The sequence below is a fragment of the Triticum urartu genome, chromosome 4A (genome assembly GCF_056163025.1).
Source record: "Triticum urartu cultivar PI428250 chromosome 4A, HENAU_Tu73, whole genome shotgun sequence".
NCBI lineage: Eukaryota > Viridiplantae > Streptophyta > Magnoliopsida > Poales > Poaceae > Triticum > Triticum urartu.
Window position 1 is genome coordinate 307,268,302 of NC_141876.1, and position 144,179 is coordinate 307,412,480.

Genomic DNA, 144,179 nt, shown 5'->3' on the forward strand with positions numbered 1-144,179 from the left:
CTGACTAGTGGGCCCTACTGGTAAGGTTTGACCTGGAGGCGCCCAGTTGACCAGCTGACGTCACAGTGACGCAATGCTGACATAGTTAACATTTTCCATATTTAAAATAATTCAGAAAATTGCAGAAAATATCCAAAACTTCAAAAATTCATAGTAATTCAACCGTAACTCCAAATCAAACAAATTATATATGAAAAATGATTAGAAAAATCTAATCTATCCATCTGTACTGTTTTCATGCATGTTTGAGCAAGTTAACCTCACTGTTTAGGATGAAACATGATTAGGACAAATTTGATAATAGATTTGGAGTTGGATTTGATCTAGCTTTGAATTCCACTTCAATTAAAATGACTTTTTGTTGCATTAGCCCAAATCACAGCATATTGCCATGTCATGATCATGCATCATATTGTGCATTGCATTGATTGTGTTCTTCCTTGTTTGCCGGTAATTGTCCCCTCTCGCTAGACGACATTCAGATGATGAGATCGATGACACCGATGAAGAACTATATTATCTTCAGAAGTGCCAGGCAAGCAAAACCCCCTTGTTCATTCCAATACAATCCCACTCTCTCGCTCCTGCTCTCTTTTACTACATTAGGACAACAACATTTCAGCTGTTACATGCTGCAGTAGCTGAACCCCTTTCCTCTAAATGACTTGTCATTGCCACAGTAAATAGATGAAACCCACTAGCATGAATAGGAGTTGTTTGAGCCCTGATGTGCCTACTCATTCATGTTTGTTTGTCATGCCTGCTACTGCTTAGAGTTGAGTCAGGTCTAATTCATGGGGGATGAATTGGAATGTGGTGAACATGTCCTACTGTTGAGAGCTAAGTGTGTGAACATGATTTGGTAAAGGTAACGGTGAGAGTCCATGTAGGAGTACATGGTGGGTTGTCTCATTGCAGTCGTTCTTAGGAACTGAGTTCTATGTTTGTGATCCATGAACAGTTACTACCACACATTGGGTTCCGGTAACTCAACCCCTCTCAACTTATTAATCCACTCGATCTCTGTCCAGGAGTTGCAACTAGTTTCTGGTGTTTGTAGGTAGTGTTAGTAGTCTACCAAGTGGCACCCGGTACAGGTGGGCTTGGGACAGACTAGGCACAGTGGCACAGTGTACCAAGTGGCACCTGGATGGTGGGCTTGGGAACCCTGCACACATCGTTTGGGTCCATGAGCGACACCCCGGCCGGATCTCCATGCGGATGGAACCCGAATAGGCGATAAACCTGGACGAGAGACTTGTGTGGTTAGTCAGGTCGTGGTCGACTCCCTCACTAGGCTTCCGCTTGAAGGTTGCCGAGATACACGACGTGTACATGGTGGTAAGTGGCGAGAGCGTGTGTGAAGAAGTACACCCCTGCAGGGTTATCATTATCTATTCGAATAGCCGGATTCCTCGGATATGGAAACTTGGACCCCTTGCATAGTTCATAGACAAGTGAAAGCAGATACTCTAAAATGTGCAAGATAAGTGTGAGTGCTATGGATGACGTTCTCGCAGGGAGACGGGAGCGGATCCATAGTGGTGTATTGATATGGTGAATATGTCGACTCGTGTGCGCCACCTCAAAAGAGTTACCAGCAGTCGTAGTCCAGGATAGCCACTGCATCAAAGATGGCTTGCTGCAGTCAAACTCCACCACCCCCTTTATTGATACTGATGCATATGTAGCTAGTTCTGATGTAAGTCTTGTTGGGTACATTTGTACTCACGTTTGCCTATTTTATGTTTTGTAGAGAGACGTCAGTCTCTCTAGTAGTTCCATGTGGACTTCGACGTTTAGCTTGATAGTCAGGCTTCTCAGCCTTTTTCATTTATAGATGTTTGTACTCAGACATGTTAAGCTTCCGCATGTGCTTTGATTGTATGCTATGATTGTTGGTTCATGAGACCCATGTTTGTAATATCTCGCTCCTTGGAGCCTAATGAATAAATACTATGAGTCGTAGAGTCTTGTTGTGATGCCATGTTGTATTGCACATATTGAGCATATTGTGTGTATGTTATTGAAATGCTTGGTATGTGTGGGATCCGACAACCTAGTTGTTTATCCTTGGCAGCCTCTCTTATGGGGAAATGTAGTCTTGTGCTTCCATGAGCCATAGTAGTCCGCTACAGCCCGGTTCACCGGAGTCCTGCTAGCCCAACACTACTGCTCCGGAACACTTGACTAGCCGGCATGTGATTCACTTCGTTCCTATGTCTGTCCCTTTGGGGAAATGTCACGCGGTGACATCCGGAGTCCTGCCTAGCCTGCTACAGCCCGGGTTCCCGGAGTCCTGTTAGCCCAGTGCTACAGCCCGGATTCGCACGCTGCTGACCAACATGCTCGATGTTGATTCATGTATGCCTGTCCTCGTAAGTTAGTGCCACTTTGGGTTCGCGACTAGTCATGTCGGCCCGGGTTCTCTGTCGTATGGATACTAGCGACACTATCATATACGTGAGCCAAAAGGCGCAAACGGTCCCGGGCCATGGTAAGGCGACACCCGTGGGAATACCGTGCGTGAGGCCGCAAAGTAATATGAGGTGTTACCGGCTAGATCGATGTGACTTGGAATTGGGGTCCTGACAGCTTTGGTATCAGAGCCTGACTGCCTGTAGGATTACCAAGACAAGCTGGTCGAAGTCGTGTCTAGAAATGCTTTAGTTATATAAGGGAATTGATTGTGGATGGGAACGTAAGGCTCTTTTTACTCCTTATCCTCACGACCTTCTGATCTGAGTCATCTTATCTTTTCTACGGGGTTAAGAACTAGGCTTCTCTTCTATCTCTCAGGATGACGTGTTACTAAACCGTAGTTGCCTAGGATTGTTGAGTTCAAGCCTTAGGTCAGTTCCTACTACTTCCATATGTTCATAGCTGGCCTCAGAACCTTGATATTGTGATGTTGAGAGGTTATGCCACCATCTTTGCAAGATGTCTCAAATCATTTTGAGCATTTACAGCTGTTATGCTGTCCGAGTCATCCTAGGTTTCTAAATAGTCTGATGCATTTGCAAATCCCTCCTTCCGATCCCAATATCCTTTGGGGCCAGATTAACCATTGTAATTGCTGAGTTGAGGTACTATGTTGCCTCAACATATATGTTGAAGCCATTATTATGACCCTAGGCATCTTAGGGAACCACCCAGTAATTTTGCAATGCTTTATATTCCTAGTGTGATGATTCTGGCCATCATTCTCGAAAGCATCTCGTGATGCCATTTAGTAGTAGTTATTCTACTCCTGTGTTCTTGACCCAAGAATCACTATGTTCACTCCTTGTTGATATTGTTGCTAGTTCCTTTACAATATTAATAACCTTTGCGATAGTCCTCGAGGTCTGTGGTATTTCCTTCTTCCAAATACCATGAACCATTAAGGCAGAAGTTCTTTGAACCAAAAGATCACCATTAGAGTACTCCTGAGGAGTTCTGCATCCATAATTTTGATTCTGCCAGTTCTACCTTTCTGCATGGGTTATCTGGAAGAAATATGTTGAACTCGTTCGACATACTAATCTATGCGTCCACAACTCAGAAAGTTATATGTTCCTTTGAGTTGTCCCCCTTCAATTATATTCTGACCTTCATCTATCAATTCATAGTCAGGAGTAGTCGTGCACTTGTGTTATCGATGCCTATTACTCTTGTGGTTCATCAAGCCATTCTATTCCAGAATGACTAGGAGAAACAAACTCCAGTACCTCTTCCATATCCAGGATTGGGTCAAAGCAGTTGTAATCCGCAAATCAAATGCCAATCTAGCTTTTGATTCTGTTCTACCCTAAAGTATTGCTCTCTTTATGTCAGGAATATCATAGGAATTGCACAACCTCCTATGAACTTTTGATACAGTGATACTTCTTGCCATCATTATTCATCCCTCAGTCCCCGTGTTATTGTAACCGGATCACCGACAAGTGAACCGTGATGCGTGAAATCTACACTCCTAGCAACTCCATTGCTTGGTAGTTAAATGGACAACAACCTCATTCTTAGCGTGTTGATTTCTGAATCATCACCCTAAGGTTGATCGTGTTACCTTGTCCATTTTTCCTAGTGCACTCCTCGATCAATGAGATAGGATTTTGTCAATCCATCACTCTCTTGATCACATCGTCTTGCCCTGAAAAGCAAGATTGTTCTCGAGCTTAGTAACATATCGGTGGTTCGTGACTTTCCGATTATCTTCTTGGAAGTGTTACCAAGTTGTCGCCTGACCATTATGTTGAGCTCGTGATCAAGCTGGTTTCTTGTAAACCAACCCTTCTCCAAGAATCTGTGTTGGATACCCCTGAGCTAGTTGTTAAGCTAAACAACAACTTGGAGAGTTGGAAGATAAAGCTTGCCTAAGTTAGTCATTTTAAAGGGATATCGAGGGGGGCGGAAATCGAGGTGGAAGGGAAGGAATGTCCAGATTTGGAAGGAGGGGTTCTATTTATAGCCGGGGAGGCTAGGGTTTAGTCTAGGGGTGGTTTGGGGCCATTCCGGAGCCTCCGATCACGATTCGACGGTTCCGGTCGGAGGGTGGATTTAGTGGGCTGTAGGTGGTCTGATTGTGACTGTGTAGAAGGCCTAGTGTTGCGAGAGAGAAGAGAGAGAGAGTGCAGCCCGGCAACTGTTTCCAGAGACCGAAAACGTCCGACGTTTGACCGACTATAATGCCGCTATAATTATCTGTTGGGGCGTCAAATGGACTCCGAATGCGATGAAATTTGGCAGGCGGTCTACTGACAACATAACAATATCGCATGCCAACTTTCATGCCATTCCGAGAACATTTTCCGGCCACTTATGAAATAATATTTTGGAGGTGCCGCGGGCACGTGCAAGTGTGTCTGGGCTCAGAACGGACAATGAACGGAACTGGGGGAACCCGGACGGATGCAAGTTTTGAAAACATGATGATGCAATGCACATGATGACATGACAAGATGCAACACGCAAGCGAATGACAAGGAAACAACAACGAATAACTGTAAGACACCTCGCGCAACGGTCTCGGGGTGTTATAGACGCTCTGGGCAAGGTCATCATTCAACTTAGCCACCTGCTGGTCAAGATCAGTCTTGGCGGCAGATGCCGCAACCAGATCTTCAGTTAACTTCTTCAGCTGAGTGGCAGAGTCAGCAGCAAGGGCATCCAGTGCAGCTTCATGCTTGTCTTCCAGCTCTTTGGTACACTGTCGCACGTGAGCCTCCAACTCGTCATCCTTGGTGCGAAGGGTGGCCCCGAGCTTCTCTTCCCGAAGGGGGATCTCCTATTCTCTGGCGTCCAGGGATGCCTTGCCGTCTGCCAAGCGCACTTCATGGGCCATGACATCTTCCCTTGTCATTAGGAGCGTCTCTTGTTGCCTCATGATCGCCTTTAACTCCTTATCATGACACTCGCGCGACTCCAGACATTTATCCTTCAGCTTCTGGTCCACACTACCGGCGGATTCGCGCCGCTCCTTGAGCTCCTGCCACTTCTGGTCATGCCAGGCCTGCATCTCATGCACACCTACCGCCATGGACTCCAAGAAGGACAGGTCCATTCCGACGGAAGCTGAGTCACCAACCTCTCCAGCTCCCTGGTATAGTGGTGCTAAGAGGCATTGAAGTTCCTCATCGAGCTCCACACCCGTCATCGCGAATGGGCCGGGGGCTCCGGTTCCAGGCGCCAACAACACCATCGCCAGCGTGTTAAAAGGGGGTAGAGGGGTCTCCATGACGATCCCAGAGGAGGGGAGCGGATCTATGGTTTGGAGAGGGATTTTCATCTCAACCACCACTTCCTCCTCCGGGGCATCCTCCGATGAGTGTTTCACCACTGCCAAGGAATCCCAGGCATTCCCAACGGTGAGATCCTGTCCCTCTATAGCAGCAATCTCAATGGCCTCGTCCGCAGCAGCCCTTCCGATGTCGGTTACCACCTCCAATAGTTCTGGCTCTTCGGCCTGGGGGTCTGCGGATGAGGGGACAAGCAAAAAACAAAGAGATAGAAGTTTCAGGTCATGGGGAAACAAGGAGAAGTGATCATGGCAAGAAGTCAAAAAAAGGGGGCATAAGTGGAGTACCTGAAGAGGTCTGCCGGGCAGGGACCTCGGTTTCCCTGGCAGCATTTGTTGCTGGGCCATGTGCTTCACCCCCTGCCACGGCAGACACAACAACCTCCTACGTGGCTTCATTCGCAGAGGGTTCTGTCGGGGGTTCTTTGGCTCGGGCGGTGGGAGAGAGATGCTCCTCCTGAAGGGGCTCACCCCGCGTCGTCTCACCACCACCTCCACCAGAAAGGACCGAGCCCCCATTGTCGGACCGAGGGCTGGACTAGGGGCTCGGCACAGGATCCCCCTCGTCGCTCCCTGCGAAGGTCGGGCTGTCCATGGTCCTCGGTGACCTAGCGCATGGGAGCCTCTTCGGGGAATGGTGGATGAAGGTTTCCGTGTCCTCCTCCACTTGCCTGTCAGCAACAGCAAAACAAGAGATTAGTCAGCAAGGGTAATCAAGTAAATCAGAGCCATTTACGAAAGGAAAAGTCCTTCTTACTCCTCTTCAATGAGCATGGAGATCAAGTTGAAGTCCATGGGCGGCGAGGGCTCCCTTCATCTCTTGGGAGGTGGAAGGGCAGCACTCCTGACAACTTTGGCACCCGGCGTGACACTGGGGGCTCCAGAGGAGGCGAGCTCTGTGAAGAACTCAAGCTAGAGCAGGGGCTGGAATCTGAAGGAAATATGCCCTAGAGGCAATAACAGAGTTGTTATTTATATTTCCTTATATCATGATAAATGTTTATTATTCATGCTAGAATTGTATTAACCGGAAACTTAGTAGATATGTGAATACACAGACAAACAAAGTATCCCTAGTGTGCCTCTACTTGACTAGCTCATTAATCAAAGATGGTTAAGTTTCCTGACCATAGACATGTGTTGTCATTTGATGAATGGAATCACATCATTAGAGAATGATATGATGGACAAGACCCATCCGTTAGCTTAGCATAATGATCGTTTAGTTTTATTGCTATTGCTTTCATCATGACTTATACATGTTCCTCTGACTATGAGATTATGCAACTCCCGAATACCGGAGGAACACCTTGTGTGTATCAAACATCACAACATAACTGGGTGACTATAAATATGCTCAACAGGTGTCTCCGATGGTGTTTGTTGAGTTGGCATAGATTGAGATTAGGATTTGTCACTCCGTGTATCGGAGAGGTATCTGTAGGCCCTCTCAGTAATGCACATCACTATGAGCCTTGCAAGCAATGTAACTAATGAATTAGTTACGGGATGATGCATTACGGAACGAGTAAGGAGACTTGCCGGTAACGTGATTGAACTAGGTATGATGATACCGACGATCGAATCTCGGGGAAGTAACATACCGATGACAAAGGGAATTATGTATGTTATTATGCTATTTGACCGATAAAGATCTTCGTAGAATATGTAGGAGCCAATATGAGCATCCAGGTTTCCCTATTGGTTATTGACCGAAGGTGTGTCTCAGTCATGTCTACATAGTTCTCGAACCCATAGGGTCCGCACGCTTAACGTTCGATGACGATTTGTATTATGAGTTTTGTGTTTTTGCTGATCGAAGTTTGTTTGGAGTCCCGGATGAGATCATGGACATGACGAGGAGTCCCGAGATGGTCGAGAGGTAAATATTCATATATTGGAAGGTTACATTTAGACACCGGAATGGTTTCGGGAAGTTTCAGATAATTTTTGGAGTACTAGTGGTTACCGGACCCCCCCCCCCGAAAGGTAATGGGCCAACATGTGCCTTAGTGCAGGAGAGTGGGCCGAACATAGGAGGTGGCGCGTGCCCCCCTTGCCAATCTGAATTGGACAAGGGGTCGGGGTGGTGCCCCCCCTTTCCCTCTCTTACTCCTTCTCTCTTTCCCCCTTCGCTACTCCGGAAAATGAAAAAAAGAGGACAGGGGAATCCTACTAGGACATGGAGTCCTAGTAGGACTCCCCACACTTGGCGCACCCCAAGGGGGCCGGCACCCTCCTCCCCTCCTTTATATACGGGGGCAGGGGCACCCCAAAGCACATCAATTGTTCCTCAGCCGTGTGCGGTGCCCCCCTCCACAGTTTACCACCTCGGTCATATTGTCATAGTGCTTAGGCAAAGCCCTGCGCGGATCACATCATCAACATCATCACCACGGCGCCGTGCTGATGGAACTCTCCCTAGTCCTCAACTGGATCAAGAACTCGAGGGACATCGTCGTGGTGAATGTGTGCTGAACACAGATCTGTCGTACATTCGGTGCTAGGATCGGCTGGATTGTGAGGACGTTCTACTACATCAACCGCGTTACTAAACGCTTCCGCTTTCGGGCTACGAGGGTACATGGACACTCTCTCCCCTTTCGTTGCTATGCATCTCCTAGATAGATCTTGCGTTATCATAGGAAATTATTTGAAATTCTGTGTTCCCCAACAGTGGCATCCGAGCCAGGTCTATGCGTAGATGTTATGTGCACGAGTAGAACACAAAGAGTTGTGGGCAATAATAGTCATACTGCTTACCACCAACGTCTTACTTTGATTCGGCAGTATTGTTGGATGAAGCGGCCCAGACCGACATTACATGACCGCATTCATGAGACTGGTTCTACTGACGTGCTTCGCACACAGGTGGCTGGCGGGTGTCTGTTTCTCTAACTTTAGTTGAATCGAGTTTGACTACTGCCGGTCCTTGTTGACGGTTAAAACAGCACACTTGACGAAAAATCATTGTGGTTTCGATGCGTAGGTAAGAACGGTTCTTGCTAGAAGCCCGTAGCAGCCACGTAAAACATGCAACAACAAAGTAGAGGACGTCTAACTTGTTTTTGCAGGGCATGTTGTGATGTGATATGGTCAAGACGTGATGAGATATAAATTGTTGTATGAGATGATCATGTTTTGTACAAGTTATCGGCAACTGGCAGGAGCCTTATGGTTGTCGCTTTATAGTATGAAATGCAATCGCCATGTAATTGCTTTACTTTATCACTAAGCGATAGCTATAGTCGTGGAAGCAATAGTTGGTGAGACGACAACGATGCTACGATGAAGATCAAGGTGTCAAGCCGGTGACGATGGAGATCATGACGGTGCTTTGGAGATGGAGATCAAAGGCACAGGATGATGATGGCCATATCATGTCACATATTTTGATTGCATGTGATGTTTACCCTTTATGCATCTTATTTTGCTTAGTACGGCAGTATCATTATAAGATGATCCCTCACTAAATTTTAAGGTACAAGTGTTCTCCTTGAGTATGCACTGTTGCTACAGTTCGTCGTGCCGAGACATCACATGATGATCGGGTGTGATAAGCTCTACGTTCACATACAACGGGTGCAAGCCAGTTTTGCACGTGCAGAATACTCGGGTTAAACTTGACGAGCCTAGCATATGCAGATATGGCCTCGGAACACTGAGACCGGAAGGTCGAACTTGAATCATATAGTAGATATGATCAACATAGTGATGTTCACCATTGAAAACTACTCCATCTCATGTGATGATCGGACATGGTTTAGTTAATATGGATCACGTGATGATTTAGATGACTAGAGGGATGTCTATCTAAGTGAAAGTTCTTAAGTAATATGATTAATTGAACTTTAATTTATCATGAACTTAGCACCTGATAGTATTTGCATGTCTATGTTGTTGTAGATCAATGGCCCGTGCTACCATTCCATTGAATTTTAATGCGTTCCTAAAGAAAGCTAAGTTGAAAGATGATGGCAGAAACTACACGGACTGGGTCCATAACTTTAGGATTATTCCCAGTGTTGCACAAAAGAATTATGTCCTGGAAGCACCGCTAGGTGCAAGACCTACTACAGGAGCAACTCCAGACGTTGTGAACGTCTGGTAGAGCAAAGCTGATGACTACTCGATAGTTCAGTGTGCTATGCTTTACGGCTTAGAATCGGGACTTCAAAGACGTTTTGAACGTCATGGAGCATATGAAATGTTCTAGGAGTTGAAGTTAACATTTCAAGAAAATGCCCGAATTTAGAGATATGAAGTCACCAATAAGTTCTATAGCTACAAAATGGAGGAGAATAGTTTTGTCAGTGAACATATACCCAGAATGTATGGGTACCACAACCACTTGACTCAACTAGGAGTTAATCTTCCTGATGATAGTGTCATTGACAAAGTTCTTCAATTACTGCCACCAAGCTACAAAAGCTTTGTGATGATCTATAATATACAAGGGATGGATAATACAATTCCCGAGCTCTTCGTAATGCTAAAGTCTATGGAGGTAGAAATCAAGAAGGAGCATCAAGTGTCGATGGTTAACAAGACCACTAGTTTCAAGAAAAAGGGCAAAGGAAAGAAGGGGAACTTCAAGAAGAACAGCAAGCAAGTTGCTGCTCAAGTGAAGAAACCCAAGTCTGGACCTAAGCCTGAGACTAAGTGCTTCTATTTCAAAGGGACTGGTCACTGGAAGCGGAGCTTCCCCAAGTATTTGGCAGATAAGAAGGATAACAAAGTGAAAGGTATATTTGATATACATGTTATTGATGTGTACCTTACTAATGCTCATAGTAGCGCCTGTGTATTTGATACTAGTTCTATTGCTCATATTTGCAACTTGAAACAGGGGCTACGGATTAAACGAAGATTGGCTAAGGACGAGGTGATGATGCGCGTGGGAAATGGTTCCAAAGTCGATATGATCGCCGTTGGCACGCTACCTCTACATCTACCGTCAGGATTAGTTGTAGACCTAAATAATTGTTATTTGGTGCCAGCGTTAAGCATGAACATTATATCTGAATCTTGTTTGATGCGAGACAGTTATTCATTTAAATCAGAGAATAATGATTGTTCTATTTATATGAATAATATCTTTTATGGTCATGCACCCTTCATCAGTGGTCTATTTTTGTTGGATCTTGATTGTAGTGATACACATATTCATAATATTAAAGCTAAAAGATGCAAGGTTAATAATGATAGTGCAACTTATTTGTGGCACTGCCGTTTAGGTCATATTGGTGTAAAGCGCATGAAGAAACTCCATGCTGATGGAATTTTGGAATCACTTGATAATGAATCACTTGATGCTTGCGAACCATGCCTCATGGGCAGGATAACTAAGACTCCGTTCTCCGGAACAATGGAGCGAGCAGCTAACTTATTGGAAATAATACATACTGATGTATGCGGTCCAATGAGTGTTGAGGCTCGCGACGGGTATCATTATTCTGACCTTTACAGATGATTTGAGCAGATATGGGTATATCTACTTAATGAAACATAAGTCTAAAACATTTGAAAAGTTCAAAGAGTGTCAGAGTGAAGTGGAAAATCATCGTAACAAGAAAATAAAGTTTCTACGATCTGATCGTGGAGGTGAATATTTGAGTTATGAGTTTGGTCTTCATTTGAAACAATCTGGAATAGTTTCGCAACTCACGCCACCTGGAACACCACAGCGTAATGGTGTGTCTAGATGTCGTAACCATACTTTATTAGATATGGTGCGATCTATGATGTCTCTTACTGATTTACCGCTATTGATTTGGGGTTATGCTTTAGAGACGGCTGCATTCACGTTAAATAGGGCACCATCTAAATCCATTGACATGACACCATATGAACTGTGGTTTGGCAAGAAACCTAAGCTGTCATCTCTTAAAGTTTGGGGCTATGATGCTTATGTGAAAAAACTTCAACCTGATAAGCTCGAACCCATATCGAAGAAATGTATCTTCATAAGATACCCAAAGTAGACTATTTGGTACACCTTCTATCACAGATCCGAAGGCAAAATATTCGTTGCTAAGAATGGATACTTTCTAGAGAAGGAATTTCTCTCGAAAGAAGTGAGTGGGAGGAAAGTAGAACCTGATGAGGTAATTGTACCTTCGCCCTTATTGGAAAGCAGTTCATCATAGAAATTAGTTCCTGTGATTCCTACACCAATCTTCGAGGAAGCTAATGATGATGATTGTCAGATTTCAGGTTCCGGCAGACCCTTGAGGTTCGAACACTGGGGTGCACGTGGAGATTTCGCCTCCTACCTACCTGCACCCCTCGGCCTCGCTAAGATCTAAGTTATGGAAAGAACAACACAAGAGACACAGGGTTTATACTAGTTCGGGCCACCGTTGTGGTGTAATACCCTACTCCAGTGTGTGGTGTGGTGGATTGCCTCTTGGGCTGATGATGAGGAACAACACAAGGAAGAACAGCCTCGCGAGGGTCTGTTCTTGGCTGGGGCGATGAACTGCTGGGAGGAGTTCAGTCACCCTCCTCTCTCTCTCTCTCTCTTCTATCGTTGGTCTCGATCCCCCTAAAACTCTCTCTCTTTCTCCCCGCAATTGCCCTGTGGGTGGCTGGTCCTATTTATAGAGGCCCTGGTCCTCTTCCCAAATATCGAGCGGGAAGGGAGCCAACAATGGCGGGCTAATTTGAAGGGGGACAGCTACTACTAGCTATCCTAACAAAAGTAGTCTTCGCCTGCACAAAGCTCTGGTGGTGACGCTGTCTTCGGCTCCACAATGACCTCCGTCTTGCAGTCCTCCTGGTCTTGGTGTTGTTGCACCGAAATGGCAACCTTTTCCTGATGCCTTGGTACTCCGCGGCTGCGCTTGCTCCCTTTGCACCAAAGAGGAAAGGAGGACACTGCGCGGGCTGGCACCCGCCTGAAGCCTTTGGTCGTCATGGCTTGCGTCACGGGCACCTCGTGAGGTACCCCGCCTTGATCTCTCCGCCTCCTCGCGAGCTAGCCTGATGAGGCCGTGCCTGAGGAAGCTCCGCGTCGTCCGCCCCACGAGGCTTGGCCCCTCGCGAGGGTCTTGGGTCTGTGTTGATGAAGATGGGCCGTGCTGGGCCCCTTTTGAGCCACGCCGCAGGCCGCAGGCAGGCAAGTCTGGGGACCCCCGTTCCCAGAACACCGACAATGATCATGAAACTTCTGATCAAATTACTACCAAACCTCGTAGGACAACCAGAGTACGATCCGCACCAGATTGGTACAGTAATCCTGTTCTGGAGGTCATGTAACTTGACCATGACAAACCTACGAACTATGAGGAAGCGATGATGAGCCTAGATTCCGCGAAATGGCTTGATGCCATGAAATCCAAGATGGGATCCATGTATGTGAACAAAGTGTGGACTTTGGTTGACTTGCCCGATGATTGGCAAGCCATAGAGAATAAATGGATCTTCAAGAAGAAGACTGACGCTGATGGTAATATTACTGTCTACAAAGCTCGACTTCTTGGGAAAGGTTTTTAAAAAGTTCAAGGAGTTGACTATGATGAGACCTTCTCACCCGTAGCGATGCTTAAGTCTGTCCGAATCATGTTAGCAATTGCCGCATTTTATGATTATGAAATTTGGCAAATGGATGTCAAAACTGCATTCCTTAATGGATATCTTAAAGAAGAGTTTTATATGATGTAACCAGAAGGTTTTGTCGATCCTAAAGGTGCTAACAAAGTTTGCAAGCTCCAGTGATCCATTTATGGACAGGTGCAAGCCTCTCGGAGTTGGAATATACGCTTTGATAGTGTGATCAAAGCATATGGTTTTATACAGACTTTTGGAGAAGCCTGTATTTACAAGAAAGTGAGTGGGAGCTCTATAGCGTTTCTAATAATATATGTGGATGACATATTGTTTATTGGAAATAATATAGAATTTCTGGATAGCATAAAAGGATACTTGACTAAGAATTTTTCAATGAAAGACATCGGTGAAGCTGCTTATATATTGAGCATCAAGATCTATAGAGATAGATCAAGACGCTTAATTGGACTTTCACAAAGCACATACCTTGATAAATTTTGAAAAATTTCAAAATGGATCAGTCAAAGAAAGGGTTCTTGCCTGTGTTACAAGGTGTGAAGTTGAGTCAGACTCAATGCCCGACCACTGCAGAAGATAGAGAGAAAATGAAAGTCATTCCCTATGCCTCAGCCATAGGCTCTATCATGTATGCAATGCTGCGTACCAGACCTGATGTGTGCCTTGCTATAAGTTTAGCAGGGAGGTAACAAAGTAATCCAGGAGTGGATCACTAGAGAGCAGTCAAAAACATCCTGAAATACCTGAAAAGGACTAAGGATATGTTTCTCGTTTATGGAGGTGCCAAAGAGCTCGTCGTAATTGGTTATGTCAATGCAAGCTTTGACACTGATCTAGATGGCTCTAATACACAAACCGGAGATGTATTTATATTGAATGGTGGAGCTATCAGTTAGTGCAGTTCCAAGCAGAGTGTCGTGGCGGGATCTACTTGTGAAGCGGAGTACATAGCTGCTTCGGAAGCAGCAAATGAAGGACTCTGTATGAAGGAGTTCATATCCGATCTAGGTGTAATAGCTAGTGCATCGGGTCCAATGAAAATCTTTTGTGACAATACTAGAGCAACTTCCTTGGCGAAGGAATCCATATTTCACAAGAGAACCAAACACATCAAGAGACGCTTCAATTCCATCCGTGATCAAGTCAAGGAGGGAGACATAGAGGTTTGCAAGATACATATGGATCTAAATGTTGCAGACATGTTGACAAAGCCTCTCTCACGAGCAAAACATGATTAGCACCAAGACTCCATGGGTGTTAGAATCATTACTATGTAATCTAGATTATTGACTCTAGTGCAAGTGGGAGACTGAAGGAAATATGCCCTAGAGGCAATAATGAAGTTTTTATTTATATTTCCTTATATCATGATAAATGTTTATTATTCATGCTAGAATTGTATTAACCGGAAACTTAGTACATATGTGAATACATAGACAAATAGAGTATCCCTAGTGTGGCTCTACTTGACTAGCTCGTTAATAAAAGATGGTTAAGTTTCCTGACCATAGACATGTGTTGTCATTTGATAAACGAGATGACATCATTAGAGAATGATGTGATGGACAAGACCCATCCATTAGCTTAGCATAATGATTGTTTAGTTTTATTGCTATTGCTTTCGTCATGACTTATACATGTTCCTCTAACTATCAGATTATGCTACTCCCGAATACCGAAGGAACACCTTTTGTGCTATCAAACGTCACAATGTAACGGGGTGATTATAAAGATGCTCTATAGGTGTCTCCGATGGTGTTTGTTGAGGTGGCATAGATTGAGATTAGGATTTTTCACTCAAGGTATCGGAGAGCTATCTCTGGGCCCTCTCGGTAATGCACATCACTATGAGCCTTGCAAGCTATGTAACTAACGAGTTAGTTATGGGATGATGCATTACGGAACGAGTAAAGAGACTTGTCGATAACGAGATTGAACTAGGTATGATGATACCGACGATTGAATCTTGGGCAAGTAACATACCAATGACAAAGGGAATAATGTATGTTGTTATGCGGCTTGACCGATAAAGATATTCGTAGAATATGTAGGGGCCAATATGAGCATCCAAGTTCTGCTATTGGTTATTGACCAGAGATGTGTCTCGGTCATGTCTACATAGTTCTCGAACCCGTAGGGTCTGCACGCTTAACGTTCGATGACGATTTGTATTATGAGTTATGTGTTTTTGATGACCGAAGTTTGTTTGGAGTCCCGGATGAGATCACGGACATGACGAGGAGTCTCGAAATGGTCGAGAGGTAAAGATTCATATATTGGAAGGTTACATTCGGATACTAGAATTGTTTCGGGAAGTTTTAGATAAGTTTCGGAGGTCTAGGGGTTATCGGACCCCCCACCCCCCGGGAAGGCAATGGGCCAACATGGGCCTTAGTGGAGGAGAGAGGGCGGGCCATAGGAGGTGGCGCGTGCCCCCCTTGCCAATCGGAATTGGACAAGGGGTGGGGGCGGCGCCCCCCTTTCCCTCTCCAAATCCTTCTCTCTTTCCCCCTTTGCTACTCTGGAAAAGGAAAAAAAAGAGGAGAGGAGAATCCTACTAGGACATGGAGTCCTAGTAGGACTCCCCACACTTGGCGCGCCCCAAGGGGGCCGTACCCCTCCTCCCCTTATTTATATACGGGGGCATAGGGGCACCCCAAAGCACATCAATTGTTCCTCAAACGTGTGCGGTGCCCCCCTCCACAGTTTACCACCTCGGTCATATTGTCGTGGTGCTTAGGAGAAGCCCTGCGCGCCGTGACCATGTCATCGTGCTGGCGGAACTCTACCTCGTCCTCAACTGGATCAAGAGCTCGAGGGATGTCATCGTGCTGAACGTGTGCTGAACATGGAGGTGCCATACATTCGGTGTTAGGATCGGTTGGATCATGAAGACGTTCGACTACATCAACCGCGTTACTAAATGCTTCCCTTTTGGTCTACGAGGGTACATGGACACACTCCCCCCTCTTGTTGCTATCAATCTCCTAGATAGATCTTGCGTGATCGTAGTAAAAAAATTGAAATACTGTGTCCCCAACAGAATCGACTTCCATGTCCGTCGATTGCTCAGTAGGGGAAGTCTTTATCCGAGCAAGGCGAGGGGATTGGCGGCACGTCACATCAACCTTGGTGGCCTTGGTAGTGGTATCCTTTACCCTCTTGGCGGCTGGCACTGGATTAGAGGTCGCCACCCCCCGGTTGGCAGCGTGCCTGCAGAGGCACTGGTCCAAAACCGACACAAGGGCTTGAGACCCAGCCGAAAGCCACTCTTCCTCGAGCTCCGCCACCGCGCCGACCTCCTCCTCCTGAAGCTTCATCGCCGCCGTGGCTAAGGCATCAAGCCCGGAAAGGTTGTCCCCGGCAGGCTCTTCCCCGGCAGCCCCTTCCGTGGCTTGCCCCTCACTGCCGCCGTGGGAAGAACTCTCATCCTTATCTGTCCCCTTGTCCTTCCCGGCCTTCATGGCCTTTGCCATCTCTACAAGACGAGCAGCCTGATCCTCCTCAACCCTCCTCAAAATATACGCCACCTCCATAGAGGAGGTGTGTTTGTACATCTCGGTATCGACCTTGGTGGCCTTCTCCACCAGGGTGCTCGACCACTGGAGCTCTTCATCAAGGGTGGGCAATCACCAATCACCTACCACCCCTTGAGCATTGCAGTCCGACATCCATTCCAGTATCTGATCCCAAGTTGAATTGACATTCAGAGGGATGACGGTTGCCGGGAGCTTGAACAGCTCAAAGCGGCCGAACAATTGATCACATAGCTAGGCGTGTCCTTAAACTGAAAAGTTGTTGGCCAATCCTGGGAGCACCCTCATCCTGCCTACGGCATTTCCATATAACCAAGCCGCCCTGTCTCTCTCCTACAGCGGCGAGATGCGACGGAGAAGAAAATCTGCCCCACATGCTCAATGCTAAGCCCAGCAGCCTTCAAACGAGTAATCCTGTTAATTGCCGGGCACAGCATGTCTTCAGTGAGTCCATGAGGGCTCCATTCCATGTCGCGCTCGACACATTCCGCCCGCGCCTCGCAGAAATCAGGGGCTTCCTTATCCTGAATCCAATACCAATCCCCTCTCCATTCATCCCACCTCTCGCGCAGCTTGATAGGGATGTAATCCCAAAGCCTCCTCGCGCACCCGCGGCATCCAGCTGATATTCCGAAAACGATGTCCCTTGTTCTCCACCCGTGGGACAAAGTAATGCCGGAACAGATCCACATTGGGGTTGACTCCGATGAAATTATCACACAAGTGTGCAAAAATGGCCATGGTCGCCATGGCATTCGGCGTGAAGTCAAGGAGGTGGAATTCATAGATGGCCATGATCGCCTCAAGGAATTTAGAGAAGGGAGGATAGAGGCTGCAGATAAAGTAAGCACCGAAGAACTGATATGAGTCTGGCGGATCTTCCTTCCCCTCCGCCAAAACATTGGGCACTCCATGTCCTTTCGGAATAGGTCTCCCCCACAAATACCCATACCTCGCTTGAAGAACCAGGCCGCTCAAGTTCGATGGAAGGAAGACGATGTCTTCCCTCCGTTTCTTGTTCAGCTCCGCTGCCCTCTTGCTCCCCTCGACTACCACTTCCTTCGTTGCATCCATCTGCTTTCCTTTCTTTGTGGAATTCTTCCCCATTTCCATGGAGGCGATGTGGATAGAGAAAGGGTTCGGTGGGAAGGGCGGTGGCGGATAGGAGAATGGGAGGGGGAACGTCACTTGGCTTCCGGAGGAAGATGAAGGAGGGGGCGAAGCAAGCAATAGGTGAGCCGTGCCACTCCGCTTTTCCCCTGTTTTTAAGGGGGGAGTGCGGAACGGAAGCGCGACACTTCAGAAAGTTACCATTTTACCTTAACTGCAACAGTCCCACGACCCCACGATGCACCGTAATTGCACGAAGTGGACGTTGCATTGACGAGTCGTAATGGCAAGCCGGCATGCGCAGCCCTCTCCTGCCACGTGTCCGTGCACGGTTTGGGGCCTAACCCAACGTGTCGTGCCAACATGTGTGGCTCAGGCCTGGGGGCTTATGTCGGGGAAAACAGACAGGGGTATATATTTTCCCCTAACTCATGCATGGACAAGCCAAGGCCACGCCAGAATACAAGTAAACCAAGACTTTCGAAGGACCAACATGCAGATCAAGAAGACCAAGATCAAGCCTGAGAAGCAAGATACCACTAGGAGAAAAGCCTCCCTTGCCGGGCAGGCGAGCTCAGCTAGGGCGGGATCACCCCTGGTAGAAAACGCCCAAGACATCCCAGCAGGGCCTGTCGGGACTCGCGGAGGCAAAACCACCGCTCCCACACTACTGTAGGATGCTGCTAACGCGACACTATGATCAGAGACCCTTCGAGAAACTATGTGCGATGCCATAATCGCAAATGGTGCTGTATGAAAACTGTCAAAAATGTTTAAAACGTTTGCGATGACGGATGCATCAAACACGGTTCAGGTTTTAGTTGCGTGTGCAATGAAGGACATACGGTTTAGTTCAATGAACTGTTTGCGATGAGGAGGAACAAAAGAAAGGGCAGCCAGATGGAGGCGTATGGGATACACAGCTTACGGTTCACTCGGATGAACTATTTGTTATTAGGCAACACAAAAGAAACGGCCAGCCAGATCAAAGGTGTGTGCGATATACGGCATGTCGTTCACTCAGATGAACTGTTTGTGTTGAGACATGAGAACAGAAACGGTTCAACTTAACAAGATGTGTGTGATACACGGCAAACAGGTATGTAATCAAAAATGTGTCTGAAGACCGATAAGAACACAGACGGTTGCTACTAATAAGACATGTGTGTTGTGAGCAAACGATTCTGGGATACAATTGTGAGTGATTGATGAAAACATCACCGATGGGTTCCATTGTTTAGTCCATGTGCGATGTGATTTTCGTTGTCCGCACATCATCTACGCTCTGTCAAGAGAGCGTCAACATATATACTTAAAAAGACAGCATTGCATAACCAAATTAAGCATACAATTACACAAGTGACTACACACGTAACATTTGCACACACCAAAGTAAGCAATTACATGCATACTAAAGTAGGAGAAATGAGGATCTAATCATCTACTTATTATTGTGACGACGCCTTCCATTGCTCTGCTTCCGGCTGGATCCCTGGCCGTTTTGGGGAAGGAGGGACTTCCTCATGTCAACGATCCACCCGTACATGTCGTAGCTCGTGTATGCCTCCTTGGCCACGTACACGACATGATTTTTTTTGAGTTTCTCCATCCAGGCCGAGTGCCAGGCACGCTTTTCCTTGTTGCATGAATCCATCATGTCTTTGTAGTAGGGGTCGATGATGGCCTTGGCGAGGTGAACTAGTGAGTCCTTCTCATGCTCCTTGCTACCCCGGATCTTGTATTAGCCCTAGATGTCGACAAGATTCTGGCAGGCGATCTCGAGCGCCTTTACATCGTTGGTGATGTCCGCCGTAGCGAACATGTAGTGGGGGCTGTTGACAAACCTGGCGAAACGCTCGCAAGACCTTGTGGCCAGGCAGTAGTGGTAGACGAGGACGTGGTGGCGCACACACATCTGGGCGACGGTGACCTTGGGACGAGACCCGGCACGAGCGCGGGTGTACTCGAGGTCGAAGCCAGCCACCTTGTACTTCTCCTCGGCAAGCAACAGCTCCATGATGTGGATGGAGTGCTCCGCCCAGACCGGGTCGTTGGTGTACACCACCGAGATGTCCATGAACCTTCTGTGGGTGTCCACCACGGCACGCATGGTGAACTGCTGCCCGACGTCGGCAGCCGCTCAGAGCGCCATTGTAGCCGCACAGGATACCCTCTAAGAATTTTTCGTGGTGGGTGTGCTTCTTGCAATGGTGGCGCGTGATCGAAAGGTTGAAGAGATACAAGGGTAGGTCAAATGGCCGCTGTAATAATAAATGGGGCCGGCCGACCTATAATCATCACGTCTTGTCACGGCGTTCATAGCGGAGGATTCAAGAATCCAGTGAATGCTTGACAACACCGCACCACAGGCGTGGACACTCGAGTGCGATAACTAATTCTGTGCTCTACAGTGCACACGGTGGAAGAAACCAACTGTGTGCAATAATGTCGAAAATCACAGTCGAGTTAGCTGTACAGATCGTGTGCTGTTAGATTGACAAGGTAAACTAATTCGGGAATGGTTAATAAAATCTAAGACCATTGCATATTAAGGTCAAAATAGTGCTAGCAATATACGAGTCTCATACGATGCCATTTCAACGATTGTACCACAAAATCTCGAAATGATACAAGGTTCAAATTCCAGAGTTATATGGCTCGAATTCGAAGATTACAAGGTTCAAACTGATATTAGAAATGAAATTCAGCTCATCAGCTGCAAATGCTCGCGCTGATGCGCTAAACATGGATATTAGAGAGGTTCAAACTAATATCACCGCTTCTAAGTTTGGCTTCGAAACCTCACAATTTTTGCAAACGGGTCAGCCACTGAGAAGTCATGTATGGGGTGGCCCGATGACTTCTGATTACTCTGTCATCTGAAGTTCCAAAATGAAATTCAGCATTTTTGGAGCCTACTCCATTTTGCCGTAGGCGCCGGCGCTGATCAACATACCATTCATTTTTGTGAAATAAATGTAAGGCAAACCTCATTTCCTTTGGCACCCCTGATCTGAGAACAAAGAACCTGGCGAATATAATCTCCGATATGGTCCCTCTGTAGGAGTTTAAAGTAATTTCTGAGAGATGCAGATCTAGGCATTCGACGTGATTGTTATATTGTGTCACATTATCCGCCACTAGGCCTAATCTTATCTGCAAAAGAAGAAAATGTGTTAGTGCCTACATGCAGTTTTGAACATTGCTACAGGCCTAGCTATTTGGTTTGCAGGATTTGTAAAATGCACTAACATGCCATCATCGATCTGACATGATTAACATGGGAATTTGATTACATTCTAGAAAATGTAGCCTTCTTCATAAGAGGTTGGAGTGGATGAAAAGTTCCCTAAGAAAACTAGTACAGATGAATCCAACAGAGAAATTCTTATTGATTGTAACCATATGGATCAAGCGACCAATATGGGGGGCATGTATGTACTGAAATCCTCCAAAAGAACCTTCAGAAATTGTAGTACATTGTCATTGTAAACTTGGAAAAGGGTGTCACAAATTGAACTCCCTTATGGTTAACATTTAACAGGAAAGGAACATCACCTCGATATATAGCTTCTCCAGGCACGGAAAGCATCTCAGGAAACTGACAACTTGCTCCAAGTCGGGCCCGATAGATTCTAGTGCCAAGACCTTCACTGTGTGCAGTTTCGGGGTCAAGCTTGTCGGAATCATTTTCTGAATCACAGACGAACAAACATCTTTAAAATTAGAAATAATGTTAATTTGTAGAAGGAGAGGCAGAAGGCGGCTGTTGTACCTGAACGGGTGTGGATGCAATAACAAGTTCGGAGTATTTGTCAGACGAGTATCCCACCACTGTCAATTTCGGCGTAGAAATGACATTGATTCTTGTTGGACCTTCTAGATCGGCTACAAGTAATCTCTCAAGTGCAGGTGTGTCCTGGATGACCACACCGTGGTCCACCTTTTGTGATGTCTTCCTTCCACACCAGCAATACACATAATTAGTCCGGAGAGTCATGGAGGTGATGTGGAAGGTACTCAACCCATTGATCGTCTGAAGACGAAGGTACTCGAGTGCAGTACAGCCACGGAGCAGGCACTCCATGTCACCCTTTGAGAGGTAGACGGCGACGAGCTCGAGGTGCTTCATTCCTGGTAGGATAAGAGCGGGTGCATCATTAAGGGGCGGGAAATGGAAGTTCCTGAACTTCGTGATGTGCAGCGTGGGCGCGAGGCGGAGTGTGGATGTTGGTAGCGACCGCATATGCCCATCATCAAAAGTGAGCTCCTCGAGCTGATCTAGGGCAGGGGATCGAAACCAGTCGTCAAGCTTGGCTTGGTACTTGCTGTTGGAACAGAACTTGCCCATTCTAAGGCCTTTGGTTGGGCCAAAGTGACTGCCGAGGATCTTGGAGAACGCATCCAAGCTTTTGCGATAGCCATAACAGAGCTCGTGGGTGTCAATGAGGTCAAGAGGGCTGGAGTTCCATAGGGGGCGCCACTGCGGAGAAAGGAGGTTTGTCCGCACCCCATATTTGATTTGGAGGACGGAGATGATGACTCTCAACATATCATCGCGGGGGGTTGCTGATTAAGTCTAGGCCCGCTGGAGTCACTTGTTGTTCTAGCTCACCCTGCCTCTGCTTGTTGGCAGCCCTGTTCTCCACCTCCGGAGTCTCCTTGTCAGCGGCACTTTTTGATAGAAATGGGAGTACAGGGAATATTTAGTTAAAATAGGGCAATAGAAAAGTGTATTGGTAACTAGAAGTTATTAGGTAGGAATATAGTAAGATAAGGGAATAGCAATTAGGTAGGAATTAGTACCGGAGGGGCCGAGGTGGGTGGCGGGCGGGGTGAGGGTTTTTGTGACGTGGGGATGGTGAGTGTTTTCTTTTTTCTTTTTTGAATTGGATGGTGAGGGTTTTCTGTCCCACAAAGAATTTTGGGGGCAACCGTTTGCTAGAGGGAACCGTATGTGATTGACGTACCAGGCAAATAAAAGTCATTCCACACGGTTCAAATTTTGGGAACCATGTGTGATTGACGTACTACCTCCATCCTGGTTTATTGGTCCCCCATTGTAATTTTGACCAAAATTTGGCAAAATAATTAACATACTCAGACATAGATAATAAGCGTACACGTAGATATGCATAGTTCAACCATAAGTAGTACATAGTTCAACAGTATTAAGCATACTCAAGCGTACATATATAGTTCCATCCATCCCACATCTCATCTCACAGGCCGACACGATCCTGAAGCTTCTCTAGGTACTCGGCGTACACGCCGTGCGCCACCCTGCGAGAGTACTTCTGCTTGAAGGAGCCAACGGCCCGTCCTCTTGCATGCGCCAGAACACTTAGATATGCGTCATGAAGCTTCTGGATGCAAAATGGGCATCCATAGCCGCCGTTCCAGGTCCTAATACGCCTGTTATGCATTCCTGCATAAAGCTCCCTCAGGATTTGCCTATTGTACCTCCTCTGGACATCTTCATCCTCGCTGTCGACATCGTCAGACAGCACCTGTACAAATAGTAAAACAAATTTGGCATCAAATCAATGATCACATTCCGTGAAGTAGGGTTAGGAATTTATGGCTATTTGTTTATACATATCCAGAGATTATGGTTTGATTTTTAAGCTCAGTCGTCTATGTACAGACCAATCTTGAAGAAAATAATGGCACAAACATAGGTAGGTCATTCAAAATCACTTGTCAAGTCCTGGCTAGGAATTATTAGCACGAACACTAACCCTATTCGGATTACTAGCAGAAATCATTTGCACAGATCAAACAACTTATCACTTATCACCTGTACCATTCAAACAATCAATACACTACACTGATCTAACGAAACATACTCAGATTTCTTGGATTGGGAGAACATAACCATAGGATTTCTATTCCAAAAAGGGGGAGGCAGGAGTAACAAGAGAAACCCTATGATCTATTTGACACATAAATGGGTATAGATGACTAACCAGCTGTCCATCATCGTCGGAGTCATCACCGGAGTGGTCGTCGGAGTCGTCGCCGGAGTGGTCATCGGAGTCCTCGCCGGAGTGGTCGTCGGAGTCGGTGTGGAACTCCGCCTCTGGCTATGGAAGCTCAACACCGTCGACGACGTTAGGGTGCAGAGAAAACTCGCCGGCGGTGACGGCAACCTCTGTCTCCATCTCCATGCTGTGCTCTGGTGCTTTAGCAGCCCCGGTGTCGCCACTCCCTTCGATGGGGCGCTTCAGCGACATCCTCATGCACTGACGGCTATCAGGACTGAGAGCGGCGTCGAGGTTGCAAGCGGAGAGAGAGGATTGTGTGTGCGTAGTGAGGATGGGGGGTGCGGCCGCTCGGGCGCACCATTAATATGGAGTAGTGGGAGTTGTGGAGAGAGGCGGGCGGCGGTCAAACCCATGGCTCGCCTCCCGGTGAGCCTGCACACCGAATTGCTGGCATGCCTACCAAAGTTTCACACAGCTACTCGCACGCCTCCTGATGACACTGCGCAACGAGCACGCCTCCGTCGACTCACGCCTGCACGCACGCCACACGGGTCGCACGGCGGGACATATATTGTTTTTCTATTTGGATGATTAATGTTGCCGCTTTATTGCTTAACTGAAGCATGGCATGTATCCATTGTTGGTCTAATGCTCACGGCTCGAATAAATAATCCGTTTCGGATATTGGATCCCAATTATTAATAATCTCACGTCTGTAATTAGATAAAGATTACATCAAAACTGGTCTCAAATTTGACAAATAAAAAGTACAATGCCACTTTGTATTGGTGTCCATATGACAACACGATAAGTTTCATGAACTTCGAATAAGTTTTGGATGTACTAGAATTTCAAAATAAAGATTCTCAATGTTTGAAATTTGTTGCACGGGGAGTAAACATGCACCCAGTGAGACAGATGTATTTTTGCAATCCATTTAGGTGCACTGTCACGTGTGCATGTGGCTCAAATTTGATTTTTGCACATTATACCCATAGAAAATCAATCAATCAATGTACTAAAACATCTTAATGATCTCTGTGAATTTTTTGAAATTAAAACATCCCTCCTTTGGTAACATGTATGTTCACCGCGGGATAATTAATTTAACATGCATCATAGTTGCGGTGGATTCGCGGTGTGTGTGTGGGTGTGTGCGTCTGGGGGTGGCGGGTGGCTCGTAGTACACTACGACTTGTGAGCCACCATGTGGGTTGGCCATTTTGTTAGGCAGGCTGGTGCCACATCAGAGTCGTGAAATCATTATTTAAAACATTACCCAACCCTTTCATACATAAATGTTTTGGCCACATGCAGTCGATGGTTGTCCTACACGACACTCGATACTCGCGTGTGACGCTTTCTGTGGGCCCGCGAGGTCATCGTCCATCACTTTGATGAACAACCGGCAGTGAGGTTAATTTGACCAGCAAGGTATATTCTTTTTTGTTTGTGTTATGGTGGTATATACTACGCGTCGAAGAGGTGGGAGGGGACTAGCATATATACTATACGTATGCGTCCGTGAACAAGTACACCTCACTCAGTGTCGGGACTTTTTGGTTACCGAGGCGCATGCCACATCAAAATTGTGAAATTGGTTATTCAAACATCACACAACACCTTTTTGGGCCACATGCATATATATCCTAGCTAGGACACTCACCTGTGACGCTTCCATCTGTGAGCCCACGAGACCATCATCGATGCATGCATGCATCACTTTGACCTACATCGGGTGAGGTTAATTAATTTCACCATCGATGAGGATTTTTTGGGTTGTACATATATTTCGTCAGGAGCATATAGTATGCGGTGAAGAGGGGGAAGGGGACCATCATATGTAGTACGCTTTATATGAACCTCGCTCTGTGTGGGTGCATAGTTTATAGTTGTTGAGGCATGTGGCACATCAAAGTTGTGCATTTTGGGTATTCAACATATATATGTTTGTCCCACATGCAAATCGGTGGTGGTTGTCCTCTCGCACCCACTTAAGCGGTTATCAGCGATATTGATACTTTCCATCTATGGGCCCGCTTGGTCCATCTCTTCTTTTTGCCTGACAACAAGAGAGATTCATTTGACTTAGGAGGGGATTATTATTTTTTCTCTGGGATGACATGCATGATACACTTTGAGCACACACATATGCATGTGTACGCATGAATCCCTCCCATCGAGTCGAAGTGGCTAGTACAACGACACCATCATGAACCGATCTTGCTCTATGTGGGGAGCTAGTGTATGATTTTTGACACACGCGCCAGATCAATGTTGTGTATTCAAACATGCATGCATGCATCACCTCCATACATATGCATAGAGTGGTTGCCTTCAAACGATACACTCCCTCGCGTGGTTATCGGCGACAAGATACGTTACCATGGCAGATTCTTCATTTGGTTAGTGTTATCGTGGTATAGGTCATGGTGAGATTCGGACCTAGTTAAGTTTGAGCACATATACTATGCACGCGTGCATGCATATATGAATCCCCGTCATTGATTTGAAGTGTGGTGTAACATACATATGCATCATCAACCTAACCCTCACTCAGTGTGGGGATTTCTAGTTCGAAATCACGGTGCCACATCAAAGTTGATCATTGTTGCTAAAAAACACACCTCTCCATACATATGTTTGGGCCACACACATGCACTGGTTGCATTCAGGGACTAGCTACTTGCGTGATTATTGGCGAGCTAGCCCATCACCGGGGTCGCATGGATGGCCATCACTTTGACCAACAATAAGAGAGAGGTTGTACAACCAAGGTGGATTATTCTTGGTCCGTTTTACGATCCATCTTGGTGAGATATATGCCTCTCTGGCCCGCCGACTGGAAGTGCATGTGTGGCGGGGGGGGGGAGGTTGCTACATCGCACTTTGCTAGGTGAACCTCGGTTGGGGGGGCATGCATTCATAGCTTAATTAGGATTCCCTTCGTGGCGACACAAGGGGGGTGGGGGCTGCTAGCTACTTCGCACTTTGCTAGGTGAACCTCGGTTGGGGGGCAGGGGCATGCTCATAGCATAGGATTCCCTTCGTGGCGACACGAGGGGGGGCTGCTAGCTACTTCGCACTTTGCTAGGTGAACCTCGGTTGGGGAGCATGTGCATACATAGCTTAGGATTACCTTCGTCCGACACAAGGGAGGGGTGGCTGCTAGCTACTTCGCACTTTGCTAGGGTGAACCTCGGTTGGAGGGGAGGGCATGCATTCATAGCTTAGCGAGGATTCCGTTCGTGCAGACACGAGGGAGGGGGGATGCTAGCTACTTCGCACTTTGCTAGGTGAACCTCGGTTGGGGGGCATGCCTTCATAGCTGAATCCCTTCATGCCGACATGAGGGAGGGGGGATGCTAGCTATAATTCACACTTTGCTAGGTGAACCTCGGTTGGCGGGCATGCATTCATATCTTAGGATTCCCTTCGTGCCGACACGAGGGAGGGGGCAGCTAGCTACTTCACACTTTGCTACGGTGAACCTCGGTTGGGGTGGGGCATGCATTCATATATAGCTCAGGATTCCCTTCGTGACGACACGAGGCTGGACGGGGGCTGCTAGCTACTTCGCACTTTGCTAGGTGAACCTCGGTTGAGGGGGAGGGGGCATGCATTCATATATAGCTTTGGATTTCCTTCGTGCCGACACGAGGGAGGAGGGGGCTGCTAGCTACTTCACACTTTTCTATGTGAACCTCGGTTGAGGGGGAGGGGGCATGCATTCATAGCTTAGGATTCCCTTCGTGCCGACACGAGAGGGTGGGAGCAAGCAATACCGTACGCTTTGTGAGAGAGGTGCCACATCGAAGTTGTATTTGGTATTTGAAAATCAAACCACCCTTTTGATACATAAATTTGGTCCACATGAAAGTGTGTTCGTGTTTTGACCCTCTCCCGCGTCAGTTTTTGCCAAATTTATGAACATTAGACAAGTTGGATGACGCAACAGAGATGGTTCACTCAAACTAACCATGTGCCACGCAGGTGCACCTGTCACGCACACATCCGCACAGTACATTGGGCTCCACGAGGCTCCCCCTCTCAAAAATATCTGCCCGCTTCGAGGGTTTTTCTTTTTCATAACACACGGTTGTTATCGCCGGACCGTGTGCGATGCACTGTCATCAAAATTTTCAATAGCCCGCCATTTCACTCCCGCGTTTGACTCTCGCGTAGTAAAATTTTCAGTACCCGCGTCATTTCCTCGAACACCCCATGCCCCGCCCCCCTCCACACACACACACACACACAAAAACCTACTCGGGCGTGCGTGCACACACACACCCCCTCCCTCGCACGAAACCCTAGCAAAGTCCCCGCCAACGCTGCCGCCGTAAGGCCTCCATTGTCAACATCTGTCGGTTTGCCTCTGCAGCGTACCCACCGATATCCATACCCAGGTCGCCACTACACCACAACACTTGATTAGGGGCAGTTAACCGCCGAGAGAAATACAAATATAAAGGCAAACAAACTGTCGGGGATCATTTAACCGCCGGCACAAGTCCTTCCAGGCAGGAAAAACTGCCGGTAGAAATTGAGCAACAAGGACATATTTACTGTCGGCGTTCATATCCACCATTTATGTCATTTTATCTGCAGGGAGAACTAAATCTGGGCCCATTATCTGCCGGGAACTATTCATGACGTGAAAACGAAATGATTGGGCCCAACAGCGCGCTACCACGAAAGCGCGCGCTAGAAAGCCCACAACGCCTTCTGTTGCGACCCTACTACCGTCGTCCCGACCAGATCTAGCCCAAATCCCTTCTGCTTTGACCCTAGCCGCCGCCGACCGCCCTCCGCCGCCCGACCCCAGCAGCCCTCGACCATACATCGCACCAACCTTCCTCCTGGACCACCGCTGCTGCCGAGCAACCTCCTCCGACGCCGTCAAGTACCATCGTCCGCAGATCTGATCCGCCCTCCGCCGCATCCCTAGCGCCGCCCAAATGTCGCCTCTCCCTCCATGCTTTCTCCCTGGGCCGCAACGTCTCCTTGCACCTCTCTCGAACTGCCGAGATGGGCGTGCAGCGAGATAGGTTTGGCGTCGCCGGCCCCTCCTGGTCGTCCTCCTCCTGTGCGTGCTCCTATGCCCCTGGTCACGTCATGCTCTCCAGCCCGTCGTCCTTCATCCGTACTACCCCAGTTCCTGCTACTCCGGCCTCCCCTTCTTGTACTTCGAGCCCGAGGTATGGTCCCTGGTGCTTCCTGTTCCATTGTATTTCTTTCTGTTCTTTTCTGTTAACGTAGCAATGACCCTTGACATACTTGTGAGAAACTTGTGCTTACATTTACTTATGTGTGTGCCTTGCAGAATCATAAGTTAATAGATGTTGGTGTCTCAGAATGACAGGTAATACCATTTAAAAATTTCAATGATTAATGACACCACATGGTCGAGCACATATGCCAAATCTCCTTCCTCTGCTTCGAAGAAAATAGCAGAGCACTCGAATGGAAGAATGTATCTGGAACGTCAGCCTTAGCCAGTGCAGACTGCTCTAGCAACAGTTGCCGCTTTGTTTTACATGTAAATATCTATTACAAAGTGCTATTTTCAGCTGTAAACATTCAGCCTATACGACTATGTACTGCATGTTTTACTAATAATTGCTGCCTGGTATCTTGTCTGACCTGAAACATATGGTCATTTTAGTAATAGCAACATCAAAGTAGAAATTAGGTCAGGCAGCGAAGTCTTCTGTTCGTTTTTATGTTCTAGCCAACAACATAGTTCTTGTGTTGTTTTGGCCATGTTTGGGTTCCTTTTGCATTTGCTTCCCTTTTAATGCTTGATTTGTCTGCTAAAGGAGATAGGAGACACTGCAGGTTGGCTGCGTCCACGGTGCTGCTTTTGCCTAAGATGGATTCAATTTATTGAGGTATGCTCCAGATATAGTCATGTAGATATGATTTTTTTTCTTTTGGGCAGAAAGCTAGCTAGGAGTAAGCTAAGATATTTGTAAATGCTTTCTTGCACCTGCGGTTGTTTTCTTATTCAACTTTGCTATAAATAAATACATGTTTGATCATTTTGGGTACAGAGCTAGCTAGAAATAAACAAGTGCTTCCTTCATGTGGATGTTTGGTTCTTATTCCAGTTTTCCTTACATATATTGATTTCATATGTAAAAATTCTTTCGAGAAAAATAAGGGCAACGTTTAGGTGTCAAAGTAATGATATACAGAGGAGATCAGAGGGTCTTCCTCCGCTTTGAGCAATACCATCTTAGGTACATGCAAAAGTATATACTTTGTTGCACATATCAGATGTCCTCACATACATTGACTGAACCTTACTTTTGTCGAGAACCTCACGCCGAGAAAAAAGTGTTTAGCTTTTCGTGTGAGCTAAGCAGCATATGAAAAGGACGCACCTTTATATGTATGTAGTTCTGTTCATTTTTAACATCCCACTATACATGTAATTGTAGTTTGTAGATTGTATGCTATACTGACGTTCCTTTAGTCTATCCTCGAAGAAAGGTTTTGATGTTGTTTGATGTATGTCGTTTATGATCCCTTGAACGTACACAATTTTATTTTCTCATCTAATAGCTTAGAAAAAAGATGCATGAGAACTATGGCTTATGTAATGTTCAGAGGTACATCGAGTTGCAATTGTGTTTAAAAAATTACTTTACTTTTGTAGCTGCTCCTTAGTTGCATCTGATTGTTACATTACAGTCAGTTGTAGGAGTTGCATACTTTGTTTTGAATAATCGATCGTGATATAATACCCCATCAGATGAAACATTGCAAGCAGTGACTGAATCACCGAGAGGTGCTTCTTTCCTTTCTACTCATATCTAATTATTAATAGGATTCTGAAAAGTATATGACAAGATTCATAGGGAGCATCGTTACAAAGTTCACCATTTAATTGGAAATCCAGCAAATCAGATCCAGTTTAGATATATTTGTGTGTTTACTTTTTTTAAGTTAATAATGTGCCGGTTATGGTCACATGGTCAACTTGATTTGGATAAAGGGAGAAACATTAATGAAGAATCTGGGAAGGTGCCTCGTGTAGGCGGAGAACATGTTCTTAGAAGGGTACATTTAAATCTTGTTCATTGCCAAATTAATGGATATCACCGCTAAGCTTTTGCAACACCTTATAGTAAATTTTGAATGTCAACTGGCTAGCATGCTATCCAACCGTGAATCTCATACAATATAACTTCCTCTTGATACTAAAGTTGTCAATGGTATATGTATCTTGCGTGCTGGCTTCGCTCTTTTTGCATCACAGGGCAAAAGGCTATCACTTTTTAGGGTTGTCTTGAACGTAGAGATGGTGGTTCCTTATATTTTACTTTTCATTAAAAGAAACATATATCCTTGTTTTTCATTTGATTCGTCCATCAACTAGCATCATGCTTCCATATTTCTTCATGGTCTTGCATGATCTATCTTTCATAATTATATACACATTATGCATGAACCTGTGTTGTTTGTGCGGAAGGAAGCATCTCCTGTAATGTTTAAACATAGCTTGAATTGTAATGGAAATTATCAATACTTGTGAATTCATACTCAACTGCAATAAGATTGGTATAGATACACATGGGAAGTTTGAAAACATGTGAGCTGCCATATGTAGTTGTAAGCTACTTTCTTTGAAAATGTCACTATGGTTTGCTTTTTTGTTTGCAAAATTTTTATTATGAAAGTATCTATTTTCTATCTAATCCTATGTCCATTTTTTAAGTGCTACAATATAGCTCATTAACCAAAGTTATTAGCTCATAGCAGTTGTACTATCTTATCTATTCAGGTTGGTATCGTCACTGGAAGATGTTTCTACATGATAGTAGTTGTACCAGTCAACTTGGATGTCTACGTAATGGTTCTTTTTACAGTAATACCTTCAAAGCATTGCAAGCTCATGACTCTTCTGCTGGAGACATGTGGCCATCTTCGAATAATACAATTTCACAGGATGGTTGCAACCATGTGCTGAGCTTAAACCATGTGTGCCATAGTTTGAAGACTCAAAATCTTATCGGCTTATGTAAAGTTTGTTTACCGCTGTAGCTGGTTGCTACTGAACGCATGTATGGATGTTGAAGTATTGGTTTTTTCAGTCTAAAAATATTTGTGAAGTTCAAGGTTTTGAATGAGGCCTATATGTAACTTCGATTGAAACTATATGTATAAGTTGTGATTTGTTTTGATTGACTGACGCAATGTGGATATTAAATTAGAGATATGTATACTAGTTTGCTAGTGAAAATAACATGATGGCATACTAACTGCCAGGAAGACTAGTTTGTGCCGGCAGTTTCACTGCCCGCAATTATAGATCCCGTGCTATGACAAGTCTGCCAGGACAAAATGATCTACAGGTAGATATATAGGCTGGGGCAGAGAAACTGCCGGGAATAGTTTATCTGCCGGGACAAGTAATCCCCGGCAGCCGTTCTAGTGGCGGTTCTATCTGCCGGTAAAAACACTCTCCCGGCAGTTTGTCTGCCCTCTTAATGGCTTTCTCCCGGCAGATTACCTGCCTTTGCATTAGTGTTGTGGTGTAGTGCGCCCTAAGTTTCTTAGATGACGCCTGCCAAACACCCCCTTTCCCACAGATCCCCATCCCATCCCCATCCCCCACTCTAGAACATCGCAGCCTAAGCCCGGCTACGCTTCCCGTGGAGCTCGAGGAGCGACTAGCCCAAAAGAGGTGTATAGCGGTCTCTTCGCCCGACATCACTGAGGGAGCTGACGACCCTTACTGGTGGCAGGCACTCAAGCAGCGGGCTAGAGTAGGCGGGCATGTCTCGTCCACCAACTACGACATCGAGGTCATCGATAGCGACGCCCTGAGGCGAGCTCTGTCATAGGTTAAGTGGCCCTCCCCCAACCCCTCGGGTTCAACCGTCGTCAATCTCATCCATGGCCCCGCCGCTGATCTCCTCTGGCTCGCTGTTAACAATTTGCCATTCTACATCGCCATCGATCCTCTTTTGTCATTTCTGAAGGACACGTTCTGCAAAGCTGGCTTGGGATCCAGAGCTTCCAATTCAGACCTCATCGACGGCTACCACGAGGAGGGCACCCTCTCCGGCTCTTCGAAGGGGAAAGAGCCCATCTGCTCTTCCAAGGGGAAAGGGCCCATCTGCGACATTAGGGAGGGCACCCTATAGCCGTGCTCTCCCAAGGGGAAGGAGCCCATCTGAGACAACATAGAGCGCATCCAGGGTCCGTGCTCTTCCCACGGGAACGGACCCATCTATGACAAGTGAGGAAACCCATGATTTGTTTATTTCAGTTGTTCACAATGTGATGCTCTATATGTGCAATTATTTACTGTGCAGTACATTTCATCAATCCAGTTTTAAACATACCGATAGGAATGCATATATTTGCTTGCTGTTAAGCCTGGTATAGGTAGCATATGCCTCTTTTAAAGTTTTTTGATTGTTCGGTTGGTTGTAGTTAGCATATGTTTAATGTCAAATGCTATCATTGGTTGTTCGTAGTATGCCCTATTTATTCCAGTTATTCACAACGTGATGTTCTGTATGTGCAAGTATGAACTGTGCAGTTCAATTTCATCAGTACCAGTTTCAACAATACCACTATGAATGACTACATTTGGTTGCTGCATCTTGTAGTTAACACGCCTTTCTATTTTTATTTAACCATAACCAGTGTACTTAGACCGGCACAATACCAGTTTCGATGACCATGTTTGCTTGTTGTTAAATGTTAGGCCTGTTGCAGTTAGCACACCTTTCCACTTGTTTTGCTTTACTAGCATGCTTAAACCTACACACTGAACCTATCTTTTGGAGATTATTTTGTCTGCCATGTGTAATTTTGGTTGATGTTTAGCCTGTTGTGCATAACATTCTTCTTGATGTACCTACATAGGACAATTTTGGGAAATACTACTGTTTTCCATCAAGGTTAGTTTCATCCTATGGCTTATATCTGCTCACTGTTCAGGATATCCGTAGCTAGTACCTTATAGCCCGGCAGCTCATAAGGGACTAATCGGTGAATCGGACTTTTAACTGAATATATATTCAACCCATTTTTCCTTAGATTAACTAGGGACATATGTAATATATCTGAGGCTAGATAGCAACATGCACTGTACTCAACTTAGCAATCCTAGGCTACATAGAAACAAGGAAGAGTGTTACATATATGCAATCCTAGGCTACATAGAAACAAGGAAGAGTGTTACATTAATGTTCTAATGATGTCTAGATATACGTAGAAGAGCATCAGCAACAACAGCAACAACATAGCCTTGTTTGGATACTCAACTTAGCTAGAGGTTAGAGTTAGTTTCTAGCTCATTACTAACCCTAAACTAACTCCATCCAAAGATTTGTTTGGATGGCAGGGTTAGATTGACAATAAATGCACTAGGACAACTAGCTCCAATTAGCACCTCTTGGGTTGGATACTAGTTTTTTTGGCTGGGTTATAGATGCAACTAGCTCAAACTAACTGTAACTCGTGGATACAATAGCGGATAATTTTTAAGAACAAACTAAACTCCTTCCGGCCCATAATATAAGATGTTAATTCATCTAATACGTGAGTATATTGGATGTTATAAGGTACTCCCTCCGTTCCTAAATATTTGTTCTTTTTAGATATTTCAAATGGACTACCACATACGGATGTATATAGACATATTATAAAAGAGTGTTGTACTACATCATTGTGCCATTGCTGTTCAGCTTCTAATATTAACTTGGTGCTTTTAGGTACATATGTCATTGGTAAAGATCCGCGTTTCGACCCTTTCTGCGTATGGGTAATGAGATATCGATGAACCAACATCAAGTGAGGAAGCTGATAAAGATTGTTAGTAAAATAGGTCCAAAGATGGCAATTAAACTATTTGTTTACACTTTATCCAAGACAACATCGAACTGCAGGATGGTAAGTAAGAACTATGCAACCTTCTTTTTACTGCCCATAATGAGTTGTGTTAGATGACAATGTCTGAAATCTTATTCCTTTGCAGTGGTTGCCAAAGCAGTTTACTCAAGATTACCTCTCAAACTACATGATTGGTGGGCATGCAAAGGTTAAAGTATTTCTACCGGAACACGATATTATCTAGATGTTTTCATGAAGAGCTTGAAGGATGGGCGGTCGGCCATCACAAGGGGTTGGACTAGAGTCGTGCGTGCCTTCTGCATGGAGGAGGGCACAATATGGGCATTCCGCTTCACCTTGTTCAGCAACGAGAATATATTTCGCCTCTTTCTTTACTGTCTTTAATAGTACAAGTATACAATTGTGGTTCATCATTCTTTATTTGGTTCTTATGTAATTCTTGAACATATGTACGTATGAATCTAATAATGCATTGGTTGTTTAAACCTGATGGGTATGAATAAAGTTGTAGCATACATTCAAATTTAAATCCAAATCCGGTACAATTTGGAAAAGCAGCAATTAAATTACAGTGAAATTACGCTCTCCAGGTTGTTACGGCACACATGGTTGGTAATACACAAACGTTTGTGATATGCCCCATAATTCGAGATGGTTCATAGAGAGGAGACGTGTGCAAGCATGCACACAGTTGCCATTTGCAAAGCGTGTGCGATGTCAGACAATATCACAAATGGTGCGGGAAAACTAAATGTTTGTGTTAGTTGCCTTATCGTACACAATTCGCAACCATGAACTGTTTCTGATGAAGTATGCATCGTAAACATTGCACCATAGAATAGTGTGTGTGATAGTTGTTGTGTACGACGATGTTACCATGGTCCGACGTTTCGTAATCCTATTCGACACTCATACGACGATTAGCTAATCTTCTTAATGGTGAACCGTTTGTGATGGGCCGCGCATCATACTTGTTCTATAATAGTGAACCGTTTGTGATGGGCCATGCATCGTAAACGTAGCACCACAGAATACCGACTACGATGGCAACGTGAGCAGAAACGAGTAGGAGTACTGTAGGGGCCTTATCCCCGACGGTTTCTGGGTCGTGTGGGAAGGACACCCCTATCGCCCACACTCACTTGGCAACGGTTCCAAATGCCGTCACGGAAAGGGGTTTTAAACCGTTTGTGTAGGACCGACATGCACCAGTGCCAACTACTCCGCCACAACCCACGTCGTCAATCAGTGTGGTTTCAAGCCACAAAGTGACTAAGTGGCAGCCATTCGCCACGTGGCGGCTTCTTTCTACAAGACAAGCATACAAGCGACACCCGTCCTACGATGTGTCAAGCGAGTAGGTGTGAAGCTGGCAAGATAGCCCGGCAAGGCTTGCCGCGCAAGGGACGATGTTACGTCGAGCGTTGCATTTTATGTGCCCTGTCAGCCTGCAGGGTTAGGTATGATAGCACAGTTTGCTATCTTATCAGTGCATAATGACAACTTTGCCATTGTGGTGACCACTTAATCTATAAAAGGAGGCCCATGGCAACCATAGAAAGGGTTAGAAGGTTGAACCCCACGCATTCATACGCGTGTAGCCACTACCGCCTCTAGGCAATCCTGCAGAGCAGGTGTACTACGCTCCACCACCATTCTTCCACCATCAATCCGCCAAATTAGGGGTAGGTTTTTACACCTCATGGCGGCCCAAACCTTGGTAAAATCACCCGCATGATCTCTGTTGTGCTGCCCCATGCTCTTCTGCTCTTTGTGCAATGTGACATCCCCCCTGCCGAACCAGCAAGGGACCCTTGGTCCCATAGGTGCCCGTGGTTTCCCACAACAACTGTAGAGTTTGTAGTTGTCATCCTATAGCTCACTGTTGTATTGGATAGAGCATAAAAAAATAATTTTCTTGCCACCATTCATATATTTTTGCAAATAATCCTTATTAGTTTCCTCACTCGATGCTTCTTCATTAATATCTGATTGCCCCATACGCAAAAAGGTTCGATGCATGGATCCTTGCCAAGGGCATATGTACCTACAAGCAACAAGTCAATATTAGAAGCTAACAAGAGTACAGGCTTGGATCTATATGCACTAAATTATGAAACGACGGGGGGATTACAAGCCGAGGGATGAAGCTAACCTTGGCGGAAAATTGTGGCAACTCCCGTTGTTGTCCTGCATAAGTAGTGGAAATGCATGATAAGTACAGCAACCTTAACATCAAACAAATATAGCAAAGGTAAACAATATAATCTCCAAATGATAGCTTGAATGTGTTGGTTTCAGCATGGTGTTAAATCAGATATAAAATGGAAGGCAATGTTACTGACAGCAGGCTCAACAGCCATCAAATATTGCAATTCAAACTGGTATTGTTGAAAATGAATAGAACATAAGTAATGCTTAAAATGACATTGGATAAATGTGTAAAACTGAAATAAACGGCATGTGTTAACTACACCAGGCATAACTGGAACCAAATATGGAAGTTCAAGATGATATTGATGCAGTCGAGCGGCACAGTTCTGACTTGCACATAATGAACAACACATTGTGAATGATTGAAATAAACAAGCCATAAATGATTAGTATAACAACCAAATATAGCCATTGAAAATTGGACAGAGTCTCACTGCAACCAACCTAACAAGAAAATACAGATAACATGGCATATGTTTGAAAACTAGACAAATGCTCACTTCAACCAACCTAACAAGCAGATACAGATAAACAAGGCATATGCTTGAAATCTGGACAAATGCTAAAAAAGAAACCTAACAATCAAATACATATAAACAAGGCATCTGCTTCATAACTAGACAAATTCTCACTGCAACCAAACTAAGAACCAAATACATATAAACAAGGCATCTGCTCGATAACTGGAAAAAAGCTCACTTCAACCAACCTAATAACGAAATACAGATAAACAAGGCATCTACCCACTATAAACAAACAAATATATCCATTCGTGAAACTGAAGTGGACAATTCATACTTAAACATCACATAGCCCTATTGAACAATACATTTTTGCATAACTGAAATAATTAAACACGGCACAGTTAAAGCACCGCACGAAAAATGCTACTACAACAAAGGGTACGGGCTGGTAAGCTAGAAAAGGTAGGATTTGCTGATAAGATGTTACCTCACATTTCATGGACGGGATTCTTCCAGTTGGAAGAGCACAGACCCATGGTGCACTCTCTGTTGTCACATATGGGCTAATCACCTTGGAAGAACCTTCGCGGGTGCCCTCCTCGTGGTTGTGGTCGTGGTCGATGAGATCTAACTTGGCAATTGAGGATCCCAAACTGCCGTCATAGAACGTTCAATGGCGTATAAGGATCCCAAACCGCCGTCGTAGACCAAAATGGGCTCAATGGCGTATAAGGATCGCAAATCCTTGACCGCTTGGCGGAGGAGATCAGCAGCAGGGCCATCGAAGGGATCGATGGTGGTTGAACCAAAGGGGTTGGGGATGGACCAATTAACGTGTGACATGGCCCGCATGAAGCCATCGCTGTCGACGAGCTTGATTTTGTAGCCAGCTTTCCCGAGATATAGTAATACACTCGCCCACTAACATGAATCCTTCGGCGTGGCAACGTATTCAATGTCTTCACCGGCTTCCGCAGCGACGTGTTGCTCCGAGATCGACAGGTTGGGGTGAACAGCGGCCACCTCGCCAACATCCTCCGGAGAGGCCATGATAAACCTCTTCTTGGCCAAACGCTCGTCGGGCTCCCCGGGATACGTGGTCGAGCTTAGGCTGCGACATTCTGGAGCAGGGGATGTGGATCTGGAGGGGAGGGACACCGCAGGACTTATCTAAAAACTCAGGGGAGTGGGGCGACAGTATGGGAATCACTGGGTAACCTAAACTTTATTATCTAAGCTAGGATGATTGGCCCGACCGGCAGGGGTTGGCGGCGACGAGCTAGGGTTCGAGGGGTATGGGCCGAGTGGGGGACTGTGGAGTGGGGTCTTTGAGGTTACGCCATGGCTACTGAAAATTTTAGTAATGGTGGGTGGAGATGGTGGTGGACGAGGGAGGGCGACGGTTCAAATGCCTCGGCTACTGCAATTTTACTATAAGGTCAGTGCTAGAGGAGTGGGGGCGACGGTTGAAGTACGACGGCTACTAAAATTTGGGTAAAGGAATTGATGCGGGGCGGGAGTGCCCAAGATCGCGCACGGTCCAATAAGAATATGCGTGTATGACAATATGGAGAAGTGGGGGAACCGCCGATTTTTGCAACGCTCAAGGTGGGTAGATTGTTTTTATATTTCTAGCTTGCTCATCTATCACACACGATTCGTCTTAATTTCCAAATAAACTTACCTGCCTTTAGCTTGCATAGGTGGTGACTTTACAGCGCACTTGCATCGCACACCGTTAAGCCAGTACCTCCACCCTTTGCTCACGCTTGCGTAGTCGTGTTGATTTTACAGCGCACTTGCATCGCACACGGTTGAGCCAGTACCTCCACCTTTGCTCGTGCTTCCGCAGTTGCCGTGATTCACAGCGCACTTGCATCACACACGGTTAAGATATTATACCCATGTCCGTTGAGCGTCATTAGAGTCTTTGCAGCAAAAAAACGTTAGAGAGGGTCAGAAGACAGCCACACTAGCATGTGGCCCAAAATATGTATGAGTGAAAAGGGTGGTATGTGATGTTCAAAATTCCAATGCACAACTTTGACCGCGCGGGCCCACGGTTGGGCGTGTCGTCAAAGATCGATGAGAGGGGCCAGAAGTCAAGAACCACCTGGAAGTGGCCAAATATATGTAGGAATATTGGGTGTGATGTTTAAAACTTTAAATACACAATGCTAACTTCGGTGGCACCTGCCTCGCAAACCCAAAAGCACCCTTGGATATATCTATAATGACAAAATGTCGTAGCGAGCTAGGATGCTTGGCCCACCACCTGCCACTTCGTGTCAGATGGGCGGATGCACGTAATGATACTTTGGTCATACGTGCATGTCTCCATGACCTACCATAAGATGGACCAATGAATATATTGTTTGGTCAGACGACAACTGTTGTTGTCGTTAAACCGCTTGGGCCAATAGATTGAACCATCATAAAAATCACACAAGAGGGAACACATAACCAGCACCTCTTGCATGCGGCCCAAAATGATGTACGTTGGGAAGGGGTGATGTGTGTTTTCAATATATAATAATGTACAATTTAGATGTTGTGCCTACCTCTTGATATAGAAAACAACCCTGAAGGCAAGGTAGTTAAGGAGGAGATACGTAGGGTACGATGTAGGTCGAACCTAGCAATCCGAGCATGTGGGAGGGAATCCTAACAACGCATGATCTCGAGCTTTGGTTGAGCGACATGTGACGGTGACCGGACCTAACACGAAGTATGAGGAATCCATGCATGGCCAACACATACCCCTCGTTATCGGTTGATACGTCTCCGTCGTATCTATAATTTTTTCTTGTTCCATGCCAATATTATACAACTTTCATATACTTTTGGCAACTTTTTATACTATTTTTGGGACTAACATACTGATCCAGTGCCCAGTGCCAGTTTTATGTTTGTTGCATGTTTTTTTTCGTAGAAAATCCATATCAAACGGAGTCCAAATGGGATAAAAACTTACGAAGATTTTTTTGGAATATATGTGATTTCTGGGAAGAAGAATCAATGTGAGACGATGCCCGAGGGGGCCACGAGGCGGGGGGCGGGCCCCTGACCATCGTGGCCACCCCGTAAGGCGGTTGGTGCCCTTCTTTCACTGCAAGAAATCCAATATCCGGATACAAATCATGTTAAAATTTCAGCCCAATCGGAGTTACTGATCTCCGGGAATATAAGAAACGGTGAAAGGCCAAAATCTGGAACGCAGAAACAGAGAGAGAAAGAGAGACAGATCCAATCTCGGAGGGGCTCTCGCAACTCCGCCGCCATGGAAGCCAAGGACTAGAAGGGAAACCCTTCTCCCATCTAGGGAGAAGGTCAAGGAAGAATAAGAAGAAGGGGGGCTCTCTCCCCCTCTGTCCCGGTGGCGCCGAAACGCCACCGGGGCGATCATCGTGTGACGGCGATCTACCCCAACACCTCCATCATCTTCACCAACATCTTCATCACCTTCCCCCATCTATCTACAGCGGTCCACTCTCCCGCAACCCGTTGTACCCTCTACTTGAACATGGTGCTTTATGCTTCATATTATTATCCAATGATGTGTTGCCATCCTATGATGTCTGAGTAGATTTTCGTTGTCCTATCGGTAATTGGTGAATTGCTATGATTGGTTTAATTTGCTTGTGGTTAGGTTGCTGTCCTTTGGTGCCCATCATATGAGCGTGTGCGTGGATCACACCATAGGGTTAGTTGCATGTTGATAGGACTATGTATTGGAGGGCGTGACAGAAGCTTCAACGTAGCATAGAAATTGATGCATACGGGACTAAAGGGGGGCCAATATATCTTAATGCTATGGTTGGGTTTTACCTTAATGAACATTAGTAGTTGCGGATGCTTGCTAATAGTTCCAATTATAAGTGCATAGAATTCCAAGTCAGGGATGACATGCTAGAGGGCCTCTCCCACATAAAACTTGCTATCGGTCAAGTAAAGTAGTCAATTCCTTAGGGACAATTTCGCAACTCCTACGACCACTTTTCCACACTCGCTATACTAACTTTATTGCTTCTTTACCTAAAACAGCCCCTAGTTTTTATTACATGCTCTTTATATTCTTGCAAACCTATCCCGTTACACCTACAAAGTACTTCTATGTAACACCCCGGATGTAACTTGCCATATTTGTAACTCCGACTCTTGCCATTTCCGGCTTTAAGTTATGAGATTTCCCTTCGTGGTTGGGTATTTGTCTTCATTTTGCTTTTTGTTCATGTCATGCATTTCATATAACGTCATCATGTGCATCACATTTGCATATGTGTTCGTCTCATGAATCCGAGCATCTTCCCCGTTGTCCGTTTTGCAATCTGACACTCCTACGTGCATCGGCGCACCCCTTTCGTCTCTTTTCATGAGCGGGTGATAAACCTTCTCGGAATGGACCGAGATTTGGAAGCGGCCTTGGTACACCACCGGTAGACCGCCTGTCAAATTTCGTGCCATTTGGAGTCCGTTTGATACTCCAACGGTCAACCGGGTAACCGCAAAAGCATCTTGTGTGTTGCAGCCCAACACCCCTCCAAAACGGCCCAATAACCCATCTAAATCACTCCCATGTCTTCTGTCGTCGGATCACGATCGTGTGGGCGAAAACTACACTCCATTTAGACACTCCTACCTCCTCCTACCTATAAATAGGTGCCCCTCCCCAATTTTTCGCGCAGTCAAACCCTAGATCCATCCCCTCGTGCCGCCGGACACGTTCGCCGCCGGCCGGACGCGTCCGCCGCCTCGCTCAGCCACTCCGGGCGTGCCATGTGTCCCGTCCGCCTCCCACCGCCGCCGGCCCAGCGAGGTCTGGTTCCCCCCCCCCCCCGAGCCCATCGCGTCGCCGCCGGAGTGCCCGCGCCCCCACCGCCACATGACCTCGCCCCCGGCTTCCCCGCCACCGCGCGCCCTTCTCGCTGGTGTCCCGTGCCGCCCGAGCCACTGCTCGCCCGCCTCTCCAACTCCGGCAGCCGCTCCTCGTCGACCGCCGCCCGCGCTCGCCGCCGTCCGTGCCACGGGAACCCCTTCCTTCTCTCCTCTGGCGACCTCCAGCTCCGGTCACCGCGGTGAACTCCGGCGAGAGCTCGGATCCGGCCTCAGTTCGTGCGCCAAAAAGAACCCTAGATCTGGGTGGTCGTTTTTTGCTCTAAGTCTTTCCCTGCATCATTTTTTATGCCCCTGTTCATTGCATCCTAACTCCATGACCGTAGCTTCGTTTCATGCGCATGATATAACAAAATCTTCATTGGGAGATGCTCTTCATTTCATTCCATTGTGGCATGCTTGTTTAAGGCCATCTTGATGCCCAAATAATTGATGCAAGAGTGCTATAAAATGTTTACAGCTACTACTTATCATATTATGATGTTTTGTCATTTTTGCCACATTTGATGTGCGCTTCATATGGGCATGAGCTCTACATGTGTTTTGAACTATGCCATGCCATATTACAGTGGTGCTTGCCATGTATTTTTGGGATCTATGTGGTGATTAGCACAAGCATGCTAAGTAGCCTTCGTGATATTGCTGATTTCAGGGACTTAGGATTTTGCTAAGTCTTGTGCCTGCTGTTATTTTGATGCCATGTAAACATGATGCTACAGTGAGATCCATGATTGTTTTGAGTATCTTCAGTAAGGGTATTTTGAACATATGGTTATGCTCTATCCATCCATGCCCCTGTTTGCAATTATGGAGTGCCCCAGCATGTCTTAATCTTGCTCTACTTTTGCTATAAAATGTTCCTGGCAGATTGTTTACATGTTAATCAATTTGGCCATGGTTGTTGCTAGTGTTCCATGCATGCTATGAACTTGCTCTTGCCATGGTTAGCTATTTTTAAACACTTTATCCAAGACAACAGCAAACAGCAGGATGGTAAGTAAGAACTCTGCAGCCTTCTTTTTACTGCCCATAATGAGTTGTGTTAGATGACAATGTCTGAAATCTTATTCCTTTGCAGTGGTTGCCAAAGTAGTTTACTCAAGATTACCTCTCAAACTACATGTTTGGTAGGCATGCAAAGGTTCAAGTATTTCTACCAGAACACGGTGATTATCTAGATGTTTTCATGAAGACCATGAAGGATGGGCGGTCGGCCATCACAAGGGGTTGGACTAGAGGCATGCGTGCCTTCTGCATGGAGGAGGGCACAATATGGGCATTCCGCTTCACCTTGTTCAGCAACTAGAATATATTTCGCCTCTTTCTTTACCGTCTTTAATAGTACAAGTATACAACTGTGGTTCATCATTCTTTATTTGGTTCTTATGTAATTCTTGAACATATGTACTGATGACCCACAAGTATAGGGGATCTATCGTAGTCCTTTCGATAAGTAAGAGTGTCGAACCCAACGAGGAGCAGAAGGAAATGATAAGCGGTTTCCAGCAAGGTATTCTCTGCAAGTACTGAAATAAGTGGTAACAGATAGTTTTGTGATAGGATAATTTGTAACGAGCAACAAGTAACAAAAGTAAATAAAGTGCAGCAAGGTGGCCCAATCCTTTTTGTAGCAAAGGACAAGCCTGGATAAACTCTTATATAGAGAAAAGCGCTCCCGAGGACACATGGGAATATCGTCAAGCTAGTTTTCATCACGTTCATATGATTCGCGTTCGGTACTTTGATAATTTGGAATGTGGGTGGACCGGCACTTGGGTACTATCCTTACTTGGACACGCATCCCACTTATGATTAACCTCTATTGCAAGCACCTACACCTACAACAAAAGTATTAAGGTAAACCTAACCATAGCATGAAACATATGGATCCAAATCAGCCCCTTACGAAGCAACGCATAACTAGGGTTTAAGCTTCTGTCACTCTAGCAACCCATCATCTACTTATTACTTCCCAATGCCTTCCTCTAGGCCCAAATAATGGTGAAGTGTCATGTAGTCGACGTTCACATAACACCACTAGAGGAGAGACAACATACATCTCATCAAAATATCGAACGAATACCAAATTCACATGACTACTAATAGCAAGACTTCTCCCATGTCCTCAGGAACAAACATAACTACTCAGGAAGCATATTCATGTTCGTAATTAGAGGGGTATTAATATGCATATAGGATTTGAACATATGATGTTCCACCAAATAAACCAACTAGCATCAACTACAAGGAGTAATTAACACTACTAGCAACCTACTAGTACCAATCCCGGACTTGGAGACAAGAATTGGATACAAGAGATGAACTAGGGTTTTGAGAGGAGATGGTGCTGGTGAAGATGTTGATGGAGATTGCCCTCTCCCAATGAGAGGAGCGTTGGTGATGACGATGGTGATGATTTCCCCCTCCCAGAGGGAAGTTTCCCCAGCAGAACAGCTTCGCCAGAGCCCTAGATTGGTTCCGCCTCGTGGCCGCTCAGTTTTGTCCAAGGAGATGGCTTATGATGTTTTCCTCATCGAAAGACTTCATATAGCAGAAGATGGACATCGGAGGGCCACCAGGGGGCCCACGAGGTAGGGGCGCGCGCCCAGGGGTTAGGGCACGCCGCCCACCCTCGTGGGCAGGGTGTGGCCCCCCTAGTGAACTTCTTGCACTCAGTATTTTTTATATATTCTGAAAACGTCTTCCGTGAAGTTTCAGGACTTTTGGAGCTGTGCAGAATAGGTCTCTAATATTTGCTCCTTTTCCAGCCCAGAATCCCAGCTGCCGGCATTCTCGCTCTTTATGTAAATGTTGTAAAATAAGAGAGAATAGGCATACGTATTGTGACATAATGTGTAATAACAGCCCATAATGCAATAAATATCGATATAAAAGCATGATGCAAAATGGACGTATCAACTCCCCCAAGCTTATACCTCGCTTGTCCTCAAGTGAAAGCCGAAATCGAAAAATATGTCCACATGTTTGGAGATAGAGGTGTCAATAAAAGTAAAATACGGACATAAGGGCATCGTGATCATTCTTAGAACAACAACTTACATAATTCTTGTCATATGATTTCTTATGCTATAGTATTAATTCAATCACAATTTCAAGTATGAATCGTAAACTTTATTGAAAACTAACAAACTATAATCTCAGTCATTGGAGCAATTGCAATTTATCATAACATAGGAAAGAGTCAATATATAAGAGCCTTTCTGCAAGTCCACATACTCAACTATCATATAGTCTTTCACAATTGCTGACACTCACGCAATGCTTATGTGTATGGAGTTTTAATCGGACACAGAGAAAGATAGGGGCTTATAGTTTTGCCTCCCAACGTTTTACCTCAAGGCTAATGTCAACAATAATAGTTCATGAAAACTCACATCCAATTAGCCATATATACCAGGATCTTTCCAACATACTGTGCTTGCCAAAGGATAAAATGTAAAAAGGAAGGGTGAAGATCACCATAACTCTTATGCAAGGTAGGAGATAAAAGTAAAAGATAGGCCCTTCGCAAAGGGAAGTAGACGTTGTCATGCGCTTTTATGGTTGGACGCACAAAATCTTAATGCGAAAGAACGCCACTTTATATTGCCACTTGTGATATGGACCTTTATTATGCAGTATGTCGCTTTTATTTCTTCCATATCACACGATCGTATAAAACTTATTTTCTCCCACACTAATAAGTCATACATATTTAGAGAGCAATTTTTATTGCTTGCACCGATGACAACTTACTTGGAGGATCTTACTCAATCCATAGGAAGGTATGGAGGACTCTCATGGCAAAACTGGTTTGAGGGTATTCAGAATTTGGCTAGCATGAGGGGGAAAGGCAAGCTCAACCATGTTGGATGATCCATGGCAATATAATCTATCTCAAATGTAAGAAAACATAACCTATTACGTTGTCTTGCTTGTCCAACGCCAACTCTTTAGCATGTCATATTTTAATGAGTGCTCACAATCATAAAAGATGTCCAAGATAGTATATTTATATGTGAAGACCTCTCTTTCTTTATTACTTCCTATTAATTGCAACAATGAACAAAACTATGTTTGTCAACTCTCAACAACTTTTATTCATCATACTTTTTCTATGTGAGCTCATTACTCTCCATAAGATCCATATGATCTCTTTGTTTCCTTTTTTATTCTTTCTCTTTTCTTTTATTCACTTAGGATCATGGCAAAATAATCAAGCCCTTGACTCAACACTAATCTTCATTATATATAGCTCACGGACTCGATTACATAGAGGGATCATAAAGCAAAGCTCAAAACTAGATCATGCCATAAAATTTATTCTACTAGATCAAGATATTACCAAAAGAATCGAACTAAGAAAAATGGTAAAGGTAAAAGTGATGGTGATACGATACCGGGGCACTCCCCCAAGCTTGGCAGTTGCCAAGGGGAGTGCCCATACCAGATACTCAATTCTTCTTTGTTGGTGAAGAAGGTGATGGTTTTGTTGATGTCGTAGGCTTCTTCCTTAATTTGTGCTCGAGGACAGAATTTCGGTCCCTTAGGTCCTTGATCTCCTGTTCCAGGCTCAGTATCTTTTTGCATAGTTCCTCCTTGTTTTCCTGCAAGAGGCGAAAAGGGATCAACTCGATCTTAGGTTTCTTTACTCTATCCGGGAGGCTTGACTTTTTTTAACTCCACATGCATGTCCCCAGGTTGAGGTAGTGGGACTTCATCTTCATCTGAGATCGTCTCCTCCTTTCCCTTGGGTTCATAGTCCTCTTCTTCTTCCGTAGTCCAACCACAATGCTCCACATCCCCATAGACCTTAGGATCTGCAAGGTAATCAGCCACATAGCTTTCTCCTTCCGAATCCTAGGACGACATGTTGCTCTGTCTGTGGCAGGACAGCTCAAAACAAAGACAAGAGATATTTGTGTGATACGGGAGTCAAAACCTTCCGGAGATTATATAATGAATTTATACCGACCAAAATATGTGTCGTGTACGAAAACAGAGTCCGGAGAGCGCACGAGGTGCCCACGAGGTAGGGGGCGCGCCCTCCACCCTCGTGGAGGCCTCGTGTCCTTCCCGGACTGCTTCTTATTTTTCTATTTTTCTAAATATTCCAAAACAGAGAAATATTGCCTTAAAAACTGTTTTGGAGTCGGTTTACTTACCGTACCACATACCTATTCCTTTTCGGAGTCTGAAACGTTCCGAAAAGTGTCCCTTATGTATTCCTCTGGGGTTACATTTTCAATAACATTAGTTTCAACATTTATGGGATTACCTGAGATATAATGTTTGATTCTTTGACCGTTAACCACATTCGGATTTGTGCCTTCGAAGTTGTTGATTTTTATGGCATCGGAACGATAGACCTCCTCGATAACATAAGGACCTTCCCATTTAGAGAGAAGTTTTCCTGCAAAAAATCTTAAACGAGAGTTGTATAGCAATACATAATCACCTACATTAAACTCACGCTTTTGTATCCTTTTATCATGCCATCTTTTAACTTTTTCTTTAAACAACTTGGCATTTTCGTTGCCTTGGGTTCTCCATTCATCGAGTGAGCTAATATCAAATAACCTCTTCTCATTGGCAAGTTTAAAATCATAATTGAGCTCTTTAATAGCCCAATATGCCTTATGTTCTAGTTCGAGAGGTAAGTGACATGCTTTTCCATAAACCATTTTATAGGGAGACATACCCATAGGATTTTTATATGCAGTTCTATAGGCCCATAATGCATCATCAAGTTTCTTGGACCAATTCTTCCTAGACCTATTAACAGTCTTTTGCAAAATTAATTTGAGCTCTCTATTACTCAATTATACATAACCACTAGACTGAGGGTGATAAGGGGATGCAATGATATGATTAACATCATACTTAGCAAGCATTTTACAGAAAGCACCATGAATAAAATGTGAACCACCATCAGTCATTAAATATCTAGGGACTCCAAATCTTGGAAAATTAACTTCTTTAAGCATTTTAATAGAAGTGTTATGATCAGCACTACTAGTTGGAATAGCTTCTACCCACTTAGTAACGTAATCAACAACAACTAAAATATGTGTATATCCATTAGAGGAAGGAAAAGGCCCCATATAGTCAAAGCCCCAAACATCAAATGGTTCAATAACGAGTGAATAGTTCGTAGGCATTTCTTGACGTCCACTAATATTACCAATTCTTTCACATTCATCACAAGATAAGACAAACTTACGGGCATCCTTGAAGAGAGTAGGCCAATAAAAACCAGATTGCAATACCTTATGTGCAGTTCTATCTCCAGCATGGTGTCCTCAATAAGCTTTGGAGTGACACTTGCGTAGGATATGTTCCTGTTCATGCTCAGGTACACAACATCTAATAACACCATCTACTCCTTCTTTATAAAGATGTGGGTCATCCCAAAAGTAATGCCTCACATCATACAAGAACTTTTTCTTTTGCTGATATGTGAAACTAGGTGGTATAAACTTAGCAACAATGTAATTAGCATAATCAGCATACCATGGAGCAGTATGAGAAGCATTTATGACATTTAATTGCTCACCAGGAAAGCTATCATCAATAGGTAGTGGGTCATCAAGCACATTTTCTAACCTAGACAAGTTGTCTGCAACGGGGTTCTCAGCTCCCTTTCTATCAACAATATGTAAGTCAAATTCTTGTAGCAAGAGAACCCATCTAATAAGTCTAGGTTTAGCATCTTTCTTTTCCATAAGATATTTAATGGCAGCATGATCAGTGTGAATAGTTACTTTAGAATCAACAATATAAGGTCTGAACTTATCACAAGCAAATACAACTGCTAAGAATTCTTTTTTAGTAGTAGCATAATTTCTTTGAGCATTGTCTAGGGTTTTACTAGCATATTGAATAACATTTAATTTCTTATCAACTCTTTGCCCTAGAACAACTCCTACATCATAATCACTAGCATGACACATAATTTCAAAGGGTAAATTCCAATCAGGTGGCTGAACAATAGGTGCAGAGATCAATGCTTTCTTAAGTATTTCAAATGCTTCTACACAATCATCATCAAAGACAAATGGTATATTTTTTTGTAATAAATTAGTCAAAGGCTGAGAATTTTTTTAAAAGTCCTTAATGAACCTCCTATAAAATCCGGCGTGACCAAGGAAACTTCTTATACCTTTGATGTCCTTGGGGCATGGCATCTTTTCAATAGCATCAACCTTTGCTTTGTCAACTTCAATACCTGTTTCAGAAACTTTATGCCCCAAGACAATACCTTCATTAACCATAAGGTGGCACTTTTCCCAATTCAAGACAAGATTAGTTTCTTCACATCTCTGCAAAACTCGATCAAGGTTGCTCAAGCAATCATCAGAAGAAGATCCATAGATGGAGAAATCGTCCATGAAAACCTCACAAATCTTTTCACAAAAGTCAGAGAATATAGCCATCATGCATCTTTGAAAGGTAGCAGGTGCATTACATAAACCAAAAGGCATACGTCTATTAGCAAAAGTACCAAAAGGGCAAGTAAAAGTAGTCTTTGATTGATCCTTGGCTGACATAGGTATTTGAGAGAAACCAGAGTAACCATCTAGAAAGCAAAAATGTGTATGTTTGGATAATCTTTCTAGAATTTGATCGATAAAAGGTAAGGGGTAATGATCCTTTTTAGTGGCCTTATTTAATTTGCGGAAATCAATCACCATCCTATAACCTGTAATAATTCTTTGAGGAATCAAATCATCTTTATCATTAGGAGCGGTAGTAATACCTCCCTTCTTAGGGACACAATGGACAGGACTTACCCACTGACTATTAGCAACAGGATAAATTATACCTGCCTCAAGGAGCTTTAGTATTTCCTTTCTTACCACTTCTTTCATTTTAGGATTCAGCCGTCGTTGATGATCACGAACTGGTTTAGCATCTTCTTCCAAATTTATTTTATGTTGACATAGAGTGGGGTTAATGCCCTTAAGATCATCAAGAGTATACCCAATAGCAGCACGGTGCTTCTTTAGAGTTCTCAATAATCTCTCTTCCTCATGCTCTGAAAGGTTAGCACTAATAATAACATGATATATCCTTTTCTCATCAAGATATGCATATTTAAGATTATTAGGCAACGATTTAAGCTCAAACACGGGATCACCCTTGGGTGGAGGAGGATCCCCTAGGATTTGAACAGGCAAATTGTGTTTCAGAATAGGTTCCTGTTTAAAGAATAATTCATCTATTTCCCTTCTTTCATCCATAAACATATCATTTTCATGGTCTAGCAAATATTGTTCTAAAGGATAACTAGGAGGTACGGCAATACATGCAAGACCAATAATTTCATCCTTACTAGGTAATTCTTCTTCACGATGTTGTCTACTAAATTTAGAGAAATTAAATTCATGAGACATATCATGTAAACTGATAGTAACAACATCCTTTTTGCAATCTATCTTAGCATTAATAGTGTTGAAGAAGGGTCTACCAAATATAATGGGGCAAAAGCTATCTTGTGGGGAACCAGGAACAAGAAAATCAGCATGATATTTAGTTTTCCCACACAAGACTTCAACATCTCTAACAATTCCCATTGGTGAAATACTATCTCTATTGGCAAGTTTAATTGTGACATCAATATCTTCTATCTCAGCAGGTGCAATATCATGCATAATTTCTTTGTATAAGTTGTAAGGTATTGCACTAGCACTAGCACCCATATCACATAAGCCATGATAACAATGATCTCCTATTTTAACAGAAATAACATGCATGCCTACCACATGTCTGTTTTTATCTTTAGCACAAGGTTTAGCAATTCTAGCAGTCTCATCAAGGAAATGAATAACATGCCCATCGATATTATTAGACAAGAGATCTTTAACAATAGCAATATCAGGTTCAACTTTAATTTTCTCAGGAGGTGTATAAGTTTTAATATTGATTTTACGAACCACGGTTGAAGCTTTAGCATGATCCTTTATCCTGACAGGGAAAGGTGGTTTCTCAACATAGGAAGTAGGAACTATAGGATCATTATAAGTGATAGTATTTTCTTCAACTTTAATAGGTGCAGCTACTTTTACTTCTATGGGAGGATGATATTTAAACCACTTCTCCTTGGGGAGATCAACATAAGTAGCAAAAGATTCACAGAAAGAAGCTACTATTTCAGAGTCAAGTCCATATTTAGTGATAAATTTACAGAAAACGTCGGTATCCATAAAAGATTTAACACAATCAAACTTAGGTGTCATACCTGACTCCTTACCTTCGTCGAGGTCCCAGTCTTCAAAGTTGCATTTAATTCTTTCCAATAAATCCCATTTGAATTCAATACTCTTCATCATAAAAGAGCCAGCACAAGAAGTATCAAGCATGGTGCGATTGTTATCAGAAAGCCGAGCATATACATTTTGAATAATCATCTCTCTTGAGAGCTCATGATTGGGGCATGAATATAACATTGATTTAAGCCTCCCCCAAGCTTGAGCGATGCTTTCTCCTTCACGAGGCCAAAAATTATATACATAGTTGCGATCACGATGAACAAGATGCATAGGATAAAACTTCTGATGAAATTCCAATTTCAATCGTTTGTAGTTCCATGACCCTGTATCATCACATAGCCTATACCATGTCAATGCATCTTCCTTCAAAGATAAAGGGAAGACCTTCTTATTAACAACATCTCTAGGTACACCTGCAAGCTTAAATAATCCACAAACTTCATCAACATATATTAGATGCTCATCAGCATGCTTTGTTCCATCTCCTACAAAAGGATTAGCTAGCAGTTTTTCTATCATTCCCGAAGGAATTTCAAAGCAGACATTTTCATTTTCAGTAGGTTCAGTAGGTTGATGACCAACTCTTTGCTCTACTGGTCGGGGTGAAGATACCCTGAAGAAGCCCCTCAGAGGATTACTTTCCATAGTAACAAGTGACAATAAATTTTAGCACACTATATAAATTTTTTCTTACCAAGTTCCACCTACCAAAGGCGCTTCACTCCCCAGCAACGGTGCCAGAAAAGAGTCTTGATGACCCACAAATATAGGGGATCTATCATAGTCCTTTCGATAAGTAAGAGTATCGAACCCAACAAGGAGCAGAAGGAAATGATAAGCGGTTTCCAGCAAGGTATTCTCTGCAAGTACTGAAATAAGTGGTGACATATAGTTTTGTGATAGGATAATTTGTAACAAGCAACAAGTAACAAAAGTAAATAAAGTGCATCAAGGTCGCCAAATCCTTTTTGTAGCAAAGGACAAGCCTGGACAAACTCTTATATAGAGAAAAGCGCTCCCGAGGACACATGGGAATATTGTCAAGCTAGTTTTCATCACGTTCATATGATTCGCATTCGGTACTTTGATAATTTGGTATGTGGGTGGACCGGTGCTTGGGTACTGTCCTTACTTGGACAAGCATCCCACTTATGATTAACCTCTACTGCAAGCATCCGCAACTACAACAAAAGTATTAAGGTAAACCTAACCATAGCATGAAACATATGGATCCAAATCAGCCGCTTATGAAGCAACGCATAAACTAGGGTTTAAGCTTCTGTCACTCAAGCAACCCATCATCTACTTATTACTTCCCAATGCCTTCCCCTAGGCCCAAATAATGGTGAAGTGTCATGTAGTCGACGTTCACATAACACCACTAGAAAAGAGACAACATACATCTCATCAAAATATCGAACGAATACCAAATTCACATGACTACTAATAGCAAGACTTCTCCCATGTCCTCAGGAACAAACGTAACTACTCACAAAGCATATTCATGTTCATAATCAAAGGTGTATTAATATGCATATAGGATCTGAACATATGATCTTCCACCAAATAAACCAACTAGCATCAACTACAAGGAGTAATTAACACTACTAGCAACCTACTAGTACCAATCCCGGACTTGGAGATAAGAATTGGATACAAGAGATGAACTAGGGTTTTGAGAGGAGATGGTGCTGGTGAAGATGTTGATGGAGATTACCCTCTCCCGATGAGAGGACCATTGGTGATGACGATGGTGATGATTTTCCCCTCCCGGAGGGAAGTTTCCCCGGCAGAACAGCTCCGCCAGAGCCCTAGATTGGTTCCGCCTCGTGGCGGCGGAGTTTCGTCCGAGGAGATGGCTTATGATTTTTTCCTCATCGAAAGACTTCATATAGCAGAAAATGGACATCGGAGGGCCACTAGGGGGCCCACAAGGTAGGGGGGCGCGCCCAGGGGGTAGGACGCGCCCCCCACCCTCGTGGGCAGGGTGTGGCCCCATTGGTGAACTTCTTGCACTCAGTATTTTTTATATATTCTGAAAACGTCTTTCGTGAAGTTTCAGGACTGTTGGAGCTGTGCAGAATAGGTCTCTAATATTTGCTCCTTTTCCAGCCTAGAATCCCAGTTGCCGGCATTCTCCCTCTTTATGTAAACCTTGTAAAATAAGAGAGAATAGGCATAAGTATTGTGACATAATGTGTAATAACAACCCATAATGCAATAAATATCGATATAAAAGCATGATGCAAAATGGACGTATCATGTACCTATGAATCTAATAATGCATTGGTTGTTTAAACCTGATGGGTATGAATAAAGTTGTAGCATACATTCAAATTCAAATCCAAACCCGGTACAATTTGGAAAAGAAACAATTAAATTACGGTGAAATTACGCTCTCCAGGTTGTTACGGCACATACGGTTGGTAATACACAAACGTTTGTGATATGCACCATAATCCGACACGGTTCACAGAGCGGAGACGTGTTCAAGCATGGACACAATTGCCATTTGCAAAGCGTGTGCGATGTCAGACAATATCACAAACGGTGCGGGCAAACTGAACGTTTGTGTTAGTTGCCTTATCGTGCACGATTCGCAACCATGAACTATTTCTGATGAAGTATGCATCGTAAACGTTGCACCACAGAATAGCGTGTGCGATAGTTGTCGTGTACGATGATGTTACGGCGGTCTGACGTTTCGTAATCCTGTCCGACACTCATACGACGATTAGCTAATCTTCTTAACGGTAAACCGTTTGTGATGGGCCGCGCATCATACATGTTCTATAATAGTGAACCATTTGTGATGGGTCATGCATCATAAACGTAGCACCACAGAATACCTACTGCGATGGCAACGCGAGCAGAAATGAGTAGGAGTACTGTAGGGGCCCTATCCCCGACATTTCTGGGTCGTGTGGGAAGGACACCCCTATCGCCCACACTCACTTGGCGACGGTTCCAAATGCCATCGCGGAAAGGGGTTTTAAACCGTTTGTTTAGGACCGACGTGCACCAGTACCAACTACTCTGCCACAACCCACGTCGTCAATCAGTGTGGTGTCAAGCCGCAAAGTGACTAAGTGGCAGCCATTCGCCACATGGCGGCCTCTTTCTACAAGAAAAGCCTACAAGCGACACCCGTCCTGCATGTGTCAAGCGAGCAGGTGTGAAGCTGACAAGATAGCCTGGCAAGGCTTGCCGCGCAAGCGACGATGTTACGCCGAGCGTAAATTTTATGCGCCCTGTCAGCCTGCAGGGTTAGGTATGATAGCACTGTTTTCTATCTTATCAGTGCATAATGACAACTTTGCCATTGTGGTGACCCCTTAACCAATAAAAGGAGGCCCATGGCAACTGTAGCATGGGTTAGAAGGTTGAACCCCACGCATTCATACGCGTGTAGCCACTGCCGCCCCTAGGCAAACCTGCCGAGCAGGTGTACTACGCTCCACCAGCATTCTTCGACCATCAATTCACCAAAGTAGGAGTAGGTTTTTACGCGTCACGGCGGCCCAAACCTTGGTAAAATTACCCGCGTGATCTCTGTCGTGCTGCCCCATGCTCTTCTTCTCTTTGTGCAATGTGACATCCCCCCTGCCGAAGCCATAAGGGACCCTTGGTCCTAGAGGTGCCCGTGGTTTCCCACAACAGCTGTAGAGTTTGTGGTTATCCTCCTACAGCTCACTGTTGTGTTGGATAGAGCATAAAAAAATAATTTTCTTGCCACCATTCGTATCTTTTTGCTAATAATCCTTATCAGTTTCCTCACTTGATGCTTCTTCATGAATATCTGATTGCCCCATACGCAAAAAGGGTCAATGCATGGATCCTTGCCAAGGGCATATGTACCTACAAGCAACAAGTCAATATTAGAAGCTAACAAGTGTCCAGGCCTGGATCTATATGCACTAAATTATGAAACGATAGGGGGAGTACAAGCCGAGGGATGAAGCTAACCTTGGTGGAATATGGTGGCAACTCCCGTTGTTGTCCTGCATAAATAGTGGAAATGCATGATAAGTACAGCAACCTTAACATCAAACAAATATAGCAAAGGTAAACAATATCATCTCCAAATGATAGCTTGAATGTGTTGGTTTCAGCTTGTTGTTAAATTAGATATAAAATGGAAGGCAATGTTACCGACAGCAGGCTCAACAGCCATCAAATATTGCAATTCAAACTGGTATTGTTGAAAATGAATAGAACATAGGTAGTACTTAAAAATCACATTGGATAAATGTGTAAAACTGAAATAAACGGCATGTGTTAACTACACCAGGCATAACTGGAACCAAATATAGACGTTCAAACTGGTATTGATGCAGTCGAGCGGCACAGTTCTGACTTGCACATAATGAACAACACATTGTGAGTGACTAAAATAAACAAGCCATAAATGATTAGTATAACAACCAAATATAGCCATTGAAAATTGGATAGAGTCTCACTGCAACCAACCTAACAAGCAAATACAGATAACATGGCATATGCTTGAAAACTAGACAAATGCTCACTGCAACCAACCTAACAAGCAGATACAGATAAAAAAGGCATCTGCTTGGAATCTGGACAAATGCTAAAAAAGAAACCTAAAAACCAAAAACAGATAAACAAGGCATCTGCTTGATAACTAGACAAATGCTCACTGCAACCAAACTAAGAACCAAATACATATAAACAAGGCATCTGCTCGATAACTGGAAAAAAGCTCACTGCAACCAACCTAACAACGAAATACAGATAAACAAGGCATCTACTCACTATAAACAACCAAATATAGCCATTCGTGAAACTGAAGTGGACAATTCATACTTAAACATCACATAGCCCTATTGAACAATACATTTTTGCATAACTGAAATAATTAAACACGGCACAGTTAAAGCATTGCACGACAAATGCTACTACAACAAAGGGTTCGGATTGGGTAGCTAGAAAAGGTAGGATTTGCTGATAGGATGTTACCTCACATTTCATGGACGGGATCCTTTGTAACTCCCTCGATGCGGCTATATCTCCCACGTGTCGAAGCACGACTTAGAGGCATAACCTCATTGAAAGCAATGTCACAAGTGAGGTAATATTCACACAACCCATGTAATACATAAGGGAAAGAGATACATAGTTGGCTTACAATCGCCACTTCACGCAATACATGAATAAAGCATTACATCATCCAAATACAATCAAGGTCCGACTACGGAACCAAAATAAAAGAAGACTACCCCAAATACTACACAGATCCCCGATCGTCCTAACTGGGCTCCACTACTGATCAACTGAAAACGGAACAACATAGCGAACACAATCTTCATCGAGCTCCTCCTTGAGCTTGGTTGCGTCACCTGCATGGTATCATCGGCACCTGCAAACTGGTTTTGGAAGTATCTGTGAGTCACGGGGACTCAGCAATCTCACACCCTCGCGATCAAGACTATTTAAGCTTATAGGAAGGGTAAAAGGTATGAGGTGGAGCTGTAGCAAGCGACTAGCATATATGGTGGCTAACATACGCAAATGAGAGCTAGAAGAGAAGGCAAAAGCACGGTCGAACAACTATGATCAAGAAGTGATCCTAGAACAACCTACGTCAAGCATTACTCCAACACCGTGTTCACTTCCCGGACTCCGCCGAGAATAGACCATCACGGCTACACACGCGGTTGATGTATTTGAATTAAGATCAACTTCAGGTTTTCTACAACCGGACATTAACAAATTCCCATCTGCCCATAACCGCGGGCATGGCTTTCGAAAGTTCAATCCCTGCAGGGGTGTCCCAACTTAGCCCATCACAAGCTCTCACGGTCAATGAATGATATTCCTTCTCCCAAGACAATCCGATCAGACTCGGCATCCCGGTTACAAGACATCCTCGACAATGGTAAAACAAGTCCAGCAACACCGCCCGAATGTGCCAACAAATCCTGATAGGAGCTGCACATATCTCGTTCTCAGGGCACACTCAGATGGGCGCTCCATACAACTAAAACCAAACCTCGAGTTTCCCCGAGGGGGCGCTGCACAGGGCTCTAGTTTGGACCAACACTCAGAGGAGCACTATCCCGGGGGGGTTAAAATAATGATGACCCTCGAGAGCGCGACTCCCAAGGGAAAAGAGGCTAGGTGGCGAATGGTAAAACCAATGTTGGGCATTGTTGGAGGAGTTTTATTCAAGGCGAACTGTCAAGGGGTTCCCATTATAACCCAACCGTGTAAGGAATGCAAAATCCGGGAAAATAACACCGATATGACGGAAACTAGGGCGGCAAGAGTGGAACAGAACACCAGGCATAAGGCCGAGCCTTCCACCCTTTACCAAGTATATAGATGCATTAATTAAATAAGAGATATTGTGATATCCCAACAAAATACCCATGTTCCAACAAGGAACAAACTCCAAACTTCACCTGGAACTAACAACGCTATAAGAGGGGCTGAGCAAAGCGGTAACATAGCCAAACAATTGTTTGCTAGGACAAGGTGGGTTAGAGGCTTGGCTTAACAATATGGGAAGCATGATAAGCAAGTGGTAGGTATCACAACATAGGCACAGCAAAAGAGCGAGCATCTAGCAAGCAAAGATAGAAGTGATTTCGAGGGTATGGTCATCTTGCCTGAGATCCCGCAAGGAAGAAGAACGAGTCCATGAAGACAAACAGACGTAGATGAACGGATCCTCACAAACGCAACGTTACCAGATTACTGAGAAGAAGTACACCAGAAAGAAAGCAAACAACATGGTAAACAACCATCACATAAACATGGCATGATGCACAACCAAGTATGATGCATGTCCAGTTTAAAAATGCATGGCATGGCAAAGTGCACAAACAAAACTACAAGTTAAGTGGAGCCCAATATGCAACGAGTTGCATATTGATGGAACACCACATCAATTATTTAGTTCACTCCCGGTTAGGTACTCAACAATATTAAATGTTGTTTAACAAGGCAAGAGGTGAAGCATAATAAAACTATACTATCTAAACAATTTAAATGGGGTCGAATATAACAAACTACAAATCTGGTAAATCCCCATATGAATCTAGCAAATTAATGCATACAACAAGTTAAACATTCTTGATGTTGTTAACATGATGCGGATGACATGTGCAAGTTTTATGCAAGATTTAAAGAAAATGTTGACATGAGCATTATATGAAGCATTTGTCATCGTGGCGGAAAGAAAGGGGTGCCACGGCAATGATACCGAAAATGGTGCCACGGAAACGTCCCGGTTTCGGTAACTCGATTGAGATACCGATGCAAAGGAGAAGTGTGCGGATGCATGCAAAAGATGGTGGGGCACTCCCGGATACCGGGTGTCCCATGAGTCGACGATGGTGACATGGCAAAAGAGGGGCAAGGTGCACCGACAATTCGAGCATGGAGCAAGCACGAGCATCTCATACATCACACATGCATTCGTTCACAGGCGGTCGTCTCGGGGTTATACCTTCGAAGCGTGCGTTTCGGGCGGAATGAATTCGTAGAGGAAGTAGTCGTTCACGGGTCGTCGAGGGAAGTAGTGGTACTATCGGTCATCGGTGATCAACGGCACGGTAGTGATGGTAGAGGTACATGACGTCTTGTCGAAAATCACGGCGGCGGTAGTTGTACCCATGTTGTCGTCGAACTTGATGGAACCAATGTCCTCGAGGGTAATCGTGGGAAGTAGTCGTACTCGCGAACTTGTCGGATCCACGGCGACGGTAGTTGTTCACGGCGCTTGTGACTCGCGGTTCTTCGGGCAACGATAGTCATGCGCGTCCATGGATGTTCAGGGTCGCGACATGGAACTTGACGTCCACGGGGTCTTTGAGGGTCGACGGTAGTCATACTTGATGGTCTTGGTGTTTCGGTGCAGTAGTCGTACTTGATGGTCTTGGTGGTCTCGGTCTCTGCATCGTAGTTCTACAAGAGCGTCGTCTTACTTGATGAATTCAGAGGTGTTGGTGGTACTTGTCAGTCCGTAAATTCGATCTTGGGGTCTTGGCATATACATCAGGGGCAAACTTGCGTCAAACAACAACAGGTGCCGGCGTGCAGAGGCAAGGAGGAGTCCATCGACTAGTCTCTCGACACGAAAGACCAGCAACAGCGGCACGTACATGGAGCTAGCGAGGATATCGGCGACAGCAAGCAGAGGCGGTGCAGCGGGGCGACAGGGATGTACGGCGTCGGCGGAGATGGAGACAGGAGCACGCCATGGGAGGTGGACCTCGTGGTAGGAGGGAGCAGGGTGCGGAGAAGGAGGCAAGATGGCGATGCAGCGAGGACGAGCAGGACGTTGAGAAGGGCAGGGCGCAGGCGAACCATGGAGGCCGACGGTGCCATGGTCGTGCGGGTCAGGCGAGCTCGCGGCAGGAGGCGCTCGGGCGCGGGGCAGAGCTTGGCGGCGGGGCCGCCGCCAGGAGACGGGGCGACGTCGGGCGACAGGAGCGATGGATCGGGCGGCGAGGTCCGGCGACCCGGTGACGGGGCACGCTGGCGGGGAAAGGAGCAGGCATAGGGGATCGGGCGCTCTCCCTGGCGTCGATGTGTGGCGGCGGCACGGGAACGAGGGGGGAGAGATGGGGATCGGGAGAGAGCGTGGTGAGCGGCTAGGGTTATAGGCGCGGCTAGGCCTTGGGCCAAATGGACTGCGGGGAAGCAGGCCGGCCTGGCTGCTGAGCACTCTTCTCTCACTCACTCTAAAGAAAGCAAAAAAACAAAGAAAAGAAAGAAAATAAAGAGGGTTAGGGGAAGAAGTTGGACACGCGGATAATTTTCCCGGACTAACAAAAATGTGCTTGTTCCGAGAAAATAGAAAAGGCCAAGATTGAAAGATTTAAATTCAAACTCATTTGATTTAAATTCAAATGATTTGAATAGGAAGTGAGGGTTGGGAAGGCCCAAAAATGTTCGGATTTTTGGTGGAGCTCCGGAATATGATGAAATAATATATGGCAAGGTTGGAGACCAAGAATTAAGATAACAAAGGCATTGGGATAATTTGCAAGTGTGTTATGGTGATTCCAAAGTTACTGGAATATTTTAATATAGCTCCCTAATAATAGTAGGAGACTTTGGATATGTTTTAAAGATAAATCACCATGTGCATTTCCCTCGGTTTAAATGGACCGAAGATCCATGCAATTTATTTAGTTGAGTTAAGAAAAGAAATGACATGATGGCAAGATGACATGATGCAATGCACATGATGCAATGATGAATGCAATGAACCAAACAAAACGCACGGCGAAACCCAAAAACCCTGGAAGGCATCTGAAGCTCCGGTCTTGGGGCGTCACAACACTCCACCACTATGAGAGGATCTCGTCCCGAGATCTAGGATGGCACCGGAGGGACACAGAAGAGGAGAGACTTCTTTGACAAACGAGTGAAACCAAAGAACCTTGAGATGTTGAACAGATAAAAAGAAAGAATGCAACATAGACGAATGAAGTTGAAAACACTCTGTTAAGAAAGAGGAACAAGGAAGAACAAATTTGGGCAGCACTCCAATTGAAAATAAAAGGAATTGAATAAGAACTTGATAAGATGTGAAGATAGTTGATGAAATCACAACACACTGCCTCCGGAACTATTGAAAGAATGGAACAAGGGGTAAGAAAGATCTCAGACAGCACTCTGGTTAAATGGATAGGCATGAAAAGAACATGATCTTTGACAAAACGAGATGATGGGTTGAAAAAGAGCAACATCACAATACCTCCGGAACAAAAGAATAGAAGATAGATAATTGAAATAGGAGAATGGAGAAGAAAATGCCAACTTCTGCCACAAAAGAGCTTGAAACGGCATCTTTAAGAGAAGGGTCGAACGGAGTTGTTGGAAACCCAACAACGAAAAGAATAAGCTTGATATGGTCTTATGGAATACATCTCAAATTATGAGGAGACAACCTGCCACTCACGGGAAAAAGAATTGGATTGATATGAACAAGTCGACGAGAAAATATTTCACCGGAAGGATAGATGAAGAACTTGGATCATATATTATCACCATTAATAGCAACAATCCTTAGGGAAAGCTTTAGGTGAAAAATAACCCAAGATAACTCCAATGACGAGATTGATGGATTTAATATATCTCATTTTTGATAAGTTGTGAATCACGGAGCACGAAGGGAAATAATCACGAATGACAAAACAACACCTCAAAGATAAGATAGGACGAATTGGACTTCATTATGCAAGATGAAGAATGCTTGAGCTCCTCCTGAAAAGAATCTTGATGAACACCTCGAGAAGGAAATTAAATCCTTTATGAACCCTTGTGTAGAACCTTCCTGAAAAACTCCGTTAAACAAAAGAATGATCAAATGAAAGGAAAGAGAAGTTGAAAACACAAGGTGAATCCTTGTACCGATTTAGATGAATCTCCGTGATGAAATAGTCAAAAAAGGTTGGAACTTCGGGAAAAAGAGAAGATGAACAATTGAAATCAGGAATTTGATGAGCCTTCGGAATAGAGAATTAACCACTTGGATGAAACAATAATAAGAATTACGTTATGCGTGTCCTTCACCAATTTAAATTGATGACAAGCAGCGGATTTAGCATACTACTTATTCTTATAGAAAGGATTAAGAGAGGTATAGCATAAATTTGAGAAGGTCTTCGATGATCCACCGGTAGAATCGAAACAACGAATGAATTGATAAGATAAAGAAGGAAGAGAAATCTTGAACGAACCACCATAAGGATTGAAAATGAACGAAGTAAAGGGATGAATCACTGGTAAGAATTAGCAAATGAACGAAGATACATGAGACAATCTAGTTACATGAGAACGAAGGGATCACGAATTGATTAGAGATCACTTGAATGAAGCACCGGTAGGATTTGGAGAACCATAGCTGAAAGCTGAGATTGAATAAATCTTAGATGATGGGCTCCGGATAATCAAACTGAACAGAATCTTGAATTGCTCCGTATAGGTGAAAAGAATTCTGACAATCAAAAACAATTATGAGAGGATGGGCTTGAACTAGAATCACGAATCTTTGAGAGAACGGATAAGATATGGAGGTAAAACTCTTCTTCGGTCTTCAAAATCTGAGAATGACGACGAGAAACACCACCAATAATTGTAGAGGCACTCCGGAAGAATCAAAAGCGAGGAGATTGAGCCAACGATGAGAAGAATTTAACCGATCTTATGGAAAGGCATTAGACTGATGATAATTCATTCTTACGTCAAACTTTAGAAGATTTGAGAATAACTTCGGGAGAATAAGAAGAGTCAGGTAAGATCCTGGGAAAAGACCTATGGGTTAGGGCCCACTCAAAAGAAACACCGTTGAACAATTTAAAACAGAGATTGCGCCGGTTGAATTAAATGGCTAGAATGAGGTAACAACCTCGAAATAGGTTGAACTGGTCTTGAATTACAAGGCAAGTCTTCTGAGATATCTTCAGCACCCCGGAACAATTGAATAGCAAGAAATGGATGATTAAGAATTGCACCTGCATGAGAAAGCATTGAAACGAGGAAAGGACATGATCAACAAAGCTTGTCTTGAAACCACCGGAGTAGAAAACGAGTGAAAAGTGATGAACTTGAAGCTCCGTTAGGATCTTCATGAGAATCACCAGGTAAGAACATTGAAGGAAAACAAATGGAGAGACTACACATCAATAAGATGGATAGTCGATTAAGAAATCTGAGTCCTTGAAGAAAAAGGGGTGGGTGGGTGGGAAAGGAAATACAACTTGGAGACGGATGAAACAAACACCGTTGAGAAGAACTGAAATTGATCTTGCTGATGTTGAAATGATCGGATCCACTTAAAGAGACACACCGGTTGAAAAGGATTGGCATGACAATTCCGATTACAAGAAGGATTAGTATCCACATAGAAATATGAGAACACCACTTAGGAAAGGTATGGAATCAACATTTGACTTCGAAGCAACTCGAATACCACAACTGAAAAACAAAACAAAGGATTGGCTTGCAGAATAAGCCGGAACAAACATATGATAGAGATTTCGTCCGAAGTTTTCATGGTGGGGTCTACACGGGCTCGATCGTACAGCACCATCATGTACAAGGCAGTGCACATGACATACGAAGCGTCCCCGAGTCAGCATAGCCAAGGACTCTTTAAGACACAACGAGACCACTGTAAAACCAACCGTCTATAGGCGGACCACTATACGTTGAACCCCAATTTCATATCATACATCTATTGGAAAGATATCCTAAGAGCTACTTGAATTCCCACTTATAAACTCCCAAAACTTTCCGGTTATGCAATCAGGTGTTGGGGATACAGGGATAGCATAATATCTCACCCAAAACTAGCAAATCCTACATCCAGCTGTATCCATCCTTCAACACATAACCAAGAAACCTTCGGAAATCATTTACCTCAACCTTCGAAAAGCATTCGTTATACGAGTTATGGCAATACTCCCGAACTCCCGCCCCAGTACTGGGTGGCGTCGAGGTTATCTCACCAACAACTGCATAAAAGAGATTTTTTATGTCGGCGAAACTCAGGTATTCTAGAATTGCAAGGATAAAATTGTGACGACAACACCTCGGAGCTCAACTCCCCGGGACACTGCCACAACCCCTAAATGTCAGGAGGCACCAAGAACAATGTTCTCGTCACAAAACCATCGGAACGATTCCAAGATACCCGCGTGATCCTAAATTTTTTTAGTGAAATTTGAGAAGAGAAGAGTCAAAACTCTACATCAGGATGCCTTACCAGAGCGACGAAGGGACTAAGGAGTAAAAAGAATTCCTAACTCTCCGATATATAATTCCTAAATGACTCAAAACATTTTTCTAGACTTAACAACGCCAGCGATTCGATCAAGCAGGGGGCTCCTAAGTCGGGGAAGGCTCTGATTACCAACTTGTAACGCCCTCGATGCGGCTATATCTCCCACGTGTCGAAGCACGACTTAGAGGCATAATCGCATTGAAAGCAATGTCGCAAGTGAGGTAATCTTCACACAACCCACGTAATACATAACGGAAAGAGATATATAGTCGGCTTACAATCGCCACTTCACACAATACATGAATAAAGCATTACATCATCCAGATACAATCAAGGTCCGACTACGGAACCAAAGTAAAAGAAGACTACCCCAAATGCTACACAGATCCCCGATCATCCCAACTGGGCTCCACTACTGATCAACTGAAAACAGAACAACATAGCGAACACAATCTTCATCGAGCTCCTCCTTGAGCTTGGTTGCGTCACCTGCACGGTATCATCGGCACCTGCAAATTGGTTTTGGAAGTATTTGTGAGTCACGGGGACTCAGCAATCTCACACCCTTGTGATCAAGACTATTTAAGCTTATAGGAAGGGTAAAAGGTATGAGGTGGAGCTGCAGCAAGCGACTAGCATATATGTTGGCTAACATACGCAAATGAGAGCGAGAAGAGAAGGCAAAAGCACGATCGAACAACTATGATGAAGAAGTGATCCTAGAACAACCTACGTCAAGCATTACTCCAACACCGTGTTCACTTCCCGGACTCCGCCGAGAAGAGACCATCACGACTACACACGCGGTTGATGTATTTTAATTAAGACCAACTTCAGGTTTTCTACAACCGGACATTAACAAATTCCCATCTACCCATAACCACGGGCATGGCTTTCGAAAGTTCAATCCCTCCAGGGGTGTCCCAACTTAGTCCATCACAAGCTCTCACGGTCAACGAAGGACATTCCTTCTCCCAAGACAATCCGATCAGACTCGGCATCCCGGTTACAAGACATCCTCGACAATGGTAAAACAAGTTCAGCAACACCGCCCGAATGTGCCGACAAATCCCGATAGGAGCTGCACATATCTCGTTCTCAGGGCACACTCAGATGAGCGCTACATACAACTAAGACCAAACCTCGAGTTTCCCCGAGGGGGCGCTGCACAGGGATCTAGTTTGGACCAACACTCAGAGGAGCACTGGCCCGGGGGGGGGGGGGTTAAAATAATGATGACCCTCGGGAGCACGACTCCCAAGGGAAAAGAGGCTAGGTGGCGAATGGTAAATCCAATGTTGGGCATTGCTGGAGGAGTTTTATTCAAGGCGAACTGTCAAGGGGTTCCCATTATAACCCAACTGTGTAAGGAACGCCAAATCTGGGAACATAACACCGATATGACAGAAACTAAAGCGACGAGAGTGGAACAGAACACCAGGCATAAGGACGAGCCTTCCACCCTTTACCAAGTATATAGATGCATTAATTAAATAAGGGATATTGTGATATCCCAACAAAATATCCATGTTCCAACAAGGAACAAACTCCAAACTTCACCTGCAACTAACAACGCTATAAGAGGGCCTGAGCAAAGTGGTAACATAGCCAAACAACGGTTTGCTAGGACAAGGTGGGTTAGAGGCTTGGCTTAACAATATGGGAAGCATGATAAGCAAGTGGTAGGTATCGCAGCATAGGCATATCAAAAGAGCAAGCATATAGCAAGCAAAGATAGAAGTGATTTCGAGGGTATGGTCATCTTGCCTGAGATCCTGCAAGGAAGAAGAACGAGTCCATGAAGAAGACAAACAGACGTAGATGAACGGATCCTCACAAACGCAACGTTACCGGATTACCGAGAAGAAGTACACCGGAAAGAAAGCAAACAACATGTAAACAACCATTGCATAAACATGGCATGATGCACAACCAAGTATGATGCATGTCCGGTTTAAAAATGCATGGCATGGCAAAGTGCACAACCAAAACTACAAGTTAAGTGGAGCCCAATATGCAACGAGTTGCATATTGACGGAACACCACATCAATTATTTAGTTCACTCCCGGTTTGGTACTCAACAATATTAAATGTTGGTTAACAAGGAAAGAGGTGAAGCATAACATAACTATACTATCTAAACAATTTAAATGGGGCCGGATATAACAAACTACAAATCTGGTAAACCCCCATATGCATCTAGCAAATTAATGCAAACAAGTTAAACATTCTTGATGTTGTTAACATGATGCGGATGACATGTGCAAGTTTTAAAGAAAATGTTGACATGAGCATTATATGAAGCATTTGTCATCGTGGCGGAAAGAAAGGGGTGCCACGGCAACGATACCGAAAACGGTGCCACGGCAACGTCCCGGTTTCGGTAACTCGATTGAGATACCGATGCAAAGGAGAAGTGTGCGGATGCGTGAAAAAGATGGTGGGGCACTCCCGGATATCGGGTGTCCCATGAGTCGACGATGGTGACAAGGCAAAAGAGGGGCAAGGTGCACCGACAATTCGAGCATGGAGCAAGCACGAGCATCTCATACATCACACATGCATTCATTCACGGGCGGCCGTCTCGGGGTTATACCTTCGAAGCGTGCGTTTCGGGTGGAACGAATTCATAGAGGAAGTAGTCGTTCACGGGTCGTCGAGGGAAGTAGTGGTACTATCGGTCATCGGTGATCAACGGGATGGTAGTGAAGGTAGAGGTACACGACGTCTTGTCGAAAATCACGGTGGCGGTAGTTGTACCCATGTTGTCGTCGAACTTGATGGAACCAATGTCCTTGAGGGTAGTCGTGGGAAGTAGTCGTACTCGCGAACTTGTCGGATCCACGGCGACGGTAGTTGTTCACGGTGCTTGTGACTCACGGTTCTTCGGGCAACGATAGTCATACGCGTCCGTGGATGTTCGGGGTCGCAACATGGAACTTGACGTCCACGGGGTCTTCGAGGGTCGACGGTAGTCATACTTGATGGTCTTGGTGTTTCGGTGCAGTAGTCGTACTTGATGGTCTTGGTGGTCTCGGTCTCTGCACCGTAGTTCTACAAGAGCGTCGTCTTACTTGATGAATTCAGAGGTGTTGGTGGTACTTGTCAGTCCGTAAATTCGATCTTGGGGTCTTGGCATATACATCAGGGGCAAACTTGCGTCAAACAACAACAGGTGCCGGCGTGCAGAGGCAAGGAGGAGTCCATCGACTAGTCTCTCGACACGAAAGACCAGCAACAGCGGCACGTACATGGAGCTAGCGAGGATATCGGCGACAGCAAGCAGAGGCGGTGCAGCGGGGCGACAGGGATGTACGGCGTCGGCGGAGATGGAGACAGGAGCACGCCATGGGAGGTGGACCTCGTGGTAGGAGGGAGCAGGGTGCGGAGAAGGAGGCAAGATGGCGATGCAGCGAGGACGAGCAGGACGTTGAGAAGGGCAGGGCGCAGGCGAACCATGGAGGCCGACGGTGCCATGGTCGTGCGGGTCAGGCGAGCACGTGGGAGGAGGCGCTCGGGCGCGGGGCAGAGCTTGGCGGTGGGGCCGCCGCCAGGAGATGGGGCGACGTCGGGTGACATGGGCGGTGGATCGGGCGGCGAGGTTCGGCGACCCGGTGACGGGGCACGATGGCGAGGAAAGGAGCAGGCAGAGGGGATCGGGCGCTCTCCCTGGCGTCGATGTGTGGCGGCGGCACGGGAACGAGGGGGAGAGATGGGGATCGGGAGAGAGCGTGGTGAGCGGCTAGGGTTATAGGCGCGGCTGGGCCTTGGGCCAAATGGACTGCGGGGAAGCAGACCGGCCTGGCTGCTGAGCTCTCTTCTCTCACTCACTCTAAAGAAAGAAAAAAACAGAGAAAAGAAAGAAAATAAAGAGGGTTAGGGGAAGAAGTTGGACACGTGGATAATTTTCCCGGACTAACAAAAATGTGCTTGTTCCGAGAAAATAGAAAAAGGCCAAGATTGAAAGATTTAAATTCAAACTCATTTGATTTAAATTCAAATGATTTGAATAGGAAGTGAGGGTTGGTAAGGTCCAAAAATGTTCAGATTTTTGGTGGAGCTCCGGAATATGATGAAAGAATATATGGCAAGGTTGGAGACCAAGAATTAAGATAACAAAGGCATTGGGATAATTTGCAAGTGTGTTATGGTGATTCCAAAGTTAATGGAATATTTTAATATAGCTCCCTAATAATAGTAGGAGACTTTGGATATGTTTTAAAGAGAAATCACCATGTGCATTTCCCTCGGTTTAAATGGACCGAAGATCCATGCAATTTATTTAGTTGAGTTAAGAAAAGAAATGACATGATGGTAAGATGACATGATGCAATGCACATGATGCACTAATGAATGCAATGAACCAAACAAAACACACGACGAAACCCGGAAACCCCGGAAGGCTTCTGAAGCTCCGGTCTTGGGACGTCACATCCTTCCAGTTCGAAGAACAAAAACCCATGGTGCACTCTCTGTTCTCATAGATGGGCTTTTCACCTTGGAACAACCTTCGCAGGTGCCCTCCTCATGGTCGTGGTCATGGTCGATGAGATCTAACTTTGAAATTGAGGATCCCAAACCGCCGTCATAGAATGTTCAATGGCGTATAAGGATCCCAAACCTCCATCGTAGAACAAAATGGGTTCAATGGCGTATAAGGATTGCAAATCCTTGACCTCTTGGCGGAGGAAATTAGCAGCAGGGTCGTCGAAGGGATCGACGGCGGTTGAACCAAAGGGGTTAGGGATGGACCACTTAACGTGTGACATGGCCCGCATGAAGCCGTCGCTGTCGACGAGCTTGATGTCGTAGCCAGCTTTCCCGAGTTATAGTAATACGCTCGCCCACTAACATAAAGCCTTGGGCATGGCAACGTAGTCAATGTCTTTGCCGGCTTCCGCGGCGACGTGTTGCTCCGATATTTACTGGTTGGGGCGAACAGCGGCCACCTCGCCAATGTCCGCCAGAGAGGCCATGATAAACCTCTTCTTGGTCAAACGCTCGTCGGGCTCCCCGGGATACGTTGTCGAGCTTAGGCTACGACATTCTGGAGCAGGGGATGTGGATCTGGAGGGAGGGACACCACATGACTTATCTAAAAAGTCAGGGGAGTGGGGCGACGGTATGGGAATCGCCGGGTAACCTAAACTTTATTATCTAAGCTAGGATTAATGGGCAGACTGGCAGGGGTTGGCGGCGACGAGCTAGGGTTCGAGGGGGGAGGAGCCGAGTGGGGGACTGTGGAGTGAGGTGTTTGAGGATACGCCGTGGCTACTGAAAATTTTAGTAATTGTGGGTGGAGATGGTGGTGGACGAGGGAGGGCGACAGTTCAAATCCCTCGGCTACTGCAATTTTACTATAAGGTCAGTGCTAGAGGAGTGTGGGGGACGGTTGAAGTACGACGGCTACTAAAATTTGGGTAAAGGAATTGATGCGGGGCGGGAGTGGCCAAGATCGCGCACGGTCCAATTAGAATATGCGTGTATGATAATAAGGAAAAGTGGCAGAACCACTGATTTTTGCAACGCTCAAGGCGGGTAATTTGTTTTTATAGCTATAGCTAGCTCGTCTATCACACACAATTCGTCCTAATTTCCAAATAAACTTACCTGCCTTTAGCTTGCACAGGTGGTGACTTTACAGCGCACTTGCATCGCACACCGTTAAGCCAGTACCTCCACCCTTTGCTCACGTTTGCACAGTCATGGTGATTTTACAGCGCACTTGCATCGCACACGGTTGAGCCAGTACCTCCACCTTTGCTCGTGCTTCCACAGTTGCCGTGATTCACATCGCACTTGCATCGCACACGGTTAAGATATTATACCCGTGTCCGTTGAGCGTCATCAGAGTCTTCGCGGCAAAAAAACATTAGAGAGGGTCAGAAGACAGCCACACCAGCATGTGGCCCAAATATATATGAGTGAAAATGGTGGTATGTGATGTTCGAAATTCCAATGCATAACTTTGACCGCGCGGGCCCACGGTTGGGCGCGTCGTCGAAGATCGATGAGAGGGGCCAGAAGTCAAGAACCACCTGGAAGTGGCCAAATATATGTAGGAATATTGGGTGTGATGTTTAAAACTTTAAAAACACAATGCTAACTTTGGTGGCACCAGCCTCACAAACCCGAAAGCACCCTTGGATATATCTATAATGACAAAATGACGTAGCTAGCTAGGATGCTTAGCCCACCACCTCCCACTTCGTGTCAGATGGGCGGATGAACGTAATGATACTTTGGTCATACATGCATGTCACCATGACCTACCATAAGATGGACCAATGAATATATTGTTTGGTCAAATGACAACTGTTGTTGTCGATAAACCGCTCGGGCCAATAGATAACGATCATAAAAATCACACGAGAGGGACCACAAAACCAGCACCTCTTGCATGCAGCCCAAAATGATGTACGTTGGGAAGGGATGATGTGTGTTTTCAATATATAATAATGTACAATTTAGATGTTGTGCCTACCTCTCTATATAGATAACAACCATGAAGGCAAGGTAGTTAAGGAGGAGATACGCATGGTACGATGTAGGTCGAACCCAGCAATCCGAGCATGTGGGAGGGAATCCTAACAACGCATGATCTCGAGCTTTGGCTGAGCGACATGTGACTGTGACCGGACCTAACACGAACTATGAGGAATCCATTCATGGGCAACACATACCCCTTGTTATCGGTCGATATGTCTTCGTCGTATCTATAATTTTTTATTGTTCCATCCCAATATTATACAACTTTCATATACTTTTTGCAACTTTTTATACTATTTTTGGGACTAACATATTGCTCCAGTGCCCAGTGCCAGTTTATGTTTGTTGCATGTTTTTTGTTTCACAGAAAATCCATATCAAATGGTGTCCAAACGGGATAAAAACTTACGAAGATTTTTTTGGATTATATATGTGATTTTTGCGAAGAAGAATCAACGTGAAACGATGCCCGAGGGGGCCACAACGCAGGGGGCGGGCCCCCTGACCCTCGTGGCCACCCTGTAAGGCGGTTGGTGCCCTTCTTTCGCGGCAAGAAATCTAATATCCAAATACAAATTGTGTTAAAATTTCAGCCCAATCGGAGTTACGGATCTCCGGGAATATAAGAAACGGTGAAAGGCCAGAATCTGGAACGCAGAAATAGAGAGACACAGATCCAATCTCGGAGGGGCTCTCGCCCCAACACCGGCATGGAAGCCAAGGACTAGAAGGGAAACCCTTCTCCATTCTAGGGAGAAGGTCAAGGAAGAAGAATAAGAAGGGGGGCTCTCTCCCGCTCTGTCCCGGTGGCGCCGAAACGCCGCCGGGGCCTTCATCATGTGACGGCGATCTACACCAACACCTCCATCTTCTTCACCAACATCTTCATCACCTTCCCCCATCTATCTACAGCTGTCCACTCGCCCGCAACCCATTGTACCCTCTACTAATGCATATTGGTTTAATTTGCTTGTGGTTATGTTGCTATCCTTTGGTGCCCATCATATTAGCGCGCGCGTGGATCACACCATAGGGTTAGTTGCATGTTGATAGGACTATGTATTGGAGGGCAAGAGTGACAGAAGCTTCAACCTAGCATAGAAATTGATGCATATGGGATTAAGGGGGACCAATATATCTTAATGCTATGATTGGGTTTTACCTTAATGAACATTAGTAGTTGCGGATGCTTGCTAATAGTTCCAATCAAAAGTGCATAGAATTCCAAGTAAGGGATGACAAGCTAGAGGGCCTCTCACATGTAAAACATGCTATCGGCCGAGTAAAGTAGTCAATTCCTTAGGGACAATTTCGCAACTCCTACCACCACTTTTCCACACTCGCTATACTAACTTTATTGCTTCTTTACCTAAAACAGCCCCTAGTTTTTATTTATGTGCTCTTTATATTCTTGCAAACCTATCCCGTTACACCTACAAAGTACTTCTATGTAACACCCCGGATGTAACTTCCCATATTTGTAACTCTGACTCTTGCCATTTCTGGCTTTAAGTTATGAAATTTCCCTTCATGGTTGGGTTTTTGTCTTTGTTTTGCTTTTTGTTCATTTCATGCATTTCATATCATGTCATCATGTGCATCGCATTTGCATACATGTTCGTCTCATGCATCCGAGCATCTTCCCCGTTGTCCGTTTTGCAATCCGACACTCCTACGTGCACCGGCGCACCCCTTTCATCTCTTTTCGTGAGCGTGTGTCAAACATTCTCGGAATGGACCGAGATTTGCCAAGCGGCCTTGGTACACCACCGGTAGACCGCCTGTCAAATTTCGTGCCATTTGGAGTCCGTTTGATGCTCCAACGGTTAACCGGGTAACCGCGAAAGCCTCTTGTGTGTTGCAGCCCAACACCCCTCCAAAACTTCCCAATAACCAATCAAAACCACTCCCATGTCCTCCGTCGTCGGATCATGATCATGCGGGAGAAAACTACACTCCATTTGGGCACTCCTACCTCCTCCTACCTATAAATAGGTGCCCCTCCCCGATTTTTCACGCAGTCAAACCGTAGATCCATCCCCTCCGCGCCGGCCGGACGCGTCCGCCTCCTTCCTCAGCCACTCCGGGCGTGCAACGTGTCCCGTCTGCCTCCCACCGCTGCCGGCCCGGTGAGCCCCCCCCCCCCCCCCCCCCCGAGCCCATCACGCAACCGCCCGAGTGCTCGCGCCTGCTCGCGCCTGCCCGCGTCCCCCCCCCTCACCGCCACGTCACCTCACCGCCGGCTTCCCCACCGCCGCGCACCATCCTCGCCGACGTCCCACGCCGCCCGAGCCGCCACTCGCTCGCCTCTCCAACTCCGGCCGCCGCTCCTCGTCGACCGCCGCTCGCGCTAGCCACCGTCCGCTCCACGGGAACCCCTTCCTCCTCTCCTCCGGCGACCTCCAGCTCCGGCCACCGCGGTGAACTCCGGCGAGAGCTCGGATCTGGCCTCAGTTCGTGCGCCACAAAGAACCCTAGATCTGGGTGGTCCTTTTTTCCTCTGTCTTTGCCTGCATCATTTTTTATGCCTCTGTTCATTGCATCATAACTCCATGACCGTAGCTCCATTTCATGCGCATGATATATCAACATCTTCATTGGGAGATGCTCTTCATTTCATTCCATTGTGGCATGCTTGTTTGAGTCCATCTTGATGCCAAAATCATTGATGCAATAGTGCTATAAAATGTTTACTGCTGCTACTTATTAGATTATGATGTTTTGTCATTTTTTCCACATTTGATGTGTGCTTCATATGGGCATGAGCTCTACATGTGTTTTGAACTATGCATGCCATATTTACAGGGGTGCTTGCCATGTATTTTTGTGATCTATGTGCTGACTAGCACAAGCATGCAAAGTAGACTTCGTGATATTGCTAATTTTAGGGGCCTAGGATTTTGCTAAGTCTTGTGCCTGCTATTATTTTGATGCCATGTAAACATGATGCTACAGTGAGATCCATGCTTGTTTTGAGTATCTTCAGTAAGGGTATTTTGAACATATGGTTATTCTATATCCATCCATGCCCCTGTTTTCAACTATCAATTGCCCTAGCATGTCTTAATCTTGCTCTACGTTTGCTATAAAATGTTCCTGGCAGATTGTTTACATGTTAATCAATTTGGCCATGGTTGTTGCTAGTGTTCCATGCATGATATGAACTTTCTCTTGCCATGGTTAGCTTCATGAACATGTCTTCTTGATGTTAGTATGCTTATCTTGTCATGCAATGCCTTGTGGTGAGTGGTTTGAGCTCGCAAAGATGCCTACATAATTCTGTTTATGCCATGCTCAGTTTTTTGCTAATTCTGAAAACTGTTAATAAAACTTGCTATGTTTACATGGGTGCCATCATATCTTCTATGCCTTTTTGGCTCATGATCAGTAAGGGACTTTTATTCTATGCATTTAGTAGATTCATGCAATTCCTTGTATTGCTATGATATGTACCTGTAGAATGTTGTTTGCTTGCTCTAACATTGCTTCCTGATGTTACTTCTAGCATCTTTTGCACTTTTACCATGCTTGTTTGAACCTACTCTTATATGATTTAGCCGTAGCTCAGTGTTCATTTTTTGTCAAGCATCTTGCGTACATCACATCATTATGCTTTGATGCTATATTGGAGTGCAGTAGCTTAGTTTCTTGTTGCATTCTAGATGGCATCGTGCTGTTAATCGCAGAATTGTGCCATTCTTGTTTTGCTTGCCTTTTGCAAACCGTGCATCCGATTCTGGTGATCTTTATATCGTTTTTGACCGAAATCATCTCATCTTTCCTGTGGCGCACTTGGTTGCCAAGTTGATGCCTTGATCAATCTTTCCCTTCCGGAGCACGCATATGCATTGCATATCATGTCTTGCATATCCTGCTATGTTTTGCATCATGTTGCTTGTGCATTGCACCATGATTGATTGTTGATCCTTTGCTTGTGTTCTTGCTTTGGGTAGAGCCGGGAGATGAGTACATGATCGAGGAACCTGTTGAGTATGCTAACGAGGATCAAGCTTTCGTCAACTCTGAGAACTTTGCAGGCAAGATGAACATACCCTCGAAATTACTTCTATCTTTGCTTGCTAGTTGTTCGCTCTATTGCTATGCCGCGGTACCTACCACTTGCTATATCATGCCTCCCATATTGCCATGTCAAGCCTCTAACCCACCTTTCCTAGAAAACCGTTGTTTGGCTATGTTACCGCTTTTGCTCAGCCCCTCTTATAGCGTTGCTAGTTGCAGGTGAAGTGAAGTTTGTTCCATGTTGGAACATGGATATTGTTGTGATATCATTATTCTCTCTTATTTACTTTAATGCATCTATATACTTGGTAAAGGGTGGAAGGCTCGGCCTTATGCCTAGTGTTTTGTTCCACTCTTGCCGCCCTAGTTTCCGTCATACCGGTGTTATGTTCCTTGATTTTGCGTTCCTTACACGGTTGGGTGTTATGGGAACCCCTTGACAGTTCGCCTTGAATAAAACTCCTCCAGCAAGGCCCAACCTTGGTTTTACCACATTCCTACCTACCATCATATACCTTCCCTTGGGTTCTGCAGACTCAAGGGTCATCTTCATTTTATACCCCCCCCGGGGCCAGTGCTCCTCTAAGTGTTGGTCCGAACCGAGCTGCCTACGGGGCCACCTCGGGGAAACATGAGGGTTGGTTTTACTCATAGCTAGTCTCATCCGGTGTTGCCCTGAGAACGAGATACGTGCGACTCTTATCGGGATTTGTCGGCACATCGGGTGGCTTTGCTGGTCTTGTTTTACCATTGTTGAAATGTCTTGTAACCGGGATTCCGAGACTGATCGGGTCTTCCTGCGAGAAGGAATATCCTTCGTTGACCGTGAGAGCTTGTGATGGGCTAAGTTGGGACACCCCTACAGGGTTTTCAACTTTCGAAAGCCGTGCCCGTGGTAATGGGAAGGTGGGAATTTTTTAATATCCGGTTGTAGAGAACTTGACACTTAACTTCATTAAAATGAATTAACCGCGTGTGTAGCCGTGATGGTCTCTTTTCGGTGGAGTCCGGGAAGTGAACACGGTCTCTAGTTATGCTTGACCGTAAGTAGCTTTAGGATTACTTCTTGATCACTATTAGCTTCTCGACCGTGCTTGCTTCTCTTCCCGCTCTCTTTTGCGTAAGATAGCCACCATATATGCTAGTGCTTGCTGCAGCTCCACCTCACTACCCTTTTCTACCCTTAAGCTTAAATAGTCTTGATCTCGTGGGTGTGAGATTGTTGAGTCCCCGTTACTCACAGATACTTCCAAACAGATGCAGGTGTCGATGATCCTAGTGTTGGGGACACCATCGAACTCAAGTGGGAGTTCGACGAGGATTCGGGTCGTTACTATGTTTCTTTTCCGGATGATCAATAGAGGAGCCCAGTTGGGACAATCGGGGATCTAGCATTTGGGGTTGTCTTTCTTTATTTTGGTTCCGTAGTCGGACCTTTGATTGCACTTTGGATGATGTATGGATTATTTATGTATTGTGTGAAGTGGCGATTGTAAGCTGACTCTTTATCCCTTTCTTATTCAGTACATGGGATGTGTAAAGATTACCCCTCTTGCGACATGCCTACCATGCGGCTATGCCTCTAAGTCGTGCCCCGACACGTGGGAGATACAGCCCCATTGTGGGTGTTACATTCTAGTTTTATACCTTTTCTAGGTAAAGCAAACGTCAAGCGTGCGTAGAGTTGTATCGGTGGTCGATAAAACTTGAGGGAATATTTGTTCTACCTTTAGCTCCTCGTTGGGTTCAACACTCTTACTTATCGAAAGAGGCTACAATTGATCCCCTATACTTGTGGGTTATCAAGACCTTTTTCTGGCGCCGTTGCCGGGGAGTTATAGCGTGGGGTGAATATTCTCGTGTGTGCTTGTTTGCTTTATCACTAAGTAGTTTTTATTTTGTGCTCTTGTTTTCTATCTTTAGTTATGGGTAGGAAATGAAAAATACCAAAAAAATTAGTGGTACCTACTGAACCAATGGTTGAAGAACCACTCAAAACCTACCACACTATTGAAGCTTTTTACTTGGATAATCTTCGATCCCTATGTGCTCGGTCCGAAACCCCAACTAGCTTAGTTGAGGGCAAATCTTTAGATGAGCATGCTTGTTATGTGCGACACCGCATATCTGAAAAAGGGAAACTTTTACTGGATCAAATTCATTGTTTGCAGTGCTATGCTTGGAATTTATGTGAAATATATGATTGTACTTGTTGTTCTAAAGACCCTAAGAAACACCTTCCTTACCAATGTGAGTTTAGTGATAATGGAATCGTATCTTAGTATATTAAGGGTGTTTATAATTTTTTTGAAACTATATACTACAAGGCAACAGCCTCACAGTCCTTTATTAAAACTCAAGGCAAAACAAGTTACACTTTACAAATCAGGGGGGTGGGGGCTAGGGGGGAAGTAATACTTACAAAAGCCTAAGGAAGGGAAGCTATCCAATATAGGAAGCTATATTTATATTTACATTTAATCCTATGAGCTAACAAGGAGATATCATGTACAAAGTTTCTTCTCCAAGCTCTGAAGCTGGGTGTCTCATTTCAAATGATCTTATCATTCCTCCGAATCCAAATATTCCAAGTGGCAGTGAAAACCACTTCAGAAAAAAATGGGAAGCCAAATTCCTTTCTGGCAAAAGAGGCCATCATGTATGTGGTCTGATTAGGGTGGGAAATCCAAGAAATACCAAGATAATTCCAAACACGCTGGCTGAAGTTGCAAGTGAAGAAGAGATGCACACGATCCTCATGACTGGCCATATGACACAGAACACACGTGTCATCCTGCACATTCCAATGCCAGCGTTGCATCATGTCTCTGGTATTTAATCTGTCCATTAGAAGGAGCCATCCAAACACTTTGATCTTGAGGGTACATGAGCATTTCAAAATCCACTTAAGAATGGGGTCAACTACCAAATGATGAAAATTAAGCTCATAAAAGAGCCTTGATTGAAAATCTCCAGATTTTGACGGCCATGTCCAAATGTCCTTACCCTCAAGGTCCAGATTTATGGGAGCCAGTAAATATTGGAGCTATTGCAGTTCATCATATCCTTCCACAAACATGGGCAGGTGTAAGTTATCCATCTTAGTTGTCATGGTAAGAAATCTCTAACCATGATGAGGTCATCAATGACAAATGAGTGGAGACGTGGGAATCTTTCCTTCAACAAGACGGATCTGCTGTCAATTTTCCAGCGGTCTAACCAGAAAACCACCGTGTCACCTACATGCACCTGAGGAGTAGCAAGTTTACAAAATTTATCATATAGGCAGAGAACATCACGCCACCAGAAAGATCCACATGATTGGGTTGCTTGTGGGGCCGAGGATCCATAGTATGTGTCCCAGATTAGGGTGACCCAGGGTATGTCCAATATGTTTAAGAACTTGAATAGGTGTTTCATTGGCAATGCTTCATTTTGAAAACCAAGATGAGTGACCCCGAGACCACCATATTTCATGGGCCTGCAAACTAAATCCCAAGCGACCAAGGACTGGCATGGGGCGTCAGAATTGCCTCGCCAAATACACTGTCTCATGATCCGCTCAATATGTTGAAGGATACCTTGGGGCAAAGAAAAAGAGCACAAAAAATATATTGGCATGGAAGCAAGGACAGATTGCAGGAACAGAAGTCTACTACCTTGGTTTAAGAAGCATGAGGATGCCGATAATCGCCTCTCAATGCGGTCAACAAGGGGAAAAATATCATATATAGTTGGCCTCAAAGTGCCCATCGGGAGTCCAAGATTAGTAAACGACATGGAGCCAACTTCACAACCAAGCAAGACAGCAACTCGTAGGCCCTCATCATCAGTCATGTTCATAGGTATGAAAGAGGATTTGTTAAAGTTAACCTTCAAACCCGTGGACAGAGCAAACTTGTCAAGCATCTCTTTGAAGCCCAAGATCTAGTCATCCACCACTGGCAGGACAATGAGTGTGTCGTCAGCGTATTGCACAATCGGGTAATCATTGGAACTCGTTGGGATGGGCATTGTTAGGATGTTTCTAGTGCATATCTCGGTCACCACAGATTGGAGAAGGTCAGCAGTGATTACAAATAGCAGTGGAGATAGTGGGTCACCTTGCCGGACTCCAGTACGACACATAAAATGTTCACCCGGTACACCATTAAGTAAACCCGAAGAAGATCCAGAGGATAACAGCCCATTAACCCAGCCAGTCCAGCGATCATCAAAACCCTTACATTGTAACATCCTGATGATAGCCTCATAGTCAATTGTGTCGAAAGCCTTGGTGAAGTCTAGCTTGAGCAAGATGATGGGCTGCTTGGAAGCTTTACATTGGTGTATATATTCGAAACACCAAGCCATACAATCTTGGATTGATCGGCAATGAAGGAAACTGTACTGGTTCTTGTGTATGCAGTGGAGGATCACTTTTTCAGGCGATTGGCTAAGAGCTTCGTTAAAAATTTCAAACATGTGTTGTTCAAAGATATTGGCTGAAAATCACCTACCACCTCCGGGCTAAGCTTCTTTGGAATGAGTGTAATTAAGGAGGTGTTTAGACACTCCAGATCACAATTACCATCATAAAAATCCTTGACTAATTGCATAAAATCAGATTTCAAAATGGACCAGCATTTCTTTAAAAAGAGGCCAGTGAAGCCATCTGGGCCAGGGGCACGATCGATGGGCATATGTTGGATTACCTCATCCACCTCAGCATCAGTGAAAGGCCTAGACAGATCTTCTAGCCCATCAACTTTGTGGATTAGAGAATCCAAATCGAAGCCCATTTGGATGCCCTTGGCACGACCCATCTGCTATTTAAAATCAGCCCAGAACATTCCCGCCAAATGTTGATGATCAGAGATCACATCACCAAGTGCATTTCTTATCGAAGTAATTGTGTTTTTCCTATACCTCTCAGTGGCCATGGCGTGGAAAAAATTGGTATTTTCATCACCAATCTCGATAGACCTGATCGTGCAGCGTTGCTTCCAATAAATGAATTGCATGCGAAGAATTTCCTCGAGATGAAGCTTAACAATTCTCTGGAAATTTATCTCGGGCCAGCTCAAAGGCCTGAGTTCCTCCAGTTCATCAAGATATAAAATCACCTTGTTACAATCCGCAATGAGAGACTTAACCTTGGACAGATTTAAATGCCACTTTTGAGGGCGTAGCGTAAAGCTTTAAACTTGTTCGAGATCGTGGAAGCAATATTAGCTTTCCTCATTTGCCTATTCCAAACTTCAGAAACACAGTCAATAAAGCCAGGAAGGTTCACCCAATAGTTTTTGAAGCGAAACACCTTTGCCTTGGATATGTTGGTAGCAACGGTTACAACACATGGCACGTGATCCGAGGTGATACGTGCAAGAGGCATTACCAGGGTATTGGGGTGACCGGTTGTCCAAGCAACCGACATAAAGAACCAATCAATTTGCTCAAGCAACGGGTTAGTTTGCATATTAGACCAAGTATATTGACGACCCTTGATTGGTAACTCAATAAGACCAAGGTGACCAATTATTTCATTAAACAGAAACATGTCATTAACATTGCCACCAGGAAGATTATGGTTAGCAAGTGACCTCATAAAATTACAATCGCCAAGAAGGAGCCATTTATCATCAGCGTTAATGTTCAGGTTATATAGCCATTGCACAATATCATCCCTGGCTTGTCCCTGACACATTCCATAGACAGAAACTAAGGTCCATACTTCAAACGTGTGCTTGGAACAGAATTCCACAATAACACCATAAGGATTTGCCTCAATAAGCCGTCCATCAAAGAAGGAGGAGTTCCAAATGACTAATATACCAGCAGAGGCACCCACAGAAGGGTGTTTATAATTACTATGATGTTCAACAAATTGAAGAATTTGTTGCTTTTAGGGGTACTTGTGAAATTGCTTCTTTTATTAAAGAGTGTGATACTACTCTCTACAAATCTAAAAATTTGGCCATACTTAAATATTGTTATGATAATTTTGCTTCTAATACTTATATTAAACCATATATTGAGGACTCCTCCGTTGTCCAAGAAGAGACTAATATTTTGCAGGGGTCTATGGAAGAAGAAATTAATGACATTGTGAGCTCATTGGATGAAAAAGATGAGGAGGAGAGCGAAGAACAAATGGAGGAAGAGCAGATTGATCACCCATTCCCACCATCTAATGAGAGTAACTCTTTACCCCATACATTGTTTAATTTCCCTTCGAAATTACCGAAGGATGAATGCTATGATGATTGTTATGATCTCGTTGATTCTTTTGAAATATCCCTTTTTGATGATGCTTGCTATGCTTGTGGCCAAGACGCCAATATGAATTATGCTTATGGAGATGAACTTGCTATAGTTCCTTATCTTAAACATGGAATCGTTGCTATTGCACCCACGCATGATAGTCCTATTATCTTTTTGAGTTCTCCCGACTACACTATATCAGAGAAGTTTGCTCTTATTAAGGTTTATATTGATGGGTTGCCTTTTACTACTACACATGATGATTTTGATAGATACAATATGCATGTGCTTCCTGCTCCTGCTTGCAATTGTTATGAGAGAGGAACTACATCTCTGCCTCTCCATGTTTCCAATATGATAAAATTGCAAGAAATTGTTTATACTATGCATTGGCCTTTACTTGATGTGCGTGAATTGTTCTTGTATGACATGCTGATACATAGGAAAAGAGTTAGACTTCTTCATTGCTTGATATATGTTGCTTTGTGCTCACTACTAAATCACAGATCATTGTTAATTAAAATTGGCTTTGATATACCTTGGGATTCGGGTGGATCCATTACTTGAGCAATTTATGCCTAGCTTAAATGCTTTAAAGAAAGCACTGTCAGGGAGACAACCTGGAAGTTTTAGAGTGTCATTTATTTCTGTTGTGTGATTTTATAAAGTGCAAATCCATTGTATCATAAAAATAATGTGCCAAGATTTGCGTTTAGGATGTTTACATTGCTTGTTGGTTTGCGTGGTGCAAAACAGAAACTTTGGCTGTAGTGCACGATTTTACATTTTTTACTGGAGCGTCAAACGGTTCTGAAACTTCTTGCACTGTATTTCTATATAAATTATTTATTTTTCCTAAATTTTTAAGAATTTTTGGAGTACTGGAAGTATGGTGAATGTTAAGATTACTACAGACTATCCTGTTTAAGACATATTATGTTTTTGATGCATTGTTTGCTTGTTTTCATGAAACTATCGATTTTTCTGTCAGTGGATTAAGCCATGGAAAAGTTATATTACATTAGCTACAATGCAAAAACAAAATATAAATTGGTTTTCAACAGTACTTAGAGTAGTGATTTGCTTTATTATACTAACGGATCTTACCGAGCTTTCTGTTGAGTTTTGTGTGGATGATGTGATCAAAGATCGAGGAGGTCTCGATATGAGGAGAAGGAGGAGAGGCAAGAGCTAAATCTTGGGGATTCCCATGGCACCCCAAGTAAATATTTAAGGATACTCAGGCGTCTAAGCTTGGGGATGCCCCGGAAGGCATCCCATCTTGCTTCAACAAGTATCAGTATGTTTTCGTCTTCGTTTCGTTCATGTGATATGTGCAAATCTTGGAGCATCTTTTGCATTTTCTTTTCACTTTTATTTGATGCACCATGCTGGTATGAGATAGTCCATGGTTCATTTACAGAACGCTCTTTGCACTTCACTTATATCTTTTGAGTATGGCTTTATAGAATGCTTCATGTGCTTCGCTTATATCATTTGAAGTTTGGATTACCTGTTTCCCTACACATAGAAAACCTCCATTTGTAGAATGCTCTTTTGCTTCACTTATATTTGTTAGAGCATGGGCATATCTTTTTTATAAAGAATTAAACTCTCTTGCTTCACTTATATCTATTTAGAGAGATGACAGGAATTGGTCACTCACATGGTTAGTCATTAAATCCTACATAAAACTTGTAGATCACTGAATATGATATGTTTGATTCCTTGCAATAGTTTTGCGATATAAAGATGGTGATATTAGAGTCATGCTAGTGGGTAATTGCGAATTTGAGAAATACTTGTGTTGAGGTTCGCAAGTCCCGTAGCATGCACGTATGGTAACCGTTGTGTAACATATTTGAAGCATGAAGTGTTTCTTTGATTGTCTTCCTTATGAGTGGCGGTCAGGGATGAGCGATGGTCTTTTCCTACCAATCCATCCCCCTAGGAGCATGCATGTAGTGCTTGGTTTTGATTACTTGTTGATTTTTGCAATAAGTAAGTGAGTTCTTTATGACTAATGTTGAGTCCATGGATTATACGCACTCTCACCCTTCCATCATTGCTAGCCTCTTCGGTACCATGCATTGCCCTTTCTCACCTTGAGAGTTGGTGCAAACTACGCTAGTGCATCCAAACCCCGTGATACGATACGCTCTATCACACATAAGCCTCCTTATATCTTCCTCAAAATAGCCACCATACCTACCTATCATGGCATTTACATAGCCATTCCGAGATATATTGCCATGCAACTTCCATCATCATCATATGCATGACTTGAGCATTTATTGTCATATTGCTTTGCATAATTGTAAGGTAGCTAGCATGATGTTTTCATGGCTTGTCCATTTTTGATGTCATTGCTAGGCTAGATCATTGCACATCCCGAAACACAATCGGAGGCATTCATATAGAGTCATGTCTTTGTTCTAGTATCGAGTTGTAATATTGAGTTGTAAGTAAATAAAAGTGTGATAATCATCATTATTAGAACATTGTCCCATGTGAGGTTATCAAAATAAAAGTGGCCAAAGAATCCCTCCCCCTCAAAAAAAGAGAGAGGCCAAAGAAGCCTAAAAAAGAAAAAAATGATAGAAAAGAGAGAAGGGACAATGTTACTATCCTTTTACCACACTTGTGCTTTAGAGTAGCACCATGTTCTTCATATAGAGAGTCTCTTGAGTTATCACTTTCATATACTAGTGGGAATTTTCATTATAGAACTTGGCTTGTGTATTCCAACGATGGGCTTCCTCAAGTGCCCTAGGTCTTCATGAGAAAGCAAGTTGGATGCACACCCACTTAGTTTTAGTTTCAGCTTTCATACACTTATAGCTCTAGTGCATCTGTTGCATGGCAATCCCTTCTCCTCACATTGACATCAATTGATGGGCATCTCCATAGCCCGTTGACTAGCCGAGTTGATGTGAGACTTTCTCCCTCTTTCTCTTCTCCACACAACCTCCACCATCATATTCTATTCCACCTATAGTGCTATATCCATGGCTCACAGTCATGTATTGTGTGAAAGTTGAAAAGGTTTGAGAACATCAAAAGTATGAAACAATTGCTTGGCTTGTCATCGAGGTTGTGCATGATTTGAATGCTTTGTGTGGTGAAGATGGAGCATAGCCAGACCATATGATTTTGTAGGGATAACTTTCTTTGGCCATGTTATTTTGAAAAGGCATGATTGCTTTATTAGTATGCTTGAAGTATTATTGTTTTAATGTCAAATGATAGACTATTGCTTTGAATCACTCATGTCTTAATATTCATGCCATGATTAGATTACATTATCAAGATTATTCTAGGTAGCATTCCACATCAAAAAATATTTTTTTATCATTTACCGACTCGAGGACGAGCAGAAATTAAGCTTGGGGATGCTGGTATGTCTCCGTCATATCTATAATTTTTTATTGTTCCATGCCAATATTATACAACTTTCATATACTTTTGGCAACTTTTTATATTATTTTTGGGACTAACATATTGGTCCAGTGCCCAGTGCCAGTTCCTGTTTGTTGCATGTTTTTTGTTCCGCAGAAAATCCATATCAAACAGAGTCCAAACGGGATAAAAACTTACGGAGATTTTTTTTGGAATATATGTGATTTTTGGGAAGAAGAATCAATGCGAGACGATGCCCGAGGGGTCCACGAGGCAGGGGGCATGCCCCAGGGGCGTGTGCGCGCCCCTGACCCTCATGGCCACCCCTTAAGGAGGTTGGTGCCCTTCTTTCGCTGCAAGAAAGCCAATATCCGGATACAGATCGTGTTAAGATTTCATCCCAATCGGAGTTAGGATCTCCGGGAATTTAAGAAACGGTGAAAGGCCAGAATCTGGAACGCAGAAATAGAGAGAGAGAGAGAGAGACATATCCAATCTCGGAGGGGATCTCGCCCCTCCGCTTCCATGGAAGCCAAGGACCAGAAGAGAAACCCTTCTCCCATCTAGGGAGAAGGTCAAGTTAGAAGAAGAAGAAGGGGCCCTCTCCCCCCTCTCTCCCGGTGGTGCCGGAACGCCACCGGGGCCATCATCGTGTGACGGCGATCTACACCAACACCTCCGTCATCTTCACCAACACCTGCATCACCTTCCCCCATCTATACACAACGGTCTACTCTCCCGCAACACGTTGTACCCTCTACTTTAACATGGTGCTTTATGCTTCATATTATTATCCAATGATGTGTTACCATCCTATGATGTCTGAGTAGATTTTCGTTGTCCTATCGATAATTGGTGAATTGCTATGATTGGTTTAATTTGCTTGTGGTTTTGTTGCTGTCCTTTGGTGCCCATCATATGAGCGCGCGCGTGGATCACACCATAGGGTTAGTTGTATGTTGATAGGACTGTGTATTGGAGGGCAAGAGTGACAGAAGCTTCAACCTAGCATAGAAATTGATGCATACGGGATTGAAGGGGGACCAATATATCTTAATGCTATGGTTGGGTTTTACATTAATGAACATTAGTAGTTGTGGATGCTTGCTAATAGTTCCAATCATAAGTGCATAGAATTCCATGTCAAGGATGACATGCTAGCAGTGGCCTCTCCCACATAAAACTTGCTATCGGTCTAGTAAAGTAGTCAATTGCTTAGGGACAATTTCACAACTCCTACCACCACTTTTCCACACTCGCTATACTAACTTTATTGCTACTTTACCTAAAACAGCCCCTAGTTTTTTTGCGTGCTCTTTATATTCTTGCAAACCTATCTCGTTAGACCTACAAAGTACTTCTAGTTTTATACTTGTTCTAGGTAAAGCGAACGTCAAGCATGCGTAGAGTTGTATCCGTGGTCGATAAAACTTGAGGGAGTATTTGTTCTACCTTTAGCTCCTCGTTGGGTTCGACACTCTTACTTATCGAAATAGGCTACAATTGATCCCCTATACTTATGGGTTATCATCGGTCAAAGGGATGATATATATATATATATATACACTTGGGGAGCCCACAGATATGTGTGTCGTCACAAAAAACCGCACAAGGGAGACGAGGTTGATCGGTGGACCCCGTATACAATACATGCGGACCAAAAATATGTATGGGTACGGTGGTATGTGATGTGTTTAAAACCCGAATGCACAACTTCGATGGGCCACCAACTACATCAGAAACCAAACACCGTACCTGACTCCAAGCCTGGTTCAATACGTACGATGTCGGTTTCCCAACTTTGAGGCGGTGGGGGGGGGGGTCGTCCCACGCATGCACTCAAACTTTATTTGGTCTAGCATGGCACACATCTATACCCTTATATAGTGTGCGAATAACTTTGAAAGTTGGTCGTTGGATGAAGCCAATCCGACGGTACAGAGATGGCAAATCCAAGCACTACTGGCCATTGGATATCATCTACATTCCACCATATTCTGCCACATGTACAATCTAGAAAACTCCATGGTTGAACTTAAGCATCATGCACAAACCTCAAAACACAAGCACTTCTCCTTTGTTCTTCAATCTTCCATATCTTAATTGCCCAACTTTTTTTAATGAATCGTCACCTTTTGTTTTTACTTTATGCTTTACAATGCATAATTCCATGAAACTTAAAATAGATTTTTTATAAAACTAATTTATTTTGAATTAGATGAACTATAAGAATTAAACGAACATCTACATCATGCATATATGACTTAAAGCTTACATGCTATAGTGTGGTATTTATTCATAATTTGGTTACCAAATCTCATTCGTGCAATGCACGTGTACCTTACTAGTATTAATAGGAAACCATCATGGTCAAAACCTTGTCCTTGTTGGGTCAAAGGGATAGATTGTGTGGCCCCCCTAATTGTCGGTAAAGGATAGTATATATACCTCGAGGAGCCCACAGATACGTGCAGCATCTAGAATCCGCACAAGGGAAACATGATTGATAAGAACACCCTACCCCCTATACCCTGCATGCGACCTGAAAAAGGTTTATATAGTCGCCATGATAGGTCAAGTCAATCATTCTTTAATTTTTTAGAGCAAAAAATAACTAATAAAAACATAGTCTACAAATTAGCAAAACAAGGATCCCAAGGTTTATATAATTGCCATGATAGGTCACTATAGAGATATTTATATCTATAATGACCGTGTCATGGCATTTAAATGAAGCTTGAGATATGCAACTTCCCACCGGGTCATCCATCCTTGGACTACTCCACCCCAAGCATCCTTAACTTCCGCATTCTATTCGACTAGGCTAGCATATGGGAAGCCGCCCCTTGCTGATAGGAATTGCCTCCTTGCCATTAAGGTGTTTCACGCTGGTCACCCTATGGGACCTACTCCTTCCTATCACACACATTTGTGCTTTTAGAAACTATGTGCGATATTTCCATGGCCGCTGTGTCGCTGCTAGCCTTCAATGAACACTGACACTGGTAGCGGAAAAACGATGGGAGAACAGGCGGGAAACTGATGAGAGGAGTGGTGGGAAACGGTAGCCTGTTTAAAAAACATACTAGAGAAGGAAGCCTGAGCTAGTATGACGAATGCGCACAGTGCCTACCCATGAAATGCATGTGCTGTCGAAAGGGCTGAGGGTTGCTGTTCGATCTGCGAGCATCCAACGGTGCACACGTACGATCCGTGGGGTTTGGGTTCTGGCCAATCAGAACGCATGACTCACATCGCGCGCTCAGCAGGGGGAGGGGGGCATCGGCCACGGTTTGGTAGGAACATGCCTTTCGTGAGTGAACCATGTGCTATTTGAAAACATTCCGTGAGAAGAATCTCGGTTTTTAAATCCCCATAAATCCAAAACTCACCCGAAAATCATGAAACCTGGCATGGTGTCACGACATGGCACATATATGTCGAGGAATTTTTTTCGTCCATTTTGGCGCAAGGTTTATTGCAAGCCTCTTACAAACTAGAGCTTCTCTCAAAGAAGCCTCGTGGTTCCGATAGGGAAACGTGTCCCCCTTGTTGGCGAAACGTAATCACTGCCTCCTTTTGCCTTGTATTTTCTTCTACGGGCAACATGGAACGACAGGATATCCGTGCTGAAATTTAAACTTATTCAGGGTCCGTTTGGCCTTTTTATACACTAATTGAGTTTCCTAGGCATTTAATGTCCATAATTCAAATATGAACTTCAAATACATGCTCCAGTTCACCAAAATGGCTAGAAATATTAGACATGTGTCCTTGGGTGCATGTTTAGGTCCCATGCCAGGAATGTGAACGAATTACAACCGTACCGGCGTCCTCACTCGTCCTCAAACATTTGGAATCTTGGTTTTTAAATCCCCATAAATCCTAAACTTACTAGAAAAGTCATGAAAGTTGGCATGGTGTCACGTCATGGCACATATATGTCATGGTAAAACATTGTCCAATTTGGGCCAAGCTTTATTACAAACTAGAGCTTCTCTCAAAGAAGCCTCGTGGTTCCAATAGGGAAACATGTTCCCCTTGTGGGCGAAACGTAATCACTACCTCTTTTCACCTTGTATTTTCTTCTACGGGCAACATGGAATGACAGGATATCCGTGTTGAAATTTAAACTTATTCAGGGTTCGTTTGGCCTTTTTATACACTAATTAAGTTTCCTAGGCATTTAATGTCCATAATTCAAATCTGAACTACAAATACATGCTCTAGCAACATAGATTGAGTTTCCTAGGCATTCAGGTTTCGTTTGGCCTTATTCAGGGTTCCTTGAACTTTGTTTTCTATAGGCAACATAGAATAACAGGAGTGTCGTGCTGAAATTTGAAACTGTTAAGGGTTCGTTTGGCCATTGTATATATTAATTAAGTTTTCTAGGCATTTAATGTAGTGCATAATTCAAATTTTAACTACAAGCACATGCTCCAGTGAAGCAAAATGGGTGGGAAATCATACATGTGTCATTGGGTGCATGTTTAGGTGTGATTTAAGGAATGGAAATGAATTACAAACTTCTCGTCGTCCTGAAACATTGAGAACCTCGGTTTTTAAATCCCAATAAATCAAAAACTCACGCAAAAAACATGAAACTTGGCATGGTTTCATGACATGGAACATATATGGCATGGTAAAAAAATCGTCCAGTTTGAGACAAGGCGCACACATTAATTTCCAAAGAAGTCCTTTTTGAAACAAATAGCTCACACATTAATATCGCAAACGATTAAATTATATGAACCGTGTCAAAATTTAACCATACTCAGTGGCGTGCGTGCAGCTGTTTGATTAGACGGGATGAGCACGAGAAGTCCACCGTGCAGGCTCGACGGGATGCGCGTGAGCAGTCCACCACGCAGGCTCGACGAGACAAGTGCATCCTATCCACCTCGCAGGCTTGACGGGACACCTGCGAGCAGCAAGGCCGCCCATGCTCACCGGGAAGCGAGCGCTTTGACCTGCATGCACCAGCCGTCGCTCGCCTCGCTCCCAACTTATCCATTAATGGGTTAATTAAAGCACGTGGATGGAGGGTGTTTGCTTGTGATACCATGGCAGCATTTTCTTTGTTCGTATTTTCAACTCGTATTCCGACCTAATTTAAATTACCACATAGGGCAACGGATAATACAACGAAAAATAAAATGGCAACGGATAATACGACGACAAATTTACAATGGCGTAGATAATAATTGTCTTACATATTCTGAATAATTGAAAATGCCACATGCGGCAAAGCCCGGAAGACATGGGGACAAGAGAAGAAGGAAATCGCACACAACGATCTAGCTTGCTACGATCTCTACTCGTCGATGGATCGTCGGGCGACGACATCCTCCAGCTCCCTTCAATTCCTCATGACTTTGCTTGAAACCAGCCACGGATTCCTCCACCTCCTGCTAGCGCTCGATCCGGAGCTTCCTCAAGTCACCCATCAGTTCCTCGACGACCGTTGTCAACGTCATCCCCGAGGCACTGCTCTGCTGATGCAGCATCTTCCAGCCGGTGGCCTCCTCCTTCTCAGCGAGCGCCTTGAGGAGCTTCGTATTGTCACCCATGAGTTGCTCGACGAGGCCCATCACCTTGTCAACCGAGGCATCGCTGATCTCGAGCAGCTTCATCAAGCTACTGACTAGCTCCTGCTTCTTAATGACGCCAGCGAGAATGTCGTTGTCGCCGGCCAAGGACTTCAGGAACGCCAGCTCGTCGCGATGGCCGACGCGGTGAGTGCGCTTGTGAGAGCCCTCGCGTGCCCGTGGGAGATCGTTCGAGGGCTCCGTGGCGTGCTGGAACATCTCTGCTGCGGCTGCGGCTTTGTGGAGGGACCTCTCCAGTGCTTCTGCGGTGTTGTTCTTTACTGCCTGGTTATATGTCCACCCGAAACTCCTCCTATTGGTCATGGCAGAATGACTTGACAGGAAAGACTAGTTTTGTGGGTGATGAGGAGAGGAACTGTGAAGTAATTTTCGAGTGGGTACTTTTTATAGCCCGGTGCTGAAGACATATTAGTTTGATAGGTATGAACATATTTGCATTGTAATCTGCAACGTGACGAGAAACAAGGTCAAAATTTATTTATTGCAGAAGGTTGACCACATGGTTGCTCGCCGTTGAGGTGGTCGCGGCGTGCTCTGCTCGCGTCTGTCCACGCATTTCGCTCGCCATTGGGGCGGCCGCGGCGCGCTCCACTTTGGCGGCCCTGCGCGCGCTCTGCTCTCCATTGAGGAAAATTTACAATGGCAACAGTTAATAATTGTCTTACATATTCAGGATAATTTAAAATGCCACATGCGGCAAGGCCCAGAACACTCATGACCTACATATGCATACAATTATAATAAAATATAGGCTAAATGGTTGAGTTGGCGGCCTTCCGATGAAGGACTTCCCGGACTCCATGATCAACATAGCACCCTTACGGCCATTCACTCCAAGTGTCCCGACCGGCCTCCGCCTACAGAGCTGCTGGCGCTGGGAGGCTCTTGGGCTGCTGGGCCTCTTCCAGAAGAGCTTGATAGCGTGAAATCGTGTGCATCATATCTTCACGGAACCACTCCATTTCCATGTCTCTGGCCTGGTAGAAAATTCCTTCCATCACCTGCATCCTCAAGATATCACGTTGGCGATGTTCTACTTCGTCAGGGACGTCAACTCTGCCAAGGATGCGCTCGAGGCAGGCCACCACATCATCAGGATCAAGGTTGACACGGTCGTCGAGGACAATGATGAAGTCGCAGGCTGTCTGTGTCTTGACTGAATCGCAGAGGTCCTTTGCCCATTCCTTGCGCGGCATCAGGCTCTCGATGAGCACTGGTGACGGCGGCTCTTTGGGTGGGTCGTCGATCATGCCGCTGAGCGGCTCTAGATCTTTTGCACGGAGAATGGCAAACTGCTCATCACACCTCCTCAACAATATGTTGATTGTGCGCCCAAGGACTGCCACACCGATATCGCTGCCGATGGGCCATGGTGCCTACACCGGCCAATGAAGCTCTTGCTTCCTGACCTGCTCCGGCTCATTCACCTCACCGAAGATGTAACACAGGTAGGCATCGACGTCGAAGCTTTGGTCGTTGCCTAGCATGCTTGGAATAACTAATGGTAGATGGGTGAGGACTAGATCTACGCAGAGTGTCGCGACGGTGCATTGCCGCCTGGGTTATATGCAGCAAGCCATTAGCTGGTGGCGGGAAACCGATGATGGAAGAGGCGTCGATTTTACAATTCACCCATGTGGAGCGTGAGAAGCATTTGCTAGTGCGCGGGGAGACTAAGTGGAGCACACACACAACCCGAATACCGTATCCGGTGCCACGTGTTATTTATCACACAAGTGTTAACATAAGGAAACGTATGTGTGACTTACTAATCATCGCACACGAGTACTCAAAGACGCATCGTGTGCGATACTCCTAGCCACCACAAGCAACTAGTTTGCATTTTCCAAAGTTATTTGTACACACAGAATCACACACGAACTAACTGTATTGACCATCTGTGTTGTAATTTCTCATCGCAAACAGTTCATCCGAGTCGGCTGTTTGCCACATATCACACACATCTTGTTTAATTGAACCGTTTTTGTTGTGTTCCCTAATCGAAAACAGTTCGTCCGAGTGCACCGTATGCCGTATATCACACACACCTTGATCTGGCAAACTGTTTCGGTTGCACTCCCTAATAGCAAACAGTTCATCGGAGTGAACTGTATGTCGTATATCGCACACACATTGATATGGCTGCCCGTTTCTTTTGTTCTACCTCATTGATGACCCACAAGTATAGGGGGTCAATTTTAGCTCTTTTTGATAGGTAAGAGTGTCGAACCCAACGAGGAGAAGAAGGAAATGACAAGTAGTTTTCAGTAAGGTAATGTCTGCAAGTGCTGAAATTGTACGTAGCGGAGTAGTTTCATAGCAAGATAATTTGTAACGAGCAAGTAACGATAGTAGTAACAAAAGTGCAGCAAGGTAGGCCAATCCTTTTGAGGCAAAGGATAGGCCAAAATGGTATCTTATGATAAGCGAAGCGTTCTTGAGGGTACACGTGAATTTCATCTAGTCACTTTCACCATGTTGATTTAATTTGTGTTCGCTACTTTGATAATTTGATATGTAGGTGGACCGGTGCTTAGGTGTTGTTCTTACTTGAACAAACCTCCTACTTATGATTAACCCTCCCACAAGCATCCACAACTATGAGAAAAGCATTAAGAATAAATTCTAACCATAACATTAAACTTTTGGATCCAATCGGTCCCTTACAAAATAGCGCATAAACTGGGGTTTAAGCTTCTGTCACTCTCGCAACCCATCATCTAATTGCTACTCCACAATGCATTCCCTTAGGCCCAAATATGGTGAATTGTCATGTAGTCGACGTTCACATGACACCACTAAAGGAATCACAACATACATACTATCAAAATAACGAACACATATCAAATTCACATGATTACTTGCAACATGATTTCTCCCATGAACTCAAGAACAAAGGTAACTACTCAAAAATGATAAACATGCTCATGATCAGAGGGGTATTAAATAGCATATTGGATCTGAACATATAATCTTCCACCAAATAAACCATATAGTAATCAACAACAACATGTAATCAACACTACTAGTCACCCACAAGTACCAATCTATAGTTCCGGTAACAAGATTGAACACAAGAGATGAACTAGGGTTTGACATGATATGGTGCTGTTGAAGATGTTGGTGGAGATTGCCCTCCCCAAGACGGGAGAGTTGTTGGTGATGAGGATGACGATGATTTCCCCCTCCAGGAGGGAAGTTCCCCCGGCGGAATCACTCTGCCGGAGGGCAAAAGTGCTCCTACCCAAGTTACGCCTTGAGACAGCGGAGCTCTGTCCCGAAAGTCCTCTCCTTTTTTTCTAGGTGAAAATGACTTATATACCAAAATATGGGCACCGGAGGTGGGCCGAGGAGGGCACAACCCATTAGGCTCGCCCTGGTGGGTTGTGCCCACCTGCTGGGCCCCCTCTAGAAGTTATTTGCTCCAATAATTCTTAAATAATAAATAAAAAATCTCCGTGAAGTTTTAGCTTGTTTGGAGTTGTGCAGAATAGGTGGCCTGACGTAGCTTTTCTAGGTCCAGATTTCCAGCTGCCAGAATTCTCCCTCTTGGTGTGTACCTTGCAAATTATGAGAGAAAAGGCAATAGAATTAATCCAATAAGCATTATTGTGGATAAACATTGTAATAAAAGTAAGAAAACATGATGCAAAATGGACGTATCAACTCCCCCAAGCTTAGACCTCGCTTGTCCTCAAGTGAAAACCGAAATCGAAAAACATGTCCACATGCTTTGAGAGAGAGGTGTCGATAAAAACAAAATACAGACATAGAAGCATCATGTTGATTATGATAACAGCAACAAAATTAAACATAGGACTTTATCATAGAACTTTTATCATATACTTCTCGTGAATAAGTAATAGTTCATCACACAATCGAAGTATAAATCAAAAAATCTATTAGAAACCAACCAACTATGTTCTCAGTCAACTTTGCAACTACAATTCATCATCTTTTCAGGAAGGGTCATGTGTCGGAGCCTTTAGGCAAGTCCACACACTCAACCATCATATAGTCTTCTATGATTGCTAACACTCAACTGGTACCCATGAGCAAAACGTTTCAACAGGACACATAGAAAGAAAGGGGTTTATTGTTTCGCCTCCCAACATACTCACCTCAAGGGTGATGTCAACAATAATTACTCATGGCACCCATATTCTACTGGACATATGTGCCTAGACCTTTCCTCACCACATGATGCTTGCCAAAGGAGAAAAATAAAAGGAATAGAGAGAAAAACTTTGAGTCTTGCATAAAAGTAAATACGTAAAAGTAAAAGATAGGCCCTTCGTAGAGGGAAGCAGAGGTTGCCATGTGCTTATTTGTTTGTATTCTGAATCCCTTAGTGCAAAAGAACGTCACGTTACATTGCCCCTTGTGATAGCGACCTTTATTATGCAGTATGTCGCTTTTATTCTTCACCATCACAAGTTCGTCCAACGCTCAATTTTATCTTACACTAAATGATCTCACACTTTTAGAAGCAATTTGTATTGCCTTTTTCCACCGATGACAACTTACTTGAGGGATCTTGCTCAATCGCTAGGTCGGTATGGTGGACTCTTGAAAATGAGATTTGGGTTTAAGGGTTTTTGGATGCACAAGTAGTATCTCTGCTTAGTGCGGAATTTTTGGCTGGCAAAGATAGGGGGCAAGCACCACATGTTAAATGATCCATGACAATATGACTTCTATGTGAATATGAACAAACATAAATCATCAGGTTGTCTTCCTTGTCAAACGTCAACAATTTTGGCATATAATATTTTGATGAGGGCTCACAATCACAAAAGATTTGTAGGATAGTATATTTATATGTGAATCTTCTCTTCCCTTATTAATTCTTTCATGAGTTGCATCATTGACTAATGCTATGTTTGTCAATCTCTAATAAAATTTTCTACTTATACTTTTCCTTATGTGGTGCCATCACCTACCATAGGACTAGTATATAATATTTTCTTTATTTATTTCCTTTCTGTTATTTATTTCCATTTTATTGTTCTTTTCTTTTATTTGCAACATGACAGTAAAGAAAGAAAAAACTCACACTAAACTTTATTATATAACTTGCACACAATTACAAGGATAGATCACTAAGCAAACTCTCAAAGAAGAAAGGATCGAACTAAACTTTTATTCATCTAAAGCAGAAGATCGAACTAAAATAAGTAAAAGCAAAATGGTAGTGGGATGATACGATACCGGGGCACCTCCCCCAGGCTTGGCGGAAGCCAAGGGGAGTGCCCATACCCGATACTCAATTCTCTTTTGGTGGTGAAAATGATGATGGTGGTGATGAAGAAGAGATCCTGTCCTCGAATTTCCATGGCAGTGGTGGTGGTGAAAAGGTGGAGGGTTTGCCCTTTGCTTCCTCCAGTTTCCGTCGGAGAATTAAATTATCTATTCTCAACTCGTCATTATCTATCTCGAGTTTTATTATCCTCTTGCATAATGCCCCATCCTCTCGATTTCGAACCGGGGAGGAACCGATTCATCTTCATCTTCTTCGGAGGTCCAGCTATAGTGCCCCTCATCCCCATAGGACATGGGGTTTGCGACAAGATCAGCAACATAGCTCTCTCCCTCAGAGTATTGGGAAGACATATTTTCAGGTCTACGCAGAAAACATCAAGAAAAGAGAACAGAGGATTTCTCCATGATACGGTGATCAACAGGTTCGGGAAGTATATATATATATATATATATATATATATATTTATCTTGGAGGACAAGTATATGGTAGAAAAACGGAGTACGGAAGGTGTCCCAGGTGGGCACAACCCACCTGGGTGCGCCAGGCAAGCCTACCGCACCCTGGTGTCTTGTGCCCACCAGGGGATGCTTCCTCGAAGTTTCTTTATTCCCAAAATTCTTAAATATTCCAAAAGTGATAAAAAGTTTTTTTGCTGATTTTTCGGAGTCCGTTTACTTACCGTATCACGTACCTCTTTATTTTCATGATTTGGGAGTGTTCCGAAAGGACTTTTTTATGTGTTCTTCTGGTGTCATAGTTTGGATAATACTACTTTCAACATTAATGGGCATACCTGAGATATAATGCTTTATTCGTTGCCCATTGACAACCTTCAGGTTAGTACCTTCAGAATTATTTATTTTGATGGGTCCAGACCGGTAAACCTCCTCGATGATGTATGGGCCTTCCCATTTTGAGAGGAGTTTTCGTGCAAAGAATCGGAAACGAGAGTTGTATAAAAGAACATTCTCTGACTTTAAACTCACGCTTTTGAATTCTTTTGTCATGCCATCTTTTAACTTTTTCTTTGAATAATTTTTCATTTTCATCAGCTTGGGTTCTCTAATGAGCTAATATCAAATAACCTCTTTTCACCAGCAAGTTTGAAATCATAGTTGAGCTCTTTGATGGCCTAATATGCTTTATGTTCTAACTCAAGAGGCAAATGACAAGCTTTTCCATAAACCATTTTATGAGGAGACAAACCCATAGGTTTTTATATGTTGTTCTGTAAGCCCAAAGTGCATCATCTAATTTCTTAGACCAATTCTTCCTGGACCTATTAACAGTCTTTTGCAATATAAATTTTATTTATCTATTGCTAAGTTCGACTTAACCACTAGACTGACGAAGATAGGGTGATGAAATTCTATGGTTAACATCATACTTCGCAAGCATTTTATGGAAGGCACCATGAATAAAGTATGAACCACCATCAGTCATTAAATATCTAGGGACTCCAAACCAAGGGAAAATAACTTCCTTAAGCATTTTAATAGAGGTGTTGTGATCAGCACAACTAGTTGGAATAGCTTCTACCCATTTAGTAACATAATCAACAGCAACCAAAATATGTGTATACCCATTAGAGGAAGGAAATGGTCCCATATAATCAAATCCCCAAACATCAAATGGTTCAATAGAAAATTTATAATTCATAGGCATTTCTTGAGGCTTAAGGATATTACCTATCCGTTGACATTCATCACAGCCATCAAATATTGCAATTCAAACTGGTATTGTTGAAAATGAATAGAACGTAGGTAATGCTTAGAAATCACATTGGATAAATGTGTAAAACTGAAATAAATGGCATGTGTTAACTACACCAGGCATAACTGTAACCAAATATAGACGTTCAAACTGGTATTGATGCAGTCGAGCGGCACAGTTTTGACTTGCACATAATGAACAACACATTGTGAAAGACTGAAATAAATAAGCCATAAATGATTAGTATAACAACCAAATATAGCCATTGAAAATTGGACAGAGTCTCACTGCAACCAACCTAACAAGCAGATACAGATAAACAAGGCATCTGCTTGAAATCTGGACAAATACTAAAAAAAGAAACCTAACAACCAAATACAGATAAACAAGGCATCTGCTTGATAACTAGACAAATGCTCACTGCAACCAAACTAAGAACCAAATACATATAAACAAGGCATCTGCTTGATAACTGGAAAAGCTCACTGCAACCAACCTAACAACAAAATACAGATAAACAAGGCATCTACTCACTATAAACAACCAAATATAGTCATTCGTGAAACTGAAGTGGACAATTCATACTTAAACATCACATAGTCCTATTGAACAATACATTTTTGCATAACTGAAATAATTAAACATGACACAGTTAAATCACCGCATGGCAAATGCTACTACAACAAAGGGTTTGGGTTGGCTAGCTAGAAAAGGTAGGATTTGCTGAAAGGATGTTACCTCACATTTCATGGACGGGATCCTTCTAGTTCGAAGAGCACAGACCCATGGTGCGCTCTTTGTTGTCATAGATGGGCTTTTCACCTTGGAAGAACCTTCGCGGGTGCCCTCCTCATGGTCGTGGTCATGGTTGATGAGACCTAACTTGGAAATTGAGGATCCCAAACCGCCGTCATAGAACGTTCAGTGGAGTATAAGGATCCCAAACCGCCGTCATAGAACAAAATGGGCTCAATGGCGTATAAGGATCGCAAATCCTTGATCGCTTGGCGGAGGAAATTAGCAGCAGGGTCGTCGAAGGGATCGACGATGGTTGAACCAAAGGGGTTGGGGATGGACCACTTAACGTGTGACATGGCCCGCATGAAGCCGTCGTTGTCGACGAGCTTGATGTCGTAGCCAGCTTTCCCGAGTTATAGTAATACGCTCGCCCACTAACATAAAGCCTTGGGCATGGCAACGTAGTCAATGTCTTTGCCGGCTTCCGCGGCGACGTGTTGCTCCGAGATCGACAGGTTGGGGAGAACAGCGGCCACCTCGCCAATGTCCGCCGGAGAGGCCATGATAAACCTCTTCTTGGTCGAACGCTCGTCGGGCTCCCCGGGATACGTGGTCGAGCTTAGACTGCGACATTCTGGAGCAGGGGATGTGGATCTGGAGGGGAGGGACACCACAGGACTTATCTAAAAACTCAGGGGAGTGGGGCGACGGTATGGGAATCGCTGGGTAACCTAAACTTTATTATCTAAGCTAGGATGAATGGGCAGATCGTCAGGGGTTGGCGGCGATGAGCTAGGGTTCGAGGGGGGAGATGCGGAGTGGGGGACCATGGAGTGGGGTGTTTGAGGTTACGCCGTGGCTACTAAATTTTTTAGTAATGGTGGGTGGAGATGGTGGTGGACGAGGGAGGGCGACGGTTCAAATCCATCGGCTACTGCAATTTTACTATAAGGTCAGTGCTAGAGGAGTGTGGGGGACGGTTGAAGTACGTCGGATACTAAAATTTGGGTAAAGGAATTGATGCGGGGCGGGAGTGCCCAAGAAAAGTGGCAGAACCGCCGATTTTTGCAATGCTCAAGGCGGGTAATTTATTTTTATAGTTCTAGCTAGCTCGTCTATCACACACGATTCGTCCTAATTTCCAAATAAACTTACCTTCCTTTAGCTTGCATAGGTGGTGACTTTACAGCGCACTTGCATCACACACCGTTAAGCCAGTACCTCCACCCTTTACTCACGCTTCCACAGTCATGGTGATTTTACAACGCACTTGCATCGCACACGGTTGAGCCAGTACCTCCACCTTCGCTCGTGCTTCCACAGTTGCCGTGATTCACAGCGCACTTGCATCACACACGGTTAAGATATTATACCCGTGTCCATTGAGCGTCATCAGAGTCTTTTGTAGCAAAAAAACATTAGAGAGGGTCAGAATACAGCCACACCAGCATGTGGCCCAAATATATATGAGTGAAAAGGGTGGTATGTGATGTTCAAAATTCCAATGCACAACTTTGACCGCGCGGGCCCACGGTTGGGCACGTCGTCGAAGATCGATGAGAGGGCCAGAAGTCAAGAACCACCTGGAATTGGCCAAATATATGTAGGAATATTGGGTGTGATGTTTAAAACTTTAAATACACAATGCCAACTTTGGTGGCACCTTCCTCGCAAACCCGAAAGCACCCTTGGATATATCTATATTGACAAAATGTTGTAGCTTGCTAGGATGCTTAGCCCACCACCTCCCACTTCGTGTCAGATGGGCGGATGAACGTAATGATACTTTGGTCATACATGCATGTCACCATGACCTACCATAAGATGGACCAATGAATATATTGTTTGGACAAACAACAACTGTTGTTGTCGATAAAACGCTTGGGCCAATAGATTGAACCATCATAAAAATCACACGGGAGGAACCACAAAACCAGCACCTCTTGCATGCGGCCCAAAATGATGTACCTTGGGAAGGGGTGATGTGTGTTTTCAATATATAATAATGTACAATTTAGATGTTGTGCCTACCTCTCTATATAGACAACAACCATGAAGGCAAGGTAGTTAAGGAGGAGATACGCAGGGTACGATGTAGGTCGAACCCAGCAATCCGAGCATGTGGGAGGGAATCCTAACAACGCATGATCTCGAGCTTTGGTTGAGCGACATGTGACGGTGAGCGGACCTAACACGAACTATGAGGAATCCATTCATGGCCAACACATTATTGGTCGATACGTCTCCGTCGTATCTATAATTTTTTATTGTTCCACGCCAATATTATACAGCTTTCATATACTTTTTGCAACTTTTTAGACTATTTTTGGGACTAACATATTGCTCCAGTGCCCAGTGCCAGTTTATGTTTGTTGCATGTTTTTTGTTTCACAGAAAATCCATATCAAACGGAGTCCAAACGAGATAAAAACTTACGAAGATTTTTTTGGAATATATGTCATTTTTGGGAAGAAGAATCAACGTGAGACGATGTCCGACGGGGCCACGAGGCAGGGGGCGGGCCCCCTGACCCTCGTGGCCACCCCGTAAGGCGGTTGGTGCCCTTCTTTCGCCGCAAGAAATCCAATATCCGGATACAAATCGTGTTAAAATTTCAGCCCAATCGGAGTTACGGATCTCCGGGAATATAAGAAACAGTGAAAGGCCAGAATCTGGAATGCAGAAACAGAGAGAGACAGAGAGACAGATCCAATCTCAGAGGGGCTCTCGCCCCTACGCCGCCATGGAAGCCAAGGACTAGAAGGGAAACCCTTCTCCCATCTAGGGAGAAGGTCAAGGAAGAAGAACAAGAAGGGGGGCTCTCTCCCGCTCTGTACCGGTGGCGCCGAAACGCCGCCAAGGCCTTCATCGTGTGACGGCGATCTACACCAACACCTCCATCATCTTCACCAACATCTTTATCACCTTCCCCTATCTATCTACAGCTGTCCACTCGCCCGCAACCCATTGTACCTTCTACTTGAACATGGTGCTTTATGCTTCATATTATTATCCAATGATGTGTTGCCATCCTATGATTGGTTTAATTTGCTTGTGGTTATGTCGCTGTCCTTTGGTGCCCATCATATGAGCGTGCGCGTGGATCACACCATAGGGTTAGTTGCATGTCTATAGGACTATGTATTGGAGGGCAAGAGTGACAGAAGCTTCAACCTAGTATAGAAATTGATGCATACGGGATTGAAGGGGGACCAATATATCTTAATGCTATGGTTGGGTTTTACCTTAATGAACATTACTAGTTGCGGATGCTTGCTAATAGTTCCAATCATAAGTGCATAGAATTCCAAGTCAGGGATGACATGCTAGAGGGCCTCTCCCATATAAAACTTGCTATCCTCGAGTAAAGTAGTCAATTCCTTAGGGACAATTTCGCAACTCCTACCACCACTTTTCCACACTCGCTATACTAACTTTATTGCTTCTTTACCTAAAACACCCCTAGTTTTATTTATGTGCTCTTTATATTCTTGAAAACCTATCCCATTACACCTACAAAGTACTTCTATGTAACACCCTGGATGTAACTTGCCATATTTGTAACTCCGACTCTTGCCATTTCCGACTTTAAGTTATGAGATTTCCCTTCGTGGTTGGGTTTTTGTCTTTGTTTTGCTTTTTTTCATGTCATGCATTTCATATCATGTCATCATGTGCATCACATTTGCATACGTGTTCGTCTCATGCATCCAAGCATCTTCCCCGTTGTCCGTTTTGCAATCCGACACTCCTACGTGCACCGGCGCACCCCTTTCGTCTCTTTTCATGAGCGGGTATTAAACATTCTCGGAATGGACCGATATTTGCCAAGCGGCCTTGGTACACCACCGGTAGACCGCCTGTCAAATTTCGTGCCATTTGGAGTCCGTTTGATGCTCCAACGGTTAACCGGGTAACCGCGAAAGCCTCTTGTGTGTTGCAGCCCAACACCCCTCCAAAACAGCCCAATAACCCATCTAAACCACTCCCATCTCCTCCGTCGTCGGATCTCGATCGTGTGGGCGAAAACTACACTCCATTTGGAGACTCCTACCTCCTCCCACCTATAAATAGGTGCCCCTCCCTGATTTTTCACGTAGTCAAACCCTACATCCATCCCCTCCGCGCTGGCCGGACGCATCCGCCTCCTCCCTCAGCCACTCCGGGCGCGCCACGTGTCCCGTCCGCCTCCCACCTCTACCGGCCCGGTGAGGCCCGGTGAGCCCCCCCCCCCCCGAGCCCATCGCACCGCCGCCCGAGTGCCCTCGCCTGCCCGCGTCCCCGCCGCCACGTCACCTCGCCGCTGGCTTCCCCGCCGCCCCGCACCATCCTCGCCGGCGTCCCATGCCACCCGAGCCGCCACTCGCCCACCTCTCCAACTCCGGCCGCCGCTCCTCGTCGACCGCCGCCCGCGCTCGCCGCCGTCCGCACCACGGGAACCCCTTCCTCCTCTCCTCCAGCGAGCTCCAGCTCCGGCCGCCGCGGTGAACTTCGGCGAGAGCTCGGATCCGGCCTCGGATCACGCACCACGAAGAACCCTAGATCTAGGAGGTCATTTTTTCCTCTGTCTTTCCCTGCATCATTTTTTATGCCTCTATTCATTGCATGATAACTCCATGACCGTAGCTCTGTTTCATGCGCATGATATATCAACATCTTCATTGGGAGATGCTCTTCATTTCATTCCATTGTGGCATGCTTGTTTGAGTCCATCTTGATGCCAAAATCATTGATGCAAGAGTGCTATAAAATGTTTACTGCTGCTACTTATCAGATTATGATGTTTTGTCATTTTTTCCACATTTGATGTGTGCTTCATATGGGCATGAGCTCTACATGTGTTTTGAACTATGCATGCCATCTTTACAGGGGTGCTTGCCATGTATTTTTGTGATCTATGTGGTGACTAGTACAAGCATGCAAAGCAGACTTCGTGATATTGCAGATTTCAGGGGCTTAGGATTTTGCAAAGTCTTGTGCCTGCTGTTATTTTGATGCCAGTAAACATGATGCTACAATGAGATCCATGATTGTTTTGAGTATCTTCAGTAAGGGTATTTTGAACATATGGTTATTCTATATCCATCCATGCCCCTGTTGCAATTATCGAGTGCCCTAGCATGTCTTAATCTTGCTCTACGTTTTCTATAAAATGTTCCTGACAGATTGTTTACATGTTAATCAAATTGGCCATGGTTGTTGCTAGTGTTCCATGCATGATATGAACTTGCTCTTGCCATGGTTAGCTTCATGAACATGTCTTCTTGCTGTTAGTATGCTTATCTTGTCATGTAATGCCTTGTGGTGAGTGGTTTGAGCTTGCAAAGATGCCTACATAATTCTGTTTATGCCATGCTCAGTTTTCTGCTAAGTCTGAAAACTGTTAATAAAACTTGCTACGTTTACATGGGTGCCATCATATGTTCTGTGTTTGGCTCATGATTAGTAAGGGACTCTTATTCTATGCATTTAGTAGATTCATGCAATGCCTCGTATTGCTATCATATGTACCTGTAGAATGTTGTTTGCTTGCTCTAAACATTGCTTCCTGATGTTACTTCTGGCATCTTTTGCACTTTTGCCATGCTTGTTTGAACCTGCTCTTGTGTGATTTAGCCATAGCTCAGTGTTCATTTTTTGTCAAGCATCTTGCGTACATCACATCCATATGCTTAGTTGCTATGTTGGAGTGCAGTAGCTTAGTTTCTTGTTGCATTCTAGATGGCATCGTGCTGTTAATCGCAGAATTGTGCCATTCTTGTTTTGCTTGCCTTTTGCAAACCGTGCATCCGATTCCGGTGATCTTTATATCGGTTTTGACCGATATCATATCATCTTTCCTGTGGTGCACTTGGTTTGCCAAGTTGATGCCTTGATCAATCTTTCCCTTCCGGAGCACGCATATGCATTGCATATCATGTCTTGCATATCATGCCATGTTTTGCATCATGTTGCTTGTGCATTGCACCATGATTGATTGTTGGTCCTTTGCTTGTGTTCTTGCTTTCGGTAGAGCTGGGAGACGAGTACGTGATCGAGGAACCTGTTGAGTACGCTAACGAGCATCAAGCTTTCGTCAACTCTGAGAACTTTGTAGGCAAGATGACCATAGCCTCGAAATCACTTCTATTTTTGCTTGCTAGTTGTTCGCTCTATTGCTATGCCGCGCTGCCTAGCACTTGCTATATCATGCCTCCCATATTGCCATGTCAAGCCTCTAACCGACCTTTCCTAGCAAACCGTTGTTTCGCTATGTTACCGCTTTTGCTCAGCCCCTCTTATAGCGTTGCTAGTTGCGGGTGAAGATGAAGTTTGTTCCATGTTGGAACATGGATATTGTTGGGATATCATTATTATCTCTTATTTACTTTAGTGCATCTATATACTTGGTAAAGGGTGGAAGTCTCGGCCTTATGCCTGGTGTTTTGTTCCACTCTTGCTGCCCTAGTTTCCATCATACCGGTGTTATGTTCCTTGATTTTGCGTTCCTTACACGGTTGGGTGTTATGGGAACCCCTTGACAGTTCACCTTGAATAAAACTCCTCCAGCAACGCCCAACCTTGATTTTACCATTTTCCTACCTACCATCATATACCTTCCCTTGGGTTCTGTAGACTCAAGGGTCATCTTTATTTTAAACCCCCTCGGGCCAGTGCTCCTCTGAGTGTTGGTCCGTACCGAGCTGCCTGCGGGGCCACCTCGGGGAAACTTGAGGGTTGGTTTTACTCGTAGCTAGTCTCATCTGGTGTTGCCCTGAGAACAAGATACGTGCGACTCCTATCGGGATTTGTCGGCACATCGGGTGGCTTTGCTGGTCTTGTTTTACCATTGTCGAAATGTCTTGTAACCGGGATTCCGAGACTAATCGGGTCTTCCCGCGAGAAGGAATATCCTTCATTGACCGTGGGAGCATGTGATGGGCTAAGTTGGGACACCCCTGCAGGGTTTTCAACTTTCGGAAGCCGTGCCCGCGGTTATGGGCAGATGGGAATTTGTTAACATCCGGTTGTAGAGAACTTGACACTTAACTTAATTAAAATGAATCAACTGCGTGTGTTGCCGTGATGGCCTCTTTTCAGTGGGGTCCGGGAAGAGAACACGGTCTCTAGTTATGCTTGACCGTAAGTAGCTTTAGGATTACTTCTTAATCACTATTAGCTTCTCGACTGTGCTTTGCTTCTCTTCCCACTCTCTTTTGCGTAAGATAGCCACCATATATGCTAGTGCTTGCTGCAGCTCCACCTCACTACCCTTTCCTACCCTTAAGCTTAAATAGTCTTGATCTCGCGGGTGTGAGATTGTTGAGTCTCTGTTACTCATAGATACTTCCAAACAGATGCAGGTGCCGATGATGCTAGTGCAGGGGACACCATCGAACTCAAGTGGGAGTTCGACGAGGATTCGGGCCGTTACTATGTTTCTTTTACGGATGATCAGTAGACGAGCCCAGTTGGGAAAATCGGTGATCTAGCATTTGGGGTTGTCTTTCTTTATTTTGGTTCCGTAGTCGGACCTTTGATTGTACTTTGGATGATGTATGGATTATTTATGTATTGTGTGAAGTGGCGATTGTAAGCTGACTCTTTATCCCTTTCTTATTCAGTACATGGGATGTGTAAAGATTACCCCTCTTGCGACATGCCTACCATGCGGCTATGCCTCTAAGTCGTGCCCCGACACGTGGGAGATATAGCCTCATTGTGGGTGTTACATTCTAGTTTTATACTTTTTCTAGGTAAAGCGAACGTCAAGCATGCGTAGAGTTGTATCGGTGGTCGATAAAACTTGAGGGAATATTTGTTCTACCTTTAACTCCTCGTTGGGTTCAACACTCTTACTTATCGAAAGAGGCTACAATTGATCCCCTATACTTGTGGGTTATCAAGACCTTTTTCTGGCGCCGTTGCCGGGGAGTTATAGCGTGGGGTGAATATTCTCGTGTGTGCTTGTTTGCTTTATCACTAAGTAGTTTTTATTTTGTGCTCTTGTTTTCTATCTTTAGTTATGGGTAGGAAATGAAAAATACCAAAAAAATTAGTGGTACCTACTGAACCAATGGTTGAAGAACCACTCAAAATCTATCACACGACTGAAGCTTTTTACATGGATAATCTTCGATCCCTATGTGCTCGGGCCAAAACCCCAACTAGCTTAGTTGAGGGCAAATCTTTAGATGAGCATGCTTGTTATGTGCGACACCGCATATCTGAAAAACGGAAACTTTTACTGGATCAAATTCATCGTTTTTAGTGCTATGCTTGGAATTTATGTGAAATATATGATTGTACATGTTGTTCTGAAGACCCTAAGAAACACCTTCCTTACCAATGTGAGTTTAGTGATAATGGAATCGTATCTTAGTATACTAAGGGTGTTTATAAGTTTTTTTGAAACTATATACTGCAAGGCAACAGCCTCACAGTCCTTTATTAAAACTCAAGGAAAAACAAGTTACACTTTACAAATCAAGGGGTGGGGGCTAGGGGGGAAGGAATACTTACAAAAGCCTAAGGAAGGGAAGCTATCCAATATAGGAAGCTATATTTATATTTACATTTAATCCTATGAGCTAACAAGGAGATATCATGTACAAAGTTTCTTCTCCAAGCTCTGAAGTTGGGTGTCTCATTTCAAAAGATCTTATCATTCCTCCGAGTCCAAATATTCCAAGTGACAGTGAAAACCACTTCAGAAAAAAATGGGAAGCCAAATTCCTTTCGGGCAGAAGAGGCCCTCATGTATGTGGTCTGATTAGGGCGGGAAATCCAAGAAATAGCAAGATAATTCCAAACACGCTGGCTGAAGTTGCAAGTGAGAAGAGATGCACACGATCCTCATGACTGGCCATATGACACAAAACACACGTGTCATCCTGCACATTCCAATGCCAGTGTTGCATCATGTCTCTGGTATTTAATTTGTCCATTAGAAGGAGCCATCCAAACACTTTGATCTTGAGGGTACATGAGCATTTCCAAATCCACTTAAGAATGGGGTCAACTACCAAATGATGAAAATTAAGCTCATAAAAGAGCCTTGATTGAAAATATCCAGATTTTGACGGCCATGTCCAAATGTCCTTACCCTCAAGGTCCAGATTTATGGGAGCCAGTAAATATTGGAGCTGTTGCAGTTCATCATATCCTTCCACAAACAAGGGCAGGTGTAAGTTGTCTGTCTTAGTTGTCATGGTAAAAAAATCTCTAACCGTGATCAGGTCATCAATGACAAATGAGTGGAGACGTGGGAATCTTTCCTTCAACGAGACGGATCTGCTGTCAATTTTCCAGCCGTCTAACCAGAAAACCACCGTGTCACCTGCATGCACCTGAGGAGTAGCAAGTTTACAAAAATTATCATATAGGGAGAGAACATCACGCCACCAGAAAGATCCACATGATTGGGTTGCTTGTGGGGCCGAGGATCCATAGTATGTGTCCCAGATTAGGGTGACCCAGGGTATGTCCAATTTGTTGAAGAACTTGAATAGGTGTTTCATTAGCAATGCTTCATTTTGAAAACCAAGATGAGTGACCCCGAGACCACCATATTTCTTGGGCCTGCAAACTAAATCCCAAGCGACCAAGGACTGGCGTGGGGCGTTAGAATTGCCTCGCCAAAGACACTGTCTCATGATCCGCTCAATATGTTTAAGGATACCTTGGGGGCAAAGACAAAGAGCACAAAAAATATATTGGCATGGAAGCAAGGACATATTGCAGGAGCAGAAGTCTACTACCTTGGTTTAAGAAGCATGAGGATGCCGATAATCGCCCCTCAATGCGGTCAACGAGGGGCAAAAGATCATATATAGTTGGCCTCGAAGTGCCCATAGGGAGTCCAAGATTAGTAAACGACATGGAGCCAACTTCACAACCAAGCAAGTCAGCAACTCGTAGGCCCTCATCTCAGTCATGTTCATAGGTATCAAAGAGGATTTGCTGAAGTTAACCTTCAAACCCGTGGACAGAGCAAACTTGTCAAGCATCTCTTTGAAGCCCAAGATCTGGTCATCCACCGCTGGCAGGACAATGAGTGTGTCGTCAGCGTATTGCACAATCGGGTAATCATTGGAACTCGTAGGGATGGGCATTGTTAGGATGTTTCTAGTGTACATCTCATTCACCACAGATTGGAGAAGGTCAACAGCGATTACAAATAGCAGTGGAGATAGTGGGTCACCTTTCCGAACTCCAGTACGACACATAAAATGTTCACCCGGTATACCATTGAGTAAAACTCCAGAGCATAACAGCCCATTAACCCAGCCAGTCCAGCGATCATAAAAACCCTTACATTGTAACATCCTGAGGATAGCCTCATGTTCAATTGTGTCGAAAGCCTTGGTGAAGTCTAGCTTGAGCAAGATGATGGGCTGCTTGGAAGCTTTACATTGGTGTATATATTCGAAACACTAAGCCATGCAATCTTGGATTGACCGACAACGGAGGAAACTGTACTGGTTCTTGTGTATGCACTGGAGGATCACTTTTTGCAGGTGATTGGCTAAGAGCTTGGTTAAAAATTTCAAACATGTGTTGTTCAAAGATATTGGCTGAAAATCACCTACCACCTTCGGGCTAAGCTTCTTTGGAATGAGTGTAATTAAGGAGGTGTTTAGATACTCCAGATCACAATTACCATCATAAAAATCCTTGACTAATTGCATAAAATCAGATTTCAAAATGGACCAGCATTTCTTTAAAAAGAGGCCAGTGAAGCCATCTGGGCCAGGGGCATGATCGATGGGCATATGTTTGATTACCTCCTCCACCTCAGCATCAGTGAAAGGCCTAGACAGATCTTCTAGCCCATCAACTTTGTGGATTAGAGAATCCAAATCGAAGCCCATTTGGATGCCGTTGGCACGGCCCATCCGCTATTTAAAATCAGCCCAGAACATTCCCGTCAATTGTTGATGATCAGAGATCACATCACCAGGTGCATTTGTTATCGAAGTAATTGTGTTTTTCCTATACCTCTTAGTGGCCATGGCGTGGAAAAATTTGGTATTCTCTTCACCAATCTTGATAGACCTGATCGTGCAGCGTTGCTTCCAATAAATGAATTGCATGCGAAGAATTTCCTCGAGATGAAGCTTAACAATTCTCTGGAAATTTATCTCGGGCCAGCTCAAAGGCCTGAGTTCCTCTAGTTCATCAAGATATAGAATCACCTTGTTACAGTCTGCAATGAGAGACTTAACCTTGGACAGATTTAAATGCCACTTTTGAGGGTGTAGCGTAAAGCTTTAAACTTGTCCGAGATCGTGGAAGCAATATTAGCTTTCCTCATTTGTCTGTTCCAAACTTCAGAAACATAGTCAATAAAGCCAGGAAGGTTCACCCAATAGTTTTCGAAGCGAAACACCTTTGCCTTGGATATGCTGGTAGCAACGGTTACAACACATGGCACGTGATCCGAGGTGATACGTGCAAGAGGCATTACCAGGGTATTGGGGTGACCGGTAGTCCAAGCAACTGACATAAAGAACCAATCAATTTGCTCAAGCAACGGGTTAGTTTGCATATTAGTCCAAGTATATTGACGACCCTTGATTGGTAACTCAATAAGACCAAGGTGACCAATTATTTCATTAAATAGAAACATGTCATTAACATAGCTACCAGGAAGATTACGGTTAGCAAGTGACCTCATAAAATTACTATCGCCAAGAAGCAGCCATTTATCATCAGCGTTAATGTTCAGGTTATATAGCCATTGCACAAAATCATCCCTGGCTTGTCCCTGACACAACCCATACACAGAAACTAAGGTCCATACTTCAGACGTGTGCTTGGAATAGAATTCCACAATAACACCATAAGGATTTGCCTCAATAAGCCGTCCATCAAAGAAGGAGGAGTTCCAGATGACTACTATACTAGCAGAGGCACCCACAGAAGGGTGTTTATAATTACTATGATGTTCAACAAATTGAAGAATTTGTTGCTTTTAGGGGTACTTGTGAAATTGCTTCTTTTATTAAAGAGTGAGGGAGTCCTAGATTAGGGGGTCTCCGGACAGCCGGACTATATCCTTTGGCCGGACTGTTAGACTATGAAGATACAAGATTGAAGACTTCGTCTCATGTCCGGATGGGACTCTACTTGGCGTGGAAGGCAAGCTAGCCAGTACGGATATGGATATCTCCTCCTTTGTAACCGACCTTGTGTAACCCTAACCCTCTCCGGTGTCTATATAAACCGGAGGGTTTTAGTCCGTAGGACACAACAACTACAACAACGACAACAAACAAAAATACCATAGGCTAGCTTCTAGGGTTTAGCCTCTCTGATCTCGTGGTAGATCTACTCTTGTACTGCCCATATCATCAATATTAATCAAGTAGGACGTAGGGTTTTACCTCCATCAAGAGGGCCCGAACCTGGCTAAAACATTGTGTCCCTTGTCTCCTGTTACCATCCGCCTAGACGCACAGTTCGAGACCCCCTACCCGAGATCCGCCGATTTTGAAACCGACATTGGTTCTTTCATTGAGAGTTCCTCTGTGTCGTCGCCATTAGGCTTGATGGCTCCTACTATCATCGACGGTGATGCAGTCCAGGGTGAGACTTTTCTCCCCGGACAGATCTTCGTATTCGGTGGCTTGGCACTGTGGGTCAATTCGCTTGGCCATTTGGAGCAGATTGAAAGTTACGCCCCTGGCCACCAGGTCAGGTTTGGAAGCTTAAACTACACGGCCGATATCCGTGGAGACTTGATCTTCGACGGATTCGAGCCTCTGCCTTGTGCGTCACGCGGTCACGATGAGTGCGGTTTAGCGCTACCATCGGATAGTGTTCAAGAGATCGCACAGGCAGCCGCTCCGACCCTCAATTCGGAGCCAGGTGCGCCTACCGCGGACGAGTGGATGGACCCCGCCACGGAGGCCTTATCCTCAGCGGCGATCGAGCCAAACATCGACCTTACCTTGCACGAGAGCCATGCTGTTAAACTATCGGATCCTTCTCTGGCCACGGACTCCAAACCGCATGCGCCCGTTCCAATCAAATCCGATTGGGCGCCGATCACGAAGTTTACCTCCGCGGATATTTTTCAGCACTCGCCCTTTGGCGACATACTGAACTCATTAAGGTCTCTCTCCTTGTCAGGAGGATCCTGGCCAAACTATGTCCGGTAGGACTGGGATGCGGACGACGAAGAAATTCGAGGCCCACCCACCACCCACTTAGTAGCCACCGTCGATGACTTAACTGACATGCTCGACTTTGACTCCGAAGACATCGACGGTATGGACGACGATGCGGGAGGCAAAGAGGAACCACCGCCCACAGGGCACTGGACAGCCACCTCATCATACGATATATACATGGTGGATACACCCAAAGAAGGCACTGACGATGAGATAGCGGAGGATGACCCCTCCAAGAAGCAACCCAAGCGCCGACATCAGCGGCGCCGCTCTAAGTCCTACCAAAGCAAAAGTGGTGATACCGGCACAGGAGATAATAATACTCCGGATAGTGCTGAAGACAACAACAATCCCCTCCAGCAAGATTTAGAGCAGGAGGATGGAGGAGCCAACCCTCCTGAGAGAGCGGCAGATGGAGAAGAGGAGGATGATAATTACATGCTCCCCTCCGAAGACGAGGCAAGCCTCGGCGGCGACGAATTCGCTGTGCTAGAGGATCCCGTCGAACAAGAGCGCTTCAAACGCTAGCTTATAGCCACGACAAATAGCCTTAAGAAAAAGCAGCAGCAGCTTCAAGCTGATCAATATATGCTAGCTGAAAGATGGACTGAAGTCCTCGCGGCCGAGGAATATAAACTCGAGCGCCCCTCCAAGAGTTACCCAAAGTGCAGGTTGCTACCCCGACTGGAGGAAGAAGCGTATGATACGGCTGATCGGCCACCTCATGGCCGCTATAGAGAGGCATTCCAGCCAAAAACTCAGCCTCCACCCCGACGCCATTCAAATAAAAAGGCATGGGGAGATACGCCAGACCTGCGAGACATATTGGAGGACAAAGCAAAGCATGCAAGATCGATCTACGGATCACGAGGGCGCGCAACTCTGCGAGACGATAAACGTCACGCCGGATACAGTAAAAGCAAATCCAGCCGGGCCGAACACAGCGGGCAAGACCCATTCGAGCTACGTCGCGATATAGCCCAATACAGAGGCGCCACACACTCCTTATGCTTCACAGACGAAGTAATGGATCATCAAATCCCAGAAGGTTTCAAACCTGTAAATATTGAATCACACGACGGCACAACAGATCCCGCAGTATGGATCGAGGATTTCCTCCTCCACATCCACATGGCCCGCGGTGATGACTTACACGCCATCAAATACCTCCCACTAAAGCTCAAGGGACCAGCGCGGCATTGGCTTAACAGCTTGCCAGCCGAGTCCATCAGCTGTAGGGAAGATCTGGAAGCCGCATTCCTTGACAACTTTCAGGGCACTTATGTGCGGCCACCAGATGCCGATGGCTTGAGCCACATAATTCATCAGCCAGAAGAATCGGCCAGGCAATTCTGGACTCGGTTCCTAACAAAGAAAAATCAAATTGTCGACTATCCGGATGCAGAGGCCCTAGCAGCATTCAAACACAACATCCGCGAGGAATGTCTAGCCCGGCACCTTGGTCAGGAAAAACTGAAATCTATGGCAGCCCTCACGACACTCATGACCCGCTTTTGTGCGGGAGAAGACAGCTGGCTGGCTCGTAGTAATAATATATCAAAGAACCATGGTACTTCGGATACCAAGGATGGCAATAGCAGGTCACGTCGCAACAAACATAAGCGCTGCATTAACAGCGATAATAACGAGGATACGACAGTCAATGCCGGATTCAAAGGCTCTAAACCCGGTCAGCGGAAAAAGCCATTCAAACAAAGTACGCCGGGACCGTCCAGCTTGGACCGTATACTCGATCACTCATGTCAAATACACGGCACCCCAGAAAAGCCAGCCAATCACACCAACAGGGATTGTTGGGTGTTCAAGCAGGCCGGAAAATTAATTGCCGAAAACAAGGACAAGGGGCCACATAGCGATGACGAGGAGGAGCCCCGGCAGCCACACACCGGAGGACAGAAGAGTTTTCCCCCACAAGTGCGGACGGTGAACATGATATACGCAACCCACATCCCCAAGAGGGAGCAGAAGCGTGCACTCAGGGACGTATATGCGTTGGAGCTAGTCGCCCCAAAGTTCAACTCGTGGTCCTTCTATCCGATCACTTTTGATCGCAGGGACCATCCCACTAGTATCCGTCATGGCAGATTCGCCGCAGTGGTTCTGGACCCAATCATTGATGGATTTCACCTCACTCGAGTCCTTATGGATGGCGGCAGTAGCCTGAACCTGCTTTATCAGGACACAGTGCGCAAAATGGGTATAGACCCCTCAAGGATCAAACCCACAAAAATGACCTTTAAGGGCATCATTCCAGACGTAGAGGCCCATTGCACAGGCTCAATTACACTCGAAGTGGTCTTCGGATCCCCCGATAACTTCCGAAGCGATGAGTTAATCTTCAATATAGTCCCGTTCCGCAGTGGTTATCATGCACTGCTCGGGCGAACCGCATTTGCGAGATTCAATGCGGTACCGCATTATGCATACGTCAAGCTCAAGATGCCAGGACCTCGCGAGGTTATTATAGAGCGCTCTCTCTCAACAGAGGAGCACACTGCGGCCCTCGCAGCAGAAGCGCAAACCAGCCTGTCAAGGCAATCCACCAGTTCGGCGTTTCAAAACCCGGACATCTTCAAACGCGCTGCATCACCTTCCCCCATCTATACATAGCGGTCTACTCTCCCGCAACACGTTGTACCCTCTACTTGAACATGGTGCTTTATGCTTCATATTATTATCCAATGATGTGTTTCCATCCTATGATGTCTGAGTAGATTTTCATTGTCCTATAGGTAATTGGTGAATTGCTATGATTGGTTTAATTTGCTTGTGGTTATGTTGCTGTCCTTTGCTGCCCATCATATGAGCGCGCGCGCGGATCACACCATAGGGTTAGTTGTATGTTGATAGGACTGTGTATTGGAGGGCAAGAGTGACAGAAGCTTTAACCTACACTACTAGGGAAAACCTTATACACAGAACTTTAGCAGTAGAGTGGGTCAAAGAAGCACGCTGGTGCTAAGTAGCAGTAGCGCGCCTGTGCAAACCGTGCTATAGATAAAGTTTTAGCGGTAGCGCATCTACTTCTAAACATGTTACTACTAAAATTCCCACGGCTTAGCCGATAGGCTACACATAGTAGTAGCGACCAATATCGAACCGCGCTATCGCTACTTTCTTTGTAGCAGCGCGTTTTAATCTAAACTCGCTACTGCTAAAGGATATAAAATTAAATGGAAAGCACATAGAAAGGTACTTGAAAATGTAAGAAATAGAATAAGGTGAAAGGAAAAAAAATAAAATGTGAAGAAAACTAAATGAAAAGGGGGAAAAAAGAGAAAGGAGTAGCAGTAGCGTGTATCCCAAAATGCGCTGTAGCTAACGTAGCAGTAGCGCGCTTTCTGGAACACGCTACTGCTACTTCTGACTTAACCACGGGGTTCGTCCTTCCCCATGGCCACTTCCCCCAAATCCAGCTCTCCACTCTCGCCGCTGCTGTCGCCCGTCGGCCGCCGTGCACTCTCCGCACACCCTCTACGCCACCCCGACCCCAGATTCAACGCCGCACCCACCCCCGACCTCAACGCCACCCCGGATGCCGCCCTCGACCCCGAGCTCGACGCCGCCATCCACCGCGTGCCCGAGCCCCGACCCCGACCTCGACGCCGCCTGCCCCTCCCTCGTCGCAGGCACCCGAGGTGAGCACGCCTGCTCCTCCATCTCCCCTACCTCTGCCTAGGGTTTCTTTATATTTTAGTTGCATCAAATTAGTTAGGGTTCATGTAAGGGTGGAAACGAATCGGATGCGGATGCGGCTCAAATGAGTTAGGGTTCATGTAAAGGTGGAAACGAATCAAATTTCTAAGATGAATCATACAACGAGTAAAATTTGACCACTTATTTCACTTTATAGTTGGATAATTGGAATATCCGCTACCAGTTTCCACCCCTAGCTTCATCAAATTAGATGGTAATTAGGGCAGTAGTTCCTAGGTACTAATTAGTTAGTAAGAACTAGGTACTAGTTTATTTTTATTTATAGTAAGTTTATTTTTAATAAGAACTAGTTGAATTAATAGAACTAGTTAGTAAGAACTTGTTGCTATTTTTTTAGTTAAAGCAATTTTTCCCGCATCGACATGGACGATGCCTATCCCGCATCCTCGTCATTGAGTCGGCAGAGGACGACACCTGCTTGACCAGATGGGCCATGTCCGGGACTGGGCTCCGCCAGGGTGGTACTGGGAGGCTCTACCTACCGGGGGCGCAGGTTGGTGAGGAGACAGCCTGTCGTTGACCCGAACCTTCTTTGGTGGCGGTCGCGTGGGCCAGTGACGGTCCAGAGGCTCAAGGACCCCGCGGAGGTGGTGCGTCACCGTGTTAGTGAGGAGGACGCGCACGTCCGTCGCTACATGTTTGCGTTGGAGCACAGGTTCTCCAATACCTGGCAGGTTCTCCAAGGATCTCACTGGAGCTATGATCCCGTGATGGTTCCTTCTCTGTGGGTGTCCACCGCCCGTGCCGATATCCGTCGTGTGGTAGGGTTTTAGTTGTATTAGTTATGTTATATGTATGACACTATTCGGGATGTATTAGTCATAATATTCGACGATGTATGGATGCATGAGATGATTTACTTTTGCTTATTGAATGCATGCTAATTTGAGTCATATAAGATATTTTGAAATGTATATCTTGTGTTGCTCAAATACGATATGTGCTTGCCCAAGTGGCCGGTCATGTTTGCAGGTTACACCTCCGAGTGGCCTATGTTTTTGTAACATCCCAAATTTTCAATTTGGAATGTTATACATTAGGTCATCATGCATATCATATTTTATTTTGCTTTTGGTTTTGATCCTAGAAAATCCTAAGCAACTCAAGGACCCACGGAGAGAGTTAGGGATTTCGTTATTTACATATTTGAGTTTTCTCAAATTATGTAAACAGGATCATTTGATTTTATTTATTTTATCATCAATTATTTCTATTACAAAAATATGAGAGAGGGAATAAAATGACTTTCCCAAAATATAGAAATATTGAGGATTTAATAAAAAAATCAAATAAAATTTATTTCGGAGTTTTTCGGTATTTTTAATTGAATTTAGGAAAAATGCGCGTTTTTCAAGGTTGTAGTTTGGGCCCAGATAAATGTTCACTTTATCGGGCTTGATTTTAGGAGCCCGAGAAAATTTATTTCGTGATTTTTGGAGTCCGTTTAGTATTTCTTTTTATTATTCTTCCGACCGGATTTAAAAAAAACGCGGAACCGACTTTGGGCCGTACTCGGCCAGGACACCGCCTGGCCGGGGCCTTTATAAGGCGCGCCCGAGGCCCGAGCCGAGCCAGCCCACCCCGCCGCCCTAACCCTAGCCGCCGCCAGCCGCCGCCGCCGCCGCTGCCGGAGTTGCGCGCCGCCCGAGGTTCGCCGCCGCCTCATTTTCCGTGCTGTTAAAAAAGTTCTATTCGTCGTTTTTCTTTTTCGTCGGATTTTTCGCGGTTATTTTCTAATCGCGATTTCTGATCCGATTTTCATTTTAGTATAACTTTTCGCTCGTTTATCGGAATCAGGCGATTCAAGCGCCTGGAGTTTCGTCTCGAAACCCTCTTTCCGAATAATCAACTTAAAAATGTTTTTGCTACTGTAAAATTTGCCCTAGATCAAGATTACTAGAACGAAGTTGTTTTCTTTCGCCGTTGATTTCTTTTGCTTCGTTCGATTTGATTCTTTTTGCAACCAGGGTTCTTAAGTTGAACTTTCTGGTTAGATCTTCTATTTGAGTTTTACCCGTGCATTAGATGAGTACTTATTGTATGCTTGTTGTTTGTCTGCGATAGAATACCCGGAGTGCGCCGCCTGTTATGTTGAATCTCTAGGTTTCGCGGATCATCAGCAAGGCAAGTAACACTTTGATCATACCTTTTCTACAACCCAGTTTTTCTTGCATTAGATCAATCCTCATACATTGCATGATTAGGATCTAATTAAATTGTGGGATGGGAAGTAGATGAGGTAGTACCTATTACCTGTTTATTATCAAACCTTTGGGAGTTACTTCTACGTTTGCTTATTATGCCATGCTATGCTAGTAGACGTGGATTGGGTGAGTGATATCCATGGCAGATGTGAGATTGATAATTAATGGTTTATCTAAGGTGGCAACTTAAACACACATCTGGGTGGATTGAGGCACCTGGTTTCCAGGACTTGCCTGTTTTTCTTTTGGACCGCCACCCAGGCTCAAAGGGATCATGAGATTATTCATACTAGAAACTTCCTTGTGCAGCCACAAGCCATTATGGGCTCTGGCATAGTTGACTAAGTTGTGCGAACTCTTACAGTGGTAGACTAGCAGATGTAGGGGATGTAGGTGGTACGGTCTACTCGATCGTAAGGTGCTAGCGCTTCTGAAAGACTATGTCTCGGTCATCCGTTTCTCAAACACTTGTAGTGCGAGAAACCAAACGGAGGCGATCTAGTCTTGTGGGGAAAAGTGCGCAAACCTCTGCAGAGTGTAATAAAATAATCATGATTAGCCGTGTCCCCGGTTATGGACATCTTGAGTATCTAGTACCAGGATTATCATGTGAATCTCAACATGTTACTCTAAACTAATTTTGTTGGGTTTTAATGATGTTACTTAATTGGGATTGAGAATGCTGTCAACCATTCTCAATGTTTAACAACCACCATGATAGTAATTAAATTTATTCCTTTAAAGTAGGGAAAAATTGGCTTTACGCAAAAACAGTAACCATAGAGCTTTCCACTAGCCAAATATGCATATAGTATAGTTGTTGCATTCCATTACTCTCTATGTGTTACCTTGCCAGCATATTCCATGTGCTGACCCGTTTTCGGGCTGCAACGTTAATGTTGCAGACTTTTCAGACGATGATTGAGGAGTTTTAGGTCGTGGTTCTATAGTCAGTGATGCCGTTGGAGTTGATGGACTCACTTATCTTCCAAGCCTTCCGCTATTATCGTTATTGGATGGCCTTAAGCCATATTTATTGTAATAAGTTCTCTTTTGAGACACTCGATGTAATAAGTGTGTGATTGCTACTCTGTTATAAATCCTCCGAGTACTGTGTGGTGTCAGCATTACTGATCCAGGGATGACACCGGAGCACAGAGATCAGACTGTTTGAGGTCTGGTCGCTACAGAGATGGTATCAGAGCACACGCTGACTGTAGGACACGACCACTAAGCTAAAGACCTAGATCACTACTCACTCTCTTCTCTTCTGACCTCTCATCTTTTCTACTCTTTAGGATGGCGGATGGAAGAAACAAGTTCACCCAACCGGATGAAGATACACCGTTTGGACGCCACTTGAAGGAAGTCACTAGATACGTGAACATAGGAGTACCAAGCTTCATGGGAACCTACAACGCCACTTTACCTGAGGAAGAGCGCTGGATGATTCAAGTTCAAGTTCCAGGAAGGACGTTCATGCCAGTCACTGAGCCCATAGAGTTTTCTTTTGATGCACCAACTTGGAGTCTAGGAAAGAGTATGGCAGCTCACATCGCCATGGGTCGCATTGGCGAAGTCTACCGCAAGGATCTCAAGGATACTATCTACCAGATTTGTGGGCGCCAAGATGAACACTGGGAGATGATCAGCACTAGGAAAGATAGATCAATCGCAGCTTTTATCCAGGAGTTAAACCAGCACATTCGACGACAGGAGAATCAGATGTGCGCCGACATGATAGACCTGAAGAAGGCAAAGACTAGAATCAAGGAACTGGAGGAAGAACTCAAGGCTACACGTGAAGATTATGAAGAGGAAATTGAAGTATTGGTGGAGAAGAATGACGACCTGATCAAGAAGATTGGAATATTTATGGGAGGCCCGACACGAGTAGATGAAGACGAAGAACCTAAGGAGATTAGCCCGGAAGACTACATCATCATTGACAGCACCGACTCGGAACAAGATAGTAGCGATGATGGCTATGTGGATGAAGCAGGAGCAGATATCATGGAGTCTACAACCATAGAATATTTCTAGTAGACCACCTCTTCAGTAGTAGTAGTCCACCATGTAAATATAGTAGTCCGAGCACTTTTGCGATAGCTAGATCGATTGTATGTCCTTGTTTGATTGAATGAAGTGAATTGTTTGCTTTTGCCTCATGTGCATATGGGTAGTGTTTTCTCTTTAGACCCCCTCTATTCTTATATCTCATCTTTTCTAAACCCTCAGATGCCTCCGAGACGTGACCCCGGATTTGCCTTTCCGCCGGAGCTCACCTAGTTGATCCACCAGCAGAACACCTTGATGCAGTTGCTAGTTCAGAATCAGAATCAGGGAAACAACAACAACAACCCACCACCACCACCTGTTGACCACTTAGCCCGTTTTCTTAGGCTGAATCCGCCTGTGTTTTCCAGTAGCACCGAGCCGATAGTAGCGGATGATTGGCTCCACAAGATAGCTAGGGAGTTGACCACAGCGGGATGCACAGATGCAGAGAAGGTGAAGTTTGCCGCACATCAGTTAGAAGGAGCCGCAGCATCTTGGTGGGAGAATTTCACAGCCACCTTCCCAGTCGACACTGTCACATGGGACCAATTTCAGCAGGCTTTTCGTACTGCCCATGTTTCAGCAGGAGCAATGGCCATGAAGAAGCGTGAGTTTCGTAACTTGCGCCAAGGAGGACGGACAGTTGGCCAGTATGTGGAGGAGTTTAGTAAGCTAGCACGTTATGCCCCAAATGACGTTGCTACGGATGCAGCTAAGCAGGAGAAATTCCTGGAAGGACTGAATGATGAGTTGAGTATGCAGTTGATGGTAGCCACCTTCAACAACTACCAGGAGTTGGTAGATCGTGCTCTTATGATTGAAGGGAAGCAGCAGCAAATTGAGAACCGCAAGAGGAAGTATGGACAAGGAAAGTATAATTCAGGAGCTCAGCAAAAGCCACGTTTTACCCCTAGACCGGGAGGACATTTTCAGCATACCCATGGAGTAGGTAGCTCGCACAATCATAATGGCACCAAGAATGGTAATGGGAATGGAGGAAGTAATGGACAGAACCGCAACACCCCATCAACCCCAGCCAAGAAGGACCTAAGACAAGTCACCTGTTTCAAGTGTTCCAAGACCGGACACTATGCCAATGAATGTCCTGAAGGCGAAAACGGAAATGGAAGTTCTGGAAAGAAGCCGAACCCTTTCAACAGGGGACAGGTGAACCATGTTAATGTGGAGGAGGTTGAAGCTCAGCCCGATGCAGTAATAGGTAAGTTTTTGGTTAAGTCATTTACCGCACTCGTTCTTTTTGGTACTGGTGCATCGCATTCATACATCTCAAGGTGATTTGTGGATAAGTATAACCTACCAACCCAAGCCCTTAGGTCACCCATGTTAGTAACCTTGCCAGGAGCAGAGTATGTGGCAAGCCTATGGTGTGATCAGTTACCATTAAGGATTGGTAACTATGTTTTTCCCTCAGACCTAATAGTATTGGAATCTCAAGGATTGGATGTGATATTAGGCATGGATTTGTTATCAAAGTATGAAGGGAATATTGAGTGTGCTAGTAAGTCAATTTTGCTTACCACACCAGAAGGGAGAAGGATCAAGTATGTATCCCGGCATGTACCAAAGAGGACACAAGTAAATTCCTTATCAGGAGTTGTGCAGGAGGAAGTACTAGTGGTAAAGGATTTTCCTGATGTATTTCCCGAAGAGTTGCCAGGCATGCCACCGGATAGAGACATTGAGTTTTTGATTGAGCTTTTGCCAGGCACTGGGCCAATATCGAAGAGACCATATAGGATGCCAGCAAAAGATTTGGTGGAAATTAAGAAGAAGATTAAGGAGTTACTGGATAAGGGATATATTCGCCCAAGTTCTTCGCCTTGGGGATCGCCAGTACTTCTAGTGGAGAAGAAGGATGGATCGTTAAGGATGGTTGTTGATTATCGAGGATTGAATGAAGTAACGATCAAGAACAAGTACCCACTACCAATGATCAACGATCTGTTTGATCGATTGCAAGGAGCTAAAGTGTTTTCCAAGATCGATTTGCGATCAGGATACCACCAGTTGAAGATTCGAGAACAGGATATTCCGAAGACAGCTTTTACCACCAGGTATGGGCTGTATGAGTATACCGTTATGTCATTTGGCCTGACTAACGTGCCTGCCTATTTTATGAACATGATGAACAAAGTGTTTATGGAGTTTTTGGATAAGTTCGTCGTAGTGTTCATTGATGATATCCTTGTTTATTCGAAGAATGAAGAGGAGCACAAGGAGCATTTGCGTTTGGTACTTGGAAAGCTTAGAGAACATCAATTATATACCAAGTTCAGCAAATGTGAGTTTTGGTTGAAGGAAGTAGGATTCCTCGGACACATTATATCTGGAGAAGGTATAGCAGTAGATCCCGCTAAAGTTGAAACCGTGACCAAGTGGGAAGCCCCAACAACAGTTGGAGAGATTCGGAGTTTTCTGGGACTCGCAGGATACTACCGGAGATTTATTGGGAATTTCTCAAAGATTGCAAAGCCTATGACGGAGTTGCTGAAGAAGGATACTAAGTTCAAATGGACTGAGGAGTGTGAGGCTAGTTTCCAGGAGTTGAAGAAACGTTTGGTGACCTCAGTGTTGATTTTGCCAGACCAAACCAAGGATTATGAGGTGTATTGCAACGCTTCACGTCGAGGACTTGGAGCAGTGCTTATGCAGGAAGGGAGAGTTGTTTCGTATGCTTCACGACAATTGAAGCCTCACGAATTGAATTATGCCATGCATGATTTGGAGTTAGCAGCCGTAGTGCATGGATTGAAGACATGGAGACATTTCCTCATTGGAAATCATTGTGAGGTGTACACGGATCATAAGAGTTTGAAGTACATTTTCACACAGAAGGAGTTGAATCTCAGACAAAGGAGATGGTTGGAGCTTATCAAGGATTATGATATGAAATTGCATTATCATCCCGGAAAAGCTAATGTAGTAGCTGATGCATTAAGCCGCAAGAGCCATGTCAATACGTTAATGACGGGAGAAATACCCAAGGAGTTAGCAGAAAATCTTCGTGAGCTATGTTTGGAGATAGTTCCGAGAGGCTATGTAGCAGCGTTGGAAATTCAGTCAACTTTGATGGATAGAATCGGAGAAGCTCAGAAAGCTGACAAAGAGATTGCCGCTATAAAAGAGAAACTGAGCCAAGGAAAAGCTAAAGGATATCGTGAGGATGAGCACGACACCCTATGGTTTGAAGACCGTGTTTATGTACCCAATGACCCAGAGATCAGGAAGTTGATTTTGCAAGAGGCACATGATTCACCGTATTCGATTCACCTAGGAAATACCAAGATGTATTTGGATTTGAAGGATATTTTCTGGTGGACCGGAATGAAGAAGGATATTGCGGAGTATGTAGCAGTTTGTGACCTATGTCAGAGAGTAAAGGCAGAGCATCAGAAGCCAGCAGGATTGTTGCAACCATTGACGATACCCGAATGGAAGTGGGATAAGTTAGGCATGGATTTTATCACGGGATTACCAAGGACCCGTTCAGGCTATGACTCGATTTGGGTTGTAGTTGATCGATTGACGAAGGTAGCTCATTTCATCCCAGTAAAGACCACTTACACCAGTGCTAAGTTGGCAAAGATATACATGACCAGGATCGTATGTTTGCATGGAGTTCCGAGGAGCATCGTATCAGATAGAGGAACCCAGTTTACCTCAAACTTTTGGAAGTAGTTGCATGAGACTTTGGGTACTAGGCTAGAATTTAGTACAGCTTTTCATCCGCAGACAGATGGACAGACCGAGAGAGTCAATCAGATTTTGGAGGATATGCTGAGAGCTTGTGCGCTAGATTATGGATCTAGTTGGGACGATAATTTGCCATATGCAGAGTTCTCTTACAATAATTGCTATCAGACCAGTTTGAATATGGCTCCTTTCGAAGCTTTGTACGGAAGGAGGTGCAGGACACTGTTGTCATGGGACGAAGTTGGAGACCGCCAGTTGTTTGGACCAGATCTGACTAAAGAGTCTGAACAGAAGGTGAAGTTGATTCGCGATAGGCTCAAGGTAGCCCAGTCCAGGCAGAAGAGCTACGCAGATTCTAAACGCAAGGAGACAGTTTACGAAGTTGGAGACAGAGCATATCTCTGAGTATCCCCACTTCGAGGGATTAAGCGCTTTGGAGTTAAGGGGAAGTTAGCGCCACGATTTGTAGGGCCATATCGAGTTTTGGAGTGTATGGGAGAAGTGGCCTACAAGTTGGAATTGCTAGAAGGATTGACAGGAGTTCATGATGTGTTCCACGTTTCTCAGTTGAAAAAGTGTCACGCGGAGATGGCTGACATACCTTGAGAGACATAGTGCCATTGGAAGCAATTCAGTTGGATAACAATTTGACCTATGAGGAGAAACCAGTCAAGATTCTCGAGTTTGCCAGCCGAGTCACTCGCAGCAAGGTTATCAAGTTTTGCAAAGTTCAGTGGAGCCACCACACGGAGGATGAAGCCACCTGGGAGCGAGAGGAAGATTTGCTCAAAGACCACCCTCACCTATTTTCTAGCCAACCCGAATCTCGAGGGCGAGATTCATCTTAAGGGGGGTAGGTTTGTAACATCCCAAATTTTCAATTTGGAATGTTATACATTAGATCATCATGCATATCATATTTTATTTTGCTTTTGGTTTTGATCCTAGAAAATCCTAAGCAACTCAAGGACCCACGGAGAGAGTTGGGGATTTCGTTATTTACATATTTGAGTTTTCTCAAATTATGTAAACAGGATCATTTGATTTTATTTATTTTATCATCAATTATTTCTATTACAAAAATATGAGAGAGGGAATAAAATGACTTTCCCAAAATATAGAAATATTGAGGATTTAATAAAAAAATCAAATAAGATTTATTTCGGAGTTTTTCGGTATTTTTTAATTGAATTTAGGAAAAATGCGCGTTTTTCAAGGTTGTAGTTTGGGCCCAGATAAATGTTCACTTTATCGGGCTTGATTTTAGGAACCCGAGAAAATTTATTTCGTGATTTTTGGAGTCCATTTAGTATTTCTTTTTATTTTTCTTCCGAGCGGATTTAAAAAAACGCGGAACCGACTTTGGGCCGTACTCGGCCAGGACACCGCCTGGCCGGGGCCTTTATAAGGCGCGCCCGAGGCTCGAGCCGAGCCAGCCCACCCCGCCGCCCTAACCCTAGCCGCCGCCAGCCGCCGCCGCCGCCGGAGTTGCGCGCCGCCCGAGATTCGCCGCCGCCTCGTTTTCCGTGCTGTTAAATAAATTCTGTTCGTCGTTTTTCTTTTTCGTCGGATTTTTCGCGGTTATTTTCTGATCGCGATTTCTGATCCGATTTTCGTTTTAGTATAACTTTTCGCTCGTTTATCGGAATCAGGCGATTCAAGCGCCTGGAGTTTCGTCTCGAAACCCTCTTTCCGAATAATCAACTTAAACATGTTTTTGCTACTGTAAAATTTGCCCTAGATCCAGATTACTAGAACGAAGTTGTTTTCTTTCGCCGTTTGATTTCTTTTGCTTCGTTCGATTTGATTCTTTTTGCAACCAGGGTTCTTAAGTTGAACTTTCTGGTTAGATCTTCTATTTGAGTTTTACCCGTGCATTAGATGAGTACTTTTGTATGCTTGTTGTTTGTCCGTGATAGAATACCCGGAGTGCGCCGCCTGACGTTGAATCTCTAGGTTTCGCGGATCATCAGCAAGGCAAGTAACACTTTGATCATACCTTTTCTACAACCCAGTTTTCTTGCATTAGATCAATCCTCATACATTGCATGATTAGGATATAATTAAATTGTGGGATGGGAAGTAGATGAGGTAGTACCTATTACCTGTTTATTATCAAACCTTTGGGAGTTACTTCTACGTTTGCTTATTATGCCATGCTATGCTAGTAGACGTGGATTGGGTGAGTGATATCCATGACAGATGTGAGATTGATAATTAATGGTTTGTCTAAGGTGGCAACTTAAACACACATCTGGGTGGATTGAGGCACCTGGTTTCCAGGACTTGCCTGTTTTTCTTTTGGACCGCCACCCAGGCTCAAAGGGATCATGAGATTATTCATACTAGAAACTTTCGTGTGCAGCCACAAGCCATTATGGGCTCTGGCATAGTTGACTAAGTTGTGCGAACTCTTACAGTGGTAGACTAGCAGATGTAGGGGATGTAGGTGGTACGGTCTACTCGATCGTAAGGTGCTAGCGCTTCTGAAAGACTATGTCTCGGTCATCCCTTTCTCAATCACCTGTAGTGCGAGAAACCAAACGGAGGCGATCGAGTCTTGTGGGGAAAAGTGCGCAAACCTCTGCAAAGTGTAATAAAATAATCATGATTAGCCGTGTCCCCGGTTATGGACATCTTGAGTATCTAGTACCAGGATTATCATGTGAATCTCAACATGTTACTCTAAACTAATTTTGTTGGGTTTTAATGATGTTACTTAATTGGGATTGAGAATGCTGTCAACCATTCTCAATGTTTAACAACCACTATGATAGTAATTAAATTTATTCCTTTGAATTAGGGAAAAATTGGCTTTACGCAAAAACAGTAACCATAGAGCTTTCCACCAGCCAAATATGCATATAGTATAGTTGTTGCATTCCATTACTCTCTATGTGTTACCTTGCCAGCATATTCCATGTGCTGACCCGTTTTCGGGATGCAACGTTAATGTTGAAGAATTTTCAGACGACGATTGAGGAGTTTTAGGTCATGGTTGTATACTCAGAGATGCCGTTGGAGTTGATGGACTCACTTATCTTCCAAGCCTTCCGCTGTTATCGTTATTAGATGGCCTTAAGCCATATTTATTGTAATAAGTTCTCTTTTGAGACACTCGATGTAATAAGTGTGTGATTGCTACTCTGTTATAAATCCTCCGAGTACTGTGTGGTGTTAGCATTACTGATCCAGGGATGACACCGGAGCACAGAGATCAGACTGTTTGAGGTCTGGTTGCTACAGTTTTGCCAGAGTGTTGATTCATTTCCGTTCAGGAAAATTTCAGGCGCTCGATATGTCCTATTTTAGCAAAGGTCATGCCGGATTTTTCCGTGAATTTTGGCATAACTTGTGCTAGATGATGTAGGAAATATCGAGTGCCCCGGATTTGTGTGTTGAGTATCCTGGTAGTTGTCTTCGATCGATTTTCAATTAATGTTTTAACTATGAACATAGGAAATGTCTGATGACGAAAAAGATTTCGGTATTTGCAAATACTGCGAAGACGAGCGCGGCCCGTGCGACGGAATCTTCCTAGATGATGATAGGAGCTTCAGCATCAAGCTGGACGAGAACTTCGAAGTGGATACAGTAAGTCACAACAACAAGTCTTTTTTCATAATTAAGCATGACATTTGCTTCATTTGCTTGAACTTATAATTTAAGCATGACATTAAGCATGACAAGTCTTTTTTTACTATTCTAATAGCGTATGCCCTACCATGCAAGAGTTTTTGTATTGGATAAGATAGGTTTCAGTCGTACTATGGAGGAAAAGAAAGTTTACTTGAAGACCGAGCATCGTTATATTTTCCACGCAAAATTATACAATTCAGACGACTACACCTATTTTGGATGCAAAACATGGCGAGCACTATGCAAGACTTATGCATTTGAGCCTGATATGGTTATCACCTTTGATATTCGTCTGGAAGATGATATTGAAGGTAATACCGACATCTGGGTCCATGTGCAGACGCCTCCAGTTATACCATTATGTAAGTTTCTCAACCATATTTATGTCTTTGATATTGTTTATTCAAAAATAGTTGACAACTAATTTGTATTGTCAGCTTATTTCGTTGCAAGCAAACATGTCCAGCGCTTGGTAGACAGGACCTACTACTGTCCCGAGGCTGAACTAAACTACGAGGAGCTAAGTCATTATGTTTCATGGCTTGAGGATCTTGATACTGTCAAGACAAATTTTCTTCCTTCATTTAGAAATGTTAGTACTGAAAACGTGCGACCAATAGTGTTCGTAATGAACTATGGTCACATCTATTTAGGAAGGATGGTAAGATTTTTACTATTTGTCCTCAGTGCATCTTTTCCATACATTATTTTGGAAGCTAAACTTCATTGCTAAGTATGTTACCATACGATGTTCTTCAACAGGGACTCCCGATGAATGTTGTGCCTTATGGGATCGAGACTAATGGTACTATGAGTATTATTAGCTTACGGCCAAGATATCCTACAGATTACTTTAGTGCATTCAAGATTAGCGACGGATGCTTAATAGTGCAAGACTGGACCAAATGTGTGATGGAGAAGCGCAGAGAAGTACTAGGGGGCAGCAAATAGATGCCCTACCCATGATTAGGAGACAGGTTCATCTGCATGCTCCAACTTGATCAAGGAGGAGAGCTACACATGTTTTATGTTATTTTACCTAAGAGAGAGTAGCAGGAGTAATTAGCTAGCTAGAAATGAGTTTGAGGATGGTGATGTGCTACACTATTACTATGATGATAAAATAGCTAGTGTTGGTGGTAATGACTATGATGATTATTATTAGCTAGTGTTAGTGGTGATTAAATAAATACTGTTGGTGGTAATGACTATGATGATGATTAAATAGCTTGTGCTGGCGGATTAGATTCAAGTGGAGGCAACATGTGGTGCACATCAAAAGTACTACTAGTCCAAATTGATCAAGTTTGGATTAGTAGTATACTTTTGACATGCACCACATATTGCCTCCACTTGAACCTAATCCACCTTCATTTGACACACTGTTATGGACATAATGATGTAAACCTCATAACTGGTATTGTACCAATATTTGTACGATGGCGCATAAATACACTAAAAATAAAAAAAGAATACTAGTAGCGATGGAGAGAAAACACACTGCCAGTAGTTACATTAGCAGTAGCGTGGGAGTAAACAAACGCTGCAGCTATTTGTCCTAGCAGTAGCGCGTGCGGGCACACGTTACTGCTAAGCAATAGTTGTAGCACCTTATTAGTAGCGCGCCTACCCGCGCTACTAGTGAGCACAAAACTAGCACTACTGCTAGGGTTTTCCCTAGTAGTGCTAGCATAGAAATTGATGCATACGAGATTGAAGGGGGACCAATATATCTTAATGCTATGGTTGGGTTTTACCTTAATGAACATTAGTAATTGCGGATGCTTGCTAATAGTTCCAATCATAAGTGCATAGAATTCCATGTCAAGGATGACATGCTAGCAGTGGACTCTTCCACATAAAACTTGCTATCGGTCTAGTAAAGTAGTCAATTGCTTAGGGACAATTTCACAACACCTACCACTACTTTTCCACACTCGCTATACTAACTTTATTGCTACTTTACCTAAAACAGCCCCTAGTTTTTATTTATGTGCTCTTTATATTCTTGCGAACCTATCACGTTAGACCTACAAAGTACTTCTAGTTTTATACTTGTTCTAGGTAAAGCGAACGTCAAGCATGCGTAGAGTTATATCCATGGTCGATAAAACTTGAGGGAATATTTGTTCTACCTTTAGCTCCTCGTTGGGTTCGACACTCTTACTTATTGAAATAGGCTACAATTGATCCCCTATACTTGTGGGTTATCATCGGTCAAAGGGATGATATATGTATATATACACTTGGGGAGCCCACGGATATGTGTGTCATCACAAAAAACTGCACAAGGGAGACAAGGTCGATCGGAGGACCCGGTATACACTACATGCGGACCGAAAATATGTATGGGTACGGTGGTATGTGATGTGTTTAAAACCCGAATGCACAACTTTGATGGGCCACCAACTACATTAGAAACCAAACACCGTACCCGACTCCAAGCCTGGTTCAATACATACGATGTCGGTTTCCCAACTTTGAGGCGGCCGGGGGGGGGGGGGGTCGTCCCACGCATGCGCTCAAACTTTATTTGGTCTAGCATGGCACACATCTATACCCTTATATAGTGTGCGAATAACTTTGAAAGTTGGTCGTTGGATGAAGCCAATCCGACGGCACAGAGATGGCAAATCCAAGCACTACTGGCCGTTGGATATCATCTACATTCCACCAGATTCTGCCACATGTACAATCTAGAAGACTCCATGGTTGAACTTAAGCATCATGCACAAACCTCAAAACACAAGCACTTCTCCTTTGTTCTTGAATCTTCCATATCTTAATTACCCAACTTTTTTTAATGAATCGTCACTTTTTGTTTTTACTTTATGCTTTACAATGCACAATTCCATGAATCTTAAATTAGATTTTTTATAAAACTAATTGATTTTGAATTAGATGAACTATAAGAATTAAACGAACATCTACATCATGCATATATGACTTAAAGCTTACATGCTATAGTGTGGTATTTATTCATAATTTGGTTACCAAATCTCATTCATGCAATGCACGTGTACCTTACTAGTATTAATAGGAAACCATCATGGTTAAACCCTTATCCTTGTTGGGTCAAAGGGATAGATTGTGTGTCCCCCCTAATTGTCGGTAAAGGATAGTATATATACCTCGAGGAGCCCACAGATACGTGCAGCGTCTACAAGCCACACAAGGGAAACATGATTGATAAGAACACCCTGTCCCCCTATACCCTGCATGCGACCCGAAAAAGGTTTATATAATCGCCATGATAGGTCAAGTCAATCATTCTTTAATTTTTTTAGAGCAAAAAATAACTAATAAAAACATAGTCTACAAATTAGCAAAACAAGGATCCCAAGGTTTATATAATTGCCATGATAGGTCACTATAGAGATATTTACATCTATAATGACCGTGTCATGGCATTTAAATGAAGCTTGAGATATGCAACTTCCCACCGGGTCATCCATCCTTGGACTACTCCAGCCCAAGCATGCTTAACTTCCGCATTCTATTCGACTAGGCTAGCAGATGGGAAGTCGCCCCTTGCTGATAGGAATTGCCTCCTTGCCATTAAGGTGTTTCACGCTGGTCACCCTATGGGACCTACTCCCTCCTATCACACACATTTGTGCTTTTAGAAACTATGTGCGATATTTACATGGCCGGTGTGTCGCTGCTAGCCTTCAATGAACACTGACACTGGTAGCGGAAAAATGATGGGAGAAGAGGCGGGAAACCGATGAGAGGAGTGGCGGGAAACGGTAGCCTGTTTAAAAAACATACTAGAGAAGGAAGCCTGAGCTAGTACGAGCATGTGCACAGTGCTTACCCATGAACTGGATGTGCTGTCAAAAGGGCTGAGGGTTGCTGTTCGATCTGCGAGCATCCAACGGTGCACACGTACGATCCGTGGGGTTTGGGTTCTGGCCAATCAGAACGCACGACTCACATCGCGTGCTCAGCAGGGGGTGGTGGGCATCGGCCACGGTTTGGTAGGAACACGGCTTTTGTCAGTGAACCATGTGCTATTTGAAAACATTTCGTGGGAAGAATCTTGGTTTTTAAATCACCATAAATCCAAAAATCACCCGAAAATCATGAAACCTGGCATGGTGTCACGACATGGCACATATATGTCGAGGAATTTTTTTCGTCCATTTTGGCGCAAGTTTTATTGCAAGCCTCTTACAAACTGGAGCTTCTCTCAAAGAAGCCTCGTGGTTCCGATAGGGAAACGTGCCCCCCTTGTGGGAGAAACGTAATCACTGTCTCCTTTTGCCTTGTATTTTTTCTACGGGCAACATGGAACGATAGGATATCCGTGCTGAAATTTAAACTTATTCAGGGTCCGTTTGGCCTTTTTATACACTAATTGAGTTTCCTAGGCATTTAATGTCCATAATTCAAATATGAACTTCAAATACATGCTCCAGTTCACCAAAATGGATAGAAATATTAGACATGTGTCCTTGGGTGCATGATTAGGTCCCATGCCAGGAATGTGAACGAATTACAACCGTACCGGCATCCTCGCTCGTCCTCAAACATTTGGAATCTCGGTTTTTAAATCCCCGTAAATCCTAAACTCACTAGAAAAGTCATGAAAGTTGGCATGGTGTCACGTCATGGCACATATATGTCATGGTAAAACATTGTCCAATTTGGGCCAAGCTTTATTACAAACCAGAGCTTCTCTCAAAGAAGCCTCATGGTTCCGATAGGGAAACGTGTTCCCCTTGTGGGCGAAATGTAATCACTACCTCTTTTTACCTTGTATTTTCTTCTACGGGCAACATGGAATGACAGGATATCTGTGTTGAAATTTAAACTTATTTAGGGTTCGTTTGGCCTTTTTATACACTAATTAAGTTTCCGAGTCATTTAATGTCCATAATTCAAATCTGAACTACAAATACATGCTCTAGCAACATAGGTTGAGTTTCCTAGGCATTCAGGGTTCGTTTGGCCTTATTCAGGGTTCCTTGAACTTTGTTTTCTATAGGCAACATAGAATAACAGGAGTGTCGTGCTGAAATTTGAAACTGTTTAGGGTTCGTTTGGTCATTGTATATATTAATTAAGTTTTCTAGGCATTTAATGTAGTGCATAATTCAAATTTTAACTACAAGCACATGCTCCCGTGAAGCAAAATGGGTGGGAAATCATACATGTGTCATTGGGTGCATGTTTAGGTGTGATTTAAGGAATGGCAATGAATTACAAACTTCTCGTCGTCCTCAAACATTGAGAACCTCGGTTTTTAAATCCCAGTAAATCAAAAACTCACCCAAAAAACATGAAACTTGGCATGGTTTCATGACATGGCACATATATGCCATGGTAAAAAAATCGTCCAGTTTGAGACAAGGCGCACACATTAATTGCCAAAGAAGTCCTTTTTGAAACAAATAGCTCACACATTAATATTGCATACAGTTAAATTATATGAACTGTGTCAAAATTTAACCATACTCGGTGGCGTGCGTGCGGCCGTTTGATTAGACGGGATGAGCACGAGAAGTCCACCGTGCAGGTTCGATAGAACGCGTGTGAGCAGTCCACCACGCAGGCTCGACAAGACAAGTGCATCCTATCCACCTCACAGGCTCGATGGGACACGTGCGAGCAGCAAGACCGCCCATGCTCACCGGGAAGCGAGCGCTTTGACCTGCATGCACCAGCCATCGCTCGCCTCGCTCCCAACTTATCCATTAATGGGTTAATTAAAGCACCTGGATGGAGGGTGTTTGCTTGTGATACCATGGCAGCATTTTCTTTGTTCGTATTTTCAACTCGTATTCCGGCCTAGTTTAAATTACCACATAGGGCAACGGATAATACGACGACAAATAAAATGGCAACGGATAATACGACGACAAATTTACAATGGCGCAGATAATAATTGTCTTACATATTCTGAATAATTGAAAATGCCACATGCGGCAAAGCCCGGAAGACATGGGGGCAAGAGAAGAAGGAAATCGCACACAACGATCTAGCTTGCTACTATCTCTACTCGTCGATGGGTCGCCGGGCGACGACATCCTCCAGCTCCCTTCAATAACTCACGACTTTGCTTGAAAGCAGCCACGGATTCCTCCACCTCCTGCTAGCGCTCGATCCGGAGCTTCCTCATGTCACCCATCAGTTCCTCGATGACCATTGTCAGCGTCATCCCCGAGGCACTGCTCTGCTCATGCAACATCTTCCAGCCGGTGGCCTCCTCCTTCTAAGCGAGTGCCTTGAGGAGCTTCGTATTATCACCCATGAGTTGCTCGACGAGGCCCGTCGCCTTGTCAACCGAGGCATCGCTGATCTTGAACAGCTTCATCAAGCTGTTGACTAGCTCCTGCTGCTTAATGACGCCAGCCAGAATGTCGTCGTCGCCGGCCAAGGACTTCAGGAACGCCAGCTCATCACGATGGCCGACACGGCGAGTGCGCTTGTGAGAGCCCTCGCGTGCCCGTGAGAGCTCGTACGAGGGCTCCGTGGCGTGCTGGAACATCTCTGCTGCGGCTGCAGCTTCGCGGAGGGACCTCTCTAGTGCTTCCGTGGCGTTGTTCTTTACTGCATGGTTATATGTCCACCCGAAACTCCTCCTACTGGTCATGGCGGAATGACTTGACAGGAAAGACTAGTTTTGTGGGTGATCAGGAGAGGAACTGTGAAGCAATTTTCGAGTGGGTACTTTTTACAGCCCGGTGCTGAAGACATATTAGTTTGATAGGTATGAACAGATTTGCAATTACTTATTGCATTGTAATCTGCAATGTGACAAGAAACAAGGTCAAAATTTATTGATGGAAGAAGGTTGACCACGTGGTTGCTCGCCATTCAGGTGGCCGCGGCGCGCTCTGCTCGCGTCTGTCCACGCGTTTCGCTCGCCATTGGGGCGGCCACGGCGCGCTCCGCTTTGGCGGCCCTGCGCACGCTCTGCTCTCCATTGAGGAAAATTTACAATGGCAATGGTTAATAATTGTCTTACATATTCAGGATAATTTAAAATGCCACATGCGGCAAGGCCCAGAACACTCACGACCTATGAGGGAGTCCTGGATTAGGGGGTGTTCGGATAGCCGGACTATACCTTCAGCCGAACTCCTGGACTATGAAGATACAAGATTAAAGACTCCGTCCCGTGTCTGGAAGGGACTTTCCTTGGCGTGGAAGGCAAGCTTGGCGATACGGATATGAAGATCTCCTACCATTGTAACTGACTTTGTGTAACCCTAACCCTCTCCGGTGTCTATATAAACTAGAGGGTTTTAGTCCGTAGGACAACGTACACATCAACAATCATACCATAGGCTAGCTTCAAGGGTTTAGCCTCCTCGATCTCGTGGTAGATCTACTCTTGTACTTCCCATATCATCAATATTAATCAAGCAGGACATAGGGTTTTACCTCCATAGAGAGGGCCTGAACCTGGGTAAAACTTCGTGTCCCATGTCTCCTGTTACCATCCGGCCTAGACGCACAGTTCGGGACCCCCTACCCGAGATCCGCCGGTTTTGACACCGACATTGGTGCTTTCATCGAGAGTTCCTCTGTGTCGTCGCCATCAGGATCGATGGCCCCTGCGATCATCAATAGCGATGTAGTTCAGGGTGAGACCTTCCTCCCCGGACAGATCTTCGTCTTCGGCGGCTTCGCACTGTAGGCCAATTCGCTTGGCCGTCTGGAGCAGATCGAAAGCTACGCCCCCGGCCATCAGGTCAGATTTGGAAGTTTAAACTACACGGCTGACATCCGCGGGGACTTGATCTTCGACGGATTCGAGCCACTGCCGAGCGCGCCGCATTGTCACGATGAGCATGATTTAGCTCTGCCGCCGAACAGTGCCCTAGAAGCCGCACCCGCATCGGCTCCGACCCTTAATTCAGAGCCAACTGCGCCGATCGAGGATGGGCGGTTGGACGCCACCTCGGGGGCTGCGACCCCAACGGCGATTGAGCCAAACACCAGCCCCGTACTCTGCGAGACTTGTGACTCCAAGAGCCGGACTCCTCTCCGGACTCCGAACCCTCCGCGCCCCTGCCAGACATCTTTCAGCACTCGCCTTTCGGCGATATCCTGAAGTCACTGAAGTCTCTCTCTTTATCAGGAGAGCCCTGGCCGGACTATGGTCAGCAAGGTTGGGGTACGAATGATGAAGAAATTCAAAGCCCACCCACCACCCACTTTGTAGCCACTGTCGACGACTTAACCGACATGCTCGACTTCGACTCCGAAGATATCGATGGTATGGACGCCGATGAAGGAGATGATGAAGAACCAGCACCTACTAGGCCCTGGAAGGCCACCTCGTCATATGACATATACATGGTGGACACCCCAAAAAGGGAGATGGCGATGGAACAGCGGAGGATGACCCCTCCAAGAAACAGCCTAAGCGCCGGCGTCAGCGGCGCCGCTCAAAATCCCGCCAAAACAAACACGGTGATTCCAGCACGGGAGATAATTATACTCCGGAAAGCACCGAAGAAAACCCCCTCCAGCAAGATTTAGCACAGGAGGATGGATAATCTAGCCCTCATGAGAGAGCGGCAGACAGAGAGGTCGAGGACGATAATTATATGCCTCCCTCCGAAGACGAGTCAAGCCTCGACGACGATGAATTCGTCGTGCCAGAGGATCCCGTTGAGCAAGAGCGTTTTCAACGCAGGCTTATGGCCACGGCAAGAAGCCTTAAGAAAAAACAGCAACAACTTAGAGCTGATCAAAATTTGCAAGTCGACAGATGGACTGAAGTCCTCGTGGCCGAAGAGCATAAACTCGAACGCCCCTCCAAGAGCTACCCAAAGCGCAGGTTGCTACCCCGATTAGAGGAGGAAGCACTTGATGCGGCCGACCGGCCACCTCGTGGTCGCGACAGGGAGGCCTCTCGGCCCTCCACTCAAGCCGCACCCTGTACCAAGGCACAGGAATATGCGCCGGACATACGAGACATGTTGGAGGACAAGGCAAGGCAAACAAGATCGATCTATGGATCACGTGGGCGCCCCACGGCTCGAGACGGTAACCGTCACGCCGGCCACAAATTTGGCGGGGCCGAACATAGTAGACAAGTCTCATTGGAGCTACGTCATGATATAGCCTAGTACAGAGGCGCCGCACACCCACTCCGCTTTACAGACGAAATAATGGATCATCTAATCCCAGAGGGTTTCAAACCCGTAAACATCGAATCATATGATGGCACAACAGATCCTGCGGTATGGATCGAGGATTATCTCCTTCATATCCACATGGCCCGCGGCGATGATTTCCACGCTATCAAATACCTCCCACTCAAGCTTAAAGGACCAGCTCGGCATTGGCTTAATAGCTTGCCAACAGGATCAATCAGTTGTTGGGAGGACCTGGAAGCCGCATTCCTCGACAATTTCCAAGGCACTTATGTGTGACCCCCAGACGCGGATGACCTAAGTCACGTAATTCAGCAGCCAGAGGAATCGTCCAGGCAATTCTGGACACGGTTCCTAACAAAGAAAAATCAAATAGTAGACTGTCCGGATGCTGAGGCCCTAGCAGCCTTCAAGCACAATATCGCGACGAGTGGCTGGCCCGGCACCTTGGATAGGAAAAGCCGAAATCTATGGCAGCACTCACGACACTCATGACCCACTTTTGCGTGGGAGAAGACAACTGGCTTGCTCATAGCAACAATATGACCAAGAACCCTGGTAATTCGGACACCAGGGACAGTAGTGGCAGGTCGCATCGCAACAAGCAGAAGCGCCGCATTAACGGCGACAATGCTGAGGATATGGCAGTTAATGCCAGATTCAGAGGCTCTAAATCCGGTCAGCGGAAAAAGCCATTCAAAAGGAATCCTAGGGGCCCGTCCAGTTTGGACCGAATACTCGACGGCTTGTGCCAGATACATGGCACCCCCGAAAAGCCGGCCAATCAAACCAACAGGGATTGTTGGGTGTTCAAGCAGGCAGGCAAGTTAAACGCCGAAAATGAAGACAAGGGGCTGCATAGCGATGATGAGGAGGAGCCACGGCCGCCGAACAACAGTGGACAGAAGGGTTTTCCCCCACAAGTGCGGACGGTGAACATGATATACGCAACCCACGTCCCCAAAATGGAGCGGAAGCGCGCATTAAGGGACGTATACGCGGTAGAGCCAGTCGCCCCAAAGTTCAACCCATGGTCCTCCTGCCCGATCACCTTTGATCGAAGGGACCATCCCACTAGCATCCGTCATGGCGGATTCGCTGCATTGGTCCTAGACCCAATTATCGACGGATTTCATCTCACTAGAGTCCTTATGGACGGCGACAGCAGCCTGAACCTGCTTTACCAGGATACAGTGTGGAAAATGGGCATAGATCCCTCGAGGATTAAGCCCACGAAAACGACCTTTAAAGGCGTAATACCAGGTGTAGAGGCCAACTGCACAGGCTCAGTCACACTTGAAGTGGTCTTCGGATCCCCGGATAATTTCCGAAGCGAGTTAATCTTCGACATAGTCCCGTTTCGCAGTGGTTATCACACACTGCTCGGGCGAACCGCATTCGCTAAGTTCAATGCGGTACCGCATTACGCATACCTTAAGCTCAAGATGCCAGGCCCTCGAGGAGTAATTACGGTCAATGGAAACACTGAACGCTCCCTCCGAACGGAGGAGCACACGGCGGCCCTCACAGCGAAAGTACAAAGCAGCCTCTCTAGGCAGTTCTCCAGTCCGGCCACTAAACGACCGGACACCGTCAAGCGCGCCCGGAGTAACCTACAACAAGACCGTCTGGCACGATCCAAGCAGGCATAGCAATGCGGCCCCAACCCCAACTCTCACAAAAAGGCGACGCCAGTACTTCGCGTACATAACTACGCTCTAGAGATACCATGGGCATAGGGGGAGGGGCACCATCACGGCACGCCCAAAACACGGCATAAACCGCACCAGGGGCTGCCGATTTTTTAATTTTCTCTTACTTTCAGGACTCCATCCTTCGGAAGGCCTGTTCGGCAGTTCAATTGCTGCACAAATGATGCAAGAACCAGGGAAGCAGACAAGCCACGCCGCATTACGAAAACTCCTAGGTGGTCTCTATCACGAGCAGTATACCCGTTCCGCATACTATTCCGCAGCTTGCCCCTGGAACTGACATGTTAACTAGTCCAACCTTCCACTTATCGCATTACTTGTATCGTTCTGCCTTGATCGCACCCCTTTTTAATAAACAATGCATAGCTTTCGTCTATTTTTGCATTACCTTTTTTCTTTATATATGTTCCTTAACGACATGTTGCACCCGTACATGTCGGTACGGCCAAAATATGCCAGGGGCTTTAGTACCCCTCAATATGGTGTAAGAAGTCCGAACACTTTAACAAGTGCGGTACCCCGAACTGATAGCATTATATGCATCGGCTCCGAATCATGTCTTGGGTCAATAGTTGGGTTTGCCCGGCTCCTATGTTTTGGTACCTTACGTTCCGCTATATTGGCTAAGGTAGCACTAGGAGAACCACTGCGATTGTGCCCCAGTTGAGCTGGGTCGAGCACCTCAGTGGAGAAAGCTAAAACTGACCGTCATGATGAAGCGAGAGCTGGTCGCTGTTCGAGAGGTTTTTTTCGAGTCCCTAAAGACTTATGCCGCTTAGGGCGAGGAGCCAGCTCTGTCCGGCCAAGGCATGGATAGCGCCCCAAATTCGGTCTTCCGAATACCAGGGGCTTCGCTGAAATTTAAAATTATAGAATTCTATGGCTAAGTTAGAGTGTTCACGCATTATAGTCCGATTGCCTTGTTCGTTGGGATGAGCGCCTCCCTCGAAGGACCCAAACATGGGAAAAAGAGCGCTCAGGTTTATCCCCGGACACCCCAGCACTAGCGGTACGGGGGCAGAAGCCGACGACTCGCCATCTCTCAGAATTGATAAACAACCGCACAGAAGGTAATATTTTAAATTCCAACCGCATTGCTTAGCGCATATAAACAAGTTTTCAGCGCACAGGACAAAATGAGCAAGTTTCACTCAAAAATTACATCCCTAGAACATTCATCCGCCACAAGGCAGGCACCCTTCAGAACATCCTTATAGTAATTCTCGGGCTTGCGATGCTCTTTCCCTGGCAGTGGCCCGTCCTTCACAAGCTTCTCGGCATCCAGCTTGCCCCAGTGCACCTTAGCATGGGCAAGGGCCCTACGGGCACCCTCAATGCAGATGGAGCGCTTGATGACTTTGAGCCTTGGATAGGCCTCCACCAGCCGCCGCACCAGCCCGAAATAGCTCCCAGGCAGAGCCCCTCCAGGCCACAGCCGAACAATGAGGCCCTTCATGGCCTGTTCGGCCGCCTTGTGGAGCTCGAGCAGTTGCTTCAGCTGGTCGCTCAGGGTCATGGGGTGTCCGGCCTCAGCATACTGAGACCAGAACACCTTCTCCGTCGAGCTGCCCTCCTCGCCTCGATAGAATGCGGCGGCATCGAACACACTCCGGGGAAGATCTGCGAACGCTCCTGGAGAGCTCCGGATTCGGGTAAGTAACAAGTAACTCACGTTTATGTGTTTGCTTTGCATAAATAATGCCTTACCCGCCGCTATCTTCTTCACCTCATCCAAATCCTGGAGGGTCTTCTGGGATTCGGCCTTGGTAGACTTGGCATTTTCAACAGCCACCACGAGATCGGACGCTTGCGTCTTCGAGTCAAGCTCCAAACTCTCATGTTTTTCCATGAGAGCCTGGAGCTCTTGCCGCACCTTGCCAACCTCGGCCTCATACTTCTCTCGCTCGGTGCGCTCCAAGGCCGCCCTCTTCTCGGCCTCGACCAGCGCCTGCTTAAGGGTCGCCACTTCACACTGGCCCCTACAATAGCCACGATAATCCTGTCATTCTTTGCAATTGCACCTTTTTATATATATTTCAAAACAAGGTATTTCTCACCTTCATTGTCCTCGAGCTGCTTCTTGGCACGCCCGAGCTCTTGCTTGGACCGCTCGAGGTTCTGCTTTAGCGTGTCCACTTCCGTAGTCAGCGTGGCGGACGCAAGCAGAGAAGCCTGCACATGCATATTGACTCATTTTTGTTAGACTCCTGCGAATTCTATTTGATCCTCTATTCGGCTTTTCTTCCCGAACGCCAAACAGAGCATCAGGGGCTACTGTCTATGCGGTACTATTATTTACACATTCTTTACTTACCTCAAAGCCTGTCAAAAGGCTAGTACAAGCTTCAGTCAGTCCGCTCTTGGCGGACTGAACCTTCTGGACCACCGCACTTATAATAGTGCGGTGCTCCTCGTCGATAGAGGCGCCCTGGAGCGCCTCCAACATATTGTCCGGCGCCTCTGGTTGGACGGGGGTCGCCGGCACGGTGGACTTGGTCTTCTTGGAAGGAGGTCCCCCGTCGGACTCTGGAACCTTTGAAGGTTCCGGAGCGGTGTCCGGCCTAGAGCCGGACTTGGAGCCCTGGGGGGTTTCATCTCCTTTACTCCTGGAGTCCGGGAGGTCGCCTTGCGACGCCTCCAGGACCACCTCCTCCCGGCTTGGAACCTGTTGGGACAACACTTCAGTGTCGTTCGTAGGGCGGGGGGAGGAAGCCGTCGGAAGCGAGTTCATATCCGACGAGTCCAGTGAGCCGCTCGACGACGCGTCGAGCCGGTCTTTGGGTGGGCTGCATAAACATATTCGACGTAAGGGAAACATGTGCAATAAACGAATACTATGAATTACTCTGGTATCCGGATACTTACGGTTTTGCCAGGGGCTTGGCCCTAGGCTGCCACTCCTCTCCGCCCTCGGCGTCGGTGGAGTAGTCTGTAGGAAGGGTTTTCCCCTTCTTGGACCCTCCGGCCTCCCAAGAGAGGGCGGCCTTCCTTTTCTTCTCTCCTACCGCTGGAGGGGGAGAGTTCTCCTCTTCTTCCTCCTCGTCTTCACGGGAGGAATGCGCCTCAAAACCATCGGATGATGGATCCAACACCTCCTGGCACCGGGCACTCTTTCGAGTCCCCGCGGCCTTTTTCGCGGCCTTCTTCTCCGGCACCACATAGGGTGCCGAAACCAACAGCTTCGCCAAGCGAGCGTCCACTGGGCCTTCGGGCAAAGGAGCCGGACAGTTGATCTGTCCGGACGTCACCTGCCAATCCTGTCAAAGGTAAGGGAGCTTAGATCCCGCATGGAGTCAAACTATGAAAAACTGATACCCTGTAAAAGGAAAAAAACAGCTTACCGCGAGAGCGTGACGCTGCGCACTGAATCCGCGATCCTCGGTAGCAGATGCGGGATCCTCGGCGCCTTTGAAAAGCACCTTCCAGACATCTTCGTACACCGTGTCGAAGAGCTTGCTTAGAGTTTGGTGCCGCGCCGGGTCGAACTCCCACAGGTTGAAAGCCCGTTGTTGACACGGGAGGATCAGGCAGATGAGCATAACCTGGACTAAGTTGACAAGTTTGAGCTTCTTGTCCGCCAGGGTTTGGATGCATGTTTGGAGTCCGATCAGTTATCCTTTTTTACCCCAAGATAGGCCCGTCTCCTTCCAGGAGGTGAGCCGCGTAGGGGGTCCGGATCGAAACTCGGGGGGTGCGACCTATTCGGCGTCGCGCGACTCGGTGATGTAAAATCACCCCGATTGCCACCCCTTCAGGGTCTCCACAATGGAGCCCTCAAGCCATAGGACGTTGGCCATCTTGCCCACCATGGCGCCTCTGCACTCCGCCTGGTTGCCGCGCACCACCTTCGGCTTGACGTTGAAAGTCTTGAGCCATAGGCCGAAATGGGGGTGGATGCGGAAGAAGGCCTCGCACACGACGATAAACGCCAAGATGTTGAGGACGAAGTTCTAGGCCAGATCGTGGAAATCCAGGCCGTAGTAGAACATGAGCCCCTGGACAAATGGGTGGAGAGGGAAGCCTAGTCCGCGGAGGAAATGGGGGAGGAACACCACCCTCTCATGGTGTAACACCCCGGATGTAACTTTCCCAATTTGTACTCCAACTCTTGCCGTTTCGGCGTTAAGTTATATTTATTTTCCTCGGGTTCGGTTCTTTGTCTCCGTGTGTTGTTGTTGTCATGCATCTCATATCATGTCATCATGTCCATTGCATTTGCATACGTGTTCATCTCATGCATTCGAGCATTTTCCCCGTTGTCCGTTTTGCATTCCGGCGCTTCGTTCTCCTCCGGTGGTCATTTCCAGTTTTCTTTCGTGTGTGGGGATTAAGCATTTCCGGATTGGACCGAGACTTGCCAAGCGGCCTTGGTTTACTACCGGTAGACCGCCAGTCAAGTTTCGTATCATTTGGACTTCGTTTGATACTCCAACGGTTAACCAAGGGACCGAAAAGGCCTCGTGTGTGTTGCAGCCCAACACCCCTCCATTTTGGCCCAAAACCCACCTAACTATACTCCATCACCTAGAGCATTCGATCACGATCGCGTGGCCGAAAACCGCACCTCATTTGGACTCTCCTAGCTCCCTCTATGCCTATTTAAACACCCCCCCCCCCCCGAAATTCGGATCTCCTTCCTCCCCGAAACCCTAGATTTCTCCTCCTCCGCCGCCGGACATGTCCGGACGGACCGGACGCGTCCGCTCCGCCGCCCGCAGCCACTCCGGAGCCGCCACATGGCACCCGCCACCTCGCCGCCGCCGCAGGCCGGGGAGTCCGGAGTCCGCCCCCGCGGCCCGATCCGCCCGCGCCGCCTCCGATCCGCCCGCGCCGCCACCTCCCTCGCCACCGACGCCCCACCGCCGCGCCGCCGCCGTCGGCCATCGCCGCCCCGGGCCGGCGCCCCTCGCCGGCGCCCGCTCGCCCGCGCCGCCCGAGGCCCCGCCGCCAGATCCGGCCGGGACTGGCCGGATCCACCTCTCCCACGCCTCCCCGCCGCTTCTTCGAGCTCGACGGAGCCGCCGCCGCCTCGCCGGAGTTCTCGGTTCGCGTGCATGAAGAGTAACCCTAGATCTCGGAGCTTGAATTTTCTCCAAGTCCCTGATATTTTTAGTCCAAGTGCTCATGTTCATGACCCCATAACTTTGCATCCCTAGCTCCGATTCATGCATATAGCATATCAAAATGTTCAGCTCAGAGAGTACATCATTTCATTACATTGCATCATTTTAATTTGAGCTCATCTTGATGCCCGAAATGCTGTTAGAAGAGGGCTACTTGAGTTAATTGTCAGATCTGCTTCTCCGTTTAGGTTTTTGTCATTTTTGCCATGATTAATGTGTGCATGATATGCCCTGATGCTCTACATGTGTTTTGTTAAGGGGTTTGTCATCTTTCCATAGGTGCAACCCATGTATTTTGTGATGTGTGTGGTGACTTGTGCAAGCTTGCAAAGTGGTGCACTTGCTAATTCTGTTTTCAGGGACTTAGTAATTTCACCAAGTCCTGGAGCTGTTTATCTCATGATGCCATATGTTCTTGTTGTTTCCTAGTGATCCGTGCCTCTTTTGAGGATGATCAGTAAGGATGTTTTGTTAATCTTGTAGTGATCTATCCATCCATGTCTTTGTTTGCAATTATGGAGCACCCTAGCTTGAGCCAATCGAGCTCTACTTTTGCTACTTTGTGAATCTGGGCAGATTGTCAACTTGTTTGCAATTTTGCCGGTGATGTTGTAGTTGATCCGTGCATGCTATGCTATTGTTCTTGCCATGTCTAGCTTGAATTTTGTGCCTTCTTTAAGCTTGTCTTGCCATGACTTGCACCGTAGTGAGTGCATCGAGCTCGTAAACATGCCTACTTGAGTTATATTTCACATGCTTATGTTTTTGCTATGTTCACATGCTTGCAATTGTATTTTCTGATCCCTTTTGGCTCAAGGTCACTAAGGGAATTTTGTTAAGCTCCTTGAGTAGGTCCATGCCATGCTTTACTTTTCCATGATCAGATCCTGTAGCATGTAGTTTTGTTGCTCCGAAGAGGGTTACCTGATCTGAAATTCCAGACAAGTGTTAATTTCACTAAGTCTGAAATCTGGTTGTCATATGCATTTTTGCCATGCTTGTTTGAACCTGTTAATGGATGAATTGGCCGTAGCTCAGTGCTAGACTTTTGTTAAGAAACTTGTATGCATCCCTGCCATGTATTTTGTTGTCATGTTTGGGTGCTGTAGCATATTCATCTCATTGCATTTAGTTGCCTACTTGCTGTAAATCGCAGACCGGTGTCATATTTAAATCGCTTGCATTTCCAAACCGTAACTCCGATTCCGGCGTTCTTTATATCGTTTTCAAGAGATTTCATCTCATCTTGCTAGTGAAACACTTGGATTTCCAAGTTGAGGCCAGGTTCATGCATTTCCGTCATATCTTGCATTTTGCATCCCGCATCGCATCCCACATAGCATATCATCATCGCATCGTCTTGTTTGGTTCTTGCACGTGGTCGATTGTGTCCTTGTTGCTTATTTGTCTTGTTTGGGTAGAGCCGGGAGACGAGTTCGCTAATGAGGAGCCCGTTGAGTTTTCTTTCGAGGATCCAGTCAACTCTGACAACTGTGTAGGCAAGATGATCATACCCTCGAAATCACTACTATCTTTGCTATGCTAGTTTGCTCGCTCTTTTGCTATGCCATTGCTATGATGCCTACCACTTGCTTTCAAGCCTCCCAAATTGCCATGTCAAACCTCTAACCCACCATTTTCCTAGCAAACCATTGATTGGCTATGTTACCGCTTTGCTCAGCCCCTCTTATAACGTTGCTAGTTGCAGGTGAAGATTGAAGGCCGTTCCTTGTTGGAACATTTATTTTCTTGTTGGGATATCATTATATCATCTTGTTATC

At 45.1% G+C, this 144,179-nt stretch overlaps 1 protein-coding gene across 1 annotated transcript; it reads right to left on the minus strand.

Moving 5' to 3' along the window:
* Positions 1-23,755: 23,755 nt before the first annotated feature.
* LOC147975675 (uncharacterized) lies at positions 23,756-52,344 on the minus strand. The gene is made up of 3 exons (XM_087520528.1): positions 50,287-52,344; positions 23,961-24,077; positions 23,756-23,791 (listed from the first exon to the last, which is right to left on the minus strand). The coding sequence occupies exons 1-3, from the start codon at positions 52,342-52,344 to the stop codon at positions 23,756-23,758; spliced, it is 2,211 nt and encodes a 736-aa protein (XP_087376654.1).
* Positions 52,345-144,179: the final 91,835 nt, after the last annotated feature.

Coding starts and splice junctions, on each gene's coding strand:
- LOC147975675 (XM_087520528.1), bottom strand. CDS start 52,344: ATGGAAAGTAATCCTCTGAGGGGCTTCTTCAGGGTATCTTCACCCCGA. Junction 24,078..50,286: donor ATCCTAAAATGAAAGAAGTG/GTAAGAAAGGAA, acceptor GAGCTTCCATAG/CCAGAGGCGGAGTTCCACAC. Junction 23,792..23,960: donor CCGACGATGATGGACAGCTG/GTTAGTCATCTA, acceptor TGAATGGTACAG/GTGATAAGTGATAAGTTGTT.